General features: G+C 43.8%; 2 protein-coding genes across 4 annotated transcripts; one reads left to right on the plus strand and one right to left on the minus strand.

Moving 5' to 3' along the window:
• The first annotated feature begins 217 nt into the window (after positions 1 to 217).
• Positions 218 to 36,739, plus strand: MCTS1 (MCTS1 re-initiation and release factor). 2 transcript variants are annotated; one of them, XM_029607855.1, is made up of 6 exons: positions 230 to 545; positions 17,392 to 17,544; positions 17,620 to 17,717; positions 26,537 to 26,670; positions 30,952 to 31,019; positions 36,506 to 36,739. In XM_029607855.1, exons 1-6 carry the CDS (start codon positions 535 to 537, stop codon positions 36,585 to 36,587), a joined length of 546 nt encoding a protein of 181 aa, XP_029463715.1. In that variant the 5' UTR covers positions 230 to 534; the 3' UTR covers positions 36,588 to 36,739. The 2 variants fall into 2 exon arrangements, with proteins under 2 accessions (XP_029463716.1, XP_029463715.1); XM_029607856.1 differs by lacking the exon at positions 30,952 to 31,019 and having other exon boundaries at positions 218 to 545; positions 26,537 to 26,683.
• Positions 36,740 to 53,404: 16,665 nt separating this feature from the next.
• On the minus strand, positions 53,405 to 60,650 carry C1GALT1C1 (C1GALT1 specific chaperone 1). Of its 2 annotated transcripts, XM_029607857.1 has the most exons (3): positions 60,436 to 60,650; positions 59,754 to 59,793; positions 53,405 to 57,288 (listed from the first exon to the last, which is right to left on the minus strand). In XM_029607857.1, the coding sequence occupies exon 3, from the start codon at positions 57,281 to 57,283 to the stop codon at positions 56,327 to 56,329; it is 957 nt and encodes a 318-aa protein (XP_029463717.1). In that variant the 5' UTR covers positions 57,284 to 57,288; positions 59,754 to 59,793; positions 60,436 to 60,650; the 3' UTR covers positions 53,405 to 56,326. The 2 variants fall into 2 exon arrangements, with proteins under 2 accessions (XP_029463717.1, XP_029463718.1); XM_029607858.1 differs by lacking the exon at positions 59,754 to 59,793.
• Between the last annotated feature and the right edge of the window lie 83,529 nt (positions 60,651 to 144,179).

Here is a 144,179-nt window from a genome sequence, read left to right on the forward strand (position 1 = left end):
AGAAACTAATAAGGCGCACGATGAAGGGCAAAAGCGTAGAGGCCGTGGGCTAAAATAACTCTCCCTCTAGGCCTTTGCTTTCTTCTTCCTACTGAGCAGAAACAGTCGCCGCGTGCATCTGCCCTGCCGTTCTCAGTCTCCTCTGATTGGCTGCTGCCGACGAGTCAGCACCACTGCGACTTCAGGTTGCGCTGTCTCGGACAGAGAAAAAAGGCGCCAGCAGCATAGAGGGCCGCTACAGCACTCCGCTGCCCAGTGTCCCAGCCTTAAACTAGTTCAACCTGCCTAAAAATATTTTCCCGCACAACGGGAGGGGAAATAAAAAGCCCCAAGCTGGCAATTCCGCTCACGCCGTGAATTTTTTTTTTTATCCGTCCCGCGCTTCAGTCGCTTTCTGGCGTCACGTTGTCGTGCGACCTGCCGGAAAGCGAGTAGCTTCCGGATGTAGGGAGCTGCGGGGCGGCAGCGATCGGCAGGTTCGTGGTCTCCTCCTGGCGTGCGTACAATAAGAGCTCCTGACGCCGGGCGGCCGCGATGTTTAAGAAGTAGGTGCCGGGCATAGCGTGCAGGCAACGATTGTTTTTACTGCACGCGCGGGGGGGATTTGGAGCACTTTCCTGGTCAGTCCCCCACGAGAACGTGCTGTAACTCGCACCTTCTGGGGAGTTGCTAACCGTTCTAGTGCCAAAGGGTTGTTTGGGTTTTTTTGGGTGTAGGAGGGGGATCAATAGGTTGAAAACTGAATTAAATCACCAAAATGATAAGGGGAATGGAACAACTCCCCTATGAGGAAAGACTAAAGAGGTTAGGACTTTTCAGCTTGGAGAAGAGACGACTGAGGGGGGATATGATATGATATGATAGAGGGGGATATGATAGAGGTGTTTAAAATCATGAGAGGTCTAGAACGGGTAGATGTGAATCGGTTATTTACTCTTTCGGATAGTAGAAAGACTAGGGGGCACTCCATGAAGTTAACATGGGGCACATTTAAAACTAATCGGAGAAAGTTCTTTTTTACTCAACGCACAATTAGACTCTGGAATTTGTTGCCGGAGGATATGGTTAGTGCAGTTAATATAGCTGTGTTTAAAAAAGGATTGGATAAGTTCTTGGAGGAGAAGTCCATTACCTGCTATTAAGTTCACTTAGAGAATAGCCACTGCCATTAGCAATGGTTACATGGAATAGGCTTAGTTTTTGGGTACTTGCCAGGTTCTTATGGCCTGGATTGGCCACTGTTGGAAACAGGATGCTGGGCTTGATGGACCCTTGGTCTGACCCAGTATGGCATTTTCTTATTTATTTATTTATTTATTTACATGTTTTTTGTATACCGACTTTCCTCAAAAAGAAATCAAGACGGTTAACAGAGTCAAAACGTCTATACAGATCTATAAGATCATGATGACACACATATTTCAATCAAATTAACATCAATAATAAAATAAATCACACTATTATAATCTCTCTAAAACACATTTCTAAATCAATTTAAAACACATTTCTAATTGTCAAACTAAATCCTAGACATACTAAATCTAAAAGCATAGAATATTACTAAAAATACATCTAAAATAGATTAAAAAACTTAAAACTTAAAAGAACTGGGATTCTATATAATCATGGGATGAATCTTTGGATGTTAAATAGCTCAACTTGTCTCTACAAAGGCCTGTTCAAACAGCCAAGTTTTTATCAATTTCTTAAATTTCCAGATACAAGTTTCCGTTCTAATATCAACAGGAAGGGAATTCCAAATTTTAGGACCAGCCAAAGATAAAGTCCTATCCCTGACTGAGTTCAAATGTGCCATTTTTGGAGAGGGAACTGTAAGCAAAGCTTTTCCCAGAGATCTTAAGTTTCTAACTGGAGTATGAATCCGGAGAGAGGCATTCAGCCATTCAGAATGATCCCCATATATTGTCTTATGGATAAGAGTCAAACATTTGTAATGAATTCTAGCGTGAATCGGTAGCCAATGGAGTTCTTTCAGAACTGGTGTTATATGATCAAATTTTTTCTTATTAGTCAATAGGCGGGCTGCCGCATTTTGAAGTAACTGTGTTCTTATGTTCTCTCTTCCAGCGCCTCCTAAAGGAAAGTATCCCTGTGGGGATTTTTTTGTTACTTAGAGTTTGTGTGTACTGCCCTTTAAGCCAGTGGGTCAGGCTTCTCTCAAGGACCTGACCCTGAAGACGGTCTTCTTAGTGGCTATTTGCTTAGCGCGTCACGTTTCTGAATTACAGGATCTGTTTTTGCGGATTTCAGCGGACAGAGTGTACTTACATACAGTGCCGTCCTTTCTGCCTAAGGTGGTGTCTGCATTTCATATTAATCAGTCGGGAGAGTTCCCTGGCTTCCCAGACTGGTCCCATGATTCGGCAACAGATAGAGACCTGCGTTTGTTGGATGTGTGTAGGATTCTGTTGTGCTATTTGAAGATCACCAATCCCCTCTGGAAATCAGATCATTTAATTGTTCTGTTTGGTGGTCCTAGGTGAGGGGACAAGGCATCCAAGGCCACTCTGTCTAGGTGGCTGAAGGAGACCATTGCTTCAGCATATATTTGCAACAGCCGCTCTGTTCTGGTCGGCTTGACAGCACATTAGACGCAGGCCTCTTGGGCGGAGTGCCAGCTGGTTTCGCCACAGGAGATATGTAGAGCCGTGGTTTGGTCCTCTCTGCATACCTTCTCCAAGCATTACCACTTGGATGTTAAGGCGCCAGAGAACTCCAATAGTGTGGCTTTGGTATATCCCTCTGGTCTGGACTGATCTGGGTATGTCCAGGAAAGGAAAATTGGTTTCCCGTCGATAGCAGGGCTGAATTAGCCATGCTGTCATGGGAACTGTCCATCAGGGCCCAGGAGGCGGAGCTTAAGAAGCAGAGTGTAGAGTTTCGACACTGTGGCTGCGCGTGTGTTCCCGCGCGGGAAGAATCAGTTCTCCTCAGTCTGTTTTTTTCCGCGCGCAGGAGCGCAGTGGAGCTTTTTTTTTCTCCTCACAACTTTTTTCAAAATGTCTAAAAAACAGTCCGGTTTCAAACCTTGTCCCTGCGGTAAGATCATGTCCGTCACAGACGGACATGATCGCTGCTACCGCTGCTTGGGACCGGACCACGATCAAGATATTTGTAAATTTTGTCGAAGGATGTCCCCGAGAGCAAGGCGTCATTGGGCCTACCGGATGATGGAGCTAAAATTAACTAATCGGCCGTCGACCATCTGCTCCTCCCCCGGTACGGGAGTACGGACGCCTCCTCAAAAGAGAAGATCATCTTCATGGGATCAACAAACCTCCGGGACCGGAGGTAAGCGAAGGAGGGAAGATAACCAGGGATCTGGTTTTCTTAGGCATTCCACTTCCAAGAATCATCGTGGAGCCGAAAAACGCCGCAGCTCGACGGGCCATACTGGGCCGGAGCAGGCGGGAAGACTCCCCTCTAAGACACCGAGTTCATCGAGGCCGGCACATACAACGGTGCAACCGGCGCCGAGGGATCGCGAACCGGCACCGTTGGAGCAAACACGGAGCCATAAACAGCCGGCGCCGTCGGAGCCGAACCCGGGATCGGGCAAGCCGGCGCACTCGGATCCACATCCGGAGCCGAGAAAATCGGCGCCGTCGGACCTGAGGAAACCGGAGCCGAGGAAACCGGAGCCGTTGGAGCCGAGACCAGGGCCGACTAAACCGGCGCCGACTAAACCGGCGCCGTCGGAGCCGATATCGGAGCCGGGACATACAAATCCGGAGCCGATAGTACACGCGCAATCGGCGCCGAAACCGGCGTCGGGAACAAAGCCCTGCAGAAGACGGGAAAGATCACGACATTCCCGAAAATCCTCGGACGATAGCAGTCGCACTCCAGCCAGACCTTCTCGTTCGAGAAAAGATGATGCTGCAGGTAGCGAGACTTCCCAGACAAAAGTCTTGCGCCACAGGTCCTCCTCATCATCCTCCGCACATACCAAGCGGTACAGACGACATTACTCTCCGGATCATACAAGAAGTAGTTCCCTACAATCCTCTTCCTCAAAATCTAGAGGACTATTGACACCGTTAGAGAGACGAACTATTCAAATTACTTCATCGTCCTCCTCTCGTACACCTTCCAGGTCTTCGACTAGACACTCCTCTCGTAGAAGTTTCACTGATACCGAGAGAAGGCGTTCTAAATCATCTCCTCGGACGGACCACTCGGGACCGGAACTCCCACTATCTCCTCACAAGCGACACAAGATGCCGCAACATACCCAAAAGGCATTCTGGGATCTCTCGCATTCCCTAGCGGGATTTTTTGAGACACTGCAGACCTCTTTTGTCTTACCACCAGAAGACAATTCTGCCCCATCAAAACCGGCAGATGCCGCACTAGAAGAGCCGGTTGATCCATTACCAAGGTCTGAGCCAGTGCATACACAGCCGCCGTCCCCGGTTCACTCTCAGATCTCACAGGATGTGTCTTTATCATCGCACTCCTCCCCTTCCTCATCTACTGGATACCCTTCGGACCCACCTGAAAAACCAGCGGAGCCATATTCTCCCCCGGAAGATCTTTCCTACCCCAAATTCGTTGAAAAGATGGGCTCCATTTTGAAGGTGGAAGTGCAAAAGCTGCCGGAACCCAGAGAAGAAACCTTAGGCTTGTTAAAAATATTTGACACACCAGGGGAGCCTACATCTTTGCCCCCCCATAGTATGCTGCACAAGGTACTGCAGAAATCGTGGGAGACGCCCTTCGGGATTTCAGCAGTCTCAAGGAAAACGGACGTAAAGTTTAAGTTACAGAAAACTTCAGAGTACTCCAATACCCAATTGCCACACGACTCTTTAGTCGTAGAGTCAGCTTTACAAAGAGCCAAGAAGGCAAAAACACACGCCTCTAACCCACCGGGTAAAGACAATAAATGCTTGGACGATTTCGCCAAACGAGTTTATCAAAATGCGATGCTAACTTCACGCATTTGTCACCATCAATTCTACATGGTCCAGTACATGTATGAGTGTGTTCAGGCGACAAAAGGGATGTTTCTCACCGCTGGAACCGAAGTTCCTTCCCCTATTCTGGACATGGAAGAATGCTCCCGACATTTGCTGAGAGCAATCTATGAAGGGTTTGAGAATTCCTCAAGAGCATCAGCTACTGCAATAGCAGCGCGCAGACTGGTGTGGTTGAAAGCTAGCTCAATTCGAGATGATCTGCATGATCGACTAGCCAATCTTCCCTGCATGGGAGACAATTTGTTTGGGGACCGTTTCCATGATACCGTAAGCAAATTGAAAGAACAAGCGCTGGCGGTCCAATCGATAACCACGCCAACTCCTTCAAGGAAGTACTATCCAACGTCTCGTCGCCAATCTTTCTCTCGACGGCCTTATAGGAATTACCAGCCTTTCAGAACGCAGCCTTACCCAACATACCAAAGGCAACAAACACAAACTCCTCATCAGCAACAGCGGAGGGGTAAACCGAGGTCACAAAGACAACAACCGCAACAACAGGCAACACCTGCGGTTAAGCCTTCGCAATCTTTTTAAGCATCAGGCCACCACCACCTCCCTCAACAGCACCCCCAGGCAGAATCACAGCCCGCTTTCCTGCCTGGGAATTGATAACAACGGACCAGTGGGTACTCGAAATAGTGAAGAATGGCTATCAGCTTCAGTTCATCAACAATCCCCCAGTTCCGCATCTAGCGCAGCGAGGTTCTCAAACATCTCAACCTCAGCTCACTCAGGAGATCGCGCACCTCTACCAGCAAAGGGCGATCAGATATGTTCCCCCACAGGAATGGAACAAAGGGTTTTACTCCCCCTATTTCCTAATTCCAAAGAAATCGGGAGGCAACCGCCCTATCTTGGATCTCAGGGAATTGAACAAATGGATAGTTCGAGAAAAGTTCAAAATGGTTTCGTTGAAATCCATTCTTCCACTATTGCAACCCAAGGACTGGATGTGCTCCATAGACCTCAAGGAGGCATACACACACATTCCAATCCACAGATCCTCTTGGCGGTACCTCTGTTTTTTACACAACAACCAGCACTACCAATACAAGGTGCTTCCTTTTGGTCTCTCGGCAGCACCCCGAGTTTTCACCAAGTGTATGATAGTGGTGGTGGCCCACCTCAGACTAAAGGTTCTGACAGTCTTTCCCTACCTGGACGATTGGTTACTGGTAGCGTCGGACCCGACATTGCTAATGCATCATCTCAAGATTGCAATCAACTGCCTTCAAACTTTGGGATTACTTATAAATTACCCCAAATCCAACTTACAACCTACTCAGATACTCCACTTCATTGGAGCTCGCCTGGACACTCTTCGCACAAGAGCTTTCCTTCCACAGGACAGACAGATAACAATTCGGTATCTTCTTCAATCACTGAAGACAACAAGACACCCGTCAGCTCGACAGATACTAATAGTCTTGGGACACATGGCAGCAGCGAACTTTATGGTACCAAACACGAAACTGCACATGAGACGGCTTCAATGGGGTCTGAAAAGGCAATGGAAACAACACACACAACCATTGCAGAACCAAGTCACACTCACGATGCAAATGAAGAAAGACATAGAATGGTGGCTCCTAGACCACACCTTGACAAAGGGAGCCCTGTTCAATCCCCCGCCACACAATGCAGTCCTCACAACGGATGCATCTCGGACGGGATGGGGAGCACATTTGGACCTCTTGGAAACTCAGGGTCTATGGATGCCATCGGAACAATGTCTCCAAATCAATCTACTAGAGCTCAGAGCAATACGCAATGCACTGAGAACCTTTCAACAACAGTTAAGAGGACGAAGAGTAATGATTTACACCGACAACCAGGTGGCAATGTTTTATATAAACAAGCAAGGCGGGTCCGGTTCATGGACCCTTTGCAGGGAAACTCTTCAAATCTTTCACCATGCACTCCGGCATTCAATCCATCTTCAAGCAACCTATCTGCCAGGATTAGCGAACGACAGAGCAGACAGATTGAGCCGCATTTCCATCCCCACGAATGGTCACTCAATCCAGACGTGGCTCAACAGATCTTTCAACGCTGGGGGACCCCGACGATAGATCTTTTCGCAACGGAAGAGAACGCCCAACTACCGCAGTTCTGCTCCATTCGTCCCAGCTCATCACGCCTCGCCCAGGATGCATTCCTACTTCCGTGGACAGCAGATCTTCTATATGCCTTTCCACCGATTCCACTAATAACCAAGACGCTGCAGAAATGCATTTTGGACAACAGTCAGCTAATCCTAGTGGCCCCAGCCTGGCCGAGACAACCATGGTACAGCTATCTCTTGCGACTGTCAATAACCGACCCGATACGTCTTCCAGACCGGGCAGACCTTCTCCATCAGAACGGAGGAATGTTAATTCACCCTCTCCACTCCTCGCTTCACCTGACGGCATGGAGATTGAGCGGACATTATTGACAGCACAAGGCATATCATCGGTGGCACAAGTAGTGCTTATTGCATCACGGAAGCCATCCACTAGACGCAACTATTCCTTCAAATGGAGACGATACTCCAACTGGTGTATTCAAAAAGGAATTCCACCCATAGACTGCTCACCAATTCTTCTACTTGACTATCTGCGTGCCCTATATGATGACGGGTTAGCGACCTCCTCCATCAGGGTGCACCTAAGTGCAATTGCAGCTTATCACCGACCAGTAGATAACCATTCCAGTTGCTGTACACCCTTTGTTATCAGATTCATCAAGGGATTATTGCACCTTCGTCCGCCGACAGCAAAACCACCAGTTCCATGGAACCTTATATCGTTCTGAAGCAGCTAATGCTTCCACCCATTCGAACCGATGGAATCTGCACATATTAAATATCTTACCTGGAAGGTAGTATTGTTAGTAGCAATAACATCGGCACGTAGAGTAAGTGAATTACAAGCGCTCGTACATTACGAACCATATCTTCAATTCCATCATCATAAGGTGATCCTACGAACGCACCCTACCTTCCTTCCAAAGTAATTTCGGCATTCCATCTCAATCAATCTATAGAACTACCCATCTTTTTTCCAAAGCCTCATGCAAACGATAGAGAACGCTTGCTACACACATTGGACTGTAAGAGAGCATTGGCTTACTATAAGCGACGAACTCATGCTACGAGCAGAGTCTCCCAATTATTTGTTTCATTCAACCCAAGAGCCCCGGGACTACCCGTGGCCAAAAGAACAATTTCCAGCTGGATCGTTCAATGCATACAGTATTGTCACAACAAGGGAAAATCCCCACTTCAGTCGCTTCCACAAGCGCATCAAGTTCGGGCTATGGCCACATCTATAGCTCATCTTAAGAACGTCAACCCAGTAGACATTGTAAAGCGGCCACATGGTCTTCTCTACATACCTTCACTTCTCATTACTGCATAGACAAGCAGTCAGCAACAGATGCAACACTGGGTCAGGCGATTCTGCATGCGTTGCCTAAATAATAACCGACTACCACACTCCTATAATCACGCAACAAACAAACAACAGCGTGATCGGGAGCTTGGGACTCCCATGACAGCATGGCTAATTCAGCCCTGCTATCGACGGGAAAAAGCAAGTTTGCTTACCGTAAACGGTGTTTCCGTAGATAGCAGGATGAATTAGCCATGCTGACCCTCCCACCTCCCTGGTAGTCGTACTACATTAACTACAGTAAGCTTAATCACAGACTGAGGAGTACTGATTCTTCCCGCGCGGGAACACACGCGCAGCCGCAGAGTGTCGAAACTCTACACTCTGCTTCTTAAGCTCCGCCTCCTGGGCCCTGATGGACAGTTCCCATGACAGCATGGCTAATTCATCCTGCTATCTACGGAAACACCGTTTACGGTAAGCAAACTTGCTTTTCTTACCTGCTAATTTTCGTTCATGTAATACCACAGATCAGTCCAGAGGCCCGCCCAGACGTGGCTGCTGAAAACATTGGCTGACCTTTAGGTGAGCTACTGTGTTGAAGAATTCTGAAGGAAGTACTCTTTATTCCAATACTAACAGAGGCCGGGATAGGGTTTCCAACCTTAAGGGAATCCAACCCTCCTGTTTTTTTGATGTTTGCCTTGTTCGGGGTGAATAAATATTTAAAGTTATTTTCTATGGTTTTTTTGCTTGGGGATCAACCAATACTGAGGAGCTGCAGATGGCACTAGAGTTATATAGCCGTGCCTCGAAGTTTTGTTCATCTGCTGGTGAGAGTGCATAACCCACTGGTCTGGACTGATCTGTGGTATTACAGGAATGAAAATTAGCCGGTAAGAACCAATTTTCTTTTATCATGACCCCTCTGTGTTGTTCCATAATACAACTACACCTTGATTATTGCGTGTAGTTCTGGTCACTCTATCTTAAGAGAGATATAGTGGAGCTAAAGTAACAGGGAAGGGTGACCAAAACAATAAAAGGGATGGAACGACTCATCTGTGAGGAACGGCTAGGTACAATTCAGAGAATGGATAGCCAGTCTGGAATGTCACTGCTGTTTAAGAGGCAGATTTTTACATTTTCTAACAGAAAGGTGTCCATGTATTTATCATAATTTCCCTTTAGGGACCTTGTTATTTCTTTCTCCTGTTTTGGTTATCTATTTTGTATATTCTGGTCCCTTCTGTGACTTCTGTCATCATGCTGCTGTTATTCTATCTGTTAGAAGTAGTTGTAGAAGGAGTTGTTTGGAAGTTCCTAGTGGTTTTTTTTATCTTCTGCATAGCTTAGAACAGTGGTTCTCAACCAGTGTGTCGCCACACTTCCCAGTCCCTCACTGGCCTAGCTGCTCCCCCTGCCCATCGAAATAGGAACTTATCTTCTACTCAAGCTTAAAATACTGATAGTCCGGGTGGAACACAGCAGGAGAGCTGGAGTCAGCGGCACCAGCATGGTCTACTCTTCCCACTCCCTGTTGCCCGGAAGAGAGTGTGGTATGCAGCGGCCACGCATGTGGGAAGAAGAGACCATGCTAGTGCGGGCAGCATCAGTCCGAAGAAGAGAAGAGAGGCACGGCCTAAAGAAAGAGTAGCGTGGAGCACAAGAAGAGCAATGTCAGACCCCACAGCTGATGGGACTTCTTTCTCGAGCCCACGAGGGCTGAAGTGGAGGAGGCTGCAGGTGCCGCTAAGGCTGGAAATGGAAGAAGTTGCTGCTGCTAGTTTGGTGGGGTGGGGGGGGGGGGAGCATGAGTGAGCAAGCATATGTGTTTGAGATGCTGTGTATGTATCGAGAGACAGCATATATGTGAGTGACTGAGAGCCTGTAATTGTGTGTGATTGAAAAACTGTTTGTGTGAAAGAGTATGCATGTGTGTGATTGAGGTCCTTTGTGTGTAAAAGAGAGCATGAATGTAAACGTATGATTGAGAACCTATATCTGTGAGATCATGTGTATGTATGATTAAGAGCCTGTGTTTATAAGTGAGAGAGCATGACTGTGATTGAGAGCCTTTGTGTAAGTGAGAGAGCATGTGTGTAAGTATGTGAATGAGTCTGTGTGTGAGACAGCATGTATGCAAGTGTGTGACTGAAAGCTTGTGTGCATGTGTGAAAACAGACAGCATGTGTGTAAATGTGTGATTAAGAGCCCATATAAGAGAGAGAGAGAAAAAGCATGTGTATATTACATCACTCCCATCCTCAAAATCTTACATGGCTGCCAATACACTTCAGAATTATTCATAAGTCCATCACCATGATCTATAAAGCCATCCATCACCATGCTCCTCTTAACCTACAAATCCCGCTCAGACAACATTCTTCTGCCAGACCCATTAGAGAAGCTTACAGAGGATCACTTCGTGTACCACATACCAAAACCACACAGCACCTAACATTCAGAGACCGGGCCTTTTCCACAGCAGGACCATCGATATGGAACTCCATTCCACCGGATCTTCAACAGGAGCCCTGCCTCCCAACATTCAGAAAAAGGCTTAAGACTTGGTTGTTTTAAACAAGCCTTTCCAGACCCTAACTGAATCACAATCCAACATCATCTTCATTCAGTCACTGCCGATTATTGTAAATAATTACGCCTTGTTCTTTAAATTTTTCTAGCTTCTTCTTCTCCCAGTCTTGAACAGCCTTGTTTTATTGTAACTTCATGGTTTCTTTTCACTCGTTCCATGTTCATGTTCATCCACACCCCTTGTTAATTGTAAACCAGCTTGATGTGATTTTATCATGAATGCTGGTATAGGAAAAACTAAATAAATATATGTTTGTGATTGAGAGCCAATGTGAGGGAGAGAGTTTGTGTGTGACTGAGAGAGAAGAGAAAGTTGCAAGCAAACCATCCCTCCTCCTAATTCAAAACAATTTCAGGGCACTTGGATATCAAACGTTCCCCAGGTATGCAGAGCAAAGCATTTTTTTAATCCTTATTATTTTTCATTATTAGGACTTTGTGTCTGCTATTTTGAAATATTTTATTGGTATCCAGAGATTTTTTATATGAGTTTTTAATTATTAGATATTCCATTCATCAGCTGTTTGAAAATAATCTGTTCTTATTATTATTATGGTTTTACTGCTATTAATTTTATGTTTCTTGATTTGTTTTATGAGGACTGGAGGTTTCTCTTTTTCCTTTGTTACACTGATTTCAGTCTCTCTGGCTTGTTGCGGTTTCCAGTTCAGTTTTTGTCTGCATGCTTCTAGTTATGCTTTATGGTCTCTTTATTCTTTGCTAGGTGAAGGACTGCACATGTGACTGAGATGAGGTATTATGCTGGCTTGGTCTGTTTTCTTAATAGGAGTATTGGCGTTTTAAGGCCTAGTGTAATATTTTTAGTTTTACCTTGTAAGGTAGTTACTGTTTGAGTGCTGGAAATCGGTGCTGTTTTGGTGTGGGATGTTTACTATTTATGCAGTTTCGATTCAGACAGAGTACTTATCTTTCCCTTGTGTCATTCTTAACAATAAAAATAATACTGGACTTTTTATTTCTGCCATGAATTGTAATGAGCAGTGTGTTACATGTGAGTGTGGTCTGTCAGGTGTATCACGATGGGGAAAAAGGTTGAGAACCACTGGCTTAGAAGGTAGAGAATAGGTGCTTTCATTTTCTTTTGTGAAAATGCAACTCCTGTGTTCCACTAATCTCGCCTATAGCTTGCACAGCTCTTCCCTATGTATAGCAGATCATATGGACATTTATGATATAAACTGTAAACACTGAATTGCAAACTGATAAATGTGAAATTCTCTTCGTTTCACAGTCTGTGGACAATGGCCACGCTTAAAAGTGAATCAAAAGATACCGGACTTCTCCGATCACCTAACTACCCTTGTGTGAATAAAACTTAAACTAACTTTTTACGTCTTTTTGTTTTGTTATAAATTATTCACACTTCTACCGACGTTTTTCTACATTATTTCAAAATTGAAGCCATTTTTTTGGCAATTCAATAAATGTTATAAGGAAGGGGTTGTTAGTTTCATATAAACGTACTTGCCCCATGGCAATAAGCTTCTGATTGACATTTATAATCATTAACCGCCAACCTCCTTCCACTATGTGTAAACCAAACTGAAGTGCACAAAATTTGACGACAAATTTTTTTTTAAAGTCTGAAAATTATTTTTTGTAAGTATTTTTTTCAAATATTTTAAAGTGAATGGCATATAAATTTTGGTTTTAACTCAACCTTTACTATGAATGGCTCTGAGTTAAACTTTCCCTGTGTGGCACAAGGCAAACATTGTTGGAAACAAACAGCTTACTGCCCTCCCCAACGTGGCCGCATTTCAAACAAAGTCCTTCCTCGGGGAATGTCCAATTGTCTTCTAATCGGAAAGTCCTTTGCATGAAATAGATTTTCTGTGCCTTTCTTCCCTTGATCCGCCATTCACTGATGTTTACTTGATGACATTGCCATTTATATACATCACCAGAGGCTCCTGAACTAACCAATAAGAAACGAGGATTAAAATAACCAATGTGCTCCCATTAGAATACACAAAATTATCCCTTCACTTGAGATTTATAATACTGATGTTAAATTCAGTTCCTCATTCATGCCCTTCGGTGTTGAGCGTATAAATCCAGAAGGCTTTGTGATAATTCAAACGAGCCTCCATATTGCCTCTCCGAGATGACTTCTGTATTTGTTCAATAATGGTCCATTTTAAATCTGTAAAACTGTGTCCCACCTCCACTAGATGTTGTACCATTGGTGCTGTTATTTTACCCGTGTTGAACTGAGATTTATGTTCTACATAAATCTCAGTTCAACACTGAGATTGTGCGCCACACACAAAGTTTGGAACATTGACAAAGTATGGCATATATAACAGTTGAAAGACAGTTGGTATAAGTTTTTCTAACAACTCTGTATCCCATAGTGGGCTCTTGCCTGTAATAGTGTATTGACACCACTTACATTGTCCACATTCAAAATGTCCCTGTTGACTGTTGGGAGTGATCGTTTCCTGCAATTGTGCATGAACCACTTTATCCTGGATGTTGAGACCTCTTGTAGTGGCAATCAGTGGAGGTTCTTTATGAAAATATATTTATTAACACAGCAGACATAATACATAGCAAACAAAACAGTACAAGTTTTTTTTTGTTTATCTCTTAACTCCCCCCGAATACATCCAAAATGCTGTAACGTTCAAAAACTTGCAACTGGTTGGGGCTGGCGTAGTCTGATGCGCCAGTTCCTTTTTAACACACATGAACGTACTCCCGGTCTCACCTGTCCCTATAAGTAAAACATAGCCAGACAAAGCTCTTTATAAGGTGTTTAGGATCAAACTTCTAGCCTTGTGAGAGAAAGTATTTAAGTAAGGTTCCCACACGTTCAAGAAATGGGACCAAGCTTTAGGTGAAGAACGTGCAGCTAAAGATTCCATATACATCATCTCATGCACTGCATTCCGCCACTGCCAAAAAGACAGGGGACCCGTGGCTTTCCATCCCAGTAATATGGATCGTTTCCCCTGCGCCAGTAATTTCTTTGTCAAATTTCTCTATTTGTAAGAATATATGTAGGGCGACCCAAATTAAATAATACTTCGGGGCTCAAAGGGGAGGGTACAATGTAACAACGAGTTAATGTAACCTTGCGCTCTTTGCCAGAAAGGGAGGATAACAGAGTAAAACCAAAAGGAATGAGTAATGGTTCCTTTATCTAATTTGCACCTTTGACAGGTAGGGACATCAGTTAGCTGAGCCATGTATGCCCACTGCCTGAGAAATAAACGCTCGATGTAGAAATTTATATTGCATCTCGCGGAGATAGCGGTTCTATATTCAAAAATCTACCACACAAGGCAATATAATATAAATGTGAATCAAAAGATACCGGACTTCTTCGATCACCTAACTACCCCTGTGTAAATAAAAATTTTAACTTTTTCGTCTTTTTGTTTTGTTGTAGTTTTATTCACACAGGGTTAGTTAGGTGATCGGAGAAGTCCGGTATCTTTTGGTGGACATTTGAATATAGGTTGGTCACACTTAAAAGTGGCCATTCAAAGGAAGCATGGCGCTATTTAACTCCAACACTCTGAAATAAAAAACTACCATATCGTGCATATTTCAGGCCCTGGAAAAAGCTATACATACCATGTATGCCACAAACCTCCCACCATTTGTGAATTATCCTGCATAATCTGGAGGAATATAGAGAAAATGTTACACATCCACAAGTGTGTAAACATTTCATTCTTGAATTTGCTATGACTAATCTGATAAGAGTCCTATGTTCTGATAGAGAATCTCTTAAAATCCCATTCCACAATCGTCTGGATAACCTTGATTCATAAATCTTTATTGTAATTCCTTAGCTCTCAGTTTATATTCTAGTGTTGTAGAACATAATTTTCACTGATGAAAAAGTTGATTGAGAGATTACATTTGAATGTAGTATCATGGACACTGTAAAAATGTATTTTTTCTTAGTGTGTAGCCAGATAGACTCAGGACCAATGGGTTATGTGCTCCCCTGCTAGCAGATGGAGACTGAATCAGATTTCAAAGCAGTCATCACCCTAGGTATACCCCTGCAGTGACCTCAGCCATTCAGTATCTCTCCGTCTCTTAGCAGATGTGGATTATCTCCCCCCTATCGGGAACACAATACTCCTTAGAATAGGAATATTTACATCTAAATGGAGAAATATTAAGTCCCACTCTCCTGCGGTGATACCTAATGGTCCCTCCCCGTTGAGAATTCCTGAGTCGATTTCCGAGATCCCTCAGAGGTGAGCCTTGGTCCGGTAGCTGGTTCCTGGCGTGGACTTCCTGTTGAAGCAGTGGAAAGGCAGCAGGTGCAGGAAGCCGAGCGTGTCAGTGACAGCCTATGCCCTCTCCCCCCTGCAGCTGGAAGACCATCTTTGAACTCAGCTGGTAAGCGCTGAGCTCAGGTAAGCAAGGAAGAACTCGTCCGATGCACAGACGAGGAAGGGCTTCAGTAAATCTTTCCTCCAGTCTCCTTGCTCGGCGAGCCGTACTGGTGACGTTCCCAAGCCCGCCACAGCAAGGGAAGGGGGTTTTCGAGTGGGTTGAGCAGCTTCCCCCCCCCCCCCCCCCCCCCCCCCGATGGGCTAGGCCCTGCTTCAGGTTCGGTAGGCACTCCATGTGGTAGGCACCAACTTCCCCACCATCCGTCAGTATGCGCGCTACAGGCAATATGCTCTGCTCTTCACATCTCTGAACTACAGGCTCTTGACATGTCGGGAGCAGTTCCTTCAGCTGACTCCAAGAATGTTGCAGCTTCGCACCATCCCTTTTCTTTTACCAAAGATAGTCTCAGAGTTCCACCTGAACCAGACCATTTCCTTACCATCCCTAGATAGATGCAAGGACTCAGAAGACTACCGTCTCCTACGCCACTTAAATGTCGGCAGGCTGTTGATTTGGTACCTAGAACATACTCAACCGGTGCACAAGACGGACCGCCTATTTGTCCTTCACAGCGGAAAGAAACAAGGCGAAGTAGCTTTGCAAGCTACCATAGCCCTCTGGTTCATGGAAGTGATCATGGGAGCCTACGTAGGGGTAGGGAAGCCTCTACCCCTTTAGATGAAAGCTCACTCCACTAGGGCCCAGGCGGTATCCGGGGTGGAAGCTAAGCTACTGTCTCCCAGCGACATTTGCCGAGCAGCGTTGTGGTCTTCCTTGCACACCTTCTCCAGGTTCTACCGCTTGGATGTCCAAGCCCGAGAGGATGCAGCCTTTACAAGCACGGTGCTAACTGGACCACAGGCAGCCTCCCGCCCCATCCGAGAGTAGCTTTTGTACATCCCATTGGTCCTGAGTCCATCTGGCTACACGCTAGGAAATGGAGAAATTACTTACCTGATAATTTTGTTTTCCTTAGTGTAGACAGATGGACTCAGCATCCCATCCACCGCTGCCCACAAATAGTGCCAAGAAAGCACACATGAACCTCGTCCCCAAAGGATTACGGGTAACCCATCTCCCTATCCCTGGATCAGGGGTTCTATGAGTTGGCCGGGATTCAGCACTTATGTCTAAGTGTGGCTATGCTCTCCGGCCTTCAGGTTTTTTAATCAAGTCTTAATCGAGTTTCCCAATGCTTAGTCCACAGTGGGTTTTGAAGAGAATATTGAATGGCTGAGGGGTATACCTAGGGTGACATCAGCTTTGAAATCTGACTCGTCTCCATCTGCTAGCAGGGAAGCACATAACTCATTGGTCCTGAGTCCATCTGTCTACACTAAGAAAAATGAAATTATCAGGTACGTAGTTTCTCCATTATAATATAATAAAGTATGTTGCTCTGTCTCCTTTCTATGATTGTCAAAAGTAGGCTAGATCAGATATGGGAGTTTTGTACAACATGAACTAAGCGGGCATCTTGTCAAGAGATTTGGGATGTTGCATAATATGAACCAACCAGGTCCTTTTTAAAGCTTGTGTGTACATAAGAACATAAGATATGCCATCCTGGGTCAGACCAAGGGTCCATCAAGCTCAGTATCCTGTTTCCAACAGGCCAAACCAAGTCACAAGTACCTGGCAAGTACCCAAACATTAGATAAATCACAAGCTACTGTTGCTTATTAATTACCGTCATAGCAGTTTATGGATGTATCCTCTAGGAACTTATCCAAACTTTTTCTTTAAACCCAGTTACACCAACTGCTGTAACCACATCTGTGAACATTACATCCCTTCTGCATATAAAAAACTATTTTAAAAAACTGTTAGTAGTGACATGGTGGTTGTTTTGGATCACTGCCGGTATATCTAAGCACTGCTTTTAATATACTAAATTTGGATTTATTTTTTTTTTGCATTTATTGATAGATGTACCGGGGAGTGACCATTATTTTGTTTAGCTTTTGCTGCTGGGGGTTATCTGTTCTTTCTATTGCTGGTTGCAGAAATTGTGATTTACATTGCAGATTTGATGAAAAAGAAAATGTATCCAACTGCATCCAGTTGAAAACCTCAGTCATTAAAGGCATTAAAAACCAACTGTTAGACCAGTTTCCAGGGATCGAACCATGGCTTAACCAAATCATGCCAAAGAAGGACCCTGTCAAAATAGTCAGATGGTAAGTTTATTTCCTCTCTGTTGTGTGCCTCTTGTTAGAGATTAGATAGTAACGCATATCCTCTCTGTTTTGCAGCCATGAACATATAGAAATCCTAACTGTAAATGGAGAGCTGCTGTTTTTTAGACAAAGAGAAGGACCGTTTTATCCAACACTGAGATTACTACACAAATGTAAGTTTGGGGGGGATTAAAGGAGTAGTTAGGAAATAACATCCTCCTTCTCCAGAGAATAACCCGCAATCAGATCACGTCGAACTGAACTTGCTTAGTGCTGCTTACCTGATTTAAAACCTAGGTGCTGGGGTCCTGGGCAAAAGCATTAGACTGACTTTGGTTCATCTACACCTTAGTGCCCATAGCTCGGCGCCCGTTTACACAGTCACTGCATGGCAAATGATTTTTACATTTCCTTGAGACACATCATTTTTTCCAGTTTAGAAAACCATGAAAGAAGAGGAGGCAGAGAAATATGCTAGAGCATGTAATCTAAAACAGAAAAAGAATATGATAGCAAAGGAGGACTGTGCGGTCCATCTGGTCTGGCCCAACTTTATTCCTTTCGCAGTGCCACAGACACTGGGTTTTTTTTTTTCCTTCACTTCTTCAAAACTAAGGATCCTCTGTGCTTGTCTGTTTTTTTTGTTTTTTCTTGAATTCTGGTACTGTTGTCGTCTCCTCTTGGCAGTTCTGTGAAGAAATTAGATTCCCTATACATACCAGGATCAGTCCAGACCGCTGGATTATGCCTCCCTTCCAGCAGATGGAGTCAGAGAAAAGTTGAAAAGCACCCCGAGATAACCCGATGTGCCACCTGCGATCCTTCAGTATTTCTCTGACTCCAGCAGATGAAAGATGGCATAACCTGTGGTCCTGATCCTTTGCAAAATTCTTTATTGATTGATTAATAAGTGAAGGGGGTATCCTAACCTTAGTACCTTTGACTATATCAACTTGTAGTAAGTAGTTTAAAAAAAAAAAGGGAAGACTGAGATAACTTTGTAATAGCAGGCAAGGCTGGGCTCCTGCCCTTGGCCTTAATACCCGGAGAATATTGACACAGCCCCCGGTGAGTTGGGGGGAGGATTTACAGGTGGGCCGGTCCCTCCCCCCATACAGTGCCAGAAACGTCTTAATTCCTCTGGTGGGAGCTACAAATTGTATATTAAGCCTAGGGACATACATTCCCGTGGTTGAGTAGCTCTGAAAAAGAAAAAATAAATATATAAATAAAAGACAAAGGATAAGCCTGTTAAACAGAGCGAGCCTGCTGAAATCTCCTGGGGCTCCGGAGGGGGTGAATTGCTTCACTTATGTGATTTCGCGCGGCTTAGGCCGTAGTCAGACAGTTCACAAGGAGAGGCCTGCCCTGTTCCCGACAAGCGCGGGAACGGCGGACATTTTGCCCATTTCGGGCCCCGATGTTGCGCAGGGCTCAGATGCTCAGGGGGAGGGATTTCCCACTGATTTCTCTATCTACTTTAAGCCCCCAAAGGCCTCGTGATTTGGGACATGATTCTTCTCCTCCTCCTGCCATGCCTCGGGGGGGGGGCCTTAAAGAGACAGCACCCATTTTCTTCTCAGTTTATTTTACTGCTTCACAAAGATTATATGGAGGCTGAGGCAGACTTGGATGGGCAATATTCTTCTCCTGCTATCCCCATGCCTGCGGAGGATCAAGGGGCTCCTAAGACCCGGCCTACCCGTCCCGCTCCTGATGCTGAGCTACCGGCGCCTTGCACTCCTCTGGGGTCTGTGCTTCCAGACCCCTCCCCAGTGGATATGAGCGATGATGTTGACAATGCCGCTCTGGTCGAGGGGAATGATTCACTGGTGCTCCGGTTATTTCTTGAGGAGGAGCTAGACCCTTTGATTCCTCATGTTCTACAGGAACTAGATATTCAGGCTCCGCAGCCGGTGACTGATCCTTCTTCAGGGGATCCTGTTTTGTCCTGCGGGCCCCTCCTAGAACTTTTCCTTTCCACCTGATGCTTTTACAGCTTATGACCCGTGAATGGGATGCGCTTGAAGCCACCCTAAGGGTTAGTAGGACCATGGAAAAACTTTACCTGCTGCTGGACAAGTTCTTGGATCTCAAGATCCCTAAGGTGGATGCGGCCATTGCCAAGTGCACCACGGTTCCGGTAACGGGAGGAGCAGCTCTCAAGGACCTCCAGGATAGAAAGCTGGGGGTTCTACTCAAGCGGATATTTGAAGTTTCGGTTCTCTGAGTTAGGACGGCCGTCTGTAGTAGTAGTCTCATGCAGAGAGCTACCTTTAGATGGGTTCAGCAATTACAACTCAAGAGCTCCCTCCGGCGGAGGCAGAACCGGCCAACCGCATGGAAGCTGCGGTTGCTTATACAGCAGACGCTTTGTACAACCTTCTTGGTACTTCTGCACGCACAATGTCCTTGGCAGTTTCGGAAAGGAGGCTTCTTTGGCTCTGCAATTGGTCGGCTGATGTCTCAGCTGGGCGCTTTTCCGTTTAGAGGAAAGCTATTATTTGGAGATGATCTAGAAAACTGGTTTACAAGCTCCCGGAGGACAAGCCCAGGCCATCTCGCCCTTTTGGTACGACCTGGGGTCGTTTTTGGGGTCAGCACAGTTTTCGTACGGGTAGGGGCTCATCTTTTGCCCCTCAGCAGTCATCGGCAAGGTCTCAGGCTTGGGCTCATTCCTTCCATGGTAGACGGCCTCAGTGCGACGGATCCTCCCAAGGATTTTCCTCCAACAAGGCTTCCCAATGAAGGTGCGCCAGCCCATTCCTCCATTCCCGAGATCGGGTGTCGTCTCTCCCTGTTTCGTGAGGAATGGGTCAAGATTACTTCGGACCAGTGGGTTCTAGATATCATAGAACACGGTTACGCTTTGGATTTTGCTCGCCCACTTCGGGATCTGTTCCTGGTGTTTCCTTGCGGGTCTCAGGCAAAGCAACCGGTCATATTCCAAACCTTGTCTTGGCTCAAGGCTCTGGGAGCGGTTGTCCCGGTGCCACCGAATGAATGTCAGACTGGCAGGTACTCCATTTATTTCATAGTCCCCAAGAAGGAGGGCTCCTTCTGGCCGATATTGGACTTAAAAAAGGTCAACAGAGCACTACGAGTCCCTCGTTTTCAAATGGAAAAGTTGAGGTCCATCATCTCAGCCATCCACAAAGACGAATTTTTGGCTTCTTTGGATCTGACGGAGGCTTACCTTCACATAGGAATCCAAGAGCATCATTGAAGGTTTCTGCGGTTCATGGTCTTGGGCAAGCATTACCAGTTTTGTGCGTTGCCGTTCGGTTTAGCGACAGCTCCCCGCATCTTCACCAAGGTGATGGTGGTAGTGACAGCATGTCTGCGGCGGGAGGGGATCTTAGTTCATCCCTATCTGGACGACTGGCTCATTTGGGTGAAATCGGAAGAGCTCTGCAAGGTGGCGGTGCAGTCATTTTGCGTCGCCTCCATTCGCTTGGATGGGTTGTCAATTTCTCCAAGAGCCATTTGGTACCGTCCCAGGTGTTGGAATTTTCTGGGAGCACAGTTCGATACATCTGTGGGCAAGGTTTTCCTGCCTCGGGAGAGGATGGACAAACTAATGTCTCAGGTTCGACGTCTTTTGGCCCTTCCGTTGCCCAAGGTATGGGACTATTTGCAAGTTCTTGGTTCTATGGCGTCTACTCTGGAGTTGGTTCCCTGGGCATTTGCTCATAGGAGGCCTTTGCAGAGGTGTTGCTTTCCCGTTGGGACCCCAAGTCCGAGGAGTTCCACTTGCCCTTGCCCCTTCTGGATCCAGCCAGGGCCAGTCTAGAATGGTGGTTGATCCCCGATCACTTATAGCAGGTAATGAATCTAGAGAATCCACAGTAGATGATCGTGACAATGGATGCCAGCCTTTCCGGTCTGTCAGTCACAATCAGCACAAGGTCAATGGACAGCACAGGAGTCCAAGTGGTCCATAAATCGGTTGGAGACCAGGGTGGTTCGTCTAGCTTTGCGCTTTCTCCCGCTAATCCAGCATCATTCGGTAAGGATCCTATCCGACAAATCGACAACTGTAGCTTACATAAATCGTCAAGGGGAAACAAAGAGTCGGCCAGTGGCCGCAGAGGCGGACAAGTTGATGGTCTGGGCGGAACACAATCTGCTCTGGTTGGTGGTGTCACACATAGCCGGAGTGGACAACGTCCAGGCAGATTTTCTCAGTCGACAAAGGCTAGATCCCGTCAAATGGGAACAGTCCGAGGAGGCGATGCGGCTCTTGACTCGCCAGTGGGGAGTTCCCCAGCTGGATTTGATGGCGACTCGGGTGAATGTGAAAGCGGCTCGTTTCTTCAGTCGCAGAAGGGAGCACAGATCGGAAGGGGTGGATGCCCTGGTCCTTCCATGGTCTCACGATGTGCTCCTCTGTGTTTCCTCCTTGGCCATTGGTGGGGAAGGTCTTAAGGCGAATAGAGCCCCACCGGGGCCGGTTATTCTCGTAGCTCCGCAGTGGCCGCGGAGGCCGTGGTTCGCAGATCTGATTAACTTGGTGGTAGGCGGTCCCTTGCGTCTCTTGTCACCTACCGAATTTACTCTGACAGGGTCCAGTATTTTTCGATCAGGTGGCTCGCTTTTGTCTAGCGGCTTGGCTTATGAGAGGAGACAGTTGAGAAAGTAGGGCTATCCGGATGCGGTGATTACCACTCTAATCAAGTTTACTTGGGGAATAGCCACTGCTATTAATTGCATCAGTAGCATGGGATCTTCTTAGTGTGTGGGTAATTGCCAGGTTCTTGTGGCCTGGTTTGGCCTCTGTTGGAAACAGGATGCTGGGCTTGATGGACCCTTGGTCTGACCCAACATGGCAATTTCTTATGTTCTTACTATGCGCATGAAAGACCTCTACTTTTCTCACCTACGTTTGGGTGGGGAAGGTTTTTGATTCCTGGTGCGGTGGGTTGAGGGTGTCCCCCGCGCCAGGCCACTATTGTGCACATTCTCGCGTTTTTGCAGGAAGGCTTAAAGAAAGGACTGGCGTTTAGCTCGCTCTGGGTTCAGGAAGTGGCGTTAGGCTGTTTAAGAGATAAAGTTGATGGTACATCCATTGCAGGACATCCAGATGTGCGTGTTTTTTGAATGGAGCCAAACATTTACACCCGCTGATGCGTGCAGTGTGTCCTTCGTGGAGTTTAAATTTGGTTCTCCTTGGGCTCTGCGGTCCTCCCTTTGAGCCTATCAAGCGGGCTAAGTTGAAAGATTTAACGCTTAAGACTGTGTTCCTCGTGGCTATCTGTTTGGCCAGACGAATATCGGAGATTCATGAGTTGTCCTGCAGAGAACCGTTCTTGCGAATCTCGGTCTCTGGGATTTCGCTTTGGACGGTGCCTTCTTTTCTGCTGAAGGTTTTATCGGTGTTTCACGTAAATCAGTCAGTTGAGTTACCAGCTTTTCCAGATTTGGATAGGAATTCTCCTCAGGCGCAGGATTTGAGGAGACTGGACGTCCGCAGGATACATCTGTGGTACTCGGAAGTGACTGATGCTTTTCGATTGTCAGATCATCTTTTTGTCTTATGGAGCGGTCCTAAGAAAGGGTGCAAGGCTTCAAAGACTACTATTGCCCGATGGTTGAAGGACACTATTGCTTCGGCATACATATGTCACTGTGGCAAGTGCCAGATGGTCTTAAGGCTCATCTGATCAGATCTCAAGCGGCATCTTGGGCAGAGAGCCAATGTGTTTCGCCACAAGAGATTTGCAGGGCAGCTACTTGGCAATCTTTGCACACGTTTGCTAAGCATTACCGTTTGGATGTCCAGACTCCAGATGTTGATTCTTTTGGCAGCAGTGTGCTTCGAGCGGGAATCTCCGGGTCCCACCCTATTTAGGGCAGCTTGGGTACATCCCAGCGGTCTGAACTGATCCTGGTACGTAGAGGGAAAGGAAAATTGGTTCTTACCTGCTAATTTTCGTTCCTGTAGTACCAAGGATCAGTCCAGACACCCACCCAGGGGTATAGTGTTCAGGAGAGTCCGCTTGGTTGGTTTTGTTTTTTCTCTCTGCAGTTTTTAGACAAATCTGAAGATTTTCAAGCAAGCTTTATCCATGGAAGCATTTCAATCCGTTCAGCTAAATTCTCTTGATCTAGTCATTGATTGTTTAAATTTACTTCATTCTGCTTTGATATTGATTATACTGAAGGATCGCAGGTGGCACACTGGGTTATCTGGGGGTGCTTTTCAGCTTTTCTTTGACTCCATCTGCTGGAAGGGAAGCATAACCCAGCGGTCTGGACCGATCCTTGGTACTACAGGAATGAAAATTAGCAGGTAAGAACCAATTTTCCTTTACTCCTGATTCTAACCCCTTGAGCCTGATATCATTGCTTTTTTTTGGTATAATTAACCTTCCAAGTTGTGCTGCCTTATTAAAGGTAGGTATGACTGAATTATTAAGGAAGCTTTCCTTTTTTGCTTCATTCACTGTCTAACATTGTTAGAACTTTTTAATTTTAGGGTTTATGAGGGTCTAATTTTGATGTTGTTCAGTACCATCTCTGGTTATATTAAATTTCCAGCCTAGTAGCAAGATATGACAGATTTTTTTTCTCAGAGGATTATATAAAGTTTTATTTTCTGCTTTCTTCTGTGGGAAGTCTCTTATTTCAGTTAGCTTTGCACAGAACAGGAGGAATTGCATTTCTGGGATATATATATATTTTTTTTCTTTGGACCAGGCAGCTTCCTCCTATTCTTTTTGTGCCTCCAGCTCAATAGGAAGCAGAGCTGGGATCTGACGTTGTGAAGCTTTATTCACAACTACCTGGAGATTGTTTTTTCCCCTCTCAACTTCACTTTAGTCTGTCTTTGCAGCAGGAGTCCTTGAAGACTATAAGACCCATTTTCCCTTCTTGCAATGCTGCAGACTCTACTTGACCTCTATTTCTACCCTTGCTTCCCCCGCCCCCAAGGACCTAGCCATGCTTCGTTGAATTTTGCTACTGTTTTCTCATCCACTTAGGCAAATGCACTGAAATGCTTCTATCTGTAAAGAAATATGTGTTTATGCTTCTCATCTTCTGATGTACAATTGTTTTCTGTGCTTTTGTCACTGAAAGAAGATCAAGAACCACTCGCAGGACAAGAATGTAAGTTGCAGTAGGCCCCTTGTCAAATTTTCTTTGGATCTAGGAACTAGTGGCTAAGAGCTCTTTCATCCTTCTCATTGTCCCCACATAAATGAAAGAGGTGGTTGGATGGGGAGAGGTTGAGAGAGCCGTCAGCCACTGGTTCTCCCTCTCACGTCTGCCACAGCATCTTTAGGTCCTGATGTCCTAAGGCTGTCTTCCCACTCTGTGGCCATGGGGAAGAAAGCTTATTAAATTGTTCCACACCCCAAGTGTGCTGTCAGCAGCTTGCCCAGGTCCTCATCCAGTCTCCCTTTCTCTCCTTCCACTCTGTTTCTAGCCTCTCTGTTATTCCAGCTTTATCCCCCCCCCCTTTCAGGCAGTCACAACACCAGCAAGCCAGTTACAGCCAACTCCCAGTCAGCTGCTGCCGCCGGAGCCCCTGTCCCCTTCTGGTCATTACCATGCAGTATTCTAAGAGTTGCATGGTACCCAAATGCCTGTGCTGGTCATGCGAGTTTGTGAGACCAGTTCTGGAGTTCAGGCACCACATGGTGAGAATCGTGCAGCGCTGTCTGGAAGAGGGACAGCATTAAAGGCATTTTGCGGCGGTAGCCAAAGGAGGAGCAGGGTGTGAAAATCTTGGGCGCCATGGCAACCTAGCACCTGGGTTTCATCGAACCCTGATTTTATTTATTTTTTTAAATACCCAAGAGGATTCAGCAGAGCCAAGCACAGTGGATGAATGGAGCAGCCCCTAGTGGAGGTGCTGGAGGCACGACTGAATTGGAATTCAAGAAAACTGTATGGGATAAACACAGAAGTTTCTAAGCAGTCGGGAAGTGGGGATAAAGACAGAAACCAAGTAAGGTCTGCAGTAGTGCAGTAAGAAAGAAAAATGTGCAGGGCAGATGGGCCTGTGATCATTTAGCACCATAATCTTTTTCTATAGTGACCTCCAGTGTTCATAATGACCGTGTACTTGCATATACTAAGATATGCCATTCCCAAAAAGTCTTTAGAGCCTCATATTCTGACAAATTCAAAAAGGAATTCATGTGAGCATTTCAGAAAGCCTGGTATCCTTCTTCCGAATAAGAACACTAAAGATGGGACTTTCCCTATAGGAAGCAAAGCAGGAAATGGAGTCATTTGGCGACTGCATGCTTTAACCAATGGCAAGGCATCTTTTAAAAAAAAATGTCGTGTGTCAACCAATGGCTTTAGAAATGTTCAGGGACATCACAGGGAGGTCAGAGGCACATTGAGATTTCAACCACACTGACCTGGTCCCCAGTAGAGAATATTTAGAAGGTTAGTGTCAGAATTCAAGAAAGCGAGGGACAAGCACAGGCGATCTCCAAGTTTGGGGGGGGGGAGATGGGCAGACTGCATGGGCCTCTCTGCTTCTTTATCTGCCGTCGTGTTCTGTGCTTCTAAGAGTTTGGGGGCATCGAGGGGACATGAAAAGTATGAGCGAGGCACTGGATGCTCTGCTATCTGTGGAATGAAATTGGATGAATGGTTCCATAGTTATTAGTAGCTATGCTAAGAATGACAATGAAGTAAGTCTTGTTCTGGTAATATGTTTTGTTCCATTATACTTGAATGTCTCATAATTAATGTGTCATTCATGACATTTTGATTTTGTATATTTTCCTGCTAGTGAATAAAATGAATGAGATTTAAATGATGATAAAGTGTGTAAAGTAGGCACAGCATCTGTTGTTAGCACAACATAAGATTTTGCAATAATTTCACGTTCATTGCAACTTTTGGTCCTTTTGGTTGTATTAATAGAATCAAAGTATAAAAAGTCCTGTACATTTTATCTTAAAGTACCTGGTGGTTTCAATCCCTTTTTATTTAGTTGTTAAAATACAATCCTTGCTTTTTATTCTAGACCCATTTATTCTACCACATCAGCAGGTTGATAAAGGAGCCATTAAATTTGTCCTTAGTGGAGCTAACATCATGTGTCCAGGTCTGACGTCTCCGGGAGCAAAACTCTACCCTTCTGCTGCCGACACTGTAGTCGTATCCTTTCAAGGTTGTTACTGAAAATGCTGGCTATAATTGAACATTTCATTTTACAACTCAGACTTTAAAGCATACAGTCTTTTTGAGACCCATTATATTTGAAAGGTAATTTTTCTGTTCATGTTTTGTAGAATGAATGCTCAGGGCTTTAGATTAAAAGATGCCCTATATGCATCGGGAAGATGTCCAGGACACGCAGTCCAAACGTTTGGCAGGTTGTGATCACCCAAAGGAGGAGATTCACTCGGATGGGTTGCCATTATTTTTTCTTCATTGGGAAAACTGTCAGCTGACTTTGAACCTCAGCCAAAAGAACTTTTTAGCTTCAAAAATGTAGGGTAAGGTGTTTTTCCCCCACGCCTCGTGTTTGTTTGCAGAGCATTTTTCTTTTCCTGATCAGTCTTTTTATTCTCTGGGCTGCGGTGCTTCCTTTAACGCATCTTCACTATCCTTAGATGACTTTTCCTCAGTAGGAACTCGCTTTCTGTGATGTACAAGGAGCAACACAGTTATGGTTGGAAAGAGGAGAGGTGCGGTGATGATCGTCTCTAATTTTGTAACATAGTAACAACAGCAGATAAAGACCAAATGGTTCATCCAGTCTACCCAACAATTTACTACTTATAGAAACTGCTATAATAATTTACTTATTTTATTATTTACAATTTACTTATTATAGAAACTGCTGTTCCGTACAGGTTACCCCCATACAGAAATGTGGCGCCATCCCTTTTTTCAAGCCTTTAGGCATCCTCAGTGTTTGTCCCATGCCCTTTTTTAATTCGTTAACTGTTCTTGTATTCACCACCCCTTTTGGGAGGATATCCCAGGCATTCACCACTCTTTAAGTCTTCGATAGCTGAAATCTTTTTTCACTAGTTCTGAAAAAAAAAAAAAAAAGGGAGACAATGATTTAGAATGGCACGCTGAGCCCAAAGAGTATTAAATCGCCCTGGGGATAACTTTATAACTGCCTGCATTGCTGCAGAGTTAGTAATTCATGAATGTTGCTCCATTTTTCAAAGTTCAAGTATGCGTATAACTTTCCCTTTGAAAAGTATCCCAGGAAAAACTACCTTGCCTGCATTTAAAGCTGGGTGGGTAGATTTTCTGAGGGGAGAAGACCCGCACGTTACTTCTGAAAATTCCAAAGTGCACCTACAAGTGCAAACACTGCCCCAGCCACCCCCAGGAACACCTCGTCAAGGCCCTAGGTGCATACGGTCAGCCGCACAGAGGGTGAGCGAGTTTCTGGAAAGTCCATTTCCATAACAAAAACACTTTTGAAAATTACCCTCCCCACGTCTCAGAAATGTGATCAGAATTGAGCTAATACGTGACACTGCTGCTTTTAGGTAATATATAATCGACGTTCTTCCATGCTCCCCCCATCACCAAACCTCTTTCCAAGCCTTAGAGGGGATGACTTGATGTGACTGAAGAAACTTAAACGCATAGAAACTTGACATCAGAAATAGACCATACAGCCATCTAGCCTATCCATCCATACAGCTGCTCAGCTCTACAGTTCCTATCAGAGATCCCCTTTGCATGTCCCAGGCTTTCTTGAATTCACATACCATCCTTGTCTCCACCACTTTCATCGGGAGGCTGTTCCATGCATCCATCCTTCCTTTGGATAACTCCTCAGTCCACTCCCTTTCACCCGGATTCTGTGGGATGAGCTTGGGAGCTTTGCAGTGTCTTTCTTCTGATAATCGGTTCTGATGTTGGCTACTTTTTCTTTGTGCGCTTTCATCAGGTTGGGAAGGCAGAGGCCGCCTTCAGAGTTACTTCCCATTTCCTCTGCCCTTAGGCAGGCCACGCCACACTGGTGGCTTAAACACTCCTAACAGCAGATGAAGACAGAGAAGAAATGACTCACTGACATCCCTGACATATAGCCCCGCCCTGCCAGGTAAAAAAAAAAAATGTAATAATAGATAAGGAGAAGAATTAAATGCAGAGTTTGAGCTCTGAGGTGATACCCGCCTGTTTCTCCCTCAGTTGAGTGGTTTAAGACTCGATGCCTGGCCAGGCTTAGACTGGGATGAGAGAGAGCTCGGTAGTGAAGGCTTCCTGTACCCCACTAGCTTGTGACCAGATCGTGCTGTCAGCGAGGGAAGGGCTGAGCTCGAGTAAAAAAAAAAAAGGAAAAGGAGGGAAGTATTAGGTGTAGTATGAAGGTGTAGGTAGCAACTCTCACATGCTGTAAAGGGTGGATCAATGGTAGGCCATTGTCTTCCCGTCCAGATTCTTGAAAGGAGTCAGCATCTGCGTCCTCCCTTGCTTCTCCCGGTGCCTCTTTGGGACCTTAATTTAGTATTGAGTTTTTTGGCAGGTCCTACATTTTGGCCACTACATGATCTTTCCTTGTGGCTGCTCATCTTGCAAATGTTTTTTCAGGTGGTGATCTGTTCAGCAAGGTGTATCTCCAAGCTACAGGCACTTTCTTGCCATGAGCCGTTTCTCCGAATAACTCCAGGGGTGCTACAGCTTAGGACTTTTATCTTCTTTTTTTTTTTTACCAAAAGTGGTAGTGGAGTTTCATTTGAATCCGTCTATTTCCCTGCCCACACTGAATAGGGATAGAGATGAGCAGGGTTATTGGTTGTTGCATGCCTTGGATGTGCAGTACTTGAAGGCTACTCGCTCCTTGAGGAAGACAGATTGACTGTTTGCTTTCCATGGTAGAGGTAAACAAGGGGGAACCAGTGTTGCATGCAACGGTAGCCTGTTGGATTACAATGGTCAGAAAATATTTATCTGATAATTTCCCTATTCTCTAAGGAAGGCAGGCCAATCCACAACCTGCCCTGGGCTGTCTGCTTGGTTTTAGTGTGTCCTTTTGTTTGGGGATGATGCAGGGTATTCTTTCCTTTGAATCATTTGAAAAACTCGTAAGTGAAATAACCAGCCCCTAAGATCAGTTGATGTTACATTTTTATGGAGCTCAGTGCTTCCCAGTTGGCTGGAAGTAATAACTGGTTGACTGTTAATAGTCATATTTCAAGTGGAATCAGTTTGTCCACAGTTTTTGGCTTTTCTAGAGATACTGGTGGGCTGATGTCAGGGCAGGGCTATCTGTCAGTGATGTCAGCGAGTCAGATTTCTCATTCTCCTTCTGCTGGTAGGCATGCATAACCCACCGGGTGTGAATTAGTCTGTCTTAGAGGAAAGGAAATTATCAGGTAAGGAGTAATTTCACTTTACCTCCTCTTGTTCTCATTCCAGGAAGTGCTTCTCACCCCCATACATCATGACTTTTGACTTTCTTGGGCCTGACCTGCACTGACTATTTTTATTTTTAAACTGCTTTGGTGCAGTATTCTTTAACGGGATTTTTAGATTTTTAAAATTGAATTTATATCCACAGCAAAGTTAGTGGATTATACAATTTTTTTTGTGTGTAGATAAACTATACTGAAATGTCTTAAATATCCCATTCATATAAAAAAGTTAATTTTTGTACAGTGACCTTTCAAGCTGCTTCTGCTCCTCCTAAAGACAGCAATCAAATGGGTTTCCCCCAAGAATTGCTGAGCTGTTCGGGGTGCCTTGTAATTTTGCTAAGCATATTGATTTATTTTTTTTACAGCAATTTATATTCCCCCTAATTCCCAGAATATCTGTTCTAGGCGGGTTACAGAAGAACACAAATAATATTGGTGAAGAAAGTTAAATGAGTTCTGCGCTCGTTTATTACCGCAGATTGTGAGTTTGGAAACCGCGTCCTTTAAGAATTAGCCTCTTTTTCTTTTAAATTTTTGACGCATGATTTGGTAATAGATTCCTTTTGCGGTGTGGCACTTGGATCTGAGTTTCCTATGCCACTGTCGACATGGACTTCGAGGTATATGTATCGTGACCCGCCTAGAACAAGCTGGACTACTATAAGCAGAACACAAGAAATGGTAAATAAATAAAAGGCAAGCCCTGTGTGGAGCTGCAGCGATACAACTGCACGAATTTCTTGCTTGCAGCAGTATTAAAAATTAAGTACACATCATTACCGTATTATACTGTACGAGAGCTCCATATGACAGGTGATTACAGAGTTCATTGGCAGTAACGTTCTTTAAAACGTACCATCGTTTCCTTGGAGTTTGTCAGTAAATTTAGCATGTTGCAGGTTCCATTTAAGAAGTGTCCCTTTTTTTTTTTCTTTTTCTTTTTTTCTGAACATTGCTTTATCACCAATACCACATATTTTGTAAATAAGCAATGAGGGACTTTTTTCACTCTTGAAAAGTATATCTTCCTTAGTTGTGTATTAAGGCGATCATGGCGGAAGGAAAGCTGCACGCGCTGTGCGTCGGAGTCATGAAGATGTCTGCCGATGACATGTGAGTCACGTTAATCATGGAACTTGACTTAAAAAGAAATGATTTCTGCCCAATGAATCTCCTACCCCGAGTGTGGTATTCCATGACCAGTAGATACCCTAAGAAGCATCGCTGCTGAGAGCAGTTGCTTGCCAGTGAATGTCTGGCTTGTGAGCCTCTTCACATCATGTGATTGAAGCGAAGGGGTGCAGCACCTTTGTCTGTGACGTGCAGGAGCTGTTTCATTATTATCTTTGAAATGGAATGACCCACTTTTATGGCAAACCCTAGAATTGGACAGAGAATCTTGCAAGCCAATTGACCGACATCCCTGAAATTGTTTTTGTTCCAAGATTCTGGCTGTGGCATAAAGGCTTTCTGAACTAAACAGAATGCCCATTGTGAGTTTTTGCAAACTTGATTTTTAAACTGACAAAATACGGATTTAAAAAAAGTTTTACATTTTTAAAACCCCAGAATAAGGTTTTATAAGTCATAATTTGGCAGTTATAGAAACATAGAAATGACGGCAGAAGAAGACCAAACGGCCCATCCAGTCTGCCCAGCAAGCTTCACACATTTTTTCTCATACTTATCTGTTTCTCTTAGCTCTTTGGTTCTATTTCCCTTCCACCCCCACCATTAATGTAGAGAGCAGTGATGGAGCTGCATCCAAGTGAAATATCTAGCTTGATTAGTTAGGGGTAGTAGGGGTAGTAACCGCCGCAATAAGCAAGCTACACCCATGCTTATTTGTTTTACCCAGAATATGTTATTCAGCCCTTATTGGTTGTTTTTCTTCTCCCCTGCCGTTGAAGCAGGGAGCTATGCTGGATATGCGTGTAGTATCAGTTTTTCTTCTCCCCTGCCGTTGAAGCAGGGAGCTATGCTGGATATGCGTGTAGTATCAGTTTTTCTTCTCCCCTGCCGTTGAAGCAGAGAGCTATGCTGGATATGCGTGAAGTATCAGTTTTTCTTCTCCCCTGCCGTTAAAGCAGAGAGCTATGCTGGAAATGCATTGAAAGTGAAGTATCAGGCTTATTTGGTTTGGGGTAGTAACCGCCGTAACAAGCCAGCTACTCCCTGCTTTGTGAGTGCGAATCCTTTTTTCTTCTCCCCTGCCGTTGAAGCAGTTGTGCTTGTTAATGCCGGGTGAGCCAAGTGCCTGAGCTCTTGTCTTCTGCACTAAATTTTTCCCAGCAAGTTATTAACTGATGGCCTCATCAGGTGATCCTTTCCCTTTTAAACAATACATTTAAATGGGCCCCGAATAAAATGCTTACTTTTTCAGTTGGCTACATCTGATTCTGTATTTTGAATGTGGCCAAGTACAGCAAGTTTTCATAGGATCATAAGAGATGCCATGCTGGGTCAGACCCAGGTTCGTTGCGCCCAGCATCCTGTCTCCAACAGTGACCAGGCTGGATTATTAGGAAGTACCAGTCCGATCTCAAAGAGTAAATACTATTCCTTGCTGCTCATAACCACATTAAATTTCATCTGTCATTTAGATCCTAGTTTCCCAGTTTTACACGATCCTTCTGCAGTTCCTCGCCATCTGCTTGTGTTTTAACTACTTCTAATATTTTTGTATCATCTGCAGATTTGATCATGTCACTCATTTCTCCATTTACCATATTGCTAATGGAGTGGAGGAGTAGCCTAGTGGTTAGAGCAGTAGGCTGTGCATCAGGGAAGCCAGGGTTCAAATCTTACTGATGCTCCTTGTGACCTTGGGCAAATCACTCTGGTACCTCAGCTACAACCTTAGGGCCTGATATACTAATTTTTCCCATAGACACAAAATGAGAGAGAACCTTTAGTAAACTGTCACTTTAGATTGTAAATCCTCTAGGGACAGGAAAATGCCTACCCTACCTGAATGTAATCTGCTTTGAAGTGTTGAAAGGCGGAAGATAAATAAGCCGAACACTGGTCCCAGGACAGATCTTGGACTATTTATTCCTCTTGGCTTCTTTTCTTTTAACCAGTTACCAATCCACAATAAAATTTAATCTCCTTTCCCATGACTTTTTAGTTTTCTGAGAAGTCACTTGTGAGGGACTTTAGCCCAACGCCTCCTAAAAATCCAAATACACTATATTGATTGGCTTACCTTTAATGACATTTTTGGGCTAACTACATTCGAATAATCCAAAGATGATGTGCTATGTAACTTTTCATTTTTCCATGTATACCATCTCCACACTTTAACAGGATTAGTAGATACCATCATTTTGTTAAATCCTTGGCTGGGGGTGAGTGACTCTAGTCCTCAAGAGCCACACCCAGATCTGGTTTTAAGAATAGCTAGAGTCTGTTCATTAATTATTTTTTTAAAACACCAAATGTATGCAAATATATCTGAACTTTCATAGGGGATATTCTGAAAACTAGGCCTTTTGCTGGAATTCTATTAGTGTTGTGGTCCCAGTGAAGTCTTAGCTTTCGGCAGTAATCTGATATAACTAAAGGAAAATCCATTTAGCTTCTACCAAGAGGCAAAGCACCACCAACACAGTGGTTTGAATTAGTAGCTTGCCCCATAGTCTTATATAATGTGGTTATGCCAGAAAACAACTGACAGGAGTCTCGATCCAAAATGTGCATTGAGAATAAATACTGTCTGAGTGACTTGCCAGATACTTGTGATCTTAGATTTGACAAAATTAGTCAGCATGGCCAGTTCAGCCAGGGGTAGCCTGGCTGAACTGGCCACAAACATATTGGATAAGTGTACAGTATAATAATCACACTTAAGAACATAAGAACATAAGAAAATGCCATACTGGGTCAGACCAAGGGTCCATCAAGCCCAGCATCCTGTTTCCAACAGTGGCCAATCCAGGCCATAAGAACCTGGCAAGTACCCAAAAACTAAGTCTATTCCATGTAACCATTGCTAATGGCAGTAGCTATTCTCTAAGTGAACTTAATAGCAGGTAATGGACTTCTCCTCCAAGAACTTATCCAATCCTTTTTTAAACACAGCTATACTAAACCACATTCTCTGGCAACAAATTCCAGAGTTTAATTGTGCATTGAGTAAAAAAGAACTTTCTCCGATTAGTTTTAAATGTGCCCCATGCTAACTTCATGGAGTGCCCCCTAGTCTTTCTACTATCCGAAAGAGTAAATAACCGATTCACATCTACCCGTTCTAGACCTCTCATGATTTTAAACACCTCTATCATATCCCCCCTCAGTCGTCTCTTCTCCAAGCTGAAAAGTCCTAACCTCTTTAGTCTTTCCTCATAGGGGAGTTGTTCCATTCCCCTTATCATTTTGGTAGCCCTTCTCTGTACCTTCTTCATCGCAATTATATCTTTTTTGAGATGCGGCGACCAGAATTGTACACAGTATTCAAGGTGCGGTCTCACCACCAACATGGGGGTTGGAAGATGTCGGTGCCTGTGATGACAGCTGGAGTGATTTTGCTTGCTTGAGCAGAATTCTTTTTCTTTTCTTTTAAAGTAATCTAGAAAGCTCAGTCTTGAAATTTGAAATTGTTGCTATAAATAGTAGAAAGACTAGGGGGCACTCCATGAAGTTAGCATGGGGCACTCCATGAAGTTAGCATGGGGCACATTTAAAACTAATCGGAGAAAGTTCTTTTTTACTCAACGCACAATTAAACTCTGGAATTTGTTGCCAGAGAATGTGGTTCATGCAGTTAGTATAGCTGTGTTTAAAAAAGGATTGGATAAGTTCTTGGAGGAGAAGACCATTACCTGCTATTAAGTTCACTTAGAGAATAGCCACTGCCATTAGCAATGGTTACATGGAATAGACTTAGTTTTTGGGTACTTGCCAGGTTCTTATGGCCTGGATTGGCCATTGTTGGAAACAGGATGCTGGGCTTGATGGACCCTTGGTCTGACCCAGTATGGCATTTTCTTATGTTCTTATGTTTTGTTAAATGGTCCCAGGCTGACCTGTACAAGGGCTCATGAGGATATGTACTGCAGGATGCCCTGCCTTGTGCAGAAAATAAATAATCTTCTAAAACCGAGTGAGGATGAATAAAGGCAAAAACTTGTCAGAGCATCGGTCATATTTAATGTGTTGGAAGTCTAAACATTTGTCATGTCTAAATTTTAGAAATATTCTTGTTTTTGAAAGTCCAAATTGGATACAGTATTTAAAAATGTTTAGCATCAAATGCATTCTTAATTTTATATTTGGAAGATTTTTATTTTTTTTTTTACATTAATGTAGCAAGGCTTTTCCCTTTTTTTTTTTTTTTTTTGGATGAGGTGGGGTTGAGGGCACCTTTCTCTTTCCAGCTCATTCAGAACCAGGGGATTTGGCATCAGAAGCCTTCATTAGAAACTGCCCAGGAATTTCCCCCCATTTTCTGTCCCCTCCCTCCTTACATTTAGGGTCATTATTTTTCTAAATGACTTTAGCTTTAGACGTGACATAAGAAGGAATGGTGGGCAAGCACAACCTTCTCAGTTGCCAGGACTGAAACCCCAGGACAGCAAGAGTTTTTTTATTAGAAAATAAATTAGTAACATGGATTTAGCAGCTTGTGTCCTGGGGCTCTCATTGTGCAAGGTTTGGGAGCTGGCACTATACAGCATTTAACATACAGTAGTATTCTCTAAAGCTTGCATCTTTAAATATTAATCAAGCTATCATCTCTGACCAACTAGTTTGTTAGTTTTCTCGTAAATAATTTTACTGTATATTATCCAAATGGTAAACCCTTTAATCTTTTCATCATTTTTTTTGGACTTAGCAGTTTTCTCCCTAGTCTATTCAGCTCAGCGAGAACCAGGGCTGGGATATGGCACCATGAGCTTTCATTCACAGCTGTTTGGGGATTTTTATCGCTATTTTATCACCATCCCCAGCATACCTAATCTGGTCACTGGCGATGGTCCTGGGCCCCAGGGATCATGCACCAGGGCTCCTTCCAAACGCTGCAATCCTGAATCTGGCCACCAGGTGTCACCCTTAATCAGAAACTAGCACTCCCTACAGCTCTGGCCAACATGGGGAGCAGAAAACCTGACGAGTATGAAACTGGGAATCTTCCACATGGCAGTGCCAGCACTGTTGCTGGGCCAGTCCAGGGCAACCCCATTAAGTACCCTTTATCATATTTAATAAAGCTATAATTGCATTTCCCTCTACCCCCCTCTTAGTCAACCTTCCCCATGCTAGTTGGCTTTAGGCCACACTAGTCCAACTCCCACACCTTGTTACACCCTGTTCTACCACGTTATTTTGTTTCCAAGTTGTTTTCTACCTTGTTCATTGTAAGACATATCTCATGTCATTTGTTTTATGTTTAAATGTAAACAGAAGTGATTAGTAACCCTGTTACCTGAACCTCGGAATATAAAAGGTTTAAATAAATAAATAAATATACTTTATCATTTCAACATGATTTACATAAAACCATTGGTAAGAGCATGTAAAAAATGCATAAGCCACTTACCAGTCAGATTCTGGTAATTTATTCATCTTTCTCTTTCTTTTTTTTTTTTTCTCTACAGTGAGAAAGTCAACAAAGGAATTGGCATTGAAAATATACATTATTTAAACGATGGTCTATGGCACATGAAAACATATAAGTGAAATGAATGAAACTGTGCCGCTTTCATGGAGTGCACTTAGATTAAATACGGACAGCTTTATTATTCCTTAGGTTTATTATTTCTATGTGGTTATGTGAAAAGATCATATGTTCTGTGGCTTTGCTAAATAAATTAGGTATATGGTCAAAAGTCCTCTCTGCTTCCTTGTTTTGGTTTTCCCTTGTTGTGGGATCTTATTTTAAATCAAAGAAATTGGCTAAAACGGGACTTGTTCTGGTAACTGACTAAAGTTTACATTCTGATCAGTAGAACAGATTCACCTTTCTGCAAATAGATGTATAAGCATGGTTCTAAACCTGGGGTTCCCAAATCTGCCTAAGAGGGCCGCAAACCAGCCTGGTTTTCAGTATTTCCACAGTGAATAGGCACGAGATCTATCTGTATGCCTCATGCATATTCATTGGTAAGATCCTGAAAACCAGCTGTGCTGAGGGTATTCAAGACAGATTTGCGTGCACAGTAACTTCACAACCATTGTCTGTCTCTTGGGATTAAATCTCAGCCAAAAAATTATCTAGCTTTAATTAGCAAGTGCAGTGGTGATTTGTACAGAGATTCAGCTAACAAGTAACTGGGGAGGTTGCTGGAGATGATTAAAACAATGTTTCCCAGTCCTCTCCTAAAGGCATACCTATCTAGTTGGGTTTTCTGGATTTCCATAATGAATATATGCATGAGATTTGCATATACCGGCTCATATCTGTAATGAATATGTCAGAGATACATATACAAATGTATCTCTGACATATTCATTACAGATATCCTGAAAATTGGGAACGTTAGCTGTTGCTCCAAGGGAGGGTTGGGAAACACAGGATTAAAAGACTTTCACAGACTTGAAGTAGTAATAGAAGGAGAAGATTTTAGACAAAAAGGGAGTCCTATAAAAAATAATAGAGTAATTTTGTAAGCACCTACATACAGAAAATTACACCAGTTTTCAGTGAGAACTTACATGTGCATTTATGTATGTATTTTAAAAGATATATAGTCCACACAGTCCTACGTTCATTTTGATAATTATCCTACCAAAACGATCAGCACATGATTAGAGCTGCTAATTTGTATGCAGACATTTTTAGGGAGATTATATGTGCACACGTCTGAAAATTCAAAAGTATTAGTGCGACTGCGCCAGCCCCTGGGAATGCCTCCGCTCCTTTCATGTGAACTTGCACACGTACAGGACCTGCTCTTGCACATTTACCTTCAGATTGGACAGGCAAATGTCTACCTATGTTTCTCCAGGTAAAGCACAGTATTGTCCTCCAAAATGCCTTTGGAAATTGCCCTCCCCATGGAAAGAGCAAGACTAAAAGGTTCCAGCTAATTTTATAGTGCCTTTGTCCAATGCATTCATGGATTCTAACATCAGAGCTCTGTATCCTAGGGAAATAGGCAAATTAGCCATTTTGGGTCTGTTGGGAGACTGGGGAGGGAAACGTCTATATGTGATCCACTGTGTATTACTGAATTTGATTGCTTACAGTTGTAATGTGCATTTGCTCAGTAAAATGTATGCAATACCATGAAAGATTATTCTTAATGTAATCCTTTAAAATGCTTTTGGTCCATTTTGCATTACTCTTTAGGCCTGCACTTTGGTCAGTCTGTGTGCAGAGCAATAGCCTCAAAGTTCATGATGCATATCCTGTTTAGGGTCACTGGCATCTACCTTACAGGCGACAGCTCTTCAAACATTCGCCAAGATCATGGTGGTAGCAATAGCATTCTTGTAAGAAGGTATCTTGGTTCATCCTTATTTGGACAATTGGCTGATCAGAGCCAAATCTTATCAGGAAGGCATTCGGGCAGCCAACTGAGTAGTGCATCTTTTAGAAAGCTTGGGCGGGCTGGTCAGTTTCCCCAAGAGCAAGCTTCTCCCTGTTTAAGCTCTAGATTGCCTGGGGGTGCACTTTGATACCGCCTTAGAATGGGTTCGCATTATTTCAGATAGGACGGACAAGGTACAGATGTTTGATTCCGGGCATTCCAAGAGCTCCATGCTAGGCTACATGGCAGTGGTTCTAGTGCTAGTTCCATGGGCCAGGGCTCACATGAGACCTTTCCAATTGACTTTTCTATCTCGTTTGATCACTCTTCTTCCTAGATAATGAAGTGGTCTTCCCGGTCAGTAAAGAACGGTCTAGGATGTGGGCAGGCTGCAGAACTTGAGGGGGGAGGGGGGGGTGGGCAGTCTATCGACTTCCTCCTGGATACTAGTCATGGCAAATGTATGTTTGGTTGAGGTGCCCATTGTTTGGACCAGGTGGTTCTGGGCTGCCAGTAGAGGTGACTTGGACCATCTATCAATTGGAGACCAGAGCAATCCAATTAGCCTGTGCCATTTCCTTCCAGTCAGAGTGCTTTCCCACAAAAATATGCATTGTTCGTGGGCCAGGAAAGATTCTGCAGTGCTTTTCAGTTGCTCACAATGCGAGTTAGGTGAACATTCAGGCCGACTATGTGAGCAGGAATCTTCTGGTCCCAATTGAATGCTAGCTCAGCTCAGAGGCTCTTCAGCTGGTAGTACGTAAATGGGGCTTGCCTCACTTAATGGCAACTCACAGGGATGCCAAAGTTTGGCAATGTTTCAGCCGTTGTTTGGAGTTCTGCGCCATAGGTATAAACGTGCTGGTGCAGGCTTGACCAAAAGGAATTCTTTACGCCTCCCTCCTTGGCCATTGATTGGTAGATTGCTGTGTAGGGTCAAGTTGGAAAGCAATCGAGTTGTGCTGCTTGTGCCAAATTGGCTTCGGCGGGGGGGGGGGGGGGGCATAGTTTGCAGTTCTGCTGATACTCAAATCAACTGCCCTATGCCCCCCATCTGCCTGAGGCCACCTTGTGCAAGGTCCGATTATTTTGGAAGATCAAGCTCTGCTTTATTTTACAGCCTGACTCTTGAGTGGTCCTGTTTGTGGGAAAAGAGGCTGCGCTTCTTCAATGATTTCTACTCCATTGAAGGCCTGTAAGCCCTCCGCCTTTCTAGTTTATAATCAAATATGGCGCACCTTGGAATGGTTTTTTTTTTGTTTTGTTTTGTCTGGAGCGATCGGTTTCTCTCTGGTGGCTTGATGGCCCTTGTATTTTGGATATCCTTTAGAGAGGCCTGGAGCAGAGTTTAGCCTTAAATTCTCTGGCAGTTCAGATTGCACTTTTTCTGTTATAGAGTCGGATGAGTGAGGTTCCGTATCAGCCCATGAAGACATCTTCCAGTTTCTGCCAGGAGTCAAATTGTGGTGGTCCTTTATGCCTTTGGGGTGCCTCAATGGGACAGTCTTTTTTTTTGCTAAATGTGAATGGAAAATAATTCTGATTTATATAAAGACACTAAAGTTCAGTGGTCATGGTTAAGGAAATATGCCTTTATTTGAAGGTATTCCTTAAATCCAAAGGGGTAGGGTTAAGGTATGTATTATTTTTTCCTCTCTGCCATAGGGGAATTATTCAAAATGGTAAATTGTTCTGGTTTAATCCAATCTTCAAAATCAATAATAATAAATTAGCCTATTAATTTGCCTAATGGGCAGGCTAAGGGCATCTGGACATTAGACCATAGCTGGGACTTGAATGTCCTTCTCTGAATTGAAGTTGAAAGATAATTTATGTACATTACACAACTTTAAATGGTTTCAATAAAAACTAGCTGAACCGTGTTGAAATTCTCCAGAGGTCTCTATTTACTGTCTTCCTCCCCAGATCGACCCTAGCATTTCCATCCCTTCTCCTCTGTTTGTCCCCAGCACACTCTGCCTCCTCTCAACAGCCTGACCCTGGCACTCCCTTGCCCTCTTTCCCCCTCACCAGGCCAGGAGTAGCACCAGCACACAGTGACCATCACTCCCTAGCTAGCACTCCTCCCCTGCTCAGTCTGGCCCCAGCACACTCCCAATTTCCCTCCCTAACCCAACCTCAGCACACTCCTGCTGCCCCTAGCACATATTCTGGTTCCTGAATTGCCATCTCCCTTTATGCTTGCCACATATCCCTGCTGCCAAAGTGAAAATGGTGTGCACCTTGCTGTCCTGTGAAAGACAGTGCCAGATATCAGCCGTGCATTAGAGGGTGCATGTACGTGCCCCCAGCTGTGCTACTGCTGACTCGTCACGCCCTAGCTATTTGTTTTAGGATCTAGTGTGTGCATGCTTACCCCACCAGCCACACAGTGTGTACTGGCCTTCAGCTTCTCCTGTAGAGGATCTTTCAAGAGTGGTGAAGCACATGCCACCAGCCATCCACTGAATGCTTGCCAACAGTGGATGGCTGGTGTCAACTGCAACATTGCTCTGGGGAAAAACCTTCTCCTGAACAGGTATTCATGGGTAATGATTCAGTGGACTGAACCAAATTGCGGTGAACCTAGAAGATGTGGTAGGCCTGATTGACAAACTGAAGAGTAGTAAATCACTTGGACCAGATGGTATACACCCCAGGGTTCTGAAGAAACTAAAAAATGAAATTTCAGATCTATTAGTAAAAATGTGTAACCTATTATTAAAATCATCCATTATACCTGAAGACTGCAGGATGGCTAATGTAACCCCCAATATTTAAAAAGGGCTCCAGGGGTGATCTGGGAAACTACAGACCAGTTAACCTGACTTCAGTGCCAGGAAAAATAGTGAAAAATGTTCTAAATATCAAAATCACAGAACATATAGAAAGACATGGTTTAATGGAACAAAGTCAGCATGGCTTTACCCAAGGCAAGTCTTGCCTTACAAATCTGCTTCACTTTGTTGAAGGGATTAATAAACAAGTAGATAAAGGTGAACTGGTAGATGTAGTGTATTTGGATTTTCAGAAGGCATTTGACAAAGTTCCTCATGAGAGGCTTCTAGGAAAAGAAAAGTCATGGGATAGGTGGCGATGACCTTTCATGAATTACAAACTGGTTAAAAGACAGGAAACTCAGAGTAGGATTAAGTGGACAATTTTCTCAGTGGAGGGGAGTGGGCAATGGAGTGCCTCAGGGATCTGTACTGGGTGGGATCCGTGCTTTTTGATATATTTATAAATGATCAGGAAGGGAATATGACGAGTGAGATAATCAGATTTGCAGATGATACAAAATTATTCAGAGTAGTTAAATCACAAGCAGATTGTGATAAATTACAGGAAGATCTTATGAGACTGGAAAATTGGGCATCCAAATGGCAGATGAAATTGAATGTGGATAAGTGCAAGGTGATGCATATAGTGAAAAATAACCCATGCTATAGTTACACAATGTTAGGTTCCATATTAGGAGCTACCACCCAAGAAAGAGATCTAGGCGTCATAGTGGAGAACACATTGAAATAGACTGTTTTCTTGACTGCCGCAGCATGCTGAACAAACAATGTTGGGAATTTATTAGAAAGGGAATGGTGAATAAAATGGAAAATGATTTCATAATGCCTCTGAATTGCTCCATGGTGAGACCGAACCTTGAATACTGTGTAGAGTTCTGGTCACCGCATCTCAAAAAAGATATAGTTGCGATGGAGAAGGTACAGAGAAGGGCGACCAAAATGATAAAGGTGATAGAACAGCTCCCCTATGAGGAAAGGCTAAAGAGATCAGGACTGTTCAGCTTGGAGAAGAGACAGCTAAAGGGGGGATATGATAGAGGTGTTTAAAATCATGAGAGGTCTAGAATGGGTAAACGTGAATCAGTTATTTACTCTTTTGGATAATAGAAGGTCTAGGGGGCACTCCATGAAGTTAGCATGGGGCACATTTAAAACTAATCGGAGAAAGTTGTTTTTCACTCAATGCACAATTAAGCTCTGGAATTTGTTTCCAGGGGATGTTGTTAGTGCAGTTAGTGTAGCTGGGTTTAAAAAAGGATTGAATAAGTTCTTGGAGGAGAAGTCGATTACCTGCTATTAATTAAGTTGACTTAGCAAATAGCTACTGCTATTGCTAGCATCAGTAGTGTGGGATATACTTAGTTTTTGGGTACTTGCCAGGTTCTTATGTACACTTCGGAGGGGGATCGAATAGGATTTGGACGACAGTAAATGCTGGGCCCTGTGGGAAATTATTTTAAGAACTTATTTTAGATTATATGAAGAACTTTGTATCATGTTAGAAATTAGTGGAGCAGAGACATTAATATTACTAGTGTAATTATTTGATATAAGGCCTATAAGTTCTGAGAATGCATGTGCCATTTTTTTTTTCCTTAGCTGCTTATAACAAGAAACAAGGCATGAGTTCAGCAGTTATTCATGAGGCTAGGGGTGCAGATAGGGAAAATAGGACAGAAGCAATTTATCACATCGGCAAACAAGTGTGGCTAAGAACAGACAGGTGGTGCCTCAAGAACACTTGGGAGTGGCCCAGAGAAAAACTGAAACTAGGACAAAGGTCAGCAGAATCAACATAAAAAGACCAACTTCAAGCTGTTTGAAATCAGAGAAAGAACAGATCAGAGAAAAAGCTTTTGGACATTACAGTGGTTAATGAAGTGCCTGATGAACTGTTCCTTGTTTTCAAACGTTGTGTTTCCATCATTCCAAAGACGTGACTCACATTGGAAACTGAGGGGAAGTATCATCGTATATCGTCTTTAATACAAAACTAAGCTTGTATGCTTTTATTGCTTATTCTCAGACTTACAAATAAAACTTCTATACTTATAAATAAGTGTTCTGTGTATTCAGTGACAAAATAACCACCAATTTTACCTACCCACTACCGGCCCTGACTTTTACGGTCTGGGGTACGGATACCCAGACATTAGGGAAAAAGCATGTTCAAGCAGTCTTGTCTGAATTATCAGGAAGACTACTCACCCTGAGTTTAAAAAAAAAAAAAAAAAAGTTTGCAATTTTGTTAAGGGTTTGTCAGTTGCTTGGTTTTGATTGTTAATATTACTACCCTTAACATAAAGCTTGGTGGTAACCTGCATGCAGTGGCAGTGGCTATCCTTAACAGAAACATGGGGATAACCTGCACAGAGCAGCCATTCTTCCATAAGAAACTTGCTGGGCAGCCTGGATGGACTATTAGGTCTTTTTCTGCTGTTACTATGTAACAGGATTTGCAGTATCTAGGTCTATGAGGGACTGGAGGGGCCCACAGCACGAAGACAGGTTATAGCTGCCCGCTACTGCCCTCCTTAGCTGCAGGTCTGTGAGGGTTTGGAAGGGTTCGTGCCCCTCCTGTCCCAGTGACAGACACAGTATGTGATAACTGCTTGCGGGCTTGGATCAAGAACATCGCTAAACAAGCTTGTGAAACAAAAATACAGGCTATTTCTAGTAAGTTTAGGGTTAGCAGCCACCATGGCTCGAGCTTCTACAAGTCTGTGCAAAAGAAATTTGGTGCCTGGAAAGGATTTGGGAACGAGAACTGGAGGAAGTTCTGGGACGCCATTACTGGAACACTTACCTGGGAGGGAGTGGGAAAAGATTTGCGTTCTGCATCTTTTACTCAGTCTATTTTATTGCCAGTTGGGCAAGCTGCATACACATGAAATTATAGGAGATCCAAGACTCAAACTCCAACAAATGCTGGTTTTCTGCAGAAGAGGTAGGCACTTGAAAGAACATGTGCTGTTACCGAAAGAGTCAACTATTTAAGCAAAGAGGTCGGAGGTAAAATCAGATATCTTGGGAATCCAATGAATATTCACATGAAAGTCCTTTATTCAGTGGCTTTCCATGACTAGGTGTCTTGACACAAAAACGGTTTGAATTAGCACAAATTGGAAACCTGTGAGCAGCAGCACCAATTATTAAAACTTTAACCCTAGCTACTGTTCATTTGCATGAACATGAGGCTTGCCAGAGTGGGTCAGACCAAAGGTCAATCGAGCTCAGTATCCTGTTCCCAACAGTGGCCAATCCAGATTATAAGTACCTGGCAGGATTCCAAGTGTTAGATAGATTCCAAGCTACTTACGCCAAGAATATGCAGTGGATTTCTGCAACTCTACCTTAATAATGGTTAATGGACTTTTCCTCCAGGAACTTGTCCAAACCTTTTTTTTTTTAATATAATGCAGCTACACTAATAGCTTTCACCACATCCTCTGGCAACAACTCCCAGAGCTTAATTATACATGCATTCATAATATAAACCATCTTTAAAAATGTATATCTAAATTGGAGTGTATATCTCACATGTACCCCATGCTTGGATCTGAAATGCCTGAATTGCATATAGGGGTAGATTTTAAAAGGTGCGTGTGGGCGTACATCTGTGCACGCTACCCGGCGCGCACAGATGTACACCCAATTTTATAACTTGCGTGCACAAGTTATAAAATCGGGGGTAGGCGCGCGCAAGGGGGTGCACAATTGTGCACCTTGCGTGCGCCGAGCCGCACTGCCTTCCCCCATTCCCTACCCCCACCCACCTTCCCTTCCCCTACCTCCCCCCACCCTTTCCCCCCTAACTTTTTCTTTTTTTCTTGTTACAAAACTTAAAAGTTGCACGCGCCGGCCAATTGCCGGCGCTCAATCCCCCACACAGCATCAAATGGCTGCTGTGCCAGGAGCCTCTGACCCCGCCCCTTTAGTAAAGCCCCGGGACTTACACGCGTCTCTGGGCTTTATGTGCATCGCTGGGCCTTTTGAAAATAGGCCTGGCACATGTAACCCTTTGAAAATCCGGCCCTTAGATTGTAAAGGAGTTCCCTTGGAAAATTGAAAGATCAAGTGAACAATTTCTATATGGTTATGATTACCCATGAACAAGGGGAGGGGGCTAGTATCGAAGTTTTGCAAAGCTATTTTATTTAATGGGAAAGATATTACCTTACTTGTGAGGCAGCTGTGGCAGTTAAATGTTTTCAAGAAATTTGCAATCTACGGCAGAATTTTATTCAAGATCATGTGCTTAGTAAAGTTTTTTTAGATGACGAAGTAGTTTTGGAGGATTTGGGTTGAGAATGTACAGTGGCTATGGAAATACTACCTTTCAGGACAAAACATTTTTAGTGGGTGATAAAGTATAGATAAGCCAAAAACCAAAACTGAAATCTAACAATTTGGATAAAGCCGCACCCCTTCTGAGTCAATAGTTAGTGGAAGCACCTACATACATAGTAATGATGGCAGATAAAGACCAAATGGTTCATCCAGTCAGCTAGCAAATTACTCTATGGAAGTTACCCCCATGTCTTCTGCCAAGGGTAGTAACTGCTGCTCTGTGCAGTTACCCCCATGCCTTCTGTTTCATCTGCTCTGGCTGGTTACCCCATGGTTCTGTTAAGGGTAGTAACTGCCAATCTATGAAGATTACACCCATGCCTTCAGTTACTGCTGTTCTGTGCAGGTTACCCCCCTGTTTCTGTTAAGGGTAGTAACCAGGGCTGGTGCAAGGGTATTGGGCGCCCTAGATGACCCTTGCGCTGCTGCCCCCTCTACCTGTTTCGGCGCCAACTGTGTCGCGCCCCCCCTACCTGTTTTGGCGCCAACTAGTGCTTCTCAAAGTGCCGAGCTGTAGGGGGCGCCGAAGAGCAGCCACGTGGTGCTGCAAGCGGGGCCTATCCGGCTTGCGGCAAAGAGAAATAGAGACTGTACTTCTCAGCGCCGCGCAAGTCTCTCTTTCTCTGCTGCGAACCGGATAGGCCCCGCTTGCGGCACCACGTGGTTGCTCTTCGGCGCCCCCTACGCCTTGGCGCCCTAGGCGACCACTGAAGTTCGCCTAATGGACGTGCCGGCCCTGGTAGTAACTGCTGTTCTGTGAAGATTATCCCCATGCCTTCTGTTACTGCTGCTCTGTGCAGGTTACCATTACAACTGTATCTGCCGGGATAGATCTCCTCCAACTTTGCACTCCTAGATCTGTCATTCTTCTTTTAAAAATTGTTGCTCTGTCAGATTCCTTGGGGGGCATTGCTGGACAATAATCTTCAGGTCTTGTCACAGATTTTCGATTGGCTTAAGGTCTGGGTTCTGTCTGGACCATCTTTTTGCTCCTTAGCCACTCCTGTATAGCCACTGTTTGGTTTTTGAGTCATTGTCATGCTGAAAGGTAAACTTTTGTTCCAATTTCAGATTTCTTACAGCGGGCATAAGGTTTTCAAGGAGTTTTCTGTACTTTTCTTCATTCATTGTCCTTATATCCTGACAAGTGGCCAAGTCCCTAGGGATAAGAGAGATGATACTAGAACATACTTAACAGTTGGAATGATGATCTATAGTGTGCTATGCTGAGCTTGTGCCAAATTGAATGCTTTGCATTCAGGCCAAGATATTCTATTGTAGTTTCATCAGCCCACAAATCTTTTTGCCACATGGCTATAAGAGATGCCATATTGGGTCAAGTCCAGTATCCTGTGTCCAGCAGTGCCCAATCCAAGTCACAAATACACAAACATTAAATAGATCCCATGTTACTAATGCCGGCAACAAATAGTAGCTATTCTCTATTGATTAATAGCAGTATATGGACTTCTCCTCTGGGAACAATAGGGATGTGAATCGTTTTTCTAATGAATTGAAATATCGTACAATATTTCTAAATTCGTTAGAAATCGGTTAAAAGAAAGAAATGATCAATTTTACCCCCGATTTTTTGTAAAAATCGTTTTTCGGGTTAGTGCGCGCTAACAAAAAAAGTTTATTTTTGTTACTTTTTGCTATTTTTGTTAGTGTGCGTTAACTCCCGTTAAATAAATAAATAAAACTCCTGTTAGCGCGCACTAACCCGAAAAACAATTTTTCACTAAAAAAACAAAAAAAAAAACCGGGGAAATGCGGGAAAACGATTTTTTCCCGTGGCCAGACGATCCCGAAAGCGGGAACCCGATTCACATCCCTATTATCCAAACCTTTTTTAAACCCAGCTACACTAATTACACTAACCACATCCTCTGGCAACAGATGCCAGAGCTTAATTAATCTAAAAACCTGGATGTTGACCAAAGCCTACCAACTCACCCAATGATTCTAAAACACCAGTTCCCTCCTAATGATCCTATGCAAACATGTGGAACCAATGCGAGAAAGTAATATAACACATAACCGAAACCTGTATAGCTTGACATACAAACTACGTTTATAAAACCAACAAAATCTATGTTAACAATCACAAGAACCTTTTGGAAACTCTGTTAAACATCGGAACTTTGTAAATCATTGTGATGGCGAAACCGAACGACAGTATATAAAACTCGATAAATAAATAAAATAATGAAAAAGAATATTCTCCGATTCATTTTAAATGTTACTTGTTAATTTCATGGAGTGCCCCCTAGTCCTTGTGAATCAGTTCTTTACTCTTTCAGATAATACATTTACCAGTTCTAGACCTCTCATGATTTTAAGGACCTCTATCACATCCCCCCCTCAGCTGTCTCTTCTCCAAGCTGAACAGCCCTAACCTCTTCAGCCTTTCCTCATAGGGGAGCTGTTCCATCCCCTTTATCATTTTGGTCGCCCTTCTCTGTACTTCCTCCAGTGAAACTATATCTTTTTTTGAGATGCGGTGACCAGAATTGGACACAGTATTAAAGGTGCAGTCTACCCATGGAGCAATACAGAGCCATTATGACATCTTCAGTTTTATTCACCATTCCCTTCCTAATAATTCCTAACATTCTCTTTGCTTTTTTGACTGCCGCAGCACACTGAGCTGACAATTTCAATGTAATAACTTATGATATCCAGATCTTTTTCCTGGATGGTAACTCCTAATATGGAACCTAACATTGTGTAACTACAAGGATTATTTTTCCTTATATGCATCACGTTGCACTTGTCCACATTAAATTTCATCTGCCATATGGATGCCCAATCTTCCAGTCTTGCAAGTTCCTCCTGCAGTTCATCACATTCTGCTTGTGATTTAACTACTCTGAATAATTTTGTCTCATCTGCAAATTTGATCACCTCACTCATTGTATCCCTTTTCAGATCATTTATAAATATATTAAAAAAACCATCAGTCCAAGTACAGATCCCTGAGACACTCCACTTTTTCCATTGTTGAAACAGATCATTTAATCCTACTCTCTGTTCCCTATCTTTTAACTAGTTTGCAATCCACAAAAGGACATCTATCCCATGACTTTTTAGTTGTCTTAGAAGCCTCTCATGAGGGACTTTGTCGAACGCCTTCTGAAAATCCAAAACACCACATCTACCAGTTCATCTTTATCCACATGAGTATTTCACCCCTTCAAAAAAATGTAGCACATTTATGAGTCAACTTCCCTTGGGTAAATCCATAGTATACCGAGTGTTCTTTGCTTTTCTTCAAATGGAATTCAAAGTGGAGCTTTCTTCAATAATGACTTCTTTCTTGCTACCCTATCATACAGGTCAGATTTGTGGCGTGCTTGGGATATTGTTTTCAAATGCACACTTTGACCAGTCTTGGTTGTGAAAGCCTGTAGCTTTTTCAAAGCTATGGTTAACTGGTCATCTGTTTCAAAAATTCTGTTTGATATTATTGAAATATGTGGGACCGACACTGAGTCAGCTCATAACAGCAGGGCTGCTCTTAAGCTTAAGTCCACTTTAATTTTATATTTTTTTTTAAGATGTTCTTTCTTTTTTTATTTATATACTTAATAGGTAGCAATCAAAAATTAAGGTGAATGAATATCCATAGATCTCTCAAAGTCCAAATAGATAACAGTACATACATGAGCATAAAAAGATTGAAAAAATACTTAGCTTCAGACCGTACAGAAACCAAACTCCGACATGAATTCATGTTTCGATGATCATCTGCTTCAGGGGGCTTGCTCTTTATATAACATTGCTCACAACTAATTGGTCTTTCTGAAGACTATATCGTTCATCACAAATCTTTCTTTTTTTAAGACACCAAGAGGAAAGATGCTTTTTCTTCTATTGTTACTGCTCAGTTTCTTCTTAATTAGGGCAAAATACTAGGTTTGATATTCTAGGCCTAACTGAATAAGATGAGAAATGCACTCTTAGTCCAGAGCCCAGATTGACAAAAATCTTGTTTTGAGCAAGATTTAAGGTTTAAATGGAAAAAAACCCAACCCTGGAGAGCTCTTTATAAATAAAATATTTGAACAAAATATTGAAATTGCCTTAATAACAATATGGCCCCTCCCCCCCCTTATACATATGGGATTATCAAATGCACAGTAAATCCCACATTTTCACCAGTAATGTGCATTGCTTTGGCTGGAAAAAAAAAATGCATTCCCTCATCCCCACCTACTCAGCCGTAATCCTTAAAGGGGCAGTTAGCCCTAACATGATACCCCCCCCCCCCCAAGACAATACCATCCTCCTAATTCTGATGGCTTCAGTAGTAGCTGTGCAGCCTGTGTTCAAATCTCACCCCTTTTGACTTCCCAAAAAAAGCACATGCTAAGCTAAGGCTCCTCTTTGCCCCGCCCATGGAAAGAGAAGCCTCAGGTTTGCCAGTGCCATTCTGAATTTTGGTGCTGGTAGGGCAGGAGTAATTGGACAGCACAGCTCCCTGGGAACTTTGGCTCACCTCAAGCTAAAAAAAAAAAAAAGGGGGGGGGAGGGGATCTGCTTTGGGGGAAGAGGGTTGAGTGCCAGGGGAGGTCTGTAACTGGGGCCTAGCTGCCCTATAGGGATCTACAAGGTGAAGAGGGAGGCAGTAGCATTGGCAGATGCATTAACCTGCAGAAGCTCTCAGGACAAAGTTAAACCGCACCTCCATAAATGTAGTGAAGGTGAATCACAAACTGAAGAGAGTTAAACTTTTTAATATTAATGAGATGTATTTGCATTTTTTAGTTAACATAGTAATGACAGCAGAAAAAGACCAAATGGTCCAGCCAGTCTGCCCAGCAAGTTTCTTTCGGTAGTAACTGCTGCTCCATGCCGGTTTCTGTTAAGCATATTAATACTGCTAGCAACATTTTTACAGGGTGAGCAGCTTTGATAATTCAGACAATGCTGCTTGAACCTGCTTTGCTTTTGGAATTGACTGTAGCAGACCTGCGTTTTAGCCCTAATGTCTGTATATCGGTTCCCCGGATCGTAAAAGTTGGGACCCACTTTTGGCTGCCATCTAAACCCAATTCCTCTTTCACCCCCACTGTTGAAACAGAAAGTGATGTTGCAATTTGTCAAAATCATGAAAGCTAATTGGTTAAGGGAAGTAACTGCTGCTCCATGCAGGTTAGCTCCCAAGTTCCCTTTTCTTCCTTTCAATCCTCTAAGCCTTTAGGGATCCATAGTGTTTGTCCCATGCCTTTTTAAATGTGTTTGTTTTTGTCTTCACTACCTCTTCTAAAAGGGCATTCCAGGCATCCACCACCTCTCCCAGATATTTAAAAAAAAAAAAAACTAAAACCCTTACTCCACACCCATGACTTCCGTACTGTCATCCAGGCCACCCTCTCTTCCAAAATGGACTACTGCAACTCCCTCCTCCTAGGGCTCCCCTATTCCACCATAAAGCCGCTTCAATTGCTCCAGAATGCAGTAGCGAGGACCATCACAAACGCCTGTAAATCAGTCCACATCACTCCCATCCTTAAAGACCTCCATTGGCTATCTCCTCACGCATCCTTTATAAAACCTTCACCATCATTCATAAATCCTTATACAAACACAACTCCAATTGCTTGATGACACACTCTGCCTCACACGCTCTAACCGTCCCACCAGAACAAACACTAAAGGAATCCTCCACGTACTATCACTCAAAAAGGCACACCTCTCAGTCACAAGGGACCGCGTCCTCTCCATTGCTGGTCCTACACGATGGAACTCACTATCCGCAAATCTCCGATTTGAGCCTTGTACCAATAAATTCAAAAAGAAATTAAAGACATGGCTCTTTAAGCAGGCTTACCCGCCCTCCATTTTAACCTTATGCTGCATCTTTACATTGACCTGTATCTATGTAATTAGTTTGTGATTATTGATGCTTGTTATTATATTATTGCTTGCTTCTGTTTTTGCTACCTATCGGCCTTTTCTCCGTTGTCCTATCCCTACTACCTGTGTTATGTATTTTCCACCTTTAGTTTGGATGTAAACCGGTTTGATGTAACCACGAATGCCGGTATAGAAAAGTATTAAATAAATAAATATTTGTTCTAGGTCATCGTCCCCGGAGTTTCATTTTGTGACTTCTAGTTCTACTGTTTGCTTTCCAAAGGAAAAGATTCAAAATTCATGCATCATTAAAACCTTTCAGATATCTCCAGGTCTGTATCATTTCTCCCCTCCTCCATATTCAGATCCTTCAGTCTCTCAAAAGTCTTCTAATATAGACCCCACACCATTTTGGTCACCCTTTCTCTGGACTGCTTCCATCCTGTCTCTATCCTTTTTGAGATACGGACTCCAGAACTGAACACAGTACACGAGGTAAGGCCTCACCAAGGACCTGTACAAGGGCATTATCACCTCCTTTTTCTTACTGTTTATTCCTCTCTCTATACAGCCCAGCATTCTTCTGGCTTTAGCTATCACATTGCTTCACCACCTTCAGATCACCAGCCACAATCACCCTAGGTCCCTCTCCCAGTGTGTCCACATTAGTCTTTCACCACCCCCATCATGTACAGTTCAGTTGTATTGGTAATACCCATGCTAAGTTGTTTTTAACTTGCCTTAATTGCCAAATTTGGTGTATGTAAACAATGGTTAGTAAATAGGCATTACCTCCATTAAAACATATTTTGTAAATGACTGTCAGGTAGAATAAACACTTATGGTGTAATGGAAAATGGGTAATTCTAATCATGTGGTTCACAGAATACTAGTGCAGTAAATTCAATCAGCTTTCTGCTTTTAACCAGTCAATAAAGCAGGGCTTCCCAAACCTACCTCAAGGAGCCCACAGTCACTCCTTTCCATGAGAGCCACAATGAATATGCATGAGAAATGTGAGGCTTCAATGTATGCAAATTTCTCCTGCACATTCTTTTGAATATCCTAAAAGTGCCATAGGCTGCTGGTTATGTTTGGGGAAAACCCTGCACTGAACCCAGTGCAAAGCATGTTATCTTAAATCAGCTTACTAAAACTATTGCTAGTGGATTTGTCTTTTTATATCACTCTAGTTCAGAGGTTGTTGCCATACACCCGCTATCCTGGGTTTTCAGGATAGCCACAGTGCCCATGCAGGAGAGAGACTTGCATAGAAAAAAAATGTACTGCCTGTAAATCTCTCTCCTGCATGGTATTTGTGGCTATCCTGAAAACCAGACTGGCTGGTTTCAAGTCCTGAAAGGGTAAGTATATCAAAGGGGTAGGGCCAGCCTTTGGGCAACTGGTGCCCCTCAGGCCTCTTTGGCAGCAGCGGTGGCATGAGAGATGCTGGCAGCGCCCAGAGCACCTACCCACTCCAAAATCCAGCCCTGCAAAGTAGAGCTGGTGACAGCATTTTTACATAATCAGTACCCTGCTTTGAATGACACAGACAGGAGTTTCTAAAAGGCATAACACTGATGATGAACAAGGCTGCGAATGCCAAACATGAAGTGTTACCATGTGCATGTTCCACAGTGAGAAAACTTCTACAAGGATCAGCAACTCTGGTTCTTGTATGCCACAAGCCTGTGTTTGCCCATTAGCTGTATTTGCATGTAGTGGAGGGAGTGCATGCTAATACATCTCATGAATCTTCTTTATGGATATCTTGAAAACCCAACCCCACTGGCACTCAAAGACCAGTGTTGCTCACCCCTGTTCTACAAGTTAGAACAGTCCATTAACTTGTTTCCAGTCAGCATGCTCCATTCTTTTACAAAAACAGTGCCTGGTGGCCAGTCTCGGCCCATTCCTTCATTCAGCATTAATGAAGTAGGATATTGTAACAGCTACTGAACTGGTTCAGATTTTATGTTTTACCACACACAAAGTCATCGCTACCAAAGAATTCAGGAAACAGATTATACTTTAATAGTAAATTAATATTTACATAGATTTTGTATTAGAAAAGTATAGACAAATCGGTTCTCACATACTATCCATGAAACCCTCGGGGGGAAAACAATCTTGCAAAAAATAAATATTTTTCAATTTATCTAAATATTTTTATTTACATATCTCATACAAAACACCTAACCCTTTATCAAACATACATTTAACACCAACATTCTGTTTCATTTCCAGAAATTAGCTGAAAGTCAGAAATCTGTACAAGAAAATGTAGGAAAATAATTCAGGTCACGTGATCATTTTAATAGGCCTGGCTGTTTCCTCCTGTTCCTTTCTAGCTTCCTGCTGAACTAGAAAAAGCCTCCACTGGGCCTTGGCACTATTAGCCTTCCTTTGCCAGCAGCGGGGCATTAGCTTAATTACAACTCACTCCAGTTACTTCAGTAATGAATTCTCGAGCCGGGGCCACAAACCAGGACCGCCCCCCCCCATATCTCTGGCCAGAGGCCCAGCAATCAAATCCTGATCCTTTGCATGCTTCCAAGACAATTCTGCATCTTACTCACATAGAAGTGGGGCTAGGGGAATGTGACAAATTCAAAATGTTTTGCACTCTGCATCTCACAGACGCCACTATCAACATCATTCAACAATGTGCCTGTGCCCACTTCTGTAGAAAAAAATGCAGAAAGATATTATGAATTTTGAACTGAACCCCTCTTGACCAAGAGACACTTTTTGCACTACTGATCTCTTATGATTAGCAATCCAAAGGCAGAAAACCTTTCTACCAATGCAGCCCTGAATGAGCCTGCAAGGGCAGCGGGCCATGGCTCTTGCAGCAGGTGAGGTGTGGGTTTGACCATAGAAATACTGTGAAGAAAAAAAAAAAGTTTTTAATTGGGACTTTATTTTGAGGTGTTGATAAACTGTAAAATTGTGTTTGTTTTTCTAGTTAATTAGGGGTTCTTTAAAGGTTCAAAAAATGAATGTGTATGGTTTTGGAGAAAAGGTAATATTGCTGGATATCTTTTTCAGTTGTATCACATCAAATATATACATTTCCACTACACAAAGCTCCTGCCATATCAAAACAATACTTGCATTCTCACCCACCCATTCCAGTAAGCAGTCCCAGAACTCTTCATCATGGCAGTCTTTGATATGCATTCAAGAAAATTAAGTGGATGAAGGAATGCACACTGATATTACGTCTCTGTTGACCCTAAAGGTGCTACAGTAATCAAACTGCCACTTGGGTTTATAAAGGTGCCCACTGTAGGACTCTGTTATGCCACCTTGTTTTCCATATTTCCTTCTCTTCATTGCCACGCTGGGACATGTCCAGGAAATTATGTTGGGACTGTCAGAAGCTCACAACTAATTTTCTCTATCCACAAAATCAAGGTAAGGGTGCCCTCAACTCAAACTTCAGTATACAACTAGTCAAGTAAGGTTTTCAGGATATCCACAATGAGTATGGATGAGGCAGATATGCATGCAATGCCTCCACTGTACGCAAATCTATCTTTTGCAAATTCAATGTGGATATCCTGAAAATCTAACTGATTAGCTGTGTTCTGAGGATCAGCCTGAAAAAAAGTCTACTCAAGTATTGTAAATTCTTTTTAAACCAGGAAAACTCAAATGAAGATAGAAGAACATGCCATACTGGGTCATACCAAGGGTCCATCAAGCCCAGCATCCTGTTTCCAGCAGTGATTAATCCACGTCAGAAACAGTACACAGATCTCATGCTACTATCACAGTGGCTATTCCCTAAGGGCCGGATTTTAAAAAGGTTATGTGCGGCGGCCCTTAAGCCCCAGGACGCGTGTAAGTCCCGGGGGCGTGGGCCAGAGGCTCCATTTGTCACTGTGCCAGGGATCACGCTGGCACAGTGACAAATGGCTGAAGTAAGTTGTGAAACAAAAAAAAGAGAAAAAAGGTAGGGGGGGGGGGAATGGGGGAAGGCGGCATGCGCAAGGTGCACAATTGTGCGCTCCCTTGTGCGCGGCGACCTCCGATTTTATAACTTGCGCCCGCCCGTTATAAAATCGGGCGTACATGTGGGCGCGCACACCCTTTTAAAATCTACCCCTAAGTCTGCTTGGTTAATAATAGTTTATGGACTTCTCCTCACCTTTTTGACAGCCAGCTATGCTAAGTGCCTTAACCACATCCTCTGGCACTGGAAGGGGGGGGGGGGGGGGGAAGGCAAAGGAGTTGCTTTTAATACTCTTAAAATTTCCATTTGCTACATGGCTCCTTACTAAATCAGGCAGTTTTATAATGAGCAGAGGCAGCATAAAACTACCAATACTTTCTCATCACGCAGGATAATATAGCAACTCCAGTCTTTGTCCAGCACTTGGACTGCTGACTCCTCTTTAAATGAGCAGCTTGCAGAAGGAGACTGTTGGGAGTGCATTGTTTCAAAAAAAATGGCACCATACACAAAACAACTGTATTGCACTAAATTATCCATTTCATCTCACTTATTTTGTAATTATTTGGTGCAACAGACAAACAAAACTATTGGCAAAAGATCACATTTTCCTACTGTTTCACTTACTCATAACTTTAATAAACCTAAACATTTTAATTGACATTACTTTAATTTTTAGGTCTGATTTTGACTTTAAAACAGCTATGCAGATCAGAATAATTTTGGAAATGAAAGTTAACTTAAGTTAGACACCCAGAAGAAAAAATAAATAAACCTTCTTTAAGATGTGAAGTGTAGCAGATTTGTTTGTTTGTTCTGTTAGAAATAATAGGGAACCCCCAACATGTGAAAATGTGTTCGCATTGTACACAAGAGTGGTCCCACTCATTTTCGTAAATGTGCTATCAAACAGTGCAGTAAATAACTGCAGCTTTAACACATTCTGCATGTGCTCCATTGCAGGGCAGGAATTTAATCATTATTCGAATCGCTGGGTGGTAGAAAAACCAATGCATCGTGGAAACTATGTCCATAGGCCCGCAATCTGTACACACCGTACATCATAACTTGCATGTTGTTAGGCGAAAGTCCACTGAAAGTGACTGCCATGTCTGAGCAGCACCCTTCTACTATCTGCTGTGGGTTACTTGCCATCGCATCCTTAATCAGAGCACTAACAGATTTGCTGTTGAAGAGGTCTTTGCCTTCAGAGTCTTCTGCATTTTCTGCCACTACTCCGGTATATTTCAGACACATGGCCAACTGTTTGTCTTCAGCCAGGTTCCATATTATGCTTGCTTGCTCTGGACACTTCTCTGGATTGTTGAAAATGGTGTTCAGCCTATTTAGGGACTCTAAGCTTAAGACAATACCACCATTAAAATCGACATACTCCAGGTCTCCAGATTTAATAGTATGGCCCATGTAGAAAGGCTGGGCTGGATCTTTTTTCAACAAAAAATACTTAAGGTTTTCAATGATGGCAAATGTTGTTGGGTGGGCAAGAAAAAACCATTTGAAATCATCTTTATAATTTTCATATGCATGTTGATATGCTTTTCTCATCATTAACCACATGTTGTCAGTATTGAGGTTAACAGATTCTAATACCTTCGCATTTTCAGAGCTGTAAAAGTCAGATTTATCACAGTGCTTGCTCCATGTTTCCTTCACTGCAGCCCAATGATTAATATCTCTAGGTTTCACAAGGATGATGCAGTACACGCGGATACTCTGAGTGAGTGCCAGGCGTTCGTCTTCTGACAGATTCCAAATCTCTTTGTTGTCTGGTGCTTGAACGTGGTGGTGCTCATGGTGATGTGCTCTGCTTTCATGGCCTATTTTAATGTGTCCAATGAGGGTAACCACTATGCAGACAACACCTCCTATCATCATACCTTTCACAAAAGAACTGCCCTCAGACATCATTTTCTCTAAAGAGGAAAGAAAAAAAGTTTCAAATTCATATTGAAAATCATTTTACTGAAAGTAAACTATTCAGATGACACTTGCAAGCAACCTAAAACCTTTTCAATAATCTTTATAAACCATTTTATTCTAAGTAATCATAATTAAGACTAAGTACAAACCATACAGTTTTAGTCATTTTAATATCTGAAGCTTTATACATTTCAAGAAGTAACACTGTTATAGAAATATATGAATAGATATCTAAACTGAATAAAGGAACATGGTTGTCATGTTACTCCATTAAATCTCATAGAAATAAAGGTCAGCAAACAAGCTGCATTTTTATTTAACCAACCTAATACATTTGAAATTAGTTTTGAAGAGTTACACTCCATTTCTCAACCCCTCTGACTTCAGAACTGTCCTGCAACTGCTTATTTTCTCCACCTTCAATTACTGCAACTCATTACTTATTGGAATCCCTTCATCATCCCTCAAACCACTCCAAATACTGCAGAATTCAGCTGCCAGAATCCTTACAGGAAAAAAAAGAAACAAACACATAACACCCATTTTATCATCTCTTCACTGGCTACCCCCAAAACCCACAAAGAAACCTACACTCTAACAACGCAGGATTCTTAAACATCCCCACCTTAAGAGACGCTCATCTTTCAACTACACGAGAAAGAGCATTTTCCATTGCCTCCCCCAAAATTTGGAACACCCTACCCAAAGAACTGAGGACCCAGCACATCCTGAAAACATTTAAAAAAGACCTAAAAACATTTTTATTCTGCAAACTCTATTCTAACTATCTGACACCTGATCATCCCAACCCTCAACAGAACTCGCAAGCATAATCCTCCTTCTTCATGCTCTCCTGATATACCCTCCTTTTTCACCCCTCCCTGCTCTCGATTCGTTAAGTTCATTAAAAATGTTCTCCTCACTATTCTGTTATTCAACTGCTAAGAAAAAATGTTTACTGTTCACAAAACTCTACTGTTCCCAACTATCATGTTAACTCCATTTGAATGTATGCCATTGCATATTTTGTATGATAATTGCATATTTTGTAAACCATTATGATGGCTCTACCGAATAACGGTATATAAAACTCTACAAATAAATAAATAAATAAATAAACTGTCATAGGGGTATAGCATTTGAAAAATAAATTGTTATTGAACTGATACACTTATCAAATAAAATGGGAAGTTAATGCAGGCTAAAAATACTTTTGTCTAGGTCAAGTCACAGAAAATAGGATATCAAGAATATGTGACTGCATAAGAGGAGAAATTACATGCAGGAATTATCCTGTCATTCTAAAACTGTATGCGCTTCTGGGGGGTGGGCTCATCAACCACCAAGCTTTCTGGAGTGAGGTCAGTCAAACACATACTGCTTGCCTTCCAAAGAAACAAAATTAGCAAGTTCCTGGTAAAAGTAAACAATATACAAAAAAAGGTAGAAAACCATAGAATTTGTAATAAATATTGCACATACATTGATGTGATGACACATTGTACCAATGAATTTAGACTAAAGCATTTTTCACTCCATTTGTGGCTACCTCAGTAATGCAATGCAAACCTATCCATTTCCATCTTGGCTTTGTACTGAATAAGTATATATTATTTTTTTATTTAAAATATTTTATAAAGAAAAGGCTACTGCAATTCTTTTAATATCATCATTAAGTGATAACACGATGTCACTCTCCCGGTTAAATTCTACCAATACCACTCATCCCTCTGGTTCATAGTAACACAGTAAACGATGGCAGAAAGAGACCAAACTGGCCCACCCAGTCTGTCCAGTTGGGATATTTCCACTTTGGGTAAACAAGCATATAAAATTCCCATATTCAGCTTAATACCAGCTCCCCATCCCTTTTTTCTTACCACTGCCTTCCAGTACCAGAATCTGTTAAGTGTTGGCCTCCACCACTTCCACTGGCAGGTCATTTTAAGCATTTATCTTTTTCTATGATTCTTACAAGACCAACATTAACTCAAACTCCCAGGTCCCCTGCAATGTCTTACTATCAATTTTTTTTTTAACAAGAGATAGTTACTAAAAATAGCAAAGCCATCGTCCAAAACATGCAGCCTCCTCATGTTCACTAAAGTTTGGGTTTTAGTCATAGCTACTCTATTAAGTTATGTCAGTGCCATTCTTAGAAGCCCAATGCAGTCATTCTACTACTGTTTGGATTAACTTACTATTTAAATGTAATCAATTTTGGGGAATAATCTATGTACATGCCCCTTCTTCAAACAGACTTTCAGTGTGTGTCCCTTTGAAATGTAAACAATTTTCTTAATTGTTAGTTTTTAAATGCCTCTTAACTTTCCATCTGAGGAAGGGACACCTATGATCCTAAAAGCTAATATACATCACCCCACCCCCCCCCAAAAAAAAAAAATTTAAATTGCTACAATACGTTTTGTTTACAGCTTTTAACTTTAGGTCCTGTTACCTTTCTGAAGTTCCTGTTTTCCCACTGTAAATCTTCAGTGCTGAAAAATAAAACGAGGGAAAGGTAAGCAGGAACTAGATTGTACCAATATGAACTCGTGGAAAGGAAGGGGCATGCTATGGGGCGGCTGTAAGCCAACTCCACCTATGAAGGGGAAGGGAGACACCGTGGCCAGATAAAGCTCCATAGGAAGAACTGCAATCATGAGTGCTGTTACATTAGCTCCAAATCTTATAGGATGTGCACCCAGTCCTAGTTTTGTGTCGATATCCCATTACAGTCCCATTCCTTTTTGTCCCTACAGAAAGCATTGGGCTGGAAGTTATAAGAACATGCCATACTGGGTCAGACCAAGGGTCCATAAAGCCCAGCATCCTGTTTCCAACAGTGGCCAATCCAGGCCATAAGAACCTGGCAAGTACCCCAAAACTAAGTCTATTCCATGTTACCGTTGCTAGTAATAGCAGCGGCCATTTTCTAAGACAACTTATCCAATCATTTTTTAAACACAGCTATCCTAACTGCACTAACCACATCCTCTGGCAACAAATTCCAGAGTTTAATTGTGCGTTGCCTAAACAGAGACTGGACCGCTACCACAAGATGACATGGAAGCAAGCTGCCAACTCTGCACACTATGGAGCTGGAAGGCCCTTTCTTTGATAGGCAAAGGAATAACAACCTTCAGTCAGTTTCAGCCGCTTCCCCGGTCAGCGCGATACTCTTTGGTTGGGGGAGAAGCTTGGATCTGTCTCTCACTCCGTGTACTCGTCGCTCACAGCTTCAGCTCCGCGCCTCCTCTCCGGATATAAACCTCCCTCCGCTCGTGGGCACCCGGAGAGCGGAAGAACCGAAACGAGAGATCAGAGCCCGGCGCTGCATCAGCTGACCGGAAGTGCCGGGTGCCGCCTCGCACTCCCTGTGTGGGCGGGGCGCGCCCGTCTTGTATGGGCGGAGTTTCGGCACGGACAGGCCCCCTGTAGAAAGTGGGGGTGGCCTTCAGCCTGCACTGTGCGAGGCCTGCCGTCTTTGCGCAAAACGTCCGGTGCGGTTAGGAAGCTTAGGCACAGAAAGCAAGGTCGATGCGCTAAAAACTGGACACGCTTTTTTTTAACCTGCGCACAATCACCTCTCCTGGTTGCTCGATGCAATGAGCAAATGAGCCGCCTCGCTAAAAAGGACGCGCTAGGGATAAATTGCGTGTCCATGGCATCGGGTGGCCAGGAGAAGTGGCTGTGCGCTGGTTAGGAAAACAGACGCTCAATTTTACGAGTGTCCGTTTTCCTAACCTGCGCAAGACTTTTTTTTTTTTTTAACATTATTCCTTTTTTCGGTTCCTTCGTCTTAATATCTGTAAATGTTTGGGGCTCCTCAAGCTCCGGAGCTGGCGTTAATTTTTTGAGGTTAAAAATGTGCACGTCGTAGCTTCTACGGGGAGGAGTTAAGATGGCCGCATAAACGCACACCTCGCTGCTGCTTTACGATTTCCTCATTCTCTATTATGCCTTCCAAATGGAAAGGGCGAGTAAGGGTCTTTCCTTCTGACCCTCCTCGCTCTTTGAAGCAGAATACCATTCCCAATACCTATAAATCAGGCCCGCTCTCCCGCCGCGCACACAGGCACCTCTCCTGGGCGCGCGATTCTTTAAATTAGGGCCTGCGCTAATAAGGAGGTGGCGGCTGTGAGCAGGTCTGACAGCTGACGCTTAATTTTACCGGGGTTGGTTGTCGAACCCACTGACAGCCATGGGTTCGGAAAACGGACACAGACAAAGTTGAGCATCCGTTTTCCAGGCGGCGGGCAGATTTTTTTTTTTTAATTTGTTTTTTAATTCTTGGGGCCTCCGACTTAATATTGCTATGATATAAAGTCGGAGGGTATACAGAAAAGCAGTTTTTTCTGCTTTTCTGTACACTTGCCCCGTGCCATCTGAGATAAAATGTGCGGCTTGGCTGCACATTTTACTTTCTGTATTGCAGGTGACTAACTAATAGGCTACAGTATAACGGGTAATAATAGCGTGTCAAAAACGCTTTGCTGAGCACACCGTTCTGTATCAGCCTGAATAAGCGGACACTTAGCCCCATTGTCATTTTAGGCGGAGGTGACTGGGGATGAAGCATCTCTCAATCCACTTGATAGCTGCTTACCACCAGCAGAGAGTGATCGGGTTACCACCGAAGTTTGCGAAGCACGGAGTGATGACTTCATAAGGGGGCGCCCCTATGGAAAGAGCACCCGGCAGTTTTTCCCTGATCTTAGCTGATGCAAGCTGAATACCTGACTCCTCTGGGACAGAAGCTACAGAAGGAGGCATTTTCCCCCCACAGTTGTCATTGGTAGTAGCTCCAGAGGACCCAGACCATCTATCTTCAGATTCTTCTGCTGCAGATGAGTTTTCTGGAGCAGTTTGTTTTGCTATTCCATCTAAACCACCAATGGTTACCTTGGACTCATTGTGGGATTTAATGGCTAGCATGTCTACATCTTTTTCTCATTGTTTAAATAATGTCAACACTCTTTCTTCAAAAGTTGACTCCCTTGCTCAGGATCAATTAAAACGTCAGCATGAACAGGCTGGTCGGATTCACTGGTTTGAAAGGGCTGTTCAAAAAGTGGAATCAGTAAACGCTACAGTCATTCAAGAATGAGGTTTCTTGACTCGAAGGATGGAGTATGTGAAAAGTCGTCTCAGATATCCGAATCTTCGAATTACCACCTTCCCCAAAGTTATGGGTGAACTTCCACAATTAACTCTGAAAAAATATCTAATGGAAATATTGCATTTCACACCAGAAAATATTCTTTCATTTAATAAGGTATTTTTTCTTCCTTTTACATCAAATCCTGGCTGGCAAGCTACCACTCAAGTACCATAAGAATTAACTAATTTGACTTCATTTCTGGAATCTTCTTTGTTGGAAATAATTGAGAGGACTACACTTTTAGTTTCTTTTTTTAGTGAGCACAACCTGAGTTTTCTAATGAAATGTTACTTCAAAAATCTAAATGCTAGTTTCTTGGGCCAGCCGGTCAGGATTTATCCTGACCTGGCTAGGGCAACACAAGAAAGAAGGAGGGGCTTCTTGGCTTTACACCAAGAAGTACTAGCTCTAGGAGCATCATTCTTATTATGACATCCTTGTAAATGTGTAGTCAGACTGCGTGCTGAGAGTTTCATCTGTTTTGTTCCAGAGCATTTGAGCAGTTTTTTTGATATGAGGAAGCAGACTGTTCCATCTTTGTCCCCAGTAATACAAGAGTAGTCTATCTAGGATGGAATTGGAATGGGCTTCATGCTATGGCCATTTTCCTGTGTTTTTCTTTCTTTTTTCCTGGTTAAATTCTCTTTTCCTCCTTTCCTCCTTTCCTTCCATGGTTGGAAGGTCTATATATGTGAGAAGATGATTAGTAATGTTTTGTTTTCCTGTATAATTAATATTGAATGTTAGAATTCGTGGGTTTCGTGGACCCTTGGCCCGAAGTGAGGGTTGATGCCACCTGTGGGGAGGAGCCCCACAGGTCCTCACTGTCGGGAGGCGAGGTCAGGTGCAGCAGATGCAGTAGTGTGTAGAGGAACAGAGCATCCCACATCGTAGCCACGTGATAGGAGCTTGTAGAGAGGAGTCTCAGAGGTCCCGAGGAGCTGGGTGAGTGACACAGTTCAGAGGGACCCCACAGTGTACAGGCTGAGCTGGAGAGCAAGGGCCAAGCAGGAACCTCCGAGAGAGCAGTGCTAGGCAGGCCCGAAGAGCGGGGAGCGCGAGGCAAGAAGTTCAGGAGGTATGCTGCAGAGACAGCCCCTGGGGGCGGAGCTGCGTAGCGAGGGAGGCACTGGTGAGATGACGTAGGCAGTCCCGTGGAATGGGAAAGCCCAAGTCGAGACTCCAAGTAATGACGTAGGCAACTCCGAGGAGCGGGGCTGTACACAATGGAACCTCTTGGTAGAAGATGGAGACACCATCCCGAGAGGCGAGGAGGTGTAAGCACAGTCACTGGTGTAAAACGTAGGCACTCCCCCGAGGAGCGGGGAAGCACAGGCAGACACCGGTGTAAAACGTAGGCCCTCCCCCGAGGAGCGGGGCTGCACACAATGGAACCTCTTGGTAGAGGACGGAGACACCACCCCGAGAGGCGGGGAGGTGTAGGTATAGTCACTCGTGTAGAATGCAGGCACTGCCCCGAGGAGCAGGGGAGTGGAGAGTCGAGTCTCCAAAGCGGAGAGGCAGTTCTGAAGGGAAACCCCGAAGAGCAGGAAGACTGGCAATTGGGACCTCTGAGAGGCACAGGGCTAGCCCGAGGAGTGGGGGAAGCCAGGAGACCAGGGGAGGAGAGAAGGGCAGCACAAGACGTGAGTAGAAGCGATCGCAGCCGTCTGCAACCGACAGTCATAACATTGAAATTCTGCTTTGTTTTCTCTCTGATGTTTCTGTGCAAAGGTCTTCTTTGTAATATAATTGAAATCGTTAAATAAAAAGTTTTTAAAAATGTGCACGTTGGGCACACATTTATTTTTAACATAAGTCGGTAATAGCTAATAGCCTCATTAAGATGGCATTTACATGTGATGAGCGCTATTAGCTAGCGCTGGTTTGAACGCGCGTTGTGGACACTCTAATCCCCTCATTGCATAAGGGGTTATGGACATATGCCCAGCCATGGGTTAATCTGTGCGCTAGTCTGAGTGCACGATATTGCATCGGCCTGAATGTGCATTCTGAAATGTGAGTATTTCTTACTAGTGCCCTCCCATGGAAATCCCTGAAAATGAGAGCATTAAGCAGTACTCCCCGATGCAGTAAAACGCGCGCTGAGCGCCCGTTGTCTTAATGTGTACGCAACTATAGCCCCTGGGCGCCTGATACAATATTTACATGAGAGACGGTATTAAAAGGGGCACGCTAAAGGAAAACTGTGCGTTCATAGCGCTCAATAGTTTATTGCATTGGGCACCCAATTGCAACAGGTGCTCAGTACAAGCATCCATTTCCATCCCACTTCTTTTTTTTTTTGTTATAATTCACTTCAGCAATCTCAGCAAAATACTATTTTTATTTATTTATTTATTTATTGGCTTTTATATACCGAAGTTCATGTAAACATATCACATCGGTTTACACTTAAGGGCAAATATTCATTTAAAACATTTGCATTTCAAAAGTAAAGGAAAAGATATATAAATACATAGTTTTGTTATAAAATAATAAAATATTAAATAAAAATAAAACATAGAATTTAAAATTTAAAATGAAAGTTTCAAAAGATTAAAAGATAAAATAATAAATATTATGTTACGGGAAACACTGGGAGAGCAGTCCCCCTTAGAGGGAGTGTGCCCTTGGGCCCCTGGCACGATCCCGCGCCAAGGGTAGGTGTAGCGTGGGTGGCGAGAGACAGCCCGACCCCCAGCCGGACCTGCATGCCTCTGGAACCAACTGTGGAGTGTTGGTGATGAACAGTCCTCCGACCGTTCCCGGCCCTTTCGGACCTGCCGCTGGGATGGCAAGAGGCAGCAGGCCGGACTCAGGGCGTAGGCAGACGATGGTTCAAAAACAATAGACGAAGACTTGAGAACCATAGACTGTAGACATAGACGCTGAAGCAAGGTATTGTAGACGTAGATGCTGAAACAAGTAGGGAGTTGGAAGGTTGAGGTGAGGACTAACATCCTGTGAGAACACCTGTTACAGGTAAGCAACACTTGCTTTTCTAAAATATAGCAAACTAGTACTTAAGCCCATCTAAGGACGGGACAGTACTGTGAGGTTTGAATAGCACCACTCTGGCCTCTGCAGCGCTGCTGCAGATCTCGGTCCTTCCTCCACTGCTGGGGGCCTTGCTGGTACACCGCCCCGTGCAGCGCCACCGCAATTCAGTGTCTGTGCCTCTCCCGAACCGTTGCTGCTAAGACTGCTTTCCTCCCTCCTGCTGCCCATTGTGGAGACCAGAGGACTTTATTTGTATGCAGGCACGGGACAACTTTCTTCTTTATTACATGTGATGATTTGTCAGTACAGGCCTTGACAAGCCCTGTGAATTCTTCACTTCCTGGTGGTCCTTCATCGTATTTGGGTGATGTATACTTCCTCTGCAGGTCCTTCAGAAGCTTTTGGGGATTTAGAGCAGTCTGGTGAGGTTCAGTCTCGATATTACAAGGATATTAGCTTATTACATTTTCTTCTTTTGAGGGTGTTTAGCATTGTGTGAAAAGGGTAAACAGTGAAGTGCCTCAGGGATCTGTACTTGGACCGGTGCTTTTCAATATATATATAAATGATCTGGAAAGAAGTCATAGTGGATAACACATTGAAATCGTCAGTTCAGTGTGCTGCGGCAGTCAAAAAAGCAAACAGAATGTTGGGAATTATTAGAAAGGGAATGGTGAACAAAACGGAAAATGTCATAATGTCTCTGTATCGCTCCATGGTGAGACCACAACTTGAATACTGTGTACAATTCTGGTCGCCGCATCTCAAAAAAGATATAATTGTGATGGAGAAGGTACAGAGAAGGGCTACCAAAATGATAAGGGGAATGGAACAGCTCCCCTATGAGGAAAGACTAAAGAGGTTAGGACTTTTCAGCTTGGAGAAGAGACGGCTGAGGGGGGACATGATAGAGGTGTTTAAAATCATGAGAGGTCTAGAACGGGTAGATGTGAATCGGTTATTTACTCTTTCGGATAATAGAAAGACTAGGGGGCACTCCATGAAGTTAGCATGGGGCACATTTAAAACTAATCGGAGAAAGTTCTTTTTTACTCAACGCACAATTAAACTCTGGAATTTGTTGCCACAGGAACACGAAGAGATGCTGGAGACAGATGAGAGGAAGACTGACCACAGACGAGGAGATCCAAGTCCAACCAGATGAAAGAAACCAAAGACAGCAGACATGGGCACAGGAAACCATAGTGAAGGCAGGAACCAGGAAGCAAAGACAGGAGTTGACCCATTGTGAAGGTGTCTGAGGAGTGCAGGAGGGAGCCTTAAATACTGGGCTGCCTCTGATGTCTTCGGCTGCCTCTGATGTCATTGCAGAATTCCCGATGGTGTACCTTTAAGAGAAGGGCAGTCAGCGGATGCGCACCCCTAGAAAGCTGAAACGGCGGTGTCCTGCTGGGGCTATTGTGTGCCAGGCCGTGGCACATCTTGCCGCGATTATTCAAAGAAGGAGGCTGGCAGAAGTAAGAGCGGCCCTGCGAGGGGTAAGAGCAGTAGTCCGTAAGATGAACCCATGTTCCGCCGAATACAACACCAGGCAATGATCAGAGGCAGGCAGCGGGCAAGTGTATCGGAGGTCCAGACCGAGGCCAAACTGGGTAACCATCCAAGGGAAGACAGTAGGGATGGATAGGCAGGGCAGGCAGGCAAGGATAAGAACAAGCGGAGCAATGTGGAAGAAGACAAACTGAACCAGAACTGAAGACAAGATAGACAAGAATTGAAGATAGCTGGATTGGATGAAGACAAGCTGTACAAGGTTAAAATGAAGACAAGAACTGAAGACAAGCTGGCGCAACCCCAGGGCAAGGCTCCAGGTTATGCGCCATGGGTAGGTGAGATGTACCGAGCACGTACTGGACTGACTTGGAGACATGGAACACTCGGACCTCCGCTGCACCTGTACGCATGGGATTTGAAACCCAGCAACACAATGCTGGTCTCTGGAGTAGCCCAACGGCCATTTGAAAGCCCTTTCAGTCCTGCCACTTGGGAATGGCTAATGCATCAGGACAGATAGAGGTCGAGGACAGAAGATGACTCTAGAACAAGGACATGGCGAAGGCACTGGAGACTTGGACAAGATGAAGGCACTGGAGACAAGGAACTAGATGAAGACTCAGATACTGGTTCGGGTTCAGGTGCAGGATTCAGACTCAGGTTCAAGGTCAGGACTCAGGTTCAGGTTCTAGTGCGGATAGAGCCCTGCACTGCAGTGCGCCCTACACAGCCCATGGACTGGTCGCAGACCATGCCAAATGCGAAGCAGACTCCAGACTTGGATTGTGATGAAGACTTGGTACTGGAAACATGATGAAGACTGCGCACCCTACACAACCCAAAGGCTGGTTGCAGTCCATGCGAAGGCAGAGCAGACTCTGGGCTTGACTCTTGGACTTGGATGGATGCTGGAACAAGACACTCTGAAAACCAGGACAGGATTCAAGGATTCGGGATTCAGGAACTCAGAACCAGGGATGGGACCCCAGTGTTTAAAAACAAGGGGCTTCCGGAGACTTGATCAGTGGACTTGGAGGCAGGCCTTGTGCCACAAGGCACCCTACACAACCCATAGGCTGGTCACAGACCACAACAGTCGCACACCTGGAGGAGTGGACAAGGAGAAGACATGGAAGCAGGATGAGGAGGAGGACTGAAGCAGAATGAGGAGACGAAGGCTGGAACATCAGGAAAAAGATGCAGGACAGGACGAAGACTGGAACATCAGGACGCCAGAACAAGCTGAAGATACAGGGACCGTCGAGAGACCAGGAACATGGAACAAAGAACATCGAGGAACATGAAGGCCTTGAAGAAGCAAGACTGGAACAAGAAAAACTCCTAGAGCTAGAGGCTGGAACTCCAGGAGCACCCAACTCCTTACGAAGGCAATGAGGGACAAACTGAAAAGCCCTTTTATAGGGCAAGCAGGCTGACAACATCAGGGATGGCTGCAGGCCCTTTAAATCTTGAAGAGAGGCGCGTGTGCCTAGGAACACTGAGGCAGGAGCAGCATGACAGCGGTGTCCGGGCTGCGAAGAGAAATCAGCATTCATGGCATCCCTGCCCAATAGATGGCAGAGGCGACGTCCTGCTGTGAAGAGCGGCAGCACAGCGGCGGCAAGCCTTGCAACGCAGCGGCACAAGCTGCACCGGAAGATTGGTTGCGTTCCGAGGAGTGAGTGAGCCGCTCACGGGCCTATCCCGTGGTGGCATTCACAACAGAACAGAAGGCACTGAACATCCAAGGCGAGTCCAGGGGACAAGGTGACACCCCCCCTACCCACGGACGAAGGGGGGAGTACCCTGAAATGAAGAAAGAGCTAACATGACCGGTTCCTGTGGACTCATTTTGATTTATCCTGGGCCAATGATTATAAAATGCACAGGCACTCGTTTCATTTATAAGACACAAAACACTGCATTCAATGATGTAGTCTAAGTGCCCTAGTATATGAGGTCCTTTGAGTAAAGTATCTCTATATAAAAAACTTTTGCTTTTTATTGCTACTATAAGTGAAATCTTACTTTTGTGCTCCACTCTTCACCCAAGCATTCACAACTTCTCATACTGTCGCTCCCCAGGCATTCACCCTCTTTCAACATTCTCCTCCTTTCCCTCCCTTAAATCCTTCTGGACAGATCCTGGGAGACAGTGATCTGCTAAGCCTGGGGCAGTTTTTATTCCAGCCTTACCTCTCCGGACAGAAGAGCCCTCTACTTTAGCTAGCAGGTGGGGTGGGGATAGATAGGTTGGTGATGGTTGAAGCAGGGAATTGAATGGCTCTTGTCTGCTCCAGCTTTGTTCCCTCCTCTTCTGTCCTTCAATGGTCCTGGTTGCAGAGAAGAGGGGAAGGGCAGAGCAGTGTTAAGCAGAGAAAAGTGTCTGCTCCCTGCTCTAGACCTTCCCTTCCTGTTTCTACTGCAGTCAGCAGCATTTTGAGGACAGGAGGGGAGGGAGGCCAGAACAGAGAACAGAACTGCATTTCTCTGCTTTCTTCTGTTGTGTGTGCTTTCTGCTCCAACCTTCTCCTGGGGGAATTCTGTGCAAAAAATTTTAAAATTCTGCGCACAAAAACTTAAAATTCTGCAAACTTTATATTTGTCAAAATAACACAATTTACATGACAGTCTTTAAGTAATTACATTTTAAATTAATACAGAAAAAAAGTTATTACTTAGAGATACAGAATTTTAAATATTTTGAGCAGAACTTCCCTAGAAATTCACTGTAAGATTGTCCCTTCCACTCGCTCTTCCTACTCCCCTGGCCACTTTGCCCTCTTAGGCTCCAACACCTCCAACTGCCAATATGTCTCCCCTCCACCTCTAGGCTCAACCCCTTCCACTCTATTGCCAGTCCCAGAGTTTGACCCTGTTCTCAGTACTGCCCCTCACACAGGCTCCCTCTGTCCCTCCCTCTCTCACACACATGCTCCCTCTCTCTAGTACACATACACCCTCATACAGGCTCCCTCATTCTCTCGCGCACACACACGTCCCCTCATACAGGGTCCCTCTCTCTTGCATACACACCCACACAACTCCTTTTCTCCCTCACACATACATCCTCACACAGGCTACCTATGGATCTCTCTCATGCACCTTTCACACAGGCTCTGTCTCAAACATACGCAATCCCTTCACACAGGCTGTTGCGCCGGAGGAGGACCCTTGGGCCGAAGAGGGGTTGACGCAACCCATAGGTAGGGACCTAAGGGTCCCCACCATCGGCAGGCGGAGTGGGCTGATGAACGGAGGCCAGCTGGCGCTTCACCAATACCAGCCCTCGTTCCCCGTGGGTTGAGCCTTTGGGTGCCGGGGCCAGCTGGACTTAGGTGGGCCTCCGTATGTAGTTGTCGATGAAGAGGTTGAGGTCAGCCCGGAGAGAGCAGGAGAGAGAGATGGTACAGTCTCGTACTGGATGAGGTAGTGTCCTGGAGACCCGGGCGCCAAAGGAACCAAGGCAGACGGGGTGCCCGAGCAAAAGCAGGCCGAAGCCTGAATAGGCCAAGTCCAGGACGTAGGCTGAAGAGGTGATGTGGAACAAGCTTGAGTCAGGGCTGGCGGCAATCTGGAGGCAGTGGCAAGGAAGGGTGAGGTCTGATCACAGAGGCAGTCAAACATAGTCAGGCAAGCCGAGGTCCAGGCTGGAGAGAGGCAATGGAGTAGTCGGGCAATGCAGAGGTCTGGGTCTGAAGAGAGGCAACAACATAGGCAAAGCAGAGGTCCGGGCTTGGAGATAGTCAACAGCGTGGTCAGGCAAAGCAGAGTCAAAGTCCGTGTAGTCAATCCGAGGAAAGGTGAAGAGCAGGAACGTAGGAGCAAAGGAATCAGGAACCAGGATCAGCGAGGAACAGGAACATGGGAGTGAGACGAATCTCTCAGAAGGCAACGAGTACTCAACCAGTGAGGAGACCTGTTGCAAAGGCAAAGCTAGGGAGTGGAGCCCGGGCTTAAGTACTGGTGCTCCGCTGACGTCATCATCCGGGGCTGTGGCTCGGTTCCCGCCGCGGGCCCTACTTAAGCCTTAATGATGTGTGCGCGCCTAGGGGAATCAGCTAAAGAGGTAATGAAAAGAAAGAATTTTTGGAACAAAGACTGGGACGTGGCCACGAGGCACAGAACAAAGAAAACATAATAAATAGAAAAAATAAAGAAGATTATATAGATTTTACAGTGTACCTAAAGGAGCCCAAGTACATGTCTACCATTGGGATTTACAAGTCAGTCAAAAGATATAAAAAATGAAAGCTAACTTTACCTTACAGGGTAACTTGCGAAGGTTGGCTCATGACTCAGAGCTCAAACTGCTGGTGACATCGCGGCTGGGGTGAATAAGTAGACCCCTGAAAAAGTTAAAACTGGAATCTAATGAAGTCAAGACGAAATCTGATGAAGTAAGAAATTGAAGAGTAGGGGGTGCCGTAAGTCGAAGAACAAGAAATAGAGGCGGTAAACCGGCTTAATCTGTTTAGGATAGTAAAATTTAATGAAATTGAATGCTAAGCTTCCCGACGAAATCGAGGAAGCCACAAGTCCAGCAAGTGAAGTCAAAGCCAATAAAGATTGTAGCGATCAAAAATCAATGAGGGCTTACCGGAGGGGTTATCACGCTTCCACAGACATCGGGAGGGTTGCAAAGGTGAAAAACTTTTTCCACAGTCGTCAAGCAGGCAACTGTTCTTACAGACCCCAGTATGCGTGCGCCCAGTCAGGCCGATACAGTAAAATCAGCGGGACAGCCGGCGCTCCAAGGCGAGAGCTCGCTCTCCCAACGTGCGCCCAGGCCACTCTTCTGGGCGCGCGATCCAGTATTTAAATGAGGGCTCGCGGTAAAAAGAGGCGCTAGGGACACTAGCGCGTCCCTAGCGCCTCCTTTTTGACAGGAGCAGTGGCTGTCAGCGAGTTTGACAGCCGAAGCTCAATTTTGCCAGCGTCAGTTCTCAAACCCGCTGACAGCCATGGGTTTGGAAAACGGACACCAGCATAACTGAGCATCCGCCTTCCGACACGCAGGCCGATTTTTAATTTATTTTTTTTTAATTTGTAATTTTTTTAATTGCTATGATATTAAGTCAAAGGGTGTACAGAAAAGCAGTTTTTTCTGCTTTTCTGTATACTTTCCTGTTGCCGGCAGAAATTAACGCCAGCCTTTGGGTAGGCGCTAATTTCTTAAGTAAAATGTGCGGCTTGGCTGCACATTTTACTTTCTGTATGGTGTGGGAATAACTATTAGGCCCATCAACATGCATTTGCATGTTGTGGGCGCTATTAGTTTCGGGGAGGGGGGGGGGGGCGGTTGGCTGCGCGTTTTCCATGCGCTATTACCCCTTACTGTATAAGGGGTAAGAATAGCGTGTCGAAAACGCACGGCCAATTGCGGGCTAACTGTATCCCTGTATGTCTGGCGAGTAAGGGTCATTGTTGAGCGCTGGCTGAGACTCCTTCCCCTCCCCCCTCCAAAAGGGCCTGTGAAAGCCGCCTCCCCAGTATCCCCAGCTCCGGCTGGCCTGGGGAATAGAAGACCTGGTCCGGGAATCAAACCCAGATCCTCCATGTGCTAAGAAACTGGGCCATTTCAGGTCCCTGCACTTCAAACTGATTATAAAGTAAAAGCAGAGGACCTTCCGTGGAGTTGTGTAGAATTTCCCTGTTCAATAGGATTCCTTATAGAAAGAGAAAGTTGGCATTTGCAGTGCATGTATCAAATGTCACTTTTTTAGAGTGCGTGCTTTCTTACCACACCTCGTATCAGTTCTTAAATTATTTTCCCTGGGAATTTATCAGCGATTTTTCATAAAGTAATAGGAGAAAAATCAGTGGGGAAAAAATGACTTTTTTTTGTTTTTGCACCAGTTTTCTCCCAAGGAAAAATAAAATAAAAATTGAAAATGAAGCTTGTGTTCAGGGCATGACTGGGAAAGATACCCTTATCGTGGCGTGTTCCCTTGTCACAACTGTGTGTATGAGGTAGCTCTCCAGGACAGGAGAGATCACCTGAACTTCTGTTCTGCCTGGAGCCTGTGCACAGGGAATGTAGTTTTCTTAAAGACATGCCCTTCCCTTTGACCTTGCAACAGCCAATGAGCATGAACTTAGCTGACTTTCAGGCCGATACAGCACAGTGCGCTCCGGTGGAGCGCACGGTTAACCCGCGATTGGACGCGCGTTTTGGACGCGCTAGATTTACCCCTTATTCAGTAAGGGGTAATAGCGCGTCAAAAACGCGCATCCAACCCCCCCCGAACCTAATAGCGCCCTCAACATGCAAATGCATATTGATGGCCCTATTAGGTATTCCTACGCGATACAGAAAGTAAAATGTGCAGCCAAGCCGCATATTTTACTTTCAGAAATTAGTGCCTTCCCAAAAGTAGGCGCTAATTTCTGCCGGCACCGGGAAAGTGCACAGAAAAGAAGTAAAAACTGCTTTTCTGTGCACCCTCCGACTTAATATCATGGCAATATTAAGTCGGAGGTCCCGAAAGTTAAAAAAAAGTTTAAAAAAATTGAAATTGGCTTGCGGGTTGAAAACCGGACGCTCAATTTTGCCGGTGTCCGGTTTCCGAACCCGTGGCTGTCAGCGGGCTCCAGAACCGAAGCCGGCAAAATTGAGCGTCGGCTGTCAAACCCGCTCACAGCCGCCGCTCCTGTCCCTAGCGCCTCTTTTTACCGCCGGCCCTAATTTAAATATTTTAGTTTACTGAATCGCGTGCACAGGAGAGCGGGCACTCACCCGCTCTCCCCTGAACTGTACTGTATCGGCCTGTGTGTGATTCTACTTGCTTTCTAGTGAGCGGTCAGTTATTGTATTCCCATTTATTAAAGTTTGGATTGGGAGGAGGAGTGGGTGTGGGAGGTAATCAGCAGGCAGTGGGGGAGGAGAAGATTTCAGTGATTGCTCCTTGCTGCAACCATTGGAGACATGGAACCATCCTAGCAGCTTTTGGGGTTTTTTTCGTATCCAGCTAGTTCCTGTCCTGCGCAGCCGATGGCTGAGAGCGGCAGGAGATGTGTAAGGACTTTAGGCCAGGGACTGGAAGTGCTTGAGCTGTGCGGGGCCGCCCTAAAGGGAAAAATGCAGCAACAGAAGCAGTGGGAAATGCAGGTGACCTGGTAAGATGAAGAATGGAGGCAGTGCTATGCCGGTGTCCTGTGGTCAGCTTGCATGGAGGGGGAGGAGTGTGTGTGTGTGTGTGAAGAAAGTTTGTACCACCTCCACTAATCCAGAAAGAGCCCTGAAGTTGGTGATTGGTGAAACAGATAAGTATGGGAAAATAAGAGTCGAAGCTTGCTGGGCAGACTAGATGGGCCGATTGGTCTTTTTCTGCCGTCATTTCTATGTTCTATGTATGTTTCTTCCACTGTGTTGCAAGTGGTCCCATTGACCTGCCTTTCTAATTATGTATTTTTTTTTTATTTATTTATTTATTTATTTATTTATTTATTTATTTAAGAGATTTCTTATACCCGCTCTTCTGTAGTTCCATTCTCTACTCTGGGATCTCCACTCTCTGTGGTATCAGCTGATTCAACATTTTCCCACCAAGGTCCAGCTAGAGTTGATTGCCTTTTTTTGAAAGGAGGTAATGCTCAAACAGATTCACGGGGATCCGAGGGCACCTGGTCTTGTGAGGAGAGACGGCTGAGGGGGGATATAATAGAGATGTTTAAAATCATGAGAGGTCTAGAACGGGTAGATGTGAATCGGTTATTTACTCTTTCGGATAATAGAAGGACTAGGGGGCACTCCATGAAGTTAGCATGGGGCACATTTAAAACTAATCAGAGAAAGTTCTTTTTTACTCAACGCACAATTAAACTCTGGAATTTGTTGCCAGAGGATGTGGTTAGTGTAGTTAGTATAGTGTGTTTAAAAAAGGATTGGATACGTTCTTGGAGGAGAAGTCCATTACCTGCTATTAAGTTCACTTAGAGAATAGCCACTGCCATTAGCAATGGTTAACATGGAATAGACTTAGTTTTTGGGTACTTGCCAGGTTCTTATGGCCTGGATTGGCCACTGTTGGAAACAGGATGCTGGGCTTGATGGACCCTTGGTCTGACCCAGGATGGCATGTTCTTATGTTCTTATGAGAGCCATTATCAGATCAATCTATTGAACTTAAGGGTGATCAGATACGCTCTCTATCCACATTCATGCATCTTCTGAGACCACGTGTCCATGAAGGAAGAAGAGCTCTTCATACCTTAAGATTATAAAAGAGCCTTCACCTTGTATAAGTAAAATAACTCCACCGCATTGCTGGGCTTCACAATTATTCATCGCCCACGACCCTAACAGCCTTAGTGTTGCAGTTGCCAAATGTACATTGTCTGCCTGGATACTAGAATGCATTGAGTACTGCTACATCTTAGCAGGACTGTAGATCACAGACTCATTCGCAGCTCATCAAGTCTGAGCTATGGCTTCTACCATTCCCATCTTAGCAAAGCATCCCTTGAGGGCATTTGCAAAGCTGCCACTTGATCATCATTACTGTCGCCACAACCTCTCGGGGGGGCTGAAAATAACTTGAGACAAGCAGTTTTGCATAGCCTATTCTCCTAGTAGTCTACACTTCACAGTGGAGACCAGGCTGCTTATTCAGTAATTGCTTCACTGCAATCCTCAGCTTGGGACTCCCCACATTTAATGGCTAATTCAACCTGCTTATTGATGGAAAAAGCAAGTTTGCATTTCATAAATGGTGTTTACCATAGATAGCAGAATTAACATGGGCATCCAGGATATCACTCGCTCACAACCACCCCCTTTACAATTCCAATAATACACAGACATCAGTTTGGCTTTAACAAAGGCCGCAGCTTTTATTAACATCAGGGAGGCCCGAGCCCTGCACAAACATTCACAGTTCGATTCATCAAACTCCCCCCACCGTCCGCCACTCACCAGCAAGACGGTCAACACCAGGCACGCGGCTTGACATACCAGCCCTTACACCTAGTTCAGACACCCACCTCCTTCCAGCAAGGAGCCAACCCGGTGGACCCCTGCCTCTAGCCAGCAAGGAGTCAGGCCATTGGACCCCCGCCGCCTCCCAGCAAGGAGCCCGTAACTCCAGCCTCACTCAAACTACCCAATCAGGGCCAACCTGCACGGAGCCTACTCAGCTCCTTCCTAATCCCGTGCGGCTCCCCATCCCCCATCCCCCATCCCCCTTCCCCCCCCTCGCCCCCTAGCTGCTCGCCCTGCCCATGACCCTGCTCCTACTCCCTTCCCCTGCCTACCGCAACTGCGGGCCAGTTCCACGAGCACTCCTGGGCCCACGTTACCTTGGCCGACCGGACACTGAGTCCAGTCGACCTCCCAAAATTTGCCTGGAGAGTCAACTACCTAGCTACCAGGCTGATACAATAAAGTGCGCTCCGGTGGAGTGCACTGTTAGCCCGCATTCGGCCACGCATTTTCGATGCGCTATTTTTACCCCTTATAGAGTAAGGGGTAATAGCATGTTGAAAACGCGTGGCCAACCCCCCCGAAACTAATAGTGCCCGCAACATGAAATGCATGTTAATGGGCCTATTAGTTATTCCTACACAATACAGAAAGTAACGCCTGCCAAAGGCAGGAGTTAATTTTGGCCGGCAGTGGGAAAGTGTACAGAAAAGCAGAAACAACTGCTTTTCTGTACACCCTCTGACTTAATATCATAGCGATATTAAGTCGGAGGCCCCAAAATTAAAAAAAAAAAAAAAATTAAAAATCTGCCCGCGGTCCGTGGGTTAGAAGACGGATGCTCAATTTAGCCGGCGTCCGTTTTCCGAACTCATGGCTGCCAGCGGGTTCAAGAACTGGCGCCGGTAAAATTGAGCGTCGGCTGTCAAACCCGCTGACAGCCGCCACTTCTGTCAAAAAGGAGGCGCTAGGGACGCGCTAGTGTTCCTAGCGCCTCCTTTTACCACGGGCCCTAATTTACATATCTGAGCTTTCTGAATCGCGCGTCCAGAAGAGTGGCCTGTGCACGCGTCGGGAGAGTGGGCGCCTACCGACTCGCCCGCGCAGTTTTCTGTATTGGCCTGTTAATTTGGCTATGATGTAGACTGAGGAGGCTCCCAAAGCAACACCAGTGTGGGAGCTTCCACACATGCTTAGATCTCTCCAGGATCTGGGGAGAACAGAGAGGTAGGAAGGAAGGGAGATTCCAGGATCTGGGAGAAAGAAGCCAAGATCAAAGGAGAAAGGATGTGAACTGTGATGGTGGGGGTGGAGGTCTCTATTGTGCTCCAGTCCTGCTCCCCTTTGCATCCTCTCTCTAATCTCTCACCCAATCTGGCAATTTATTTATTATTTATTTATTTATTTTTGGTTTTTATATACTGCGGTTCCTGTATGAGATACAGATCACCTCGGTTTACAGAAAAACAGTAAACTTCGCTCAAAGGCAGTACATGGAACAGTGGAAAAAAAATAGTATAAACAAACTAAAAACTGGTACAATTGGAGCAACTGGTGTAACTGGTGCAACTAATACAGTGGCATATTAGAACTGGAACAAAAGGTATATAAACAATTGGGAACCAAGCTGGGAGCAGGCATAAGGGTAGGATGTAATGAACAGCGGACAACTGAAAACCAGACCAGAGGACTGCCTCGAAGAAGAGATAGGCGGGAACATACAATCAACAAGCAGCAGACCGCCTCGAAGCATAGATGCTCTATATATAGAGAGAACATGAAATATGATTTAACACTGAATTTAAACTGCATCCTATTGCATGAGTGCCCGCAGATAACTTTTCATGTGGGAGGGAAGAGTAGTGTAACAAAAAAAAACCAGAGATGCACAAAAACAAAATCATAAAAAATAGTTGCAAAAAGAATTATTCATTAAGATTTGGAAGAGGGCAAATGATCCCCTTTATTTCCCCACACTCATGGTCACCCATTTCTTGCTGCTGGCTGACATTACTCAAACAGTACAAGCAGTGTAGCACTTTTGCTGCCACTAATGGTTAATGGTAGGGTTTATAGCTGTTCTAATACTGCTAGGGCAGAAAAAGAACGAGTGAGCGTGAAAGCTTATTTAGTAGCATTAAAATGGAACAACAGTGACACCTAGTGGTCATTGGGTGTAAAGCATTTGAATTTGCTTTGTGCTATTTAACATGATCACTATAGTTCGGGAGAACCCAAATCTTTTAACCGAAGAGCCACATGCGATATTTCAAATCAGCAAGAAGGCTGGGTTCCCCCTTGGAGTTTTGATGAGGGGGTGTGTATGGAGGAGGGGGCTCCACCTTGGAGTCTGGCGCTTTTGGTGATTTGAAGTGCTGCAGAAGGGTGGCGGCACAGAGTATGGCAGATAGGGTGTCAGTATACAAAGTCCATACACTGGAAACGTATGGTACAAACAGTAAAGAGTATATCTCAAAACATCTTTTTATTTTTATTTTTTTTCACATACCACATCTATTTCAAATATTCTTATAAAGCTTATTTTCAAAGGATATAATTTAAAATTTAAAACATATCATTATAATAACACCCATCACACAACCATTACATAAAAACATAAGAATATGCCATACTGGGTCAGACCAAGGGTCCATCAAGCCCAGCATCCTGTTTCCAACAGTGGCCAATCCAGGCCATAAGAACCTGGCAAGTACCCAAAAACTAAGTCTATTCCATGTTATCATTGCTAGTAATAGCAGTGGCTATTTTCTAAGTCAACTTAATTAATAGCAGGTAATGGACTTCTCCTCCAAGAACTTATCCAATCCTTTTTTAAACACAGCACTAACTGCACTAACTGCACTAACCACATCCTCTGGCAACAAATTCCAGAGTTTAATTGTGCGTTGAGTAAAAAAGAACTTTCTCCGATTAGTTTTAAATGTGCCACATGCTAACTTCATGGAGTGCCCCCTAGTCTTTTTACTATCCGAAAGAGTAAATAACCGATTCACATCTACCCGTTCTAGACCTCTCATGATTTTAAACACCTCTATCATATCCCCCCTCAGCTGTCTCTTCTCCAAGCTGAAAAGTCCTAACCTCTTTAGTCTATCCTCATAGGGGAGCTGTTCCATCCCCTTTATCATTTTGGTCGCCCTTCTCTGTACCTTCTCCATCGCAATTATATCTTTTTTGAGATGCGGTGACCAGAATTGTACACAGTATTCAAGGTGCGGTCTCACCATGGAGCGATACAAAGGCATTATGACATTTTCCGTTTTATTCACCATTCCCTTTCTAATAATGCCCAACATTCTGTTTGCTTTTTTGACTGCCGCAGCACACTGAACCGACGATTTCAATATGTTATCCAGTATGACGCCTAGATCTCTTTCTTGGGTTGTAGCACTTAATATGGAACCTAACATTGTGAAACTATAGCATGGATTGTGCTTCTAGAATGGCATTTTTTAACAATGACCACGCCTCTTGCACATTTTTTACTTTTGTAGCTGCTCCTTTCAGTTTTTTTCTAACAATTTTTCTCATTTTATCAAAGTTTCCCTTTTGAAAGTTTAAGCACCCGAGCCGTGGATTTGCATTCTGTTCCTCTTCCAGTCATTAATTCAAATTTGACCATATTATGATCACTATTGCCAAGCGACCCCACCACCTTTACCTCTCTCACCAAGTCCTGTGCTCCACTGAGAATTAGATCTAAAATTGCTCCCTCTCTCGTCGGTTGCTGAATAAATTGCTCCATAAAGCTATCATTTATTCCATCCAAGAACGTTATCTCTCTAGCGTGTCCTGATGATACATTTACCCAGTCAATATTGGGGTAATTGAAGTCTAAAAGGAAGAAGGAGCAGAAACCTTGCACGTAAGCAAGTATCACAGTAATTGAAGTCTCCCATTATTACCGCACTACCAATTTGGTTAGCTTCCCTAATTTCTCTTAGCATTTCACTGCCCGTCTCACCATCTTGACCAGGTGGACGGTAGTATACTCCTATCACTATAGTCTTCCCCGACACACAAGGGATTTCTACCCATAAAGATTCAATTTTGCATTTAGTCTCATGCAGGCTGTTTATCCTGTTGGACTCTCTGCCATCCCGGACATAAAGCGCCACACTGCCTCCCAGGTGCTCCTCTCTGTCATTGCGATATAATTTGTACCCTGGTATAGCACTGTCCCATTGGTTATCCTCCTTCCACCATGTCTCTGAGATGCCAATTAAGTCTATGTCATCATTCACTGCTATACATTCTAATTCTCCCATCTTACTTCTTAGACTTCTGACATTAGCATACAAACATTTCAAAGTTTGTTTTTTGTTTGTATTTTCATTCTGCTTTTTAATTGATAGGGATAAGTTAGAATTTTTTAGCTCAGGTGAGTTTTTAGTTACAGGCACTTGGACTATTTTTCTTATTATTGGAACCTCACTGTCAGGATGCCCTAATTCTAATGCATCATTAGTATCCTTTGAAGATACCTCTCTCCGAACCATGTGCTGCTGAGCGACTGTTGGCTTTCCCCTTTGTTCTAGTTTAAAAGCTGCTCTATCTCCTTTTTAAAGGTTAGCGCCAGCAGTCTGGTTCCACCCTGGTTAAGGTGAAGCCCATCCCTTCGGAAGAGACTCCCCCTTCCCAAAAGGTCCCCCAGTTCCTAACAAAACTGAATCCCTCTTCCTTGCACCATTGTCTCATCCATGCATTGAGACTCTGGAGCTCTGCCTGCCTCTGGTGACCTGCGTGTGGAACAGGGAGCAGGGAACAGGGAGCATTTCAGAGAATGCTACCCTGGAGGTTCTGGATTTAAGCTTTCTACTAAGAGCCTAAATTTGGCTTCCAGAACCTCCCTCCCACATTTTCCTATGTCGGTGCCCACATGTACCACGACAGCCGGCTCCTCACCAGCACTATCTAAAATCCTATCTAAGTGATGCGTGAGGTCCGCCACCTTCGCACCAGGTAGGCATGTTACCAGGCGATCCTCACACCCACCAGCCACCCAGCTATCTACATTCCTAATAATCGAATCACCAACTATGACGGCCGACCTAACCTTTCCCTCCTGGGCAGTAGGGCTTGGGGAGATATCCTTGGTACAAAAGTACAATGCATCACCTGGAGAGCAGGTCCTTGCTACAGGATCCTTTCTTGCTGCACCTGGTTGATGCTCTCCGATCATGAGACCTTCTTCCTCCAAGGCAGCACCAGGGCTGCCAGTCTGAAGTTGGGACTTGGCTACTATGTCCCTGAAGGTCTCATCTATATACCTCTCTGTCTGCCTCAGCTCCTCCAGGTCTGCCACTCTGGCCTCCAGAGATCGGACTCGTTCTCTGAGAGCCAGGAGCTCTTTGCATCGCATGCACATGTACAACTTCTCACCGGTGGGTAAAAAATCATACATGTGACACTCGATGCAAAAGACTGGGAAGCCCCCCTCTTGCTGCTGGACTGCTGCCTTCATCTCAATTTTGATCAGTTGCTAGTTAAGTTTTAGGTTGCTATGGGAGTAGGAATGTGTCTAACGTCCTTTAAATGTATTAGTGAATTAACTATATGTCTGATAGTGGTCTGATAGGGGTCTGATCAAACTTTTTTTTTTGTGAAAGTGGCACCTGCCTATAAATTAAAGGATGAGCTAGGGGTGGGAGGGTTGGGAAATACAAACAGTCTAACTTCAGTTAGTCAGCCAGAGTGACTCACTGTTCTCTTGATTAACAAATGTTGGTACCTATTCAAACCAAATCACACTACCTTAACAACTTTCCAAGGTGAGTAACTGAGCTGAACTTTTCAACCTTTTTACTTAGGTATACACTGCTCCTAGGTTATTTCTAGCTTCTGGCTACTTTTTGTGGGGGGTTTTTTTTGTGGGTTTTTTTTTTTTTAATACAAGCACTCAGTTCTGCTTACTAGCTGCCTTACAGACTTTTAAAAATAAACACACTACCTACTGCTTACTAGGTGCCTTATTGACTGACTATTTAAAAATACAGTCTAACTAGTTTATTTACTGCCTTACTGACTATTAAAAGCACAAACACACTAAATAATATTCCCAAATAGTTAACTTTGCCCAATACTTTTAAAAAAGACAATGTCCCAAGCAAAAACTTACTGATTCCTTTCAGCCACCAGCAAGGTGATCCTCTCCTCTCAGTGCTCCCACATTCATACACATACCCAGCAATTTTCCTTAAATTTTTCTGACAGAGATCTCACCCTATCAATAAATATCTATTAGAAGATATATACATCAAACCAGCCTGCATCTGTAAAGTGCAAATTTTTCACTTCCAAGATGTTATTATATATCAACTCTTTATAAACACTTCTTTTTCATATTTTCTTCAAAGTACATGGGTGATGAAAAAACAAATCTCAGAGTCTTATGATCTATAAACATTAAGGTCTTATCTCTCTTACTTGTTTTTCAATGCATATATCCAAAAAGGTTTAATCGCCCATAGATGAAATTAGCTTTTTATTTGTTGAGAAAATCAACATCCACTCAAAGGAGTGGTAGTAGAAGGCAATTGGAATGGTGTTAGCCAATACATTATAAGCTGACAAATTTCAGCTTAGTCTCTGAGAGGATACAGGTCCCGTCGAATGATCAAACTTTTATCCCGACATGTTTCATCTTAATGGCTTCTTTGGGGGCATCATCAGTATCAACCAAAATCCCCTTGTTGGGTTCATTCAGTTGTTAAGGAGAATAAACGCTCAAAGCCTGCTTGTTGCAAAAGAACACCATCAGTACAAATATTTCTAGAAAGTTGGCAACCTTGCCACATCTCCGGAAACCCTACTGCCTGCCTTCCCCTTCCACGGTATCTATCTCTGCCCCTTGGGGGAGGGTAAATGACAGGGTGGTGTATTTGTAGCACACTGTCTCCCACTCACACATACCCATGAACTCTTGCTCACTTTACTTCTCTTTCTCACCCCTTTCTTCCACCCTCTGTCTCTTTTCCTGTCATTCCTATCAATCATACTCCCTTTCCCTCCCTCAAACTCCCTTTTCCTTCCCTTCTCTTTGCTCCTTACTCCCCTCCCCCCCCCAACATACCTGGTCCCTCTCATTTATTTTTGGGCTGCAGTATCTCCTTGGGGCAACAGTGGGAGTGGTAGTGGGAGTGGTGGCAACAGTGGAGGAAGCAATGTGTTTCAGGTTTTTTTGTTTTTTTTAAATTTTGGTCTTACCTTCAGTTGCTGACAGCATGTGTCCACATTGCACTTGCAGCTCACCAGGGTGGCACTGCTATGCATCTTGTTCAGGCACACCAGCATCCCGATTGCAGTAACTGGGGCAGGTTGCCTGGTACTGGCTGTAGGCAGAAGCTCAGGCCAGCTGCCTCCTGGCAGTGCAGCAGTGTCTCCCAGCAGGTCCCAGTCAGGTCTGCCTTGATGCTGCAGCATGGGAAGAGGAACATAAGAAATTGCTATACTGGGTCAGACCAAGGGTCCATCAAGCCCAGTATCCTGTTTCCAACAGTGGCCAAACCAGGCTACAAGAACCTGGGAAGTACCCAAACACTAAGAAGATCCCATGCTACCGATGCCAGTAGTAGCAGAGGCCATTCCCTAAGTCATCTTAATTAATAGCAGTTAATGGACATCTCCTCCAAGAACTTATCCAAACCTTTTTTAAACCCAGCTACACTAACTGCACTAACCACATCCTCTGGCAACAAATTTCAGAGCTTAATTGTCTGAGTGAAAAAGAATTTTCTCCGATTAGTTTTAAATGTGCTACTTGCTGATTTCATGGAGTGCCCCCTAGCCCTTCTATTATCCGAAAGAGTAAATAACTGATTCATTTACCCATTCTAGACCTCTCATATCCCCCTCAGCCATCTCTTCTCCAAGTTAAACAGCCCTAACCTCTTTAGTCTTTCCTCATAGGGGAACTGTTCCATCCCTTTTATCATTTTGGTAGCCCTTCTCTGTACCTTCTCCATCGCAATTATATCTTTTTCGAGATGCGGTGACCAGAACTGTACACAGTATTCAAGGTGCATTCTCACCATGGAGCGATACAGAGGCATTATGATATTTCCCGTTTTGTTAACCATTCCCTTCCTAATAACTCCTAGCATTCTGTTTGCTTTTTTGACTGCTGCAGCACACTGAGCCGACGATTTCAAAGTATTATCCACTATGATGCCAAGATCTTTTTCCTGGGTGGTAGCTCCTAATATGGAATCTAACATGGGGAGCAGCTGGACTAGGGCCCTTGTTCTGCTCCGCAACTCCAGGTCCTTTCACATCTCCTGCACAGTTTCATTGCTTTTGGCCTCAGTTTCATGCACTTCAGAGTGGCTCTTAGGAGCTGCGGGGTACCTAGAACAATCTGTGCAGAATCCCATCCCTTCCTCAGCTTGGGCTCCTGCACCTTCTAGTCTCTCAGTTTCAGCCCCAGATGCCTCTGTTACCCTTTTGGTCCAGAGTCTCTGTAAACTGATCTGCCCTCCCAGAGGCTTTATCTGGTGTGTCAGCATTCACCCAGGAATCAAGCACAGTCTTGATCCACTTCAGTACCTATAATCCAGATTTGCCTTCTGGCCCTTTAATCCTGTGCTGGCCATGCTGCAGCTACTTCTTCTTGGGGAGATGATGATAATGGTGGTGGGAGCAGCAGAGAAGACAAGAGTATTGGTGTCATAGGCAAATCTTTGATCATGCACCCCCCACTCCTAATTTACCTATTGGCAGCAGTTCTAGCATAGTGCTCCCTTTTTTGACAGTATTGGCTCTCCCCCTCTGGGCCTCATGCTGGTGGTAGTTAAACACCCCAAATATTTTTGCGCTCTAGGCAACCATCTAGTTTACCTAATGAAAGCACTTGCCCTGGGTAGAGCTAGTGGGACTTGGGCAGGTCATGAAGGTAATGGTATGCATTTTGGTCTTGGAAGGAAAAAGGTGACTACTATGGGAGGGGAAAACCCCACTAGCAAGAGTGGTCCAGAGAGATTCCATCTTGGAATCCAAGAGATTCCAAGATGGAATCAGGTGGTGTTCCATCTTGGAATCCAAGAGATTCCAAGATGGAACAGGTGGTGTTCCAGTTCCAAGAGATTCCATCTTGGAACTGGAACACCACCAGTGGTGGATTCTCCAGTCAATCGTCAAAGGCCAAGACAAGGTTGAAGACACCATAAGCCACAATACTGTTCTCCATGCAGTTTTTCTTGCTGCTGCAGGGCCAGAACTGGGCTGAGGACACTCTCATAAAATAACAGGCCATCCACTCAAAATGTGTGCTCCAACATAAAAAGTAGTTTACTGGAGATGAGGCAGAGTAAGACATTACGAAACAGCTTGAGGAAACACAGTAATAAAGGTAATCGCCATCCAGATTTAGTATTTTCTTTATCACAACAGAAAATAACTTCTTTCATTAACACAGCCTATTCTTCGGCCTACCCAGGGCCTCTTTTTCTATCCAGTCACCCAGATTAGTTATGCACAATGTCCTGATCAGCTCAAGGAGAAATCCCTCTGATTCTGCAGACAGGAAACAACCAAGGTCCGTAGCAAGTTCCTGCTAGCACAGTTTGTCTCCTGGTCCAAGAAGTTCCCACCACAGTTAAAATTAAAATAATCTCGATTATTTACTCTTCAGACACAACAATCATTGCTCTTCATCTTCATTCCCCTCAAGCATCTTGAGACACTGGGACAGTGTCTCTGCTTAAACTCCTGCTTCTCCCTCCCTGTAAGCCTGGGAGAGAGTCACAGCTACATCCTTCTGTTTTCCTGTTCACTCTGGAGAAGCCCCAGACTAAGTATAGTCAGGGTGTTTATAATCTTCTACTAAGCCAAGCCCATAGGGGGCTGTACCCGCCTGTCTGTCTAACAGTTGTCTGTAACACCCTCTGACCAACAGAGGAGCCTTCTGCACTAGAACCTTCGTACGTTACTTCACCGCACCTCTGCAAACTTCCCATATGGGGAAAATCTCCACTTTAGCACAGCCCTCCTGAGAATATTAAAACTTACACACTCTGAGGTAGATCTTTAAAAAGTAAGCATGCGTGTACTTTTGTTCGCGCAACCGGCGCAAACAAAAGTACGCCGGATTTTATAAGATATGTGCGTAGCCGCGCGTATCTTATAAAATCCGGGTTCGGCGCGCAGCCTGCCTCCGTTCCCTCCACATCCTTCCACCTTCCCCTCCCTTTCCCTATCTAACCCACCCCCCCAGCCCTACCTAAATCCCCCCCTACCTTTGTTGTGCAAGTTACTCCTGCTTGAGGCAGGCGTAACTTGCGCGCGTCGCCTCGGCATCCCCCGGCACAGGCCGCAGTGCCGGGGGACTTGGGACCGCCCTCCCGGCCTGCCCCCGAACCGTCGCCATGCCCCCTGACCCCGGACACGCCTCCTTCTGCCCCTTTTACGAAGCCCCGGGACTTACGCGCGTCCCTGGGCTTTGCGTGCGCCGGCGGCCTATGCAAAATAGGTGCGCCGGCGCGCAGGGCTTTTAAGATCTATCCCTCTGTGTCACACAGGTGCCACATATGTGATGCGTGAGGTCCACTACCTTCCCACCAGGCAGGCAAGTTACCAAGCGATCCTCACATCCACCCAGCAATCTACCTTCCTAATGATCGAATTGCAACTACAACGGCTGCCCCTCCTGGGCATGTGCCCCTGGAGGAAAGGATTACGATGGCCTCCATAATAAGAACATAAGAACATAAGAAAATGCCATACTGGGTCAGACCAAGGGTCCATCAAGCCCAGCATCCTGTTTCCAACAGTGGCCAATCCAGGCCATAAGAACCTGGCAAGTACCCAAAAACTAAGTCTATTCCATGTAACCATTGCTAATGGCAGTGGCTATTCTCTAAGTGAACTTAATAGCAGGTAATGGACTTCTCCTCCAAGAACTTATCCAATCCTTTTTTAAACACAGCTATACTAACTGCATGAACCACATTCTCTGGCAACAAATTCCAGAGTTTAATTGTGCGTTGAGTAAAAAAGAACTTTCTCCGATTAGTTTTAAATGTGCCCCATGCTAACTTCATGGAGTGTCCCCTAGTCCTTCTACTATCCGAAAGAGTAAATAACCGATTCACATCTACCCGTTCTAGACCTCTCATGATTTTAAACACCTCTATCATATCCCCCCTCAGTCGTCTCTTCTCCAAGCTGAAAAGTCCTAACCTCTTTAGTCTTTCCTCATAGGGGAGTTGTTCCATTCCCCTTATCATTTTGGTAGCCCTTCTCTGTACCTTCTCCATCGCAATTATATCTTTTTTGAGATGCGGCGACCAGAATTGTACACAGTATTCAAGGTGCGGTCTCACCATGGAGCGATATAGAGGCATTATGACATTTTCCGTTTTATTCATCATTCCTTTTCTAATAATTCCCAACATTCTGTTTGCTTTTTTGACTGCTGCAGCACACTGAACCGACGATTTCAATGTGTTATCCACTATGACACCTAGATCTCTTTCTTGGGTTGTAGCACCTAATATGGAACCCAACATCGTGTAATTATAGCATGGGTTATTTTTCCCTATATGCATCACCTTGCACTTATCCACATTAAATTTCATCTGCCATTTGGATGCCCAATTTTCCAGTCTCACAAGGTCTTCCTGCAATTTATCACAATCTGCTTGTGATTTAACTACTCTGCACAATTTTGTTTCATCTGCAAATTTGATTATCTCACTCGTCGTATTTCTTTCCAGATCATTTATAAATATATTGAACAGTAAGGGTCCCAATACAGATCCCTGAGGCACTCCACTGTCCACTCCCTTCCACTGAGAAAATTGCCCATTTAATCCTACTCTCTGTTTCCTGTCTTTTAGCCAGTTTGCAATCCACGAAAGGACATCGCCACCTATCCCATGACTTTTTACTTTTCCTAGAAGCCTCTCATGAGGAACTTTGTCAAACGCCTTCTGAAAATCCAAGTATACTATATCTACCGGTTCACCTTTATCCACATGTTTATTAACTCCTTCAAAAAAGTGAAGCAGATTTGTGAGGCAAGACTTGCCCTGGGTAAAGCCATGCTGACTTTGTTCCATTAAACCATGTCTTTCTATATGTTCTGTGATTTTGATGTTTAGAACACTTTCCACTATTTTTCCTGGCACTGAAGTCAGGCTAACCGGTCTGTAGTTTCCCGGATCGCCCCTGGAGCCCTTTTTAAATATTGGGGTTACATTTGCTATCCTCCAGTCTTCAGGTACAATGGATGATTTTAATGATAAGTTACAAATTTTTACTAATAGGTCTGAAATTTCATTTTTTAGTTCCTTCAGAACTCTGGGGTGTATACCATCCGGTCCAGGTGATTTACTACTCTTCAGTTTGTCAATCAGGCCTACCACATCTTCTAGGTTCACCGTGATTTGATTCAGTCCATCTGAATCATTACCCATGAAAACCTTCTCCATTACGGGTACCTCCCCAACATCCTCTTCAGTAAACACCGAAGCAAAGAAATCATTTAATCTTTCCGCGATGGCCTTATCTTCTCTAAGTGCCCCTTTAACCCCTCGATCATCTAACGGTCCAACTGACTCCCTCACAGGCTTTCTGCTTCGGATATATTTAAAAAAGTTTTTACTGTGAGTTTTTGCCTCTACAGCCAACTTCTTTTCAAATTCTCTCTTAGCCTTTCTTATCAATGTCTTACATTTAACTTGCCAATGTTTATGCTTTATCCTATTTTCTTCTGTTGGATCCTTCTTCCAATTTTTGAATGAAGATCTTTTGGCTAAAATAGCTTCTTTCACCTCCCCTTTTAACCATGCCGGTAATCGTTTTGCCTTCTTTCCACCTTTCTTAATGTGTGGAATACATCTGGACTGTGCTTCTAGAATGGTATTTTTTAACAATGACCACGCCTCTTGGACATTTTTTACTTTTGTAGCTGCTCCTTTCAGTTTTTTTCTAACAATTTTTCTCATTTTATCAAAGTTTCCCTTTTGAAAGTTTAGCACGAGAGCCTTGGATTTGCACACTGTTCCTTTTCCAGTCATTAAATCAAATTTGATCATATTATGATCACTATTGCCAAGCGGCCCCACCACCGTTACCTCTCTCACCAAGTCCTGTGCTCCACTGAGAATTAGATCTAAAATTGCTCCCTCTCTCGACGGTTCCTGAACCAATTGCTCCATAAAGCTATCATTTATTCCATCCAGGAACGTTATCTCTGGCTTGTCATCTCTCTTGGCTGATTTGTATCTCTTCTGCTCCCACTACTACTTTTTTGAAAACAAGATGCTGTCTGGTGCTGAGTTTTATGAGTTTCACATGATGGCTCAGATCCTTTTTTTTTTTTTTTCTAGGGTTTGAGCCTCTAGAAAGCCTTCACTTTGTAAAAATCCATGCAGAGTTTTGTGCCATGGAAGCAAATGGTTTGATCCGCAAAGAGTTATTGCCATTGGCTCTCCAGTAAACATTTCTATAGCAGATAAATCTGAGAGGCTGGCTCCCCACGTAAGGTTTATAAAAGGATTGATCTTTTGATGAGATGATAGCAGGGATATAATATCTGAAGCTTTTACCTTCTCCTGCTGAGGCTTTCAGATGAAATGAGCCTTTTTGTTGGACGGCTCATCAAACGGTGGCCAATAGTGCCTGTGCTTTCTGGCTATGCCCCCAAAATTCTGCCCTTTTGACAAGAGCTCAGTTTCATGAAGTCTGAGGTGAAAATCTCTCTCCCCTTGGATCTACCGATATCGCTTTTTTTTTTTTTTTGTGTGTGTGTGTCAGGTATGGAATCTTTGTAAAGTTCCCAAACAGATGCAAATTCAAATCCTTTCCCTCCTCTTTGTGGCTGACAAGTCTGTTTTGGGATCTTAGAAAGGCCCTTGCCCTTGAATGGCAGCAGCTTGGTAACCGAAGGTCATAGTACTCAGATGTTTGGAGCCGTAGCCAGCGTGTTTTAATAAACCAAAGGGAAGGATTGTAGAGAGATCCGGTAAGCATTTATGAACTGGGCCAGCACTTTGTCCTCTCCTTTTCACAAGAGTGCTGAAAAGTACGATGCCAGTAAAGTGAGGATTCCTTGCCCTTTTCTGGAGTTAAGCCATGGTCTCTAAGGCTGACTGTCCAACGGCGGAAACCTCCAAAGGTGGCAGGGGGTGGGAGTCGCTGCACGTCAATGTTATGGTTAGGACTCTCTCTTACTTTTGATTTGAACTTACTCTTATCAGAACATTTGAATAAAAATATTTTTTAAAAAATGACGATACCCAGGAAAAGAGGAGGCGATGCAGACACAAAGCCGCCCCAAAGAAACTGGTTAGTCTAGATAATAACACTGAAGCTTACATTATCTACAGTCAACTTCCTGCACACAGCCATGCCTTCAGAAACGCTATAATTATTTATTTTCCTTGCACTATGTGGATTTTTTTTTTCTTATTTGGTACCTCTAAGTAATTTCAAAAGGTTTTTCAGATACTTTCAAATGTCATAGTGAATACAAATCAAGTGCTAAATCTATAATTTTTGAGAACTAGAGTCAAATCACATCTACTTTCAATTATATTATATACCGGTAGCTTCTTACCACATTACAAATAACATTTTGACTAATTCTGAATGGACTTCGGAGAGATTAGCAAAAGCATGACTTTAAAACAATATCATGTGCTAGTGATACCTAGCTTCTGTTGTTCATAAACTGATATAAAGGTTTGGAAGTTTGACAAAATAAATAACTTTGGGTTTCCAAAATTTCACAGAGGTCAATACTGAAAAGCTAGTCGCATATCAAACTGATGGAGAAAACAATTAACAAACAGCTCTCGGAATACCTGGAAGAAAACAACATACTCGCTCCGACCCAGTACGGATTCCGGAAATCTCTGAACACAGAATCCCTCCTGTTATCACTCACAGACACCATTCTCGTGAATCTGGAAAAGAGTCAATCCTACCTTTTAGCCCTATTGGACTTATCCGCAGCTTTTGATACGGTAAAACACGCAATCCTCTTAGAACGACTAGCAAAGATAGGCCTCAAGGGATCTGCCCTCAGCTGGTTTAAGTCCTTAGACAACAGGTTCTTTAAAGTTAGTATAAACAATAAAGACTCTCTACCTGTCCTTTCTGACCAGGGAGTCCCCCAAGGTTCTTCCCTCTCGCCCACTCTTTTCAATACATATCTTCTCCCGCTCTGCCAGCTACTCACTAACCTTAAGCTAACCCACTACCTCTACGCGGATGATGTGCAAATTCTCATCCCGATCACAGATTCCCTCCATAAAACATTGTCCCACTGGAATGTTTGTCTGCAGTCAATCAAGAACCTACTCTCCAGTCTCAACCTAGTTCTCAATTCCAATAAAACAGAGATGCTCATCAACTCTCATGACGACACTTACATCCAGCTCAACCCTCCAAGCTCTTCTCAACCCACAACACCTAACCTAAACCTTTCTTCATCGATCAAGGACCTAGGAATCTGGCTAGACAACCAGCTAAACCTAAAATTTTTTATAAATAACACCACAAAGGAATGCTTCTACAAATTGCAAGTCCTCAGGAAGCTTAAACCACTCCTTCACTTCAACAATTTCCGTCTGGTGCTACAATCCATCATTCTATCTAAGATTGAGTATTGTAACTCCCTCTTACTCGGTCTCCCTGCCAACTCCATCAAACCACTACAGATGGTACAGAATACCGCCGCCAGGATCCTCACCAACTCCAACAAAAGAGTCCACATCACCCCTATCTTACGTTCCCTTCACTGGCTGCCCGTCAAATACAGGATACTCTTCAAAGTGCTTTCAATTATACACAAAGCGATGCACAACCTCGCTCCACTCATCTTAAGCACCCAACTGAGACCGCATACGTCATCCAGACCCATCAGAAGTGCATACAAAGGCACACTGTATGCCCCCCCCCGGCAAAAACATCAAGAAAGAAGTGGGCTCTATCTACAGCAGGCCCTCACCAATGGAATGCTCTCCCTCCAGACCTACGCCTTGAATCATGCCACACGACTTTAAAAAAAAAACGTAAGACTTGGCTCTTCATCCAAGCTTTCACTGACACTTAATACCTGCCCTGGTTTCAATTTACAGTCTCGCCCTTCCCCAGTGTTCCCTACTTCCTCTTTGTGCCCTTAATGCCAATCCCTTCCTATTCCTTAACGCCATTCCCCTCCTACTCCAAAAAACATACCTATTTCACTTGATTATGTCTGTTGCTTGTTGATTGTATATTCCCGCCTATCTATGCTTCGAGGCGCTCCTCTGGACTGGTTTTTCAGTTGTCCGCTGTTCATTACATCCTACCCTTATGCCTGCTCCCAGCTTGGTTCCCACTTGTTTATATACCTTTTGTTCCACTTCTAATATTCCACTGTACTAGTTGCACCAGTTACACCAGTTGCTCCAGTTGTACCAGTTTTTAGTTTGTTTCTACTATTTTTTCCACTGTTCCATGTACTGCCTTTGAACGAAGTTTTACTGTTTACTGTAAACCGAGGTGATCTGTATCTCATACAGGAACCGCGGTATATAAAAATAAATAAATAAATAAATAAATAAATATCTAAGTTAGCTGGATAGACATTTCTGGCTAACCTAGATGGAATATTCAGCAGTATGGCTATGCAGCTGAATAACCCTGTAGAAAGTGCTACTTAGATGCATAAGTCTTATCTGTCTTAAGTTTATACCTGATATTGACCAGGTCTAACTTAGCTGGATAAGTTATCCGTCTAAGGCTGAATATTGCTACTTAGCCAGATAACTTCTCCGGCTAAGTAGCACTGCCCCAAGATGCCCGTTGCCCACCCACAACTTATCTGGCTAACCAGATAGCTGGATAAGTGACTTATCCGGCTATCTAGCAGCTGTTGAACATAACCAGATACCCAGAGGCTTTTAGATAGCTGGATAAGTCCTATTTATCCACCTATATAGCATTTGAATATCGACCTCCCAGTGCTCAGTGTTTCTGGTTCATTTTAACATACCCAGACCACTTTATAAATCAGGTGCTATATCACCTTTAACTTCTCCATAGGGGAGATATACAAAAACATTTCCCTCATTTTCGGGCGAATTTTAAATCCCGCCCGCCACACGTAAAATCCAGGGCTTACGTGCTTGGCCAGGCTTGTGCGTGCTGTGCACATTTTAGAAGGGGTCCAACCACGTGCGTAACCCCTGTTACACGCACAAGAGCTGGGCCTCACAAAAGGGGTGGTCCGGGGGCAGGGAGGGGTGGTCCGTGGGACGGAGCTGGAGGCAGCTGGTACAGCGGCCATTTTCCGTCTGCCGGCATGCGCAACTTACGCCAGCTCAGGAGCTGGTGTAAGTTCTTAAAGGAAAAAAAAAAGGTATGACCTTTTAAGGGGTCGGGGAGGGCAGGGGAAGAGGGAGAGAGTATGGCCAGAGGGTAGGGGTTACCTCCCAGTCTGCTCCTTAATTGAAGCGGACTGGGAGAGGACCGGGGGATGCCAGGTTGTGTCACCATGCAGAAATTGCATAATTCTCCCCCCCTTGTGCGCGCAACCCCATATTTTATAACATGCACATGCATGTTATAAAATCAGCACATCCATGTGCACGCACATGGATGCACGCGTATGTTTAAAAATCTACCCCTTTGTGCCTATGTTAAAAATGCTTAGAAAACCTGGCTCAGAACAACCTATAATTAATCATTAAATGTCAAAACCATCCTCTGTTCCGCCACCCCCACAATAATGTGTCACCAATAGCTAATAGAAATGTCAACGATTTGCAGACATGGTTACACAGGAAAAAAAATAGTTGGGAAGTGCAGCTTTGCATTGGCTCCCTTTTTAACTTTATAATTTTGATTTAAATCAAAATTACAAAGTATTATTATTATTTATTAGACTTGATGAATTGTATTTATTACATAAGTATATCAATGCGAAGTACATAAATTAAAAAATAAACATACCATACAATTAAAGCTAAAAATGAGGTATACAAATTGTGAATTCAAAATCTAAAACTAAAATTAAAATAGAAAAATTGACTTAAAAAATGAGGAAAAAGAAAATAAAAAACAGAAACTTTCTATAGTTTACTATAGTTTGTAACATTAAATATCTGTATAAATACTTAGAACATAGATATTTGTAAAATCAGAGGAGCAGTTCGTCTTGGAAGGCCTTTGTGAAAAGGAAAGTTTTAAGGGACTTCCTAAATTTGGCACAGTTTTTTTTCAAGGTATAATGCCAAAGGAAAAGAGTTTCAAAGATAAGAAAAGCAGATTTCACGAGTGTGTTCCAGTCTTATCAATAAAAAACTTTGTATTATTATCACCCTGAGAGAAATAAAAATATCAATCAGAAAAATTCAAATGTAACATAAAAAAATTCCCCTTACAGTATATGATAAAAATGTGCTTTTCTTCTAAATGTTTTTTCTTTGCAAGAAAGAGTGGCATTGTTGTATAGTGAACCAAATGTACAGAATAAGGCTTGCAAGTCTGCTACTTTTTTATTTTCGCTTCATCGTGTGGATCTGTGAGCTGCATTTCTTACTCCATTGCTTGGGGAAAGCGTGGCCTTCACATGTTCCAGTTCAGTATAGTTGGAGTGCTATGATGCAAGGACCAAGCAGTCTACCCCGATCTAATTTGTATTTATGCTTTTCAACATATGGAATGTTGAAAAGAATTATATTAAAGGGATTCTTATCTGTCTCTTCATCCTTCTGGCTGGGGGCAAAATAACTTCCAAAGAAGGGATAGAAAGTCACCAAATTTGGTTCACTGGAAGAAAATGGGACTTTCTCAAACAGGCTCAAAAACATGAAGCATCAGGTCAGTATTTTAGGAGAAGGAACCCTCTTAAAACATCTCTATTGCTTTACTAAGGTAAGCAGTTCCAGGCTGCAGAATGTCGACACACACTTGCACATGCCCCACCCACAGCTCCCCAGTGTGCCAGAAGTCACAGTATATGAATGTAATCTACTCGGAAGTGCTGAAAAGTAGAATATAAATACATAAAATAAATAAAACCAAGATTGGAGAATTAGAATGCATGACATTTTACAAGGATATAGACATAATAGACATTTCAGAGACATGGTATCCTTCCTGTATCTACAAAGATACAGGAAGGATACCATAAATTGTTAATTCTTAGGCGCTTAAAACCCTTATTGAATCATGACGAATTTAGAACTGTTCTTCAAGCTTTGCTATTTACCAGTATAGATTATTGCAATTCCTTATTCCTTGGTCTACCACAGTCATCACTTAGACCATTGCAAGTTTTACAGAATTCCGCTGCTAGGCTCCACTCTGGTACTAACAAAAGAGATCACATTACCCCTGTTCTTTCTGCATTACATTGGCTACCAATTGAGTATATAATTAAATTTAAAACTTTGTTTGATACATAAAACAATCTATGCAGAACAAGTAGACTGTATGAATGCAGTTATACGCATCCACACACCTCAACGAAATTCCTTCTATTGCCACTGCTAAACTTACCTCTGTAAGGGAAAGAGCTGTTTCATTAGCTGGTCCAGGTCTATGGAATATGTTACCCATGGAATTAAGGCTCCAGAAAGATTTAAAAGAATTTAAGAAAGCACTAAAAATGTGGCTTTTTGTACAAGCATTCCAAGTAGAAGTCAGCCAGTAATTCTCAATGTTTTACATATTCTGATGCTTTTTAAAAAAAAATTTTATGTTAAGGGGCATATTTTAATGTGATTATTTAATTTTAAGTTTATTATTTTATTTCATGATTTATTTCTTTTATATTAAGTTAAGAATGATTCTGATTTACTTGTTTATTTACTTGTTTGGTTTAAAATTTTTATTGTATTTTATGACTTTTAGTTACAAAACATTGTAAACCAGTGTGAAGGTAAATACCATCATCGGTAGAGAAAATTAAGTAAATAAATAAATGTTGGAAGGAGGATAACCAATGGGACATTGTGAATCCATTATTTCAATGTGACAGGACAGATCAAATTGGTGGAGGGGTAGCAATATGTAAAGGATGGCATAGATTTTAAACTCTCTGGGGCAGATAACATACCTACAGTACCTGAACTACCTGAAATTTGGAATATAAATCATATAAGTAAATAATAATACATATAAATAAAAGTTCTGCGGGTAATAAAATCCTTATAGATAGAAATCCCACATGTAATGGTTTAGAGTATAGTAGTGAGGGTGTACTACTGTCCACCTGGCCAAGATGAAGAAACAGACTGTGAAACACCAGCAGAAATTAGAAAGGCAAATAAAATTGGCAACATAATAATAATAGGAGATTACTATTACCCCAATATTGATTGCATCAGTGTCTCGTCAAGACCTTCTAGAAAAGGCTAAGTTTCTAGATGCCAAAAATGACTGCTTCATGGGGCAGCTGGTCCTAAAACTAACAGAGGGGAAATTATTCTAGATCTAGCTCTCAGTGGAGTACAGGACCTAGTGAAAAAGGTTACTGTGGTGGAGTCACTTAGCAATAGCAATCATAATGCAATTAAATTTGGAGGGAGGACATTATTAAAACCACTGCAGTACATAAACCTCTAAAAAAAGGCAGACTATGATAAAATGAGGAAATTAGAAAAAACTAATAGGAGTAGTTCCCAAGGTCAACAATTTGCATGAGGTGGTGGATGTCAAAAGAAGCAAGAAGGCAGCATAGTGAGGTTGTTGAGCATTGCTTGCCCCACTTATTGCCTTTTTTTTTTTAAATTCTTGCACTTACTATGGGGTAGATTTTCAAAGGGTTATGCGCATAACCCTTTAAAAACCCTCCAGCATGTGCAAGCCCTGGGATACGCGTATGTCCCAGGGCTTTGAAAAAGGGGTGGTGTGGGGGCGGGGCGGTGGTCCGGGGGTGGTCCTGAGTCCTCCGGCACAGCGGCCGTGCTGGGGAACGGCACGCCAGCAGCTGGCCGGCATGCGCAAGTTACGCCTGCCTCAGGCAGGCATAACTTAGAGAGCAAAGGTAAGGGGGAGGATTTAAGTAGAGCTGGGGGTGGGTTAGATAGGGGAAGGGAGGGAAAGGTGGGGGGAGCAAAAGGAAAGTTCCCTCTGAGGCCGCTCCGATTTCGGAGCGGCCTCAGAGGGAATAGGGAAAGCCATCGGGCTTCCCCTAGGGCTCGGCACGTGCAAGGTCCACATGTTATAAAATCGGGTGTACATTTGTGCGCACTGGGTAGTGCACACAAATGTACCCAGCGCGTGCTCCTTTAAAAATCTGCTCCTATGCCTTGTAAACGCAAGGGGAAGGTGAGAATTCTTCTTCCTGAATCTCTACCTTCCCCAGGGCAACTTGACATCATACACTTTATGAGCCAGCCAGCAATAGGAGGAGCCGAGGAATTTGGTGCGAGTCACGGCGGGGGAGAGCTGAATTCTCCGGCAGATGAGGCGTCCCTCAGCCCGGACTTCGGACCAGCCCCAGTGCAGCGTGACCTCGGTGAGATAGTCTCTCAGGCACCTACTGATGACGCGGTGAGGGCGCCTGAGGTGGAGGGGGCGCTTTCTCGTCCTTCGCTGGTTGCAGAGGTACCTTCCGACCCCGGAGTGGAGATTGTTCCTCATGCTGGAACCTCTATAGTGGCTCGACCCAGAGTTTCCCCTTCAAGGGAGCCAATGGAGAATGTTCCACCTAGCCATCAATTGGAGATTTCTGGCAGCGAAATTGGTGAGTCCCCTGCTTTTCCATCTCGTCTGGATGCGGTCACTTTAGAAACACTATGGGACTTGGTAGCTGGCTTTGGGATTTCCTTAAAGCATCTAGAAAATAAAATAGACTCTCTCTCCTCCAATTCTCAGCTAAAAATCCTGGAAATTCAAGAACAAGCTAGTGCCACCTCTAATAGAATTCTGGAAGCTGAAAACAAGATTCAGTCAATTTAAGCTCTCAATGTTGCCACCATAAAAGGGCAGTTGGCTCTTTTCAGAAGTTTCGAAGTTCTTGAAAATAATGTCAGACATTTAAATTTGCGGATTTTGAATTTTCCTAAAATAGCTGGTGAAATTCCTTTTTTAACTTTGAAGTGGTTTTTGGTGGAAGCTCTTGGTTTCTCTGATGAAAATATGCCTTCTGTCAATTTTTGTCGTTTTCTTCCTAAAAGAACTTCTTCAAGACCTGCAGCCAATGCTCAATTGCCTGAAAATTTATCCAGCGTTTTAGAGAGCTCCTTTTTGGAAGTCTTGGATAGAAATATTTTGTTAGTTTCTTTTATTTCAGTTTCAGATTTAAATAATGTTATGCAGAATTTTTTTTAGGAAATTTCCGATATCTTAATATGGTCAAGGGGTCAGGATTTACCCTAATTTAGCTCAGGTCACACAAGTGAGAAGAGAGTCTCTTTCCCTTAGGCAAGCTACTATTTCCTTAGGTTATTCTTTTACTCTTTGTTACCCCTGTAAATTCATTATTAAGAGGGGTGACGAGTTTTATATTTTCTTCCAACCTCAGCAATTACATGTCTTTATAGAATCTTGTATGCTAACTACCTCTTCCCCTGTGGTCTAAGTGAGTAGGCAATAAAATTATGTGCTGGATTAAAATACTATGTTAATGCCCTTTCCTTAATATTTTCCTCTTTTTTTTTTTCTCCTCTGGATTTTTCGTCTTCCTTTCCTTCTTTATTTCTTTAAATAATTTTGGATTGGATAATGAAAATGATAATGTGTTATTTTTCCTATATTTTATTTTATTTATTTAAGGTTTTTATATACCGGCATTCATGATAAAATCAGATCATGCTGGTTTACATTAAAACAGTGGTGCATAGAAAGAAAAAACAAACTGGAACTGTAGTGCGGAAGAAAGCAGTTACAAAAAACAGGGATGCTTAAAATGGGAGAGGAAGGAAAAAGAAAAGGTTAATAGCATTTTAAATATTTACAACGAACAGTTGAAGGACATTAGCTGGAGTCCGGGAAAGGTTGTTTGAAGAGCCAAGTCTTAAGTCTCTTCCTGAAGGTTGGGAGGCAGGGTTCCTGTCTTAGGTCTGGGGGGATGGAATTCCATAAAGGGGGACCGGCGGTAGAGAGGGCCCGATCTCTCAAGGTAATATGTCTAGTGGCTTTGGTTGGAGGAACCTGGAGTGAACCTCTATATGCATCTCTGGTAGGTCTTGAAGAATTGTGTAAGAGGAGAGGAATTTGCAGGTCGATAGAAGTATGTTGATGAATGATTTTGTAGATAACGGAGATGGATTTGTAGAGAATTCTGAAGTGCACTGGCAGTCAATGAAGGCTTTTTAGGATAGGGGAGATGTGATCTCTTCTTCTGGTGTTTGTTAATATTCGTGCTGCCGCATTTTGTACCATCTGAAGCGGTTTGGTATAGGAGGAAGGGAGACCTAGTAGGATAGAATTGCAATAGTCTAACTTTGAGAAAACTAATGCCTGAAGGATTGTTCTAAAGTCCTGCAAGTGAAAGAGAGGTCTTATCCTTTTCAAGACTTGGAGTTTGTGAAAACAGTCTTTGGTAGTTTTGTTGATAGCTTTCAAATTCATCCGATTGTCAATTAAAACTCCATGGTCTCTCAGTTGCGTGGATTGTGGGATGCCAGGGTGAGTGGAAGTGATGTTACTGTTCTCGGGAGAGATGAGCAAGAGTTCGGTTTTGGAGGAATTTAATACTAAGTTTAGACTAGTGAGGAGGAGTTTGATTTGTTGGTGGCAGTTTTCCCAGTGATCTAGTGTTTTCAAGTATGTGTCTTTAACAGGGATTATTATCTGAATATCGTCTGCATATAGAAAATGTTTTATAGAAATGTATGTTTTATAGAAATGTATGTTTCTTTGGATTTAATTTTGTAAAACATCCAATCGATTTTTCTTTGTTACAAGAAATGTTTTTTTTGTTAATTGAAAATTTATAAATAAGGAATTAAAAAAAAATTTGCATGAGGTGTGGATGCTGTTTAAAAATATCGTGTTGGAAATCCGGATAAAATGTATTTCATTCTTTAAAAAGATGTAAGGAAGAGCAAATGACTGCCAGCATGGTTAAATGGTGAGGTGAAAGAAGATGTTAAATCCAAAAGGGCATCTTTCAAAAAATGGAAAGCAGGTTCAACTGAGGAAAATAAATATTGGCAAGTTAGATGTCAAATGGTAGTAAAACAGGTCAAGTGAGAATTTGAGAAGACGCTTGCCATAGAGACAAAAGCTACTAACACAAACTTTTTCAAATACATTCAAGGCAAAAAGCCTTGAAGGAGTCATTTGGGTGGAAACCTGGGTGGTTAGATGTCTGAGGTGTAAAAAAGGTTCTTGGGAGGACAAGGAAAACATTCTTTGAAGGAGATGATTTTGAGCAACTAAAGCAAATCTCTGTGATGGAGATGTAATAGATCAAATTGACAAACTAAAGAATAACAAATCACCAAGACTGGATAGTATCCACCTCAGAGTCCTGAAAGAATTCAAACTTGAAATTGCAAACCTGTTACTAATAATCTGTAACCTAACATAGTAAATGTCGGCAGAAAACAGAGCAATCTTTTTTTTTTTGTTTACTATTAATTGGATAATTATTGCTCTGTGCAGTTATCCCTTTTCTTCATCTCCATCATTTAGAGGGTCATTTTCCATGCGGATCGCATGCAAAAAGCGACTTTTTGCGTGCAATAGCTAAATCGGGGCGGGCTCTGGGCAGCGTCCGCTCCAGAAGAGCAGGAGTCGGGGCAGCACTGGGGCGGATGCCGCGAATTCACCGCTGACGGCACCCAATAGTACCACCTTTTACAATGGCGCTATTGGGTGCGAAAGCCAGCAGCGATCGCACCGTGGAGGTGCGATCGCTGCCGACTTTCGCAGGCCCACCCCCCGCTTCGCCCCCCTGCCCCCCGTTACCGCCAGATTTTCTAAGGTCTGTGACCTTAGAAAATCCAGGCCTTAGTGATTAGGAATCCTCTGTATTTCTCCCATGCCTTTTTGAATTCCATTACTATGTCCTTCCTAACTCTGCCGGCAGGGCATTCCATGTATCCACCATCCTTTCCGTGAAGAAATACTTCCTGACTTGGTCCTGCTGGTGGAAGGGTCTGCAACTGCCCTAGGTGACGATGACGTAATGGCATCATGTGATCTCTCGCTCTCTCTCTTTCCTCCTTTTCTGCCCTGGCTGACAGGAGGGCCGCCAAACATCTTCTGGCCTGTGTGGGCACATGCACGCATAGTACGCGGTGTTCTCCTACTTCCTGCCTGTGCAAGCTGGCGCGGGCATACTCTTAAGGGCTTTATGTTGTGGGCCACCTGCTGCCTTTTTTGCCCATAGGTAAAAGCAGTCCTGCAAGGACCTTTAGAGGAGGATGTGGTGCTACATGTTATAACCTCCGGTTATCTAAGAAAAATGTCCATGCTTCTTCTTAGAAAAAAAAGGTAATATCCTTAGAGAGAGCCATGTGCAAGGCACGCCTGGGGAAGGTGATGCAATATGACTGTATTGCTCTATCAACCTTCAACATCCCAAACTCCTACATTACAATACTCAGCTTATCCTAAGCCAAGGCTGCACGTCACATTTGTTATTACGTGCATAGGTTCACTGGTGACCAGAGCCATACTACCTAACCCCATTCATTTGTGTCTTAAGTTAGGTTTCAGTTAAGACCTCCATGGGTAAAATGTCAGAACACATGGAATTCATTCAGGAGGGGCTGGGGAGCAGGGCTGGTGCTTCCATTAGGCAAATCATGCTGTTGCTTAGTGCAGTGGTCCCCAACCCTGTCCTGGGGACCCACCAACCAGATGGGTTTCAGGATATCCACAATGAATATGCAAGAGAGACAATTTGCATGTTATGGAGGCAGTGCATGCAAATTTTCTCTCATGCATATTCATTGTGGATATTTTGAAAAACCAACTGGCTGGTGGGCCCCCAGGACAGGGTTGGGGACCACTGGCCTAGAGCACCAAAATTTTTAGGGGTGGCAAAATCCCAGAGCCAATGCCACCAAAGAAGGGAATTTTGTGCTGGAACCACTGCCGTTGGTAGGAAGCAGCACTGTAGGGATGTGCAGACCAAAAGTTTAAGTTCATAAGTCCATAAGTCGAAAGGGGGGGTCAATTCGGTCAATATGGACATATGTACAATTCCATAAGTTGAGTCTATGTCTATACGTGCACCGATTCCCTAAATAAAAATTTAAACCCGTGACCCTCCTTAATCCCCCCCCCCCAAGACTTACCAAAACTCCCCAAGCTGGCCAAAAGTTCCGTGAGGGTCCGGGAGCGGACGCGCGGGGAATCACGTGACGTCGCGTCACTCCGACGTGACACCGACGTCACGTGGTCCACCGCGGTTCCGCTCCCGGACCCCTCGTTGGACCCAAACGGCACTTTTGGCCAGCTTGGGGGGGCCTCCTGAGGTCCAACGAGGGGTCCGGGAGCGGAACCGCGGTGGACCACGTGACGTCGGCGTCACGTCGGAGTGACGCGACGTCACGTGATTCCCCACGCGTCCGTTCCCGGACCCTCATGGAACTTTTGGCCAGCTTGGGGAGTTTTGGTAAGTCTTGGGGGGGGGATTAAGGAGGGTCAGGGGTTTAAATTTGTATTTAGGATCAACAATCGCGATTTCCATCGTATTCAACATAGCTATGTTGAATACGATGGAAATCGCGATATCCACAAAATATCCACAATGAAGTTTTCGCCTCATCACTTTTTTAAGTTAAAAAAAAAAATTACGTTGCGTTTTACATATATGTTGAAAACGAATGCACACCCCTAGCACTGTGCTCGAGGTAAGTTGGAGGAGGTTCGCCTATGACACCAAATACTCTTGCACCATCCCTGGCTGGTTGGGGGAAGCTCGGTGATCTTCATTCAAAAGCATATGGGGACAGACTTAAAGATCTAAACAAATATATCCCATAGGGAAGGAGAGATAGGGGAGATATGATGCAGACATTTAAATATGTCCAAGGTTTCCATGCACAGGAGGTGAGCTTCTCTCAATGGAAAGAGGCTCTAGAATGATGGGTGTAATGGGATGAGTGTGAAAGGGGGGTAGACTCTCAGGAAATATTTCTTTACATACAGGCTGATGCAATAATCTGCATGGTAAGAAGTGTGCTGGATTTTAGTGCACATTTTAACGCCCAGATTATTATTATTTTTTTAACACCCATGCAGTAAGCTAATGAAATGCTAATGCTTCGGGAGTTAAAAAAAAAAATGCACAAAAACTTTCAAATGTGCGTTCGGCACAGGTCTAACGCCCGTTGTAACTCAGGAAGGGAGGAGGGGGCCATTCCTGACAACTACGGTGTAAGTGGCGGCAGCCACTATGTAGCCGGATAAGTACTGCTTATCCAGGTAAGCGGCAACAGCAAGGTGGCAGAAGCCCAGACAAAGACTTGCTGTCATCAATCTATCACTGAATAGGAGAAACAATTAAAGCTGGGGGAAGGGGGGTAAAGCCAGGGCAAGAAGAAGCATGGAAGGAGGGGCTGGGCAGTGGGTTTCCCGCCAAGGGGGAGGAGAGAGGCTATCATTATTATCATTACTATTACGAATTAATGCAGTGCACTGCTCTTGTTGGTTTGGCTTTTAGAAATGGAACGTTTTGCAAAAGTCAATGGAAAATGAAAATATTTATTTATTTATTTATTTAGTTTTAACTTTTATATACCGATGTTCCTGTATAGGATACATATTGCACCGGTTATACTGTCCAATCACCAACATTTGAAGAAAAGCATGAATTCCTACAAGTAAAAATAGTCGTAAATAATTATAAGACCTCTTTGCTCCTCAAACAATGTGCCAATCTGGCCAGGGGAAGAGCAGAGCCCTGGTGCTGTAGGCAGGATCCGACATGTTCTAGCTGGCCTAAAACTTTTTTTTCAATTTCATTTTCCCCCTTTGTAGGGATTTTAAGTGCTAGCACAGTAATGCTGGAAACAACTCCAGCTCTGACCTGAAGTTAAATTTCCAGCGCTATAAAATGTGCGCTAGACAGATGCAGTCTCTCTGCTCGGATGTGTGTGTGTGTGTGTGTGTGTACTGCTCAACCCCCTGGTTTGCATGGTATTTCCATGTGAGGGCGCTAACCAGTAATCCCGATTAGGAGTTCACATTTTCTGCACGCAAAACTCCTTACTGCATCGCAGTAAATTTCGTGTACAGAAAATGCGTGCTGAAGTGAAGGTGCGTTTGGAACTGAACATACCTTTCTGCTTTGACCTGATAGAGGGTAATGGATGCATGGAATAGCCTCCCAGTAGAGGAGGTGGAGACAAAAACAGAATCTGAATTCAAAGCACAGGATAAACACAAGGGATCTCTGAGAGAGTGATGGTAATTGTAAAATTCAATTAGTTGGGCGGATGGGCAGACTAGATAGGCCATAAGGTCTTTGTCTGCCGTCAAGTTTCTCTGTTTCTATGATGTGATTATCTGGTCTGCTGGGAGTATCTCTCCTAGTCCTAGCAGCAGGGCGGTGCCTCCGAATTCGGCAGGACACAGCTTTTGGAAAGCATTGATATTTTCCCCATTGGGGGGGGGGGGGGGGGCAGCTGTACTTAGTGCATTAGCTGGATGATGACATCTGATCTGGCTAACAGCATGGCATGCTTGGCCTTTCACAGGCATTTATTTAACGTGTGGTCAGAATTCCATGGCTAATGTTCTCTTTCATCACAGTAAACCTCCAGTGCAGCTGCAGCACAGTTGCTGTCTTTAAGGCCTATTCAGTCCGATCCTATTCAGCAGATCTTTCCCTAAGAGCCACCTGTACGACTGATATTTCCTTTCCTATGTCAAATGCATCGACCTTTGCAGTGCCTTTGTAATTCCTCACTTGTGGTTCTACTTCACCAATGGTTCTTTTTTTTTTTAAAACTAATTAGGTCTCTTGTAATACAGCCGCACAGCGTCAGCTTTCCAACTTCCTTTATGATTTTCAGAAAGCTCCTTAATGAGTATCAGTGGTGGCTTGTGGAGGTCTGTTTAATTAAAACTCTGACCTGGATTTATTTCTGAGGCAGATTATGGAATCAGCAGGTATGCTATGGTACCCTCAACAGAGACTGCTTTGGATTGAAAGCACAGGTGCGGCACGAAAAATGCAGAGCGAGAAACTTTTTTTTTTTTCCCTCTTAAATGAATGGAGATGCTTGAAAAAGAGATTAGTCAGGAAGTTCCTAACTTCTGCTGAGGCAGCTGCTTTAAAACGATGGGCGGGCAGTCCTGAGTACTGGAATTGACACCAAGGGGAATGAAAAGGAAGCTGCTTTAGTTTCTCTTCTCTATGCTGCTGAAAATAACAAAACTCAAATTAAAGTGTGTTTCCACTTGCAGTTATTTTCTTGGGCTGAGACTGTAAACACCCAGAAGAAGGAACTGGCTACTCATTAATTGGCACATCCAGTATAAATTACTTATCATACATAACTTAATTCAGAATGAGCTGTTGGCTTTCTTCAACTTTACACCTCTATCCCTTCCCGTACACTCAGATCTCAAAATCAATTACTACTCCAAGTACCATCACCTAAAATAACCAGACTAGTCATCACTCGCGAACGAGCTTTCTCCATTGCAGGCCATATCACTTGGAATGCATTTCCTCCTCAAGTCAGACTCAACACTGACACTAAAGACTTCAAAAAGGCTTTAAAATTCCACCTCTTTAAATCAGTATTCGCTGATTTATGCTAACCCTAATTTTTCTTGCTATGATTTTCTTAGTCAATTTCCTTCTTTTGTTTCCTCTTATTCTTTTTCATCTTTTTTCATCTCAACATTTGTTTTAATTGTATTGTTTTGTTTTAAATGCATTGCTTTTATTTTATTTGTATGTTTGCAGTATTAATCCTATGCATGTTTTATTTTAAACTGCCCCGAACTGTGGAGAGTGTGGTATAGAAGTAATTTTAAATAAATAAATTTAAAAAAAAATTTAAAAAGAGAGAACATCTTTATTCAAGACTGTAATCAAACTGGTCAATGTGGGATGTAAATCATCTGTTAACAGATGAAAAAGAAAAACAACACTTTTTAAACCATCAAGTTATGGTTACATCAGACATCTTTTAATATATCCAATTTTTTCTCTTTAATCACCAACTAATTTTCCAGGCAAAAGGTGGAAAGTGGTTTTTTTTAAAAGCACTTTTTGCTTTACTGCTTTTACCATTAAGCGTGAAGAACATTAGGTGGTGCCAAACCGTTCATCATCAACAAGTTTCAGCTAATAGATGCCCTGAAGAATGTGAGTTTATTAATTATTTATTCATTTGTTCAGTCTTGATTAACCATATTTTGCTTACCACTCCAAAATGGTTGACTAATCACAGTAAAAAAAAAAAAAATTAAACAATGCAAGAAATCATAGTAATTAAATATTTTCAGTTATAAATACAATTACACAATGTACAGTCATGGCCAAAATCTAACTCATAAAATAAAATCACGTACAACCATTCTCTCGACAAGGGGATCACCATCAGAGACTGTTAAGCTGAGTCTGGAAGATGCATGCATTCATGCTGTGGGGAGCAGGATTCACCTACAAGGCCCAGGGGATCACCAAAACCAAATAAAATACCAGGCCATACCATGCACTGTGTTCCAGTCAAAATAAAGTTTACTTAGAGTCCACATGTATTTCAGTGAGATAGAGAAATGCAATAAAACAGTTCAGGAAAGTCCAAAAGAGAAAACAGTCCAAAAATTCACTACCTGTGGTGGCCCCGCCATATCTAGACACGGTGAACTTTTCTTTTGTGCCTTCTAGTGGTGCCACAGCCTTCTCAATGCTGAATACTGGGAAGCTTTTCTTCTTACTTCCCATAAAGCCCTTCCTATCTGAAGGCCCAAATGAAAAGTGTGAAAAATCCTCCTTTTAATTTACTACCGGCAATCACTGGCTGCGGACAGTTCCAGAACGAGCATTTGCATTTAATTGATACAATTAAAAATTAACTTAACTAAAGCCTTTTTCTTAAACCAAGCAAACCTTGTTTTTTCTATGGAAGAGTAACAAGGGATCATGGTATGAGATTCAACGGTGGTAAACTCAGGAGTAACATTAAGAAAATATCTTTGGGGGTTGATGGAATAAAGTACGCCCAGCCTAGCACATGGTTTTATGTGTGGCTGGGCGTGCAAGAATGGCACCTGGTGCAGTAAGGAGATTAGCGAATCCAAAAGGCATGCCCTAACAAACATGAACCTGATAGCATCCAACACATGCAAATTCCATGTAGATGAGGACATTAGCTATTACCACTCAATGCAGGAAAATGCTAGGCACCCAACCACACTTTTTAACACAGGGCAACTCGCAGTCAAGGGCTCATGAGAAACATTACAAAATATGGTCCTCTGTGTTGCAATAAATGTGTCCTCCTCCTTAGTATGGTCCTTGCTCTTGAATTTACTGCTTGCAGTGGCAAAAAATAAATATATATTGGTTGACTAAAAAAGAAGTGCACTTTTCTTATGACTGCACAACTTAGATGCCCATAGCAATAGGGGCCTGATATAATAAACGGCAGCATGCAAAATTGGCATCAGCAAAATAACCAAAGCAAGCACGATCAAAACGGACACTCGTCTTGAGCTCCCATTGCAATTGTGGATGCCCAATGCAATGACCTCTTTTGTGGGCTAGAGATGCACATTCTCCTTAACACGCCCTTTTTTAGGCCACCTCTCATTTACATATTGCATGGGGGTGCACAAAGATGTGGCTGTTTGCGGGTTAGGAAAATAGGCCCCTTTGCACTAAGTTCCGAGCTATTATCTGCCAGATTGGTTCTTGCAAGGCGTTGGAAAACATCTTCCTCTCCCACTTGGGTTGAATGGCTACATAATGTTTGGGAAATGGTAAAAATGGAGGAGAAAAAAGATGTTAGATTCAGTGTTTCCACTTTCAACTATTCATGAATAAAGGTGGAAACGCTGAATGTAACATCTTTTTTCACTTCATTTTTTTGATTAATCCAGCACCTTGAATACTGTGTACAGTTCTGGTCGCCGCATCTCAAAAAAGATATAGTTGCGATGGAGAAGGTACAGAGAAGGGCAACCAAAATGATAAAGGGGATGGAACAGCTCCCCTATGAGGAAAGGCTGAAGAGGTTAGGGCTGTTCAGCTTGGAGAAGAGACGGCTGAGGGGGGATATGATAGAGGTCTTTAAGATCATGAGAGGTCTTGAACGAGTAGATGTGACTCGGTTATTTACACTTTCGAATAATAGAAGGACTAGGGGGCATTCCATGAAGTTAGCAAGTAACACATTTAAGACTAATCGGAGAAAATTCTTTTTCACTCAACGTACAATAAAGCTCTGGAATTTGTTAGGTGGTTAGTGCAGTTAGTGTAGCTGGGTTCAAAAAAGGTTTGGATAAGTTCTTGGAGGAGAAGTCCATTAATGGCTATTAATTAATTATACTTAGGGAATAGCCACTGATATTAATTGCATCAGTAGCATGGGTTCTTCTTAGTGTTTGGGTAATTGCCAGGTTCTTGTGGCCTGGTTTTGGCTTCTGTTGGAAACAGGATGCTGGCATGATGGACCCTTGGTCTGACCCAGCATGGCAATTTCTTATGTTCTTATGTTCTTATAAGGATCTGCAAAATTTTAGCGCTATAGCATATGTTATTGTGGTTTATACCAATTGTGTATACCGCTCATCATCTCCACGTCCCATTGGCAAAAATGAGGAGAGACAAGAGGGATCGCTTTTTAAAAATTTGGGTTCCTTTTTTTGAACTTTGTTAAATCTTTTTCCTGTTCCTTTCTTCACTTTTCTCTCTAATTTTTCTTCTATGCCCTTTTATCTCTCCTTAGGGCCATCAATACATATGCCAATTGTCCTTGTATGCTTTGTGATGTTTACATTGCTTTCATGAGGATGTTGGGGAGACACTGGTTTTGGAGATGGTTTTCAAAGGTGATGAGTCGGATGAATTGAACCAAATCACTGTGAACCTGGAAGATGTAGTAGGCCAGATTGACAAACTAAAGAGTAGCAAATCACCTGGACTGGATGGTATGCAACCTAGGGTACTGAAGGCACTAAAAATGAAATTTCTATTTGTTAAAATTTGTAACCTATCATTAAAATCATCCATTCTACTTGAAGACTGCAGAATGGCCAATGTAACCCTAATATTTAAAAAGGACTCCAGATGTGATCCGGGAAATTATAGACCAGTGAGCCTGACTTCAGTGCCAGGAAAAATAGTGGAAACTATTCTAAAGATCAAAATTGTAGAGCATATAGAAAGACATGGTTTAATGGAACACAGTCAACATGGATTTACCCAAGGGAAGTCCTGCCTAACAAATCTGCTTCATTTTTTTGAAGGGGTTAATAAACATGTGGATAAAGGTGAACCTGTAGATGTAGTGTGTTTGGATTTGCAGAAGACATTTGACAAAGACCCTCATGAGAGGTTCTATGAAAACTAAAAAGTCATGGGATAGGAGGCGATGTCCTTTCGTGGATTACAAACTGGTTAAAAGACAGGAAACAGAGAGTAGGATTAAATGGTCAATTTTCCCAGTGGAAAAGGGTAAACAGTGGAGTGCCTCAGGGATCTGTACTAGGACCGGTGCTTTTCAATATTATTTATAAATGATCTGGAAAGGAATATGATGAGTGAGGTTATCAAATTTGCAGATGATACAAAATTATTCAGAGTAGTTAAATCACAAGCGGATTGTGATATATTACAGGAGGACCTTGTAAGACTGGAAGATTGGGCATCCAAATGGCAGATGAAATTTAATGTGGATAAGTGCAAGGTGATGCATGCAGGGAAAAATAACCTTGCTGTAGTTACACAATGTTAGGTTCCATATTAGGAGCTACCACCCAAGAAAAAGATTTAGGCATCACAGTGGATAATACTTTGAAATCGTCATCTAAGTGTGCTGCAGCAGTCAATAAAGCAAACAATGTTAGGAATTATTAGGAAGGGAATGGTTAACAAAACAGAAAATATCATAATGCCTCTGTATCATTCCACAGTGAGACCAGACCGCAACTCGAATACTGTGTACAATTCTGGTCGCTGCATCTCAAAAAAGATATAGTTGCAATGGAGAAGGTACAGAGAAGGGCAACCAAAATGATAAAGGGGATGGAACAACTCCCCTATGAGGAAAGGCGGAAGAGGTTAGGGCTGTTCAGCTTGGAGAAGCAACGGCTGAGGGGGGATATGATAGAGTCTTTAAAATCATGAGAGGTCTTGATCGAGTAGACGTGAATCGGTTATTTACACTTTCGGATAATAGAAGGATTAGAGGGCATTCCATGAAATTAGCAAGTAGCACAATTAAGACTAATTGGAGAAAATTCTTTTTCACTTAGTACTCAATTAAGCTCTGGAATTTGTTGCCAGAGAATGAGGTAAGTGCAGTTAGTGTAGCTGGGTTCAAAAAAGGTTTGGATAAGTTCTTGGAGGAGAAGTCCATTAATGGCTATTAATAAAGTTGAATTAGGGAATGGCCTCTGCTATTACTGACATCAGTAATATGGGATCTTCTTGGTGTTTGGGTATTTGCCAGGTTCTTGTGGCATGGTTTGGCCTCTATTGGAACATAAGAACATAAGAAAATGCCATACTGGGTCAGACCAAGGGTCCATCAAGCCCAGCATCCTGTTTCCAACAGTGGCCAATCCAGGCCATAAGAACCTAGCAAGTACACAAAAACTAACATGGACCAAGGGTCCATGTTACCATTGCTAATGGCAGTGGCTATTCTCTAGGTGAACTTAATAGCAGGCAATGGACTTCTCCTCCAAGAACTTATCCAATCCTTTTTTTTGCCTAACAAATCTGATTCATTTTTTTGAAGGGGTTAATAAACATGTGGATAAATGTGAACCGGTAGATTTAGTGTATTTGGATTTTCTGAAGGTGTTTGACAAAGTCCCTCATGAGAGGCTTCAACGAAAACTAAAATGTCATGGGATAGGAGGCGATGTCCTTTCATGGATTACAAACTGGTTAAAAGACATGAAACAGAGATTAGGATTAAGTGGTCAATTTTCTCAGTGGAAAAGGGTAAACAGTGGAGTGCCTCAGGGATCTGTACTTGGACCGGTGCTTTTCAATATGTATATATAAATGATCTGGAAAGGAATACGACGAGTGAGGTTATCAAATTTGCGGATGATACAAAATTATTCAGAGTAGTTAAATCACAAGCGGACTATGATTCATTACAGGAGGACCTTGCAAGACTGGAAGATTGGGCATCCAAATGGCAGATGAAATTTAATGTGGACAAATGCAAGGTGTTGCATATAAGGAAAAATAACCCTTGCTGTAGTTACACGATGTTAGGTTCCATATTAGGAGCTACCATGCAGGAAAAAGATCTAGGCATCATAGTGGATAATACTTTAAAATTGTTGGCTCAGTGTGCTGCAGCAGTCAAAAAAGCAAACAGAATAAGAACATAAGAACATAAGAAAATGCCATACTGGGTCAGACCAAGGGTCCATCAAGCCCAGCATCCTGTTTCCAACAGTGGCCAATCCAGGCCATAAGAACCTGGCAAGTACCCCAAAAAAGTCTATTCCATGTTACCATTGCTAATGGCAGTGGCTATTCTCTAAGTGAACTTAATAGCAGGTAATGGACTTCTCCTCCAAGAATGGACTTCTCCTCCAATCCTTTTTTAAACACAGCTATACTAACTGCACTAACCACATCCTCTGGCAACAAATTCCAAAGTTTAATTGTGCGTTGAGTAAAAAAGAACTTTCTCCGATTAGTTTTAAATGTGCCCCATGCTAACTTCATGGAGTGCCCCCTAGTCTTTCTACTATCCGAAAGAGTAAATAACCAATTCACATCTACCCGTTCTAGACCTCTCATGATTTTAAACACTTCTATCATATCCCCCCTCAGTTGTCTCTTCTCCAAGCTGAAAAGTCCTAATCTCTTTAGTCTTTCCTCTTAGGGGAGCTGTTCCATTCCCCTTATCATTTTGGTAGCCCTTCTCTGTACCTTCTCCATCGCAATTATATCTTTTTTGAGATGCGGCGTCCAGAATTGTACACAGTATTCAAGGTGCGGTCTCACCATGGAGCGATACAGAGGCATTATGACATTTTCCGTTTTATTCACCATTCCCTTTCTAATAATTCCCAACATTCTGTTTGCTTTTTTGACTGCCGTAGCACACTGTACCGACGATTTCAATGTGTTATCCACTATGACACCTAGATCTCTTTCTTGGGTTGTAGCACCTAATATGGAACCCAACATTGTGTAATTATAGCATGGGTTATTTTTCCCTATATGCATCACCTTGCACTTATCCACATTAAATTTCATCTGCCATTTGGATGCCCAAGTTTCCAGTCTCACAAGGTCTTCCTGCAATTTATCACAATCTGCTTGTGATTTAACTACTCTGAACAATTTTGTGTCATCTGCAAATTTGATTATCTCACTCGTTGTATTTCTTTCCAGATCATTTATAAATATATTGAAAAGTAAGGGTCCCAATACAGATCCCTGAGGCACTCCACTGTCCACTCCCACTGAGAAAATTGCCCATTTAATCCTACTCTCTGTTTCCTGTCTTTTAGCCAGTTTGCAATCCACGAAAGGACATTGCCACCTATCCCATGACTTTTTGCTTTTCCTAGAAGCCTCTCATGAGGAACTTTGTCAAACGCCTTCTGAAAATCCAAGTATACTATATCTACCGGTTCACCTTTATCCACATGTTTATTAACTCCTTCAAAAAAGTGAAGCAGATTTGTGAGGCAAGACTTGCTCTGGGTAAAGCCATGCTGACTTTGTTCCATTAAACCATGTCTTTCTATATGTTCTGTGATTTTAATGTTTAGAACACTTTCCACTATTTTTCCTGGCACTGAAGTCAGGCTAACCGGTCTGAAGTTTCCCGGATCGTCCCTGGAGCCCTTTTTAAATATTGGGGTTACATTTGCTATCCTCCAGTCTTCAGGTACAATGGATGATTTTAATGATAAGTTACAAATTTTTACTAATAGGTCTGAAATTTCATTTTTTAGTTCCTTCAGAACTCTGGGGTGTATACCATCCGGTCCAGGTGATTTACTACTCTTCAGTTTGTCAATCAAGCCTACCACATCTTCTAGGTTCACCGTGATTTGATTCAGTCCATCTGAATCATTACCCATGAAAACCTTCTCCATTACGGGTACCTCCCCAACATCCTCTTCAGTAAACACCGAAGCAAAGAAATCATTTAATCTTTCCGCGATGGCCTTATCTTCTCTAAGTGCCCCTTTAACCCCTCGATCATCTAACGGTCCAACTGACTCCCTCACAGGCTTTCTGCTTCGGATATATTTAAAAAAGTTTTTACTGTGAGTTTTTGCCTCTACAGCCAACTTCTTTTCAAATTCTCTCTTAGCCTGTCTTATCAATGTCTTACATTTAACTTGCCAATGTTTATGCTTTATCCTATTTTCTTCCTTTGGATCCTTCTTCCAATTTTTGAATGAAGATCTTTTGGCTAAAATAGCTTCTTTCACCTCCCCTTTTAACCATGCCGGTAATTGTTTTGCCTTCTTTCCACCTTTCTTAATGTGTGGAATACATCTGGACTGTGCTTCTAGAATGGTATTTTTTAACAATGACCACACCTCTTGGACAAATCATTAAATAACAGCAATCTGTGGCCATTATAGTCCACCTCCTTTTTTTGGCGATAGGACCTCAAAAGCCGAGTCTTATGGTCCCAGTTGAGAATCCTGGCCATTACTGGTCTTGGCCATCCGAGCCTGTCCCGCATGGGCCCCACTCGGTGCACCCGTTCACATTGGAGCCAGTCCCCAGTGAGAAGGAGGCCTACCTGCTGTGGGAGCCACTGCTCAACAAGGTCCTTTAGGTCTCCCTCCTTCACCTCTTCTGGGAGGCAAATAATTTTTAAATTATTGCGGCGCCCTCTGTCCTCCTGCTCCTCCATCTTAGCAAGGAGCTCACGTTGCCTGCTCTGTAGGTCCGCCATATTCCGCTCTGAGGTCGCCAGACGATCCCCCAGGTCAGAAATGAGACCTTCCGCGGTGTCCAGCCTCTTGGCATGGCCTTCGACCGCAGATTTTATATCCTCCATCGCAGTCTGTAGCTTATATAGCCGGCCATCCAGCGCTTCAGTCACACGTTGTGATATTTTCTGCAGGGCCTCCTCATTAACAGAAGCGAGCAGAGGCTCCCCAGATTGGGCTGCCGCGGCCATCTTGGCAGCACGCGGTCAGTGCGGTCGGCGCTCTGACTTGCCGCGGGCGCTCGACCTGCGCATCACCCGCGAACCTACTCGTTCCGATAAGCCTCAGCAGCACCTCCGGCAGCCCTTCCTCGGTCAGAGCGGCGAAAACAATTATTTTTAAAAAGGTTTATTTGCCGATTCAGGGAAGCGAGGCCACGGAGCTTTCCCCGTTCACTTCCGCCTCCTGCACGTCATCGCCGGAAGTCCCATAGAACTGAATTCATTGCTATCCTATGGAAAATATACAATCTCACCAGTAGCAAATTATTTAAAATCAAATGGAGTCGGAGCAAGAATCCAAGAGGGAAATGTTATTTAGCATCAGTGTGATTCAGTTCTGACAAGGCTTCAGAGCCAGCCCGAGGTAGGCATCCACGAGGGAAAGTGAGCATCGTTAGTGACTTAGAAATCTGACCCTTGCCTGAACCTGGAGGCAACGTGAAACCTCCAACAAGGGAGCTAGCCAACAGCAGAACATAAAAACCCAGATGTTACTGCTGATTCTAGAAAATGTGTACCAGGGAAGAGCATCTGAGCCCTGCAGCTGCCAACCGCATGCCATCTGGTGAACAACTGCTGATTGAGCTGATGCAAAGGGAAGAATATTAAGAAGGAAGAAGCCTGCACACTTGGTCGATATCAAAAATATGTGCATGAACTACTTTGCTTTGCACTTGTAATGTAACTGCATGTTCTTTTTCAAATCCTGACATGTGATGTGCATTAAAGTCCATCCTGATAAAGAGGTTACACGTGCCCATGTAGCTCCCACTGTGATACAAAGGTGTACAGGTACATAAACTGTGACACATCGTCTCCTTGGTGTCCATACTTTAATGGAAAGACATCCCTCTAGGAGATGTTGCATACTATACAGCTAGAAATGACATTTCAGCTATGATAACGGAGACTTGGATGTATAAGGGCCAGCTGAATACCTGCCTTATCCAAGGGAAAGTGTGCCTTATCCATGCCAACAGACATATATATTTTTCATTTCGAGGCTGTAGCTGCTCTACTGTGAATATAAACTTTTAGAAGCTTCAACTGTGCTCATGTGGGCATGTGTGCGTGAGACAGTAAAATGGCTTAATAAAAATATGCCAGATCACTCAGGCTAAAACTGCCAAGTTTGTGCTGTGCTGCGGAATTTTCAGACAAAATTTTCCAGCAGTCAGGATAAAAGTACCAAATCCCTATGGGAGTATAACAACTTTTACAGTATGGTATTGGACTGAGAATAATATAACTTCCAGAGGGGTAGCCGGGCTAGTCTGTGGCATGCATCTGACAAAGTAGAGTCTTTTCCTTGAAAGTTTATTCCTCAGTGAATTGGTTGAATAATATAACTGTAGAGACCCCTAGCTCTCCACTAGATGGCCCTAGATCCCTGCTCTGGTTATTTCCAGCTTAGTGGAGGATACCATTTCTGTACAGCACTCCCCCCCCCCCCCCCCCCCCCCCCCCCCCCGGAGGCTGGCTGTGAATGGTATCTCCTTAATTCACTTGGTGGGGGGAGGGGGCAAGTGGGCTAGAGTGTGTGTTCAGTTTGAGCTGGCTTCTGGAGAGTAAGGAGCTGATTTTGGAATTGGTGGATTTTTTTTTTTTTTTTGAGGAGGAGATCATTGCAGTACATCCCTTGCCTGTCAGGGTCTGCATCTAGATTAGAAGAACAGACTTTGATTGGGGCAGTTTTTTATGAGTTTGCTGGGGTGATATCCTGGTCGCAGTGATGAGGGGCAAGCCTCGTATCCAGCGCCCAAGGGTGAGAAGACTTGGGTGCCATTTTCCCTGAAGTGGAAGGGCAGCAGTGATTCATCACCTCAGAGAGTTTTTGGACAGTGCAAGTGTTTTCCTCCTCTGGTTTGTGAGGAGGTTTAGGTTTAGTGGCACCCCCCCCCCCCTAACGGGTGAAGCGGCGCTATATTAGCCTGTTTTTGTGAGTACCGACCTTTCCTCCAGAGAGGTCACACCGTAGGAGAGCCACAACTGGATCTCCACCCTATGGGACACAGCACACAGACAGGGCATGTAATGGACTCGTGTGGATCTCAGGAACTATTTTCAGATTAAGAGGATCCTCCTCACATGTAGGACATTCCCTGCCCAGCCGGGATTTCCTTATTAGCTCACTCCCTGAGCGATAAGCACTAGCCCAGGTACGTGTACTGAGGACACATACGCAGAGGAAAGGAAAAGGAGTCCATATGGTAAATAAAGATGTACAGAGAGCATTTAACTACTTGTTTGATTGTGAAGAATCAGTACATTTATTTTTGAACACCCAACATGGTGTCTGGACTGGTCCCTGCAGCACAGCATCACCTAAAGAGTGAGACACTGCAGCACACACACTGAGAAGGGCAAGGCATGCCGCCGCCTGGGCGTAGACGTTTAGCCTTCCCCTCCCCAGAAAAGACTCACTCCTTGGGACCCTAAGAGGGTGGAATTGGCAGAAGAGTTAGCCCCAGAGAATACATATTTTTATGGTCCCTCAGCATACATTGAACCTCCCAAAAAAAGGGCTACATAACTGTGCTCTTAAACAGCTATTCATTAAATAAAGCAGACACAGCAGAAACAATAAAGCCGCAGAATAAGAAGAAAATATCAGAAGACAAGTCAGGTAAGCTCAGGAGAGCAGCGCAGCTGGTGAACAGGGCTGCAGTCAGTTTATTTATTTATTATTTATTTATTTTTAATTTTTATATACCGACATTCTTACATCCGATGTAAATCATACCGGTTTACATTAAACAGAATAGCAGGAAATAAATAGTTTGCATCTTCCCCCAAATTTTATTCATGTGTTTTATTGTTATTCGCTTTGTGCATTTTATCTATGGACCTGGTGGTATAAAAAAATAAATGAATACTCAGGAGTCAAACTTTTTAAATGTTCTAGTGAGATGCTATTAAAAGTAAATGATTTGTTTTATCTGTAGTTTAGAGCTACACGACAAAGGACCTATATGTCAAAGAGAGTATTATAGTAGAATAATTGGGAAGGTAGAGTGTAATTTAAAATGCCCTTCATTATTAGTCCAGGACGAGGCCGTTCGTGTTTCTTAGAAGTATAGATTGCATTGATTAACTCCTACAGTCTGGAGCTCTTTATCATTCCAATTATTCAGCCTCTAGATTCACAATAGACAACACGGCAATGCTAAAGAAATTCCCCCCCTCTCAAGAAAAATCACATAAACTTAAAGCTTTAAGCATGGATATAGCGTCCATAGTGCACAGTGGTGCACATGCACTACCAGCTCAAAAAAAAGAGGTGTGCCATTCACCAACAACCAGGGACGATGTTGTTAGGGCCTGAGCAGCTTCAAATTAATACTTTGCAGCTGTCGTGGTAATCCTCTGTCGGCTCGGCCCTCCAATGAATGTATTTGCTCCTCCCTCCACAGCGGCAGCCTTGCCATTAGCCATCCTACCTCTCCACCTTCAGGATAAGCACAGGGCCTCGGCGATGTTGATCTGTGTGGCTGCAGCTTATCGGAAGTGCCTTCTGCAAGCGGAAACAGCATGCACACTGTAACACAGGATCCAGTCACTGCAGCACAATCCATCACACTAAAGTAGAAACGAGTAGCTCTATCAGAGGACCCGCTGCCACTGAAGAGAGATGGGGACAGCTGCAGAAAGCAGAACCTGAGGCAATGAGAGAGAAAGCTCTTTTGGCTGGAGTACCTGCAGCATCAAGCAAGCTATGCAGGAGGCACTAAAACCTGGAGCGTTCTTAAGTCTGGGCACACAGGGCCCGTGCCTGGAGTCTGAGAGGCAGTACCCTGAGTCTCAGGTGCCGGTAAAAAAAAACAAAACAGAATGTTCCTCTGATGTCAAGAAGCCAAAATCCCCCCCCAAAAAACCATGGCTTGTCACCTGAAACTCCCAACTCCCGTGTGGGCCGATCGCCCCACATGGGAGTTGGGAATTTGAGGTGGCTTAAGTGGGCAGAGTACAAAATGGAGGTAGGAAACGAGGGAAGGAGTAGACTGCAAAGGGAATAAGTGACATGGGTGGAAGAAGATGGGACAGGATGAGAGTAAAAATGTGGGTAAATGGGTTTTGATAGAATGAGGGAAGGAAGAAGAGAGATAGGGAGGACGGCAACAGGAGGGAGGGGAGAGAGATTGGAGAGGAAGGAGAGAGATGCAAAGGAGGAAGTTGGTAGTAAAGGAGAAGGGGGATGGAAGGAGAGAGAAGAGAGATGAAAGAGGAAGTGTGACAATGAGAAAGATGGGAAGAGAAGATGGAGGAGAGAGGGAGGATGAGAAAGGGATTGGGTGGGAGAGCCTGTCTCTGTTATCCTCAGTGATGTGCAGTCAGGGCTTTCAAGGGATTCAGTGAATCCCCAGCCCATAGGCATTGCTATGAGGTGGCAAGTACCAACCCAACCCCTGCTCAATCTGATCAGTGGTGATAAACATCTCTACCTCCCAACTTCCCCAAAGTTAGTTGTGTTTAATCAAATGTCATCTCCTGCTGCAGAACAGTTTCGAGCTCTTACCATGAGATCGGCCCCACAGCAGCAGCAGATTACATTTGGTTGAACGCGACTCCTGCTGCCACCCACCCCATGACCTGGCAGGCCACCGTGGAGCCTATGCCACAGTGGCTGATGAGAGATGGACCGATAGCCACCAGCAGACCCCATCCCCCTGGCAGCTGAAGATTGAGAGGCTCAGCACGCAACTGCGGAGCTCATTCCACAGTAGACAAAGAAAATGGGAGGACCAGCGTCCACCAGAGGATCCCATCCCGCTGATAGCTGAAGACCTAGGCCCTGAGAGCGTGTGTGTGTGTGTGTGTGTGTGTGTGAGTGAGTGGGAACCTGAGAGAATGAGAACCTGTGTGTGTGTGTGTATGGGAGCCTGAGAGTGAGAGAACCTGTGAGTGTGTGTGCACATGAGAGCTTCTATATGTGTGTGTGGGTGTGTGTGGGTGTAGGTGGGTGGGTGAGAGAGAGCTTCTGTGTGTGTAAGAGAGAGAGAGCCTGTGTGTGCATGAGTGTGTGTGTGAGAGAGAGGATAAAGTATGTGCAGCCCTTCCCTCCTCTAATCCACAATAATTTCAGGGTGGCTGTAAAACAAAAAATCCCAGATATGGAGAGAATGAGATTTTTTAATCCTTATTAGTTTCATTATTGGTTATTATTTTATATATCTGCTGTTTTCAAATGTTATATTGGTGTTTTAGGATATTTATAAACAAATTTCTATGAGATTTTCATACTTACTAGATGTTCTATACATGTTTATAATTTTTATTAGTATGATTTTACTGTTATGATTGAAGTTTCATATTTCTTGATTTTATTGTTTATTGGTCCCTTATTTTGTCTTGTCTGTGTTCTGTACATGTGACTGAGATGAAGGATCCAGCTGGTGTCTAGTTTCAATGTAGGGGTCTATAACAATCTGTCTTGCTTTGCTTTCAATAGGAGGTGTATTGTGGTTGTAGGGATTAATGTAATATTTGCAGTGCTGCTCTTTCCTGGGCAGGGTTGTTGCTTTTTGAGTCCTGAGATATGGCAGATTCGTCTCTTGGGTTAAACTGTATGCTTGGCAGGTTGTGATGAGCTTTTATTGGATTTATTTAAGTATTATAAAAATAAAAATGTTAGCTATCAAAACAATGTGAATGTCTCTGATTTGACATCTGAAGAAGGGACTTATGTAGTTTTAAAAGCTCTTGTACAATATTTTTAGATACATGTATTTTCAGGCATCCTGGTTTGTTGTTTTTCAAATAGGAGGTGTATTGGTGTTTTACAGCCTGATGTAATATTTGCTGTGTTGCCTTTTCATAGGTAGACATTGTTACTGTTTGAATGTTGGCAGTTAGTGTTGTTTTGGTATGGGAGATTTACTATATTGTAATTGTTTATTCATGGCTTTCTGAATAGCACTCAGCCAATACTTGTTACAACATAATTATCAATATCTGGAGGGAGGGGAGAGTGGTGTTGGTGGGAAGAACCTATGGGCCTGTGCCCCGGATCTTTTAAGTACCTAGCAATGCCTATGACTAAAACACCTTAGGCTGCTGAGGAATTTCTTTCCCCTGGGGACATATAGGATTAAGATGTCACTAAGTCTGGTATCGAGTGTGCCGCCAGCTTCCAGTTACATCCACAGAGGGGCCGCATAATTTTGTCACAGCATCTCAAGAGCCTTGTTTTTCAGTCACATGTCAGTAGCACATTTTCTGGGGCACCACCAGCTTAAGCAGTGACCCCCATGCCCCTGGCTTTAAGTACAGAGAGAAAATGATGGCAAATCTGTGCCACTCTTTTAGCGACGGAGGGGGCCATCCATCAGCCCGAGGAACTCCCGAGTTCTTCCAGCAGTCTTACTTCAGGGCCCTTTGGACTTTTCTTCTGTACCTTCAGGAATAAGCCAAACAGCCACAATATTTTTGAAATGAGTAAGGCTTGACGGAAGGTGCACCATCGCTTGGTAACATCCGTAGCAGAAATACAAATCCACGCAGTCACCACATCCAGGCTCCCATACAAACGTGGGTTTCCTCTGACTTCCAAAACCCCTTTCAGGATAATCCCCAGAACAGCCCCCGGGTGGTGGGATTCCCTTTTTGGTACCCGAATCAAGCTTAAAGTTTTGAGTCTCCTCTCTCGGGAATCACAGGGCAGATCCTTTGTACAAGACTGAGATCCTTCCCAATCCTGGGCTCTTCACGGAGATTTCTTTGGCAGTTCTCAGTGGGAAGGGCCTGCCGGCACGTCTTTGGTGCAAACCTTCATCGGCAACAGATCAGCACTCGGGGGAGATGCAAAGCCACTTCTCCCTCAGATTTGGAGTGCAATTTTCACCGGAACAAGGATTCCTTCCTCTCACTGGGAATCGCCACCAGATTCCTGCTCGGAGCCTCTCACGGCTGCTCCAGACACTTGACCCCCCTTCATCTCTTGCAGCTCCAGTGATTCTGACCTTGAGTCCTGGAGCGCCCATGGAGAAAGAACTTGGAAAATTCTAGGCCAATTCACCACACTGAAATTACCACTTCTTTAGTCATCTCCCACCGGGGACTTTCTCTAATACTACTACGCCTCCTACCTGACCTCATTGCTATGTGTTTATGAAGATCACTAGTAAGCGACAGGGACATTTTAGACCCCCCCATGCAGTTAAATAGCTCTTTTTAAAAAGATAATTTTGATTCTAGCTGCTGTCCCACCCTGACATTTAAATGATAAACTTTATCTAACTGTACCTGTAGTTTCAAGCCTTCTCTGCAATGTAGCATTGAAATATGTGCCTGATCTATTCTATCTATTCAGTCTCTCTCTTTGACGGGATATTAGGAAGCATTTTATGAGGACAATTTCCAGAATGGTGGAATTTGCCCAGGTAGATTGCTCTGGTTGAGAGTCATCCCACTCATTACACAGAAACAGTAACTTTCAAACCAGTGAGCAGACGCACGCCGGCCTGCACCTAGGGACGCAGCTATTTTCTAACTTGTGAGCACATATGCACACGTGTTATAAAAATAGCCTGGCCACATGCACATGTGGCCCAGATTTTAAGTGGGCATGTGCATGGATGTGCAAATCCTGCTTCTACCACATAAATTGGGAGATTTTTAAAAATGGCACGCGCTGACACCCTTACCAGTTTACCAGTTCATCCGCCAGTTTGCCCAGTTGCCAGCTAGGTCCTGCCAACCTCCCTAGTTTGATAGCCTGCATTCCTCCCACTTAGCCCAGAATCCTTAAGCCCCTCAGAAATCTCTCTTTTTTAAAGTTTTTGCAACTTTTGCCGCAGAAGTAAAGTTACGCTGCAGGGAACCTTGGTGTACGCTGGGGTACGTAAGTATTTACGCACGCATCTCTTGGCCAGGCCCCGACACAACCATGCCCCACCCAGACCATGCCCACAGTCACCCCTTTTTTGCGAAGTTGTGAGATGTGCACTCTGCGGCATTTACGCACGTATCTGGGCACTTTTAAAAATACAGTCTGCACGCATGAGCCCAACTTATTTACACATCCCCTAATTAATGCGCTGGGCTTTTAAAATTTACCTTTAAAAGTACACTCTTTCACCATGCACATACACACAGAGGCATTCCCGAGAGGCAAGTTTAGACTGAGGGGGAATAAGCCTGTCCGTGCATATTGGCATTTTCCAATGAATATGGGCGGTTTCACCCTCGATCCGCTGCCCACCGAAATTGCAGGTGCAATGTACTTGGCCACTTTTGTACATGTGCGCGGACCTCGCAGCTCATTTTTGGAGGGAGCCTGCCTGGGCAGTGCATGCTTACCTTGCCACAACACGGGCTAATCAAAATCTCCGCTCCCAAATATTTATGTATTCCAAATATTAACCAACCACGCTATTTGCAAAAGATTTGTATTTGAAACATCCATGAAATATAATTTAAAAAAATAAATAATGAGGGGGATTTAATGTATCAGGGATTTGTTGCATATCTGGGTCCAGGTGCAATCCACATAATCTCATGAAAAAAAAGTGCGAGGCACATTAATGTGCATGTACAAGAGAGAAGAACTTGCCTATGATTTTATGGAGAGCAAATGGCAACGTTATTACTTGAAAGGTAACGAGGTTGGCGAGGAGAGCTGAGCGTTGTCGCAGAGCATGCCTTTCTGCATGAGCTGGGCTAGGCGTGGGAAAGCGAGGACATTTATTCCTGCTTTTCATCCGCGCAGTCACTCTTCTGCCTGATAAAACATAATTGCCTTTTTAGCTCCTGCGAGGTCTACCGGCCAGCACCGGAAAAGAAATCTGAATCATAAATTGACCTGCCAGCAGCTGGGAAACGCCCGCGCCTGGCACTAAGGCAGCCTGCCTCCATTAGAAACAAGAAAGAAAGAAAAGCATTATCCGTGCTCGACTGGACCCCTAAAGTCCAGAGTGGAGGGAAGAGTAATGAAAGCACAAGGCAGGTAATTCTTCCCTTTCAGTTGTGCCAAGTAATTGCCTCTTTGTCACCTCCTCTGCTAGAACAGACCGCCATGTAATTTGGAATTAGGCATGTTGCTCTGAGCTTTGCTTGCAGGCTTTCTTTCAGCAAGTCGAGAGGACCCCGTTCAGAAAAGAAGGTCTCGCATTTTCGGAGGCCCTGATTCAAAGCTTAGGTTTCATTGGCTGCTTGGACCTTTTGTGAGGGGTAAAACATTCCCCTCCTCCAGGGGATACACTCTCTCAGGCCTATGCAATAAAGCGCGCCCAGCCTAGTACGAAGGTTTACTCACGGTTGGACACGCATTTTGGGCTTGTCCGTAACGCGAGTGCTAACAAACGTGTCCCAACTAGGGCCTGCTGCCTTTAAATTTCATGTAGATGAGGCTATTAGCTATTACCGCCCGATGCAGGAAAGTGTGCCCAAAGGCTGGATGCCCGACGCACACGTTTTAACGCCTGGAATTTAACTCCAGCCCCAGAGGTGGAGTAAACAACTTGCAGTCAAGACCCCATGAGAAACATTAAAAAATACTGTGCTGCGATGTCTGTCCTCCTCCTTAGTATCATTGTGGCTCTTGTATTTCCTGCTTAGGGTGGAGAAAAATAAATGTTTATTGACTTGATCTACGTTTCTTATGGCCACACAATTTAGATCTTTGTAGCAGTGGGCACCTAATTTGATACACCAACAACCTCAGCAAAATGAAAAAGCAGCTGGATCAAAACGGATGCTCGTATTAAGTGCCCGTCGCAAGTGTGGGTTGGGCACCTGATGCAAAAACATACTTCGGAGCGCTACAGACGCACAATTCTCCCTTAGTGCACCCTTTTTCATGCTTCCCTGACTTCCCTCTCTTTTAAATACTGCATCAGGCGCCTAGGGCAGTGGTTCTCAACCTTTTTTTGGCCAGGACACACCTGACAGATGGTTCTCACATGCGTGACACACTGAACATGTGACCATCACGGGACTTAATGTAAACATGCACACTGCATCCACAGGAATCCCCTCAACCCCCAGCAATGAGTGCAGAGCAGATCTAGGGCATTACCCTGTAAAACTCGCCCTACAAAAAAGATATTCTGGTTCTGATGACATCTCTGTAAAAGCAAAACAAACTCCTTTAACTACCAGGCAAAATAGCCTTCCTTATGAAAAGACAGTAATTTACCACTAATGCATATCCTGTTGAGAAAACACAACAAATAAGATTAATACAAATGCCAACATGCTAGTAAAATACCTCACCTCGGTCACACACACAGAACTGACCTTCACCAAGTACAGAAAAATCACAAATTATAAATATGGAGACAGAAACTGGAATGGAAAACAAAAAAAGCCACTGTGCATGCAGTGCAAACCCGGAGAAATGGAAAGAGAAATATAGCACCTAACAGACTCTCAGGATTTGCAATAATGCACACAAACTAATGCACACAAAGTTACACCTGTATTATGGAACACACTGAACAGTAACAACCCTATCTAAGAAATATAACTATTAAACCAGGCCCTAAAACTAATACATTTCCTATTGGGAAAACAGAATAAGCCAAGCTGCTATACAGCCCCACACACAATAATTGTAAAGCTACAAATGTTAAATGTATTTATATTGTTATTTAAATGTTATTTGTTACAATGTAAGCCACCCACGTGGCGACAGTTTTTATTTCACTGTACACCGGTGTGATATGTATTTTATATATTTATTTTATATTTTATATATTTTATATTTTATATATTTATTTTATACAGGAACGTCGGTTTATAAAAACTAAAAATAAATAAATAAATAAATAAAGCTATACTAAAAATGTTACAAAACAGCTGCCGAACAGAATAATATACAACAATTAAAAACTCATAACAATTATTAAAACATGTCCAAATATCAATAAAATATTTCAAAACAGCAGACATTGCATAATACCCAATGATTAAAATGGCAGCCAATCAAGAAAAATAAATGTTAAAAGCCACCTTTACTTACCCTCTCCAGCAACTCTCCTACTCCTTTCCCTTCCAGGCCAATAGCACTCACCAGAAGCAGCAAGGGCTGCTGAAGCTCTGTCCTCACAGTCCTCTTCCTTAGCGCCCACAACCAGTCACTCACACACACACACACACATACACACACATACACACACACCCAATTAGACCCCATGACCAGCCTCGGTCTTTCTCACACTAGTCATCTTCCTGAGCAGTCTCTCTCTCTCACACAGAAACACATCACCTCCCTGAGCAGTCTCTCTCTCAATCACACTCATGCTCTCTTGTATACAAGCTCTCAATCACACACAAATGCTCTCGCACCCATTCACACCAGCACTCACCCAGGCACCGATTCACACCCACAAGCTCTCATCCAGGCTTCCATTCACACTCACACATACAAGCTCTCACCCAGGCACCCACACACAAGCTCTCACCCATTCACACCGACCCAGCCACGCATGTAACCCCTGGATTTTATGTGCACACAGGGGCGGATTTTTAGAGCCCTGCTCGCCTAAATCCGCCTAAATCCGGGCGGATTTAGGCGAGCAGGGCCCTGCGCGCCGGTGCGCCTATGTTCAAGAGGCCTACTGGCGCGCGCAGACCCCGGGACTCACGTAAGTCCCGGGGTTTTCCGAGGGGGGCGTGTCAAGGGGGCGGGCCCGATCCACGTGGCGTTTTTGGGGCGGGCCATAGTGTTTCGGGGGCGGGCCCGGGGGCATGGTTACGGCCCGGGGCGGCCCGGGGGCGTGGCCGCGCCCTCCGGACCCACCCCCAGGTCGCGTCCCGCCGCGCTAGTGGCCCGCTGGCGCGCGGGGATTTACGCCTCCCTCTGGGAGGCGTAAATCCCCCGACAAAGGTAAGGGGGGGGGTTTAGACAGGGCCGGGCAGGTGGGTTAGGTAGGGGAAGGGAGGGGAAGGTGAGGGGAGGGCAAAAGAAAGTTCCCTCCGAGGCCGCTCCGATTTCGGAGCGGCCTCGGAGGAACGGAGGTAGGCTGCGCGGCTCAGCGCGCGCCGGCTATACGGAATCGATAGCCTTGCGCGCGCCGATCCCGGATTTTAGCGGATACGCGCAGCTACGCGCATATCTACTAAAATCCAGCGTACTTTTGTTGGCGCCTGATGGCATGAATCAGAGGGGTCATCAGTGTAGAGGTTTAAGTCCCTAAGAATAAGGGAAGGTTTCAAGGAAGAAGGAAAGCCAGGAGTCAAAATTAATGAGAGAGGAATCGGGGAGGATTTATCAAAGGGGTTGATAAATGACAGCTACTCAGGGAGAATGTGGTATGAATAGGCAGATGGAGTAGGCCTTAAAAAAGAAAAGGAATTGGATTGTGGTGGAAGAAGGGGTTAAAACCTACAGGAGGGGGAGAGCAGAAGTCCAATAGCATCAATACTTATTATGAAAGGTGTATGGGAGAAAAGGTTATTTATAACAGTCCCATCCACGGGTAAATCATAGACAGATGTTGGTGTTCCTTGAGCTACAGCAAAAATAGCAGTAAACTACCCCCATAAGGATCTTCTTTCTGGTTGGGCTAAACAATGTTTAACTTACAGATTCACAAGCATTACAGGGGGTATCACAGCAGTTGCTTTCATGAGTTAACTGGTAGCACAATAAAACATAAATATTCCCCTAAACAGATGGAGATTCCAGGTTGAATGGACTGACTCTTTCAGAATCCCCAGATAAAGTTAGAGGTTCATGTTCTAAACCACAGGGGCAGATTTTATAAAACTATGGGGCGGATTTTCATACTCCGCGAATAGGCCTACTTTTGTTTGCACTCCAGGCGCAAACAAAAGTACGCTGGATTTTAGTAGATATGCGCGGAGCCGCGCGTATCTGCTAAAAACCTGGATCGGCGCGCGCAAGGCTATCGATTTTGTATAGCCGGCGCGCGCCGAGCCGCGCAGCCTACACCATTCCCTCCCCTCACCTTCCCCTCCCTTTCCCTACCTAACCCACCCACCCGGCCCTGTCTAAGCCCCCACCTTACCTTTGTCGGGGGATTTACGCCTCCCGGAGGGAGGCGTAAATCCCCGCGTGCCAGCGGGCCTCTTGAGCGCCGGGCCGTGACCTGGGGGCGGGTACGGAGGGTGCGGCCACGCCCCCGGACCGCCCCGGGCCATAGCCACGCCCCTGTACCCGCCCCCAAAACGCTGCCGACACGCCCCGAAAACGCCGCGACGACCGGGACCGCCCCCCCGACACGTCCCCGACACGCCCCCCTCGGAGAACCCCGGGACTTACGCGAGTCCCGGGGCTCTGCGCGCGCCGGTAGGCCTATGTAAAATAGGCGCACCGGCTCGCAGGGCCCTGCTCGCGTAAATCCGGGCGGATTTATGCGAGCAGGGCTCTTAAAATCCGCCCCTATGTGCGCGCGTACTTTTGTTCGTGCACCAGGCGCAAACAAAAGTACGCTGGATTTCAATAGATACGTGCGTGGCCACGCGTATCTGTTAAAATCCAGGGTCGGCACACGCAAGGCTGCCCAAAATTGGCAGCCTGCGCGCACTGAGCCGCGCAGCCTGCCTCCGTTCCCTCCCACCCCCCTGCACCTTCCCCTCCCTTCCCTTCCCCTCCCTTCCCCTACCTAACCCACCCCCCCAGCCCTATCTAAATTCCCCCCCTACCTTTGTTGCACAAGTTACGCCTGCCTGAGGCAGGCGTAACTTGCGTGCGCCAGGCCAGCCGCCGGCGCGCCATGGTCAGGTCCGTGGGCTGATCCGGAGGCCAAGGCCATGTCCCCGGAACGCCCCTGATGACACGCCAGCCGTGACAAGTCCCCGACATGCCCCGACATGCCTCCAATGATGTGTCAGCTGCGGCCAGCTCCCCGACACACCCCCCCCAGGAAAACCCCGGGACTTACGCGCATAGGCTGCCGGCGCGCGCAGAGGTGGTTTGGTGTAGGTTTTCGGGGGTTACGCGCGTAACCCTTTGAAAATCTACCCCACAGTGTGCTGTAAAGTTATCTGGATAAAGTGAGCTGGTTAATTTGTCATGGATGTTCAATGGCGTGGTGCCAGTTAAGCATTCTGTTGAATATAGCTGGAAAAACTCCTAGTTGGCTGGATAATATTATCCAGCTGCTTTATGACACAAATAAATTTAGCCAGATAAGTTAACTGGATAACTAGCGGCAGCAAATTTAAAACCCAAGGATAGTCTGGCTGAGTCATGAACATAGCCTGACAAACCATATGGATATGGACTCCTTTGTCACCAGATTCATGAAAAGGGAAAGAACTCCAGAAAAGAGGAACTTCTTAAGGGCTGCACTGCCTCACCCTCCTAGGGGCCAAAAAATGGGCCGGCTTAAGTGATGGCCAGGCAGCTGGAAGCTTCCGTGATGCTACACCAGCCCGCACAAAACGATGTTAGATCTTGGGTTCCCTCCTGAAGACAACCACAGGGAGTTGGAAAATGAGACCTCTGGAGGTCTCTGACTACATTCCTCAGGAGTTTCCCCACAATGATTTCACAGGGGCTGAAAAGCACAGAGGACAGTTCAAAAGCAGCGTGCCAAATGATGCGAGAGCATCTGGTTTTAATGCACCAGGGCTAAATATTATCTGTTTTTAAAGTGTTGGCCAGTCAATGTTTTCAAAATTATATGTGACTCCTGGGATAGTGCCTGTCACAGAGCCCCAAAGACCACACCCCAAAGGCCACTTAAATTGGTCACGTCTTCTCCTGATGTTAATACATCCTGAAAGATCAAGATTCCCTCTCGGGGTAGGCGATGGGGGGAGGGGGGGCAGAATTATCTCTAGGCCCCGAGCATTGTTCAACAATTAAGTCATCATTTAAATTAATATTTATTTATTTATTTATTTATTTGTTGAGTTTTATATAACGTCATTCGGTGAAGCCATCACAACAGTTTACAAGATTCAAAAGGCCTTTTCTTAACAATTGTGAATTAAGGGTATAACAGGATACATATTATAAACGTAAAGCTAATCTTTTTTATAGTCCAGAATAAAATCATTTTTGAATGAGAAGGGTTTGCTTGGTGCTGGTTGATGACAAATTTTTTCGTGGTCTCGGTTGGTAATTCTGTTGGGTGTTTGGATGTTGTGATGCTTGATTGTCAATGTAGACTGTAAAACAGCCATGATTTTAGATCTTTTTTGAAAGTTTTGAGGTTAGGTTGGGTTCTTAAATCTTTTGGGAGGGAATTCCATATTTTAGGGCAGGCGATGGAAAATGCTCTTTCTCTGGTTGCTGTCAAGTGAGCATCTCTGATGGGGGGGACTGTTAAGCGACCTGTGTTGTTTAAACGTAAGTTTCTTTGGGGTTTCTGGGGAGTTATGTTTAAACCAATTTGACCTTGATGTTCATTGTTTAGTAATTTGTGTGTGATGGTCATGGATTTGTGTTCGATTCGGGATTTAATTGGAAGCCAGTGTAGTGAAATCAGTATAGGCATTATGTGGTCATTCTTCTTTGTTCCTGTCAGAATTCTGGCTGCTGAGCTTTGCAGAATTTGGAGAGGTTTGAGGTTGGAAGATGGTATTCCAATCAGTAGGGAGTTGCAGTAGTCGATGATTGAGAATATGAGTAGCTGTAGTACACTTCTGAAGTCATAAGGGTTAAGAAATGGTTTCAGATGTCTTAGGGTTAGTAGTTTGTGATATCCTTCTTTGATTTTGTTTGATATATGTTTCTTGAATGAAAGTTCTTTGTCAATAATTATTCCTAGGTTTCTGGTGTGGGTGACAGGGAGTATTGGGTTCATTTGATTGTCGAGTATGAGTTGGGGTGGTGGTGTTGGATTGGGTTTTTTGTCCATGAGGATTATTTCAGTTTTGTCGATGTTGATTATGAGTTTCAGTGATGTTAGAAGATGTTTAATAGAGACAAGTAGAGCAGATGTTTCTTTGTATGTTTCTTCAATTGAATTTTGGATGGGAATTAAAAGTTGAATGTCGTCAGTGTAGAGGAAGTGGGTGATTCCACTATCTTTTAGTAGTTGGCAAATGGGAAGAAGGTATATGTTAAATAGAGTGGCCAATAAAGCTGATCCTTGGGGAACTCCAGTGCTGAGGCTAATCTTTTTGGATTGGTTGTTGTTAATTGATACTTGTTAGGTTCTGTCAGATAGATAGGACGAGAACCATTGTAAGGTAGTGTCAGTTAAACCAATTTCAGTCAGCCGTTCTAGGAGTATATTGTGGTTTACTGTGTCAAAGGCAGCTGAGAGGTCAAGGAGTATGGGTAGGTCGAATCCTCTTAGTATCGTGTCATTCAATGAGAGTAGGAGAGTTTCTGTGCTTAGGTTCTTTCTGAATCCGTATTGGATTGGTGATAGGATATTGTTTGTTTCAAGATAATCATCAAGTTGGGAGTATATGACTTTTTCGATGATCTTGGCTATGAAAGATAGGTTTGAAATAGGGCGGTAGTTTGCAAGGATTTCAGGATCCAAGTTTGTCTTTTTTGGTATCGGTTTGATTACTGCAGATTTGAGGCATTTGGGGTAATTACCTTCAGTCAGGGATAAATTGACGAGCTTGGTGATAGTTTTAGATGTGGTGGGTTCGATTGCTTTGAGGGTTGTTATGGGGATGCTGTCTAGGGGGTGGTTGGCGGGGTTCATTTTTTTGATAATTGATTGAATTTCAAGGGTGGAGGCGGTGTCAAAGTTTTTCCATGTTGAGGTTACCTTAGTGTTCAATCTGATGTTTTGGCTGTTGTTGATTAAATTGGTTTGTATTAGGTTTGATATTTTCTTGTTGAAGAATTCTGCAAAGTCATTACTTCCATGTTTGGTGCATGTAGTTTCTTGGGTGGTTTTAGTGAGGTTTTGTACTATTGAGAATAACATTCTGGGGTTGTGATAAAATTTGGTGATTTTGTTAGAGAAGAATTCTTTTTTTGCATTGTTGATGGTGTTTTTATATTGTGCTAGGTGGCTCCGATATGTATTTAGTGTGGTTGCAGTTTTGTTCATTCTCCATTCTTTTTCCTTTTTCCGGAGTATACGTTTGGCTGCTCTGATGTTATCATTATACCATTGGTTGATGTGCTTTGATTGCTTTTTTGTTTTTGTAACAGTGGGGTTGATGCTGTCTGCTACTTTTTTTATGATGTTTAGCCATGATGTTGTTGCATATTCGGAGTTTGATAGATTTATGTTGATTAGTTCAGTTTGAAGAGTTTTCTGTAGAGGTTCAGTGTTGAATGGAGGATGGTATGATATTTTATTTGGAATGTTTTAAGGTGTTTTGAGGTTGAAGTTAATAGATAAGTTGGCTTGGATTAGGTGGTGATCAGACCAAGTTATATCTGTGGTGTGGATTGCGTTTGTTTGCCAATTTTCAGTGTTGATGACTATGAGGTTGATGGTGTGACATGCTTTATGAGTTTGAGTTTCAATTACTTGTTTTAGATGTAGTGTTGATAGGGCATCAACGATGGACATAATCATGATGGAAGCAATTGATGGTTTTTAACTTCTTTAATAATTAAAGTTGCAAATTTAAAGAAAATATTAAGTTATAAGTTCTTGATATTCACAATCTATTCTACAGCTTCACATCTTCTAATAAATGTGTGAATTTCAGCCTCCAGTGAATGTATTCTCTTACTGATGTCAAATTGTTTTCTTATCTCTAATCCATTCCAATTAATAGGGACATTTTTAAGCTTCCTCTCACAATTTGGTGAATAAGATGGTACCCTAATTTAGATGTACTAATTCAAAGTCCCATTCCTCATACTTTTAGTTCAGTTGTTCAGCCATTCTCCTTACTTCCCTTGTTGGTACCTTGAGGATTCCTCCATGTTCCTCTCTTCAACATCCTGATGATATAAACATGACTAACACTGGATGGGTGCCACAGATCTTCATCACCTCGTTCTCCCCAGGAATGAACCCAGATCCAATACTTCACCAGGACTTACAATGGTCCACCTGTGCTCTCTGCTTGTAAGACATTGCTCCTCTTAGATGGAACCTCTGGGCCCCAGGATATTCATGCATACTGGAATAATTAAAACCTTAACAAGGGGTAACCAAAAACAGAGAAAGGAAGAGTGGAACAATTTCCTCCTCCAAAGCCAAAAGATTTTCAAAGAGAAAAAGTAAGGTCAGGCAAGAACATAAGAACATAAGAAATTGCCATCAAGCCCAGCATCCTGTTTCCCACAGAGGCCAAACCAGGCCACAAGAACCTTAACTGCTACCATCTGTTTCAATCCTGAGAGATACTTCATCTGTCATCTGGGAAATCCCTTATGATGAATTAGTACCTTGCATAAAGTATTGCAGTGACGTCTATCGACTATCAAGCTCCTCTTGTGAATAGCTTCACCACCATATGGGGGGCGGGGGGGGGGGGGGGGGGGAGTGATATGAGAATGAATGGGAGCTTGCCTGGGTGTGTGTGTGTGTGTGTGCATGTGAGGGAGCCAGTGAGAGTGAGAGCATGTGTGTGTATGAGAGAATCTGGGGGAGTAAGAGCTTATGTATGGGGGATGGGGGAGAGAGAGGGTCTTGGATCCTGAGTGTATGTCAGTGTCTGTGAGAGAGAGAGAGATTGTGGGTGTGTATACGAGTATGTATGTGTGTGTATATGACACTATATGTGTGAGAGAGAAAGGATAACGTTTGTGCGCACCCTCAATCCACAACAATTTTAGGGTGACTGGAAATCAAAAGATATCAGGTATGGAGAGTGGAGAGATTTAACTGGTGAATGTTATTTGATGTGTCTTGTTTTGAAATATTTTATTGGGTTTTTTTGAGAACATTTAAAAATTTTTTTGATGTCCTGTTCATTAACCATTTGAAATATTTATTCTTTCTATTAGTATAGTTTTACTATTATAATTTATGTTATATTTCTTGATTTTATTATTGTTTTATGAGGAATGATGGCGATTCTATTTTTTCCTTTGTTGTACTGCATGCAGTTTCCAGTTCAATTTTTGTCTGCACATTTCTGTTTATATTTTATTCTATATTTGGTGTTGATCTGTCTTTGTTCTACATGTGTGACCGAAGGGACGTATTCTGTTGGCATGTAGTTTCTGTGTAGGGATACAGCAGCACTAAGCAGATTGCAATGTAAACATAAAATACATCATTACAGGTTTACTATATTATCATTGTTATTCAGTTTACTCATGGCCAAGCCCACATGAAATGTATTTTACAACAGGCCTAACAACAAATGTCTTTTTTGCAGCGTTTTCTGGTTGGCACCAGTGCAGTGCATGTAAAAATAATATACATGTCGCTGTGATATTTTTGCCTTGGAAGATTATGAATATCTTTTTTCAAGTACAATCTGTTATTATAAATGCACAGTTTTTAATTGTGTGGTGAGGGTTAGTGTGTAAAGTTCACCTGGTGTGTCTGATATCTTTGCATTGACCTGGAGAGCATGTGCCACACACTGAACCCCCCCCCCCCCCCCCCCACTATTTATCCATTTCCCATTTGCTGTGGAAATGTGGGAGGCAGGGTTGCAGCTTCCAAGAAATATCATCAGTGATGCACTGTCTGCCATTTCTTTGGGAATTCTGACCCTTCCTTTCCCCCTTCTGTAGCATTTCCAAACACTGGAAGAGCCAGACTCCAGGGGGGACTCTCTGCCCTCATGATCTTCTCATGATTTGACCTGTTCTTTGCCTTTGGGGCAATGTTCGGATGTCCTGATGGTCCAGATGTCCCAGCATCCAGATGTCCCTGATGTCTGATGTTCCAGTCCTGATTCTGTCATCCTCATCTCCAGCTCTTCGTCCAGCTCCCAGGTTCCTTGTTTGTTCACCATTCCTGGCATGCCACCATCGTGGTCCGTGACCAGCCTATGGGGGGCTGTGTAGGACGCCTCGTGGTATTAGGCCTACCTTCTTGCCTGCAGCACAAGCCTCCGGAAGGTTCCTGTTTTTAATGCCAAGCTTCTGAATCCTGAGTCTTGAATCCTACCCAGTCTTCAGAGTTCCTTGTGCCTGCTTCCGTCCATGCCCAAGACTCTGCAAGAACCTGCTCCACTCCAGCGTGGTCCGCGACCAGCCATAGGTGGCTGGGTAGGGCATGCCTCGGTGCAGGCCTCTCCTGAATCTTCGTCATGTCCTGGCTTCAATTTCCAATTTCTGGAGTCTGCTTCACCTTCAGCTGTGTAGGGCATGCTACTCACACAGTACTTTCTCCTAAATCCTCGCCTGAGACCTCCTAGTAACCTGAAACCTTGTCTGAGTCTTCTGAGTAACCTGAAACCTTGTCTGAGTCTTCTGAAACCTTGACCGAGTTTCCGAGTATCCTGAGTCTTCATCTGGATCCTTCGAGTTTCCTGAGTCTACGTCTGAATCCTCTGAGTATCTTGAGTCTACGTCTGAGTCTTCCGTATCCTGAGTCTTCTGTTCCAAGTTCCATGTCTCAACTTGTTCCTGCCCTCAGCCTCCATCTGGCCTCATGCACTCGTCGTTCCCAAGCGGTGGATCTGGAAGGGCTATCGAGTGGCTGGAGGGCTACTTCCGAGACCAGCATTGTGTTACTGGGTCTCATTGGTGCATGTAGGTCCAGTGGAGGGCTGAGCCTGCCTTGTTCCTGTTCCAGACGTTCCTTGCCTTGTCTTCAGTCCAGCCCTGTTCCTGCTCTGCCCGTGCTGGTACTGTCTCACCTTCCAAGGGGTGTGTCTTGTGGCTCCTCCCTGAGCTGTCCCGTGGTCCAAGGACTCACAATCTCCCTTGAGAAAGCGACCCCGCCTCCGCACTCGCATCAGTTGTATGGTTTGAACACATGCATCCCTTTGGCTGCCATCTGAAAAGTGAGGCTTCTCTATTGCAAGGCCTTTGCTCTGTAACTTCCTAACTTGAAATCTGTATGTTGCTAACTAAATCCCCGACTCTTCTAAAAAATCCTGGTCTAGTTTGCCCCAGCTTTTCCAAATGTTCCTAAACCCACTAATCCCTCAGGTTAGCCCAAAGCAATTTGTAACCTTCTACAGCCTGCTTAGACAGGTTGGGACCTGTAAGACAACCCTACAAAGGATTGATATTGAACTCTTGCTATGTTTTGCGTCTGTGTTCTTATAATACAGGTAGCTTACTAGCTTAGCCCTGTTTTATTGTCAATGCTTTATCCATGGATTCTTGGAGCTGAAGAAGATATCTGGACCTGATCTTTTGTCAGGTATTGCTTCAGAGGCCTGAATGAATGGAACAAGCATAGCCACTTTCTGCCTTCTTCTGATAGTCATAGATCTCAGTGGCCTTTTCTCGGAGACCCCATTTAATGTCCTGACAGCAATGTTTCCCTTGTGTTATAGTCCTGGGGACTACTGTGAGGCTGCTGACCTTCAATGAAATTTGTTTCCAGATGCACTCTTTTGCTGCCAGGGATTTCTTTGTGGAGTCTCTGACAAAGAGCATGTTGAATTTCTTGAGGACCACCTGCGGAATGTGGAGAATTCATCCTACGTGAAGTGCCACCTCTGTTGGAATGCTTGTGGTGCAGCCTGCTGCTCATCCTCCTCTACCTTCACTACCACTTCCACCTTCCCCTTCACCTCCACCTCTTCCATCTCCATTTCAATTTGCTGTACCTCCTTGACAGACATAGAATGTGAATGCTTTGAGGAGTCCCTGCTTCCTTTATATCTCCTCCCTTTCTTTTCTCCAGTCTGTCAAACCATTCTTTCGTCTTCTGTGCTGTTCTGCTTTCCTCCACCTAGTTTGTAAGGGGCCTAACCTGGCCTATGTGGGGTCCCTCTTGCATCCTTGTGGCTTGACTGGCTGTATTCTTGCCCCAGCACTCCCTTCTTTTCTCCATCTCTCCCTGCACTATTGTAGGCCTCCTTCCCGTAGTCTCTACAATCCTCCTGACACTTACCCCTTTCCCTTTTCGTTTTGCTAAACCTTCTCATATGCTTATCTCTCATGGGCCTTCCATGCCCACGCAGAGTTGAACTGCCCCTTCTTCACATCATTTTTTCCCACCCACCTCCTTTTATTCTGCTCTTTCAAGGCTCAGACTTACACAGAAAACAGATAGACAGAAACCCAGATTCATTCCCTCACCCTTTCACCCACAGACCTGAGACAATGGACAAACAGTTGAAAGATACTACACAAAAAGTGCATAAGACACAAGACTGCTCACTCAGACATCCTTATTTTCCTTTCCTTGACCTCTTGGTTCTCCATCCACTTCCTCTTCTGGAGTCCATTTGCTCTCCTGCTCTTCCAGTTAGCCCTGTGTTGGCCTTCCTTTTTATTTTTATCATTTTTAATTAAGGATGAGGAGCAATGCAGAAATGGGCTCAGTTTAGCGAGTTCACGCTATTTGTGTAGCTTCCACACGCTCTTTAGCACTCAGATGGGTGAAATGCTAAGATGCTAAAGTTCTTTTTGGGCAAACATGCACGCTGATACCATGTGCATGCTATTGCTATGGAGATAATGTTTTGCACGTATTGCTAAAATGTATTGCATAGCCCGATAAATTTTAGCATGCACATCATGTTTTTAGTGACTAGCATGCTAAACAATTTTTAGCATGAGTTGTAGTGTCCCTAAGTTTACTTGTCTTTGCAATAACAATCTATGCTATCCAGCAATCCTACAAGTTGAACATTGGGTCTTTCCAATGACTGAATGCAAAGTAGTCATTTTCGTTCATTCCAGTTTAAGGTTGTCTTTTTCAGTTTTGGCTTTCATTAATCAGCAAGAGATGTGTGACTGTTTGTTCAATGCTACTTAATTAATCCTCAAGCAAGGGTGAGATAGGTAAATTATTGGATGGTCTGCTTTATTGCTTTGTGCTAGTTGGTCACAGTTTTAATGATGAGAAGAATAGTACTATTTAACTTAAGAAGTGATTGGAGTAAATGTGTTCAAGATGAGTGCTAGATTCTCAGGCAGGGTGATAGGTAATTTACATAAATATAATACATCGATGTTTGGAGCAAAAGCTGCTCAGGTGCAGAGGTGACAGGAAGGACATTTCTTTTGACATGATCCGCAGTCAGCACTAGTCATCAGGATCCCCTCAGGTTGTGAGGCCGAAGTGCTGTGTATCCAGCACTGCATTTTAGGTGGCAGCCCAGGCCTAGTCTATGACCTCCATTGTGGGATATTCATTAACTAATGAGGTCATTTGAGAAAATACATCCTGGTACTGTTCATATATGAGGCTGCAATAACTGGAATGGGATTTTTGACCTGAAGCTTTGCTCTGAGCCCCGGGTGGTAATTGCTAGCAGTGTTGCCAGAGCATGCCACTCTCGTGTTATGCAGGTCTCAATTGGCTCCCTATAGCCTGGCAAATTCAGTCTAAAGTTTTACTATTAACCTTTAAAGTGAAGTACATGTCTGGCCCCATCGTATATCTGAACTCTCTGTGGATGTTTTATTTGGCTGCTAGACAACTGAGTTCTGGCTTCTTTTCTTTTAGTTCCACCTTTACAAACAGCTCGACTGGCTCAGACTAGACAGTGTGCGTTTCCCTGTTTTGTACCCATGTTGTGGAATACTTTGCCTATCAACTCCAGGCATGCTCTTGCTGTATTATGTAACTCTGTTACTTTTTTTTCCGTATATTACACTGATTTTATCATGTAGTAATGCCTAATTCTGATTTTAGTTTTTTTGTTCATCTGACTGGCTCTATGTATTTGACTTGCTACTGTGTTATTAAAAAATTCTGTGATGTTTGATTTTGTCACTTATAGTGAGATTTATAGATTTAATCTGTGAATAATTGTATCTTGCATTTTTTAAATTTATGTTTAACTTTATATTTCCTTGTTAAAAATTGCTGAATTTTGTATTGCATACATTTTAATTCCATCTTTATACAACTCTTAGAGATTTGTTGTCAGGTGTGCTATAAATAAATTAATAAACCAATAACATTTAAGCTTGACCTAACATTTAAAAGGGCAATGATGAAAACATTGCTTAAGGTTTCATCCAAGCAAACATAATAAGATAAGGTAGAGCCTCATTGCCGTGTTTTCTTAAATCATATTTCTGATTAACCTAAGGCACATTTTCACTGGTTGATATGCACTGTGCAAATATTTCTCAAAACATTTCATTTAAAACAATCTCAGAATCTCAGTGACAGCTACTGAAGCTTGCTCTCCATGCCCTTCAAGGCTTTCTCGCCTCTGTAGTTGAAATGAATAAGGAAGCACAGAAAGAATAAACCACAAGTACCACCCTAGAAGAAAAGGACCTACTTTTCTGTGACACACAAATGCTTGCATCCGTGCTCCATGCACACACGTGAATCCGACATCTCCCCCACTCCTGTCAGAGTTCTCATGCACCCTCCTCCCCAACATGTCTTGAAAATCTGGTATGGACAGGACACCAAACACAAGAGAAGAAGATTTTCCTGGTCAAACTGGTATCACTTAGTCCTAGTGATTCCTTTGTCCACTTGGCAACTGTAGAGGAAGAAGGAGAAAGGACACCCATCCAGTATCCAACAGAGTGAGTGGAAGTAAGGGGCGCGATAGAGTGGCACCCATTAGTGTTTAATCACATGCCACCCTTTCTTTTGGGGCTATCTTCTTTTGCCACTTCCCCTGTTCTGACCAGTCCCAAGGTGTGGAGTCTTTCTAGGGAGGAAAGGCTTAACCTTTAAGGCCCAGGAGGTGGATGGGAATCCTCCCTGAGGTGTATTATTGTCCCCTTGGGTGATGTTAGAAACAGGCAGGACACGATGTGGGTGTTCAAAAGAAACTTTACTTTGATTTTCAGAAGTTAGATAAATGTCGAAATGATGGGCTACTTGTCTTACTTCACATCTGTGTTCAATCTGGGACATACATAGGGAACTCTCTCTTCTTCACTCTGTGCAGGTATCCTCAGTACTACTCTCTGGGAGAAGCTCAACACCCTTTCTTGTCTGTGGGACCAGGATCCCAGCCAGGAAGTGAAAACTTTTGAGGGGAATCCCTTAAATTCCAAAAATGTCTCGTACCTGCATGTCCAACAGAGTCTTAGATGTTCCCAGCTTGTGTCATGCGTTCCCCTGGGGTGGAGGTCCAGTTGAGATCTCCAATTGATCTTGAACTCTTATCTTCTGGACTCCTCCTGTGCTTGACCTCTTAGGGGAAAAGGTCTTTTCCTGGATGCCAGCAGGACTCTTACAGCCCAGCTACGCATTGAGGAAGGGGTGGTACAAAAACCTCCTCACTAAAATGCAACTTTGCACAAAAATACAAACTTTCACCTCTGGGCGAGGAGTCACTGCAGTCCTCTCACTGGATGGGAAGGAATAACCAGGTCTTCTCCCTCCTGTCCTTTGATTACGAGGGTTTCTCACGAGCAGGAAAGGATTCATCCAGGCACAAACAGCTTGGAAAATCTTCTTATTAAAGTCCTTTCTACTCTCAGGAAAGGATAGCCCCTATCAGGCAAGGGGTGCACTGGAAAAAGAGCAATCTCCCAATCTAAAACCAGGACAGAAGTTAAAACAGCTCCTAACTCAACAAAATACAAACCAAACTGGCCACACTTACTAAGGCTCTGATCCTCTTCCCCGCCTTCTGGACAAGGTCTGAACCATTGCAGGCATCCTCAGGGGAAGGTCTGCTGGAAATGGTCTTTCCCCTTCGATAACACCTGCAGGGGTCTTTGTCCAGCTAGCAGGAGACTAAGGGTCCCCCACAAACAGTAGACAACCATGTGGTATATAGAAGAGAATCAAATAGGCACCTAACCATTACAGCAGAGGAGAGGAAGAGTTGAAGAACTCAAAATCCTACATTTAGATCCCAGGTATTTAAAAAGGAATTCAATTGGGAAGAGGATCCCATATTTCACAGTGACCAAGGGAGGCTTCACATTTTAGCCAAGGATAAAGGAGACACCCTGAGAGTTGGGATCCAGGGGTTACAGACCCACAGATTTATTTATTTAAAAATGTTTATTTATTTATTTATTTATTTATTTAATATATTTCTATACCGGACTTCATGAATGGAATTCACATCAGGCCGGTTTACATGGAACTTAGGGGATTAACAAGTGTAACCAAACAAGAAGGCCGAAACAAGCAAAGTTACATATAACAAGGGGATAGAACTTGGGGGCTATAGTAGCCAGGAAGTAGACAGAGAGGAATTAACTACATATAAATAATATATGATGAATTAAGAGATTAGTAAACATCCCATTCCTTGGGCTGAGTCTGACGTGACATTTTGACTTAGGGGAAGGCTTGGAGGAAAAGCCACGTCTTAAGTTTTCTTCGAAAGGTAAGAAGGCAGGGTTCCAGTGTTAGGTCAGTCGGTAGTCTGTTCCAGAGGACAGGGCCTGCTGTGGAGAAGGAATGTTCTTTGGTGGATTTTAGATGGGTGGATTTAGTAGGTGGGACTTGAAGGGTTCCTTTATATGCTTCATATATGCATCATCTAAAATTCTGAGTGGCTTTCAATAATAACATACACATTTTACTATTATAACAGATGTACTATTTTGACTTACTTTGTGGAGACTGACTTTGAGAGACTTGTATCAAATGCCATGTTACATGTATGAACACAGGCTTTGTGTGCAGCTTCAGTTTGTCACTCACTAAACAAAACGGTAATTAATGTCCAGGGCCCAGGAGGTTATCCTACCTCCCCTACAACAGATAATCCTTATACCCCGGGGCTTGAAGAGACTGACTAATCTGGGTTAGACACCTAGCTCTGGTATGAACGTATGCCTCATGGATTCCTTAAAGCAAGGATTCTTAACCCAATCCTCCGGAAATGCCTAACCAGTCAGGTTTCCAGGATATTCACAATGACTATGCATGAGATAGATTTGCATGCACCACCTTCAATGTATGCAAATCTATCTCATGCAGATTTATTATAGATATCCTGAAAACCTGACTGGCCAGATGTGTCCCGAGGACTGGATTGTGAATCTTTGCCTTAAAGGTTACCGCGGTATGGAGGTCGCACAGATTAACAGATTTATTGTGGCACGAGCTTTTTGGACAACAGTCTATTTTGTCAGATACATTTCAGCTAACAAAATGCTTCAAGGTTTACAAATTGTCATGGTGTGACAGGCTGGAATCAGGGAGCAGCTCTGCAGAGTGGTACAGGACTGCAGGGTGTGGCTGGAGCTGGTCTTCTGCCTAACCAGCCCCTCCCCTGCTGTTACGCTCGCCGCCCGTGGCAGCCCTGCGGTGCAGTTCTCTAACCTCTCTGCACAAGCTTCAGGCTCCAGCTCCTCGTCGCTGGTGGCAGTGGGCCGCCAGTCTCGACCTCGGACTCCCGCCAGCACCTCCGGCCCTGCTCCACTTCCCAGGACCTCCAGCCAGGATGTCTCCACTCCTAGGGCCTCTCCGCGGGCTTCGGGGAGAGACACCGCCGGCAGCCACGTGCCCCTCCCATGCGCATGCATCAGTGAATGATTTAAAGGGCCTGAGGCGGGAACCTGGCTGCAGACCCAGATGCTGATGTCAGATCCTTCAGCACATAAATACTCAGGCCGCGCTCCTCAGTGTGGCCTTTGCAACAGGTATCCTTGGTCTCCTGTTCCTGGTTTCCGTGTGCTCGTTGCTGCAGTACTTATTTGTTCGTGTTCCTGATTCTCCAAGTTCCCGGTTCCAGGTTCTTGTTCCGCTGTTCATCTCGTCTTGTGTTTGATTGACTTCCTGGATTCGACCACTGCTTTGCCTGACTTCGCCTACCTGCCTTCTCCAAGCCTGACCACTGCTTCGCCTGACTTCGCCTACCTGCCTTCTCCAAGCCTGACCTCTGCTATGCCTGACCACGCCTGCCTTCTCCATGCCTGACCTCTGCTATGCCTGACTACGCCTGCCTTCTCCGTGTCTTGACCATTGCTATGTCTGACCATGCCTGCCTTCTCTGTGCCTTGACCATTGCTACGTCTGACCATGCCTGCCTTCTCTGTGCCTTGACCATTGCTACGTCTGACCACGCTTGCCTTCTCCATGCCCTGACCATTGCTACATCTGACCACGCTTGTTTTCTCCATGCCTTGAACTTTGCTACGTACGACTTTGCCTCAGACTCTCTTGAGTCCAGAGTTCCATGTTGCTTGCTACACCTTCCAGGTGCCGCCCTCATCTACTCAAGTTTGAAAGTGATGCTTCTGTCCCTATTCTCTGGACACGGACTATTAAGGCTTTGGCCTCCTTTTGCTTAGGCACCTTCAGTATCCTCCTGTTCCCTGGTGCTTGGGTTTCCGTTCCGCATCCTGTCCGGGATAGGATCATGCCACCTGCTGGCTGCTGTCTCTGGGCTGAACCAGCTACTACTGATACCCAACCTCGAGGCCCGCCTAAGTCCTGCCGGCCCCAGCACCCGAAGGCTCAACTCTAGGGGAACGTGGGCTAGTATAGGTGAAGCTACAGTGGCCTCCAGCTTCAGCCCACTCCACCTGCTGGTGGGGCCCCATAGGCCCTCACTTATGGGTTGCGTCAACCCCACCTCAGCCCAAGGATCCACCTCCTATGCAACACTTGCAGGATGAGCCCTTGAGTTTTGTGGCTGGTAAGACTTGTCACCTACAGAATATCATGGCTGGAACAGGCACAGACCGGGAACTGTATACAGGCTAGGAGCTAGAGTCAGGCACCAGTTGGAAGCTGGAGTCAGGCATTGGCTAGGAACTGGTTTCAGGTACTGGCATGAGAGATAGATCCAGGTACTGGCTGGGAGCTTGAATTAGGTAAAGACTGGACGCTGTCTCATCACCTGTTGCTCTGAAGGAATGATTCACCCACTTAGATGTCTGAAGGTGGCTATACATTTATGAGGATTATTTATTTATTTATTTTAAAATATTTATTACCCACCTTTCCTACATTCAGGGCGGGGTACAATAAAAACATGAATCAATGTTTGGTGAGGGTAGAGAGAGGAAAAGGTGCTCTTCTTCCAGCTGAGTCTTCCTAAGGGAAAAAAAGGGACTGAACCCATCCAGGCAATCTCCCAGAGATAGAGAGGGAAGACGGTAAATGGTGGAATGAGTGGTGGTGTATTATGTTATAGAACACACAAACACAACTTGTAAAAGTAAATACTTGGTTTACTAAATGTTGTAAATATTGTAAATATCAACAAAGACAAAACAGTATTGAGGCAATTATTGCATAAATCAGTACAGGTAAATAGTATTGCAGTAATAAAGCTATGTATTAACATTTGTACAAAGATACTTTCCTCACAGTCTTCCTTTGTGAGTCAGTGCATCTTGGAATACCAGGAGACCACAGGCTTGAAAAAATACCATGAGATGGCTAAAGGCATTCTCTCTCTCTGATGATCTGCTGGACACTGTTAATTATAGTTAACTTAAACCCTCATTTCTGGCTAGTCCAGGTTGAGCAGTTTCAGTTATTCTATTTAGAATTAAAAAATTCAGCAGAATTGTGCCTCAAGCTGTAGTTTTGGAAGGAGACATTCTGTTACTGCATGACTCCCAGACAGTTAGACACTGGTCTTAACAGGCAGTTAACAGATGTTTCCTGTTCCTATTCTGGCTAGTCACTTAAGCAGACTAAGGAAAGAAAAACAGAATGTGAAACTATCATGTTTTAAAAAAGACTTATGCTAAAGCTTTGCGCAATATATTGATCCACATTTATTCATTTAATGGTAATTATCTTTGTTCCACTATTCCCACCTGCCATGTGACAAAATTCTTTACATAAACTATCTAACTTCCTGCTGGTTCCCACAAAGACCAGAGTCTTGAGAGTAATAATCAGATGGAATACAATTGCATTAAAAATAACTTTAGGTGTTCAGTTTTATTTGTAACACTCTGAAAACATTTGCAGAATTAACAACACATTTGCATTAGCAATGTCAGTAACAACATTTAACACTTTTCTCTTTTGTCGCAAAATAATTATTGTAGGTAACAATAAACCTAAGAAAAGAACTGGTTCTTTCAACTAATTAGAGTACTCATCAGATAAGTATTTGTTACTGAAATAAATTTTACTTTCTCTAAAAATAATTGCTTGTCTTTGTTTGAATTTTTTTTTATCTTTTAGGTGCTGTAGATTACAACTATTTTCCTGGGTAAATGGTAAG

Source organism: Rhinatrema bivittatum, chromosome 6 (genome assembly GCF_901001135.1).
Source record: "Rhinatrema bivittatum chromosome 6, aRhiBiv1.1, whole genome shotgun sequence".
Taxonomy (NCBI): Eukaryota; Metazoa; Chordata; class Amphibia; order Gymnophiona; family Rhinatrematidae; genus Rhinatrema; species Rhinatrema bivittatum.

Bases quoted from the DNA above. Each gene is read 5' to 3' on its own strand.
- MCTS1 (XM_029607855.1), top strand. The intron at 17,718-26,536 runs GTAAGTTTGGGG...TTTTTATTCTAG, and splicing joins ACTGAGATTACTACACAAAT to ACCCATTTATTCTACCACAT. The intron at 31,020-36,505 runs GTGAGTCACGTT...TTTTCTCTACAG, and splicing joins AAGATGTCTGCCGATGACAT to TGAGAAAGTCAACAAAGGAA.
- C1GALT1C1 (XM_029607858.1), bottom strand. From the start codon at position 57,283: ATGATGTCTGAGGGCAGTTCTTTTGTGAAAGGTATGATGATAGGAGGT.